The following is a 124,720-nucleotide window of genomic DNA, read 5'->3' on the forward strand; positions in this document are numbered from 1 at the left end:
CCCCAGTGTTAGAAACTTCAAGAAATCCCCTTGTACATGTAAGGTGCAAAACAGCCATATTTTTGTCACTTACTTAATGGCTAAAAAGTTCTTTTTTAGCATATTTACTAATATCTGATGAGGTAAATCCACCTCTCCTGATGTTGTGAGCACAGACACAGTCAAGTCCTTCCCCTTTGCTGAGGAGACTGTATTTATCATTTCAGGAATTAGTTTAATCAAAGAAAAATAATGGATGGAGAAGAGGAAGAGCACAAATCAGCATCAAAATCAGCCTTAATAATGGTCCATCTATTTGTGCATCTTGGCAAGAAATCTTGTCACCTGCTGCAGAGGTCCTAAAGTCCTACTGAAATACAGGTTAAAGAAACCTATTTTTTCTCACACTAATTGCAGTAATGCTAATGCATACTTGGAACAGATCCAGGGTAAGTTGAATGCTGGCTGACAGCAGATAAATATAAATTATATATAAGAAAAACACTCTGTACCTTTAACTCCCGATTCATTACAAGTCAGCCATCAATCTTTAATTTCTGTGCATGTCACCCACATGGTCAATAAGCTGTGCTGCATCCTACTGCACAAATGCTTCCCAGGGCACCAAGATACCAACAGGGCTTTAGCTATCAGGCCCTGAAACAGCACCTTCCTGATGCCCGGGCACAATAAACATATTTTCTTTCTGAAGTTGTTAGAAACGGCAGGTGCTCAGAACTTCTGGAAATCTGTTTTGTTTCCACAGTGCTGCACATGTTGGGTCTTCTCAACAGAATCGGACTCTTTTAGTGGTTCCATGTCGCTTTGTGTATCAGCAACAAAAGAAAGTAACAATGCTAATGTGCCCTAGGCTTCATTGGCAGGGAAGTCTAAAAAGGCTTCCTAGTTGGTCTTGCTTTACATAGCTCTTAGGAATAAAAGAAATCACTTGAGCACATTAAGAAAAAAAACAATACAAAACACACCACTACTTCCTGCTTAAGCACACAGCAATCTTTTCCTTTCCATTACAGTATTTAATTAATTTGGATTATCATGTTGCTTCATAGCTTTGGGAAAAAAAAAAAAAAAAACGTTCCCGAATTCACCATCACCTTTGGTTGGGAGGTTCTGCTCCTGTGCTTATTTGAGATTCCATCTAGTACACCATCATGTTTCAGTTCCTGAGAGCTATATTTATTCAGTGCCCTTCTATCTTGGCCATCATAAATAGCTCTCTGATAACAAATCGCACTCGCTGAACATCATTTGCTACCAGAAGGGATCTTCAAGAAGCACATGCACTGTGATATAGGATATCTCCTGCTTTGTTATGAATGCAATAAAGAGTTTTACAAAATCAGTTTCTTTCCATTTAGAGGATAAGTATATGTCATTTTAGTAGTTTTACCACTTCTTATTGCCTGTCTGTTTATGCTTCATACTTAGAGTCACTGCTCCCTTGCTCTTCAAATGAATACTACTACTTAAATATAGAGAACGATATGTGCTTATTGAAAGATTCAAGGATTTCAGCTGTCAATAGAGGCTTAATTATCTGCTGGTGGATGCTCAGATACCATAATGATGGCTGTTGTATAAAGCCAGCACGTAAGAGCCCACTTGCAGCTCGTTATATACCCTGATCCAGCAATTTAGGAAAAACAAAAAAAACAAACAAAAAAACACAAAATGTAAAAATGTAAAGCATAATATTAATTTACATCCTGCTTCCTTATGTCATAACCCATCATGTAAAGGTATGCTATTTCATGTCATGTCATACAGAACATGATGCAATGCAATGTCACACTTCAGAAGATATTACTAAGTGAGAACTGATTCTTGTTATCAGTTTGGAATATGAGTCTCTGATCCAAATGTATAGTGACTTTGGCTGATGGGAAGGGATCAAAGTGAAACTAATGTTGGGCAAATGCTTTTCTTCTCTGGCTTGGCCAGTAGATGTCCATTTGTCAGTTTTAGGTCCAATTGGAATTTCTTTGTCGCAAGTGCTTTCTCTTGTAAGAGAAATAGCAATTTTATGGCAAGCTAAGTACTGAAAAAAAACCCTTAGAAATACATAATAAATGTATATTAGTGAGACAGAAAATTGGAAAATGGCCACCTGCCAGCAGCCACATAAATTTTGGAGGCAATGCATTTTTCTGCCATTATGCATTATCACAGGAATTGCAAATATTTATTAAAAGTATTAAAATGGTGAGAATGTTAAATGTTTCCTTCAGTAGTGGAAATTCACATTGCCACACAGAAGATAGGATATTCTGATACAATGTTTATTAAAATGACTTCATTTTATTAGGCTGTCATACACAATAAATGTGCAGGTACAGTTAACAAAAGATCTATTGTGGATATGGGAGATTTGTGAGTAACACTTCAAAAAAATAATCTCTTCTGAACTCTATTCATATAAAAGGCATACTACAAACTTTCATTAACTTCCTTAGAACCAATTATTTTCTGATCTTATTTTCTTTCTCTGCCATCCCACTATATTTTGCTAGTCAATTTGTTTGCTTACATTTTAATGCTTAATGGGATTAAATGCAGTTTAATTTATATATGAGTGAGCTGAGTGTATAGTCTACATGTAGCAGGCAACAAAATACTGCGATTCTTTTTGGGTTCATTTACAGGTCTAAACGTGAATGACTATAATATGCTGGGACCCTCGTACCTTTTCATCCATGAATAAAACATTATTAAAAGATTGGTGGAGAGTTCCATAATATTGATTGAGAAGAAAATCACATTCCAGCTTTGCCCACATTTTCTGCTAGGATTAATCAGAGTGATTAGGTTTATAAGGTTCTTTTAACAGTAAGACATGGACACAGCAAACACCAGTGATGTCCCATGGCTCACAGGACAAATTTTCCAGTCAGCTTTGCTGGACATGAGCATTTTCCAGGAGGCTCTAAACACTGATGGGAGAGTCCTACCCCTGTGCAAACAGTTGCTTTGAGCATGTGAAGGGCTTGGGTCTGTGAAAAGCAGCTGAATAATCATCTCTCAGGACAGACTTAAAAAACAGCTGGATTAGAAGAAGATATCTTGAGATACAGTCGTAAGATTTGTGATGAGATTGGTGGTAGTGGTGGAAAACATTACTTCTGTTCTCAGTGGTTTCCTGCATCAGCAGTGAAAGGAAGTAGACTAGCCATCACCTTCTCAACTGAAAGTATCATCTAAGTTGCTTTTTAAGATCAGGTTTTGGCAGAAATTAGCAGAGAAATAAGAGATCAGTACTGTTTTTGTTTTTGTTTTTCTTATGCTAGGGTTCCTCAATTCCTTATAGTCCGTTATCTAAGAATTGTGATTGGAGTATAATTTTTAGATGGGGGGTGAATAGATCAAAGTTATGAGACCCCAGATTTATGGGGAGCCTTATGCAAGAAAAAAAATAGCATGACTCTGGAGAGTAAGATTTCAGAAATAAAAGATTTTTCTCTCCGTTCTTGTATGGTGCGATTTTATTCCTTTCTGACAAACACAGCAGGGGTGGGAAGGGGGTGAATAGCTTTCATGAAAAATAAAGCTTTGTCTCGATCCAGACACTTCATATGAGTTTGTGAGATATTAGAAGTGGGATTTGACACAAAATGTGTACAGTGGAGAGAAACCTTGGCCACCTCAAAGGCAGAGAAAAAAACTGCTGTAGACTTCCATGGGGGCAGGTGTAACGCGCCCACCTCCACTGCTGCAGCTGCTTGACCAATCCTGCAGCTCAGAAACCAGAGGTGAGACTTGCTGTGCCCAAAGCACTCGTGTAATGCAGTCAGTGCTAAAAGTGTGGTCAGCATTTCAAGCAATGCAAAACCATTTGCTTGGCCAACCTTATTTAACATGAAGCATGGTTTATCTTGATTTAGGTTGTTGTTGTTCTTTAATTAAAGAAATTATGGGAGGTCATTCTCATTAGTTTAGAAGAATCCTCACAGAAAGGGGTTGCACTGATTTAACCTCAGAGTAAACTGGCACAACTTTTGCATGTAAATAGGATTTAACACTGGACACTGTGAACAGTCCAACTCTTCACTCATGACATTCAAGGAATAACTGGAATACTGACTGGCATAAAAAGATAATGTCAATAAGCTGAGGTTGGGGTCTTTCTATGAAATTTGTCAGATGATCCATGGTGGCAGCCTGGAGAAGGGGACACCGAGAAGGGGACACCATGGACTTTCTGCTAAGGGCAGTCCAAGCAATACTCCCCGTCCCTATGTGATGACATGAGCAGGTATTGTACCCAAATCTCATTGCTCACAGCTGGCCAGGTGAGAGGCTAACTCAGGGGGACAGAAACTGGGCAGCAAGAGAGGAAAGCAATGAGTTTCCTGACCAGCCAAGGAAGTCACGCCCTGGGGCTGGAGTATGGCACAGGTGCACGGTGATACAGAGGCCACCACTGCCATGGAAAAGATTTGCCATGCAAAAAAAAAAAAAAAAAAAAGAAAAGAAAAAAAAAAGAAAAAGAAAAAAAGAAAAGGTAGCAGCATGAGAAGTGCCAACTCTGAACGATGCTGTCTTTAATTGGTACCACCGAGGGCTTTGTGCGGTCGGCATGCTTTTGGTGTTTATAATAGAATCCCCAAATTCAAATGATCTGAAGGGCATCTGACTGTTTTACATTAATCACAAGCTATACAGCAGAGGCTGAGAGCAAGTGGGCAGATACCCTGGTGTAGTAGCACTAAGGAGCTCTCATTATAATCATCTGCCAAATCAAAAGAAAAACCCTAAGGCTCCTAATAAAGGAGACCACTGGACTAAACAAATTGAACAAGTAGCTAGACATGCATGAGCTTAAAACTACTGGTGTCAATCATATCTGAGCTGCTTACTCTGCTCGGTACTCTACAGCACACGCAGACAAAACATAGACACAAAGTGCCACATACGAGCACCCAGCCTAGCGAGGAGCATGCTGACATACAGGTGCTAGCACATACCTCCAGTGCGGTTTATAAAAGCACCTTCAAGATGTCGTTGTTGTACCACTAGCAGAACAGAAACAGCACTAAGTGAAATATGCCGCATGTAGGGAGATGTCAGTCCTTGCCAGAATGTGTGAGCAGGAGGCTATCTGGACAGGCTTTTCTGTCTTGGTAGGGTTGAGTGTCTACATCCCTTGGTTCCGGTCTGGAAGATACAGAAGAAAGACCTCGCACCTCATAAATTTGAGTGCCTTTAGCTCAGGAAATACATGCAGTACCCTGAAAGCCCTGTGCACTTGTCACCTTCCTACACCTGCTGATGGAAGTTATTATATGCTCTACTGGAAGGATAAAAATTAGTAAAAAGGTGGGTCATTGCTCTCTGAAAAGATGCAGTTGGCACTAATGAAAGATATCCAGAAATGGGAGGGACAGACAATATTATATTTAGAAGCAACGTATTACATGTTGGTGTTTTTAAGACAAATGATAGCTAGACTCCATTAGCTATCACCCCTTCTCAAAAGCAATCAGGCAGAAAACCAAGATTTTGATGTACTCCCTCAGAACTCAAAAAGAGGCTGTGCACAAAAGTACTGAAGGAGGAAAAAAGCAATGAAAATGATTATGGTCAGTATTTAGTGCTGGAGTCAGGGGAGATGGAAAAAAAAAAAAGGACATTTAGATTGGGAGCAAATGAACGAGGGATGCATCTGAGGAATAAGGAGAAGGCATCAAGAAGCGAGTGTTTTTATGAAAAGACGCTTGAGTCATTAGTGCATTTGTCACTGTAAGAACTGATTGCTAAAACACTGTGAATTTTTTAAGTATTGGGAAATTTTACCTACCAGGACACCGTCATCACCGTCACACTGCTAATTGTTGTGAGGGTGCTGGTTGCTGTCAGGCTGTCACCACTTGAGGAGCAGCTGCATCTCTGTGCAGATGTTGCAGCAGCCATGGAGGAGGCAGAACCAAGGCTCCCCTTACACAGCCCTCTTGGTGCCTATTGAAACTGGAAAGTAAAGTTTTGAGAGACTATTTTTAAATGTAATTTTTACTTTTTTTAGTTCATTCTTCTTTTTCCTTTTTTTTTTTTTTCTTCTTCTTCTATTGCTTCCTTTTTTTTTTTTTTTTTTCTTTCTGCTCTACACTGTAATAAATCAACATATAAATGTACTGGATTATTTCCACCTGGAATGTAGGAAGACAAATAGTAGAGAAGATCAGTTTGGTCATTTACCATATTGGTTTAGCATGGCAATACCTTTTTTTTTGTTTGTTTTTTTGTTTTGTTTTGTTTCTCATTTCAAAGCTGTAAACAAATGCTGCAAGAACAGTTCAAATGCTCCCTACCTAAGACAAGGCCTTGTGCAATGAAAACACTGAATTTGGTTTTTGAACACCTAACTGCCCCTTCTTTACTTTTTCATACGAACAGAACAGAATTTTGGATTAGCCCGAAATTTGAAACTACATTTTTCCCAAGCAGCAAAACCAGATGTACCCTTAGCTATGTTAAATCACAGACATACACACATGGAGATGCGAAAAATGCACATGAAATATGAAAAAGCATTCCCTTCAGGCAGAAGATAAACAGCCCTTCTACAAATTAGCTCTCGGCCCCGTCAGGTGTGAATCTCTCTTGTCAATACGTACCAAATTCCCTGAGATAGAACCACATGGTCATGAATTTTATCTCTCTCCTGCTTAATTCCTAGTACCACTCTCCCTTGTGGATTTACTCAGGGATGATTTACAGTGGGAAAGGTGACATTAAACACGTCATTGAGCATGCAAAGATGCTGCACTCAAAGCAGCATATGCTTGACTTTGTTAAAAGATGAATGCTGTCAACTCTGCAGTGCCCACCAAGATCTGGCCTCCTTTTTCTTCCCAACAAACTTTGAGGAAGATGCAGACACGAGTCTTGACACTGAGAGAAATAAAAGTTAATGTATTCATGACATGATTTCACTTGCAGCCTGATTTAGCAATGTCTTGTCTAGTTTGGATCTGCTGTTGCTTTTCCTAATTTACTCATTGCACAAAGAAAATAAATAAATAAGTGTACTATAGCCTTATTTATCCTTCTTTGGACATTTCTTTACCAGGCAGATGGTCAATTAAGAGCACTAAACAATGACACTGTTTTCTCTGTAAACATTTTTTTCTAATAGCCTAACAAATGAGAATCTGTGCTGCCATACTGCTGAATACCATCTTGACTTTCTAATTACAAAGAACTGTGTCTTGATAGTAACAATTACAGCTGTAACAATGATGCTGGTACTTGAACAATATAGTTGGAGGCAAAGTGCTTATCGGAATATTCACAAATAAAGGCTTACATTTATGCCAGAGCTGGAGATGGGAGGTTAAACAGCTGGGGGTGGGGAGGTGTAGAAGAAAGGTTGAAAACATTGGTTTAGTAGCTACAGATGTGAATTTGAATCCAATTACATGAAAGGCAGGGAAAAAAAAAAAAAAAAAAAAAAAAAAAAAAGGCACATGAATAGATGCTGTTTCCTTCTGTTTGGCTAATCAATAGGTTAAAGGGTTAGTAAAATTAACATGCTAATAACATTCATTTTGCTATTTATGTACCACTCATAGTATTTCCAGTGAATTATGTCTTCTGAGTAATGTACATACTGCTATACGAGCTTTCCCCATTTTTGTCCAGAATGGTAAAATGGTCAGTATTTTTTTTTCCCAGTGTGATGGAAATTGGCTTCTCAAGTCTGTTACCATACCTTTCTTGTTTAATTTGCTTAGATTTAACCCCTACAGGGTTTTGGTTTTGTTTTTTTGTTCATCCTTTTTTTTTAAATGAAAAGTTCCCAATACACCATAGAAAAGGGATAACATTGTTCCTGAGCTCACCGCTGATCCCCACCGCTGCCGTCCCAGGGGTCCTCCAAAGACTGGCCTTCAAGCCCCTCGGCATCCCCAGTGCTGCTGGCCCCTCGCCCCTCAGTGCTGCCCCACTGCAGCAGGCAGGACGGATTCACCTCCTCCGCTCCTGCCCTCGCTCCCATTCCCACTCCGCTCCACCTGCTCCCCAAGCCATCTTTTAGCACCCACTTATTAATCAGTGCACATAATTTGTCTCTAATGCTGTCAATTTAAGATGGCAACCTGACTTTTTTTTGGAGGGGGCAGGGTCAACAACTTAATGAATCTCGTCTGCATTTTAATTCAGACCTATAATCTGCCTCTGGCAGTTTTCTTAGACAAATTTAACATTTTTCAGGATTTTCTTTCATCAAACCTAGTACAATGGGATGTTTACCTTCCTGCCTTGGACATCTTCAGTACAGGGTAAGTCCCATGCAGACGTACCTTAATCAAACTGGGACAGAGACTAAATCTACTGATCTAGCCTTCCAAGGGTTTTCCTGGGGCCATGCACAGCACAAGGAATGAGCAACTTGGGGCTGCGCCATCCCTTTTCTGCACAGCTTGGTGCACAGTTGTAGGCACCAAACACCAGACTTCGTGACTTAGCGCCCCTATGGCATAACCTTTCCTCACTAATGACCAGAGCATCTGGGGCACAACAGGAAAAAAGCTTTTATTATTATTATTATTATTTTCATTTTTTTATTTACTCCTGCGATTTTCTTTTTGCTCTTTCTACAGGGAAGCACGCCAGGAAGAAAAAAAAAAGTTAGCAGGAATGGGAGGTGCATAAAATTCAGCCCTACTGATGAATCCTTCAGCCACAGTGCGGATGAGTTTGTCTAATTGCTGTGGCAGGAGGCTGGAGCCTGATTGAGCAGCTCGGTGGACTTCCCTGGGTCAAAATAAATAAAACTCCCCAAACGAGAGCCTCTCGATCACCATGTCAGATGTAAACAGAATAGACTTTGTTATTAGGAGTGATGTGGCTTTGCCCGGGCAAGCGCCACACTGACAGTAGCTCCTTTCTGGATTTCAGTCAGCCGTTGTCACTTGCCTTGACAACGCAGCAAGTTAATGTATTCACGGCATTACTGCTCACGCATCCGCAATTCGCAGCATATTGTATTGTTTACCCCTGCTCTTTTGTAGTAGTGCATGTAGTAATTTGCTTTCTAGCAGCAGAGAATTCCTCAACTTAAAAATTTTACCCTCATTTTATTTACCCTTAATAGAAAAATAACCGTCTCACAGCCTTGCCGCCGCTGCAAATACTGTACTTGGCAGCATCAAAAATAAAAAGAAGTTGTATTATACATTTTGATCAGAAGCATCTTCAATGTATTTTTATGCACATCCTTCATCTTTCTCTACCACACATTATTTTCTCCCTTTTAACAGACAGATTATTTTTGTGTGTTCTGGACAGTTTTTAAACAGCATGAGAAGGGGTATTTCTGCAATGTACCCGAGTACTGATAGTAACAGCAGAGGGGCTTTAATCTCCTGACTTATCTTCCACTGCTGGTATTTTGTGTGCCTGCACATCACAGTGTTTCCAGGGCATCGACTTTGTCATGGACTTACAGCAGCTCCAACAGAGTGGCTTTTGAGTTTTTGGTGAGCAGGTGAATTATCTGTCATTTAATCAATTTATCGCTCACATTCATTATTGTCCCTTACTGTAAACCTCTGCCTGATTCAGACGGCTGTCCTTACCACCTATGGCCCCACTTGCCATATCATTAAAAGCCACTAAGTGTACACCAAAACTATGCTTCAAGACAGTTAATAAAATAGAAGACCAAATTTCTGTATCCAAAAATACTCAAGGTAAAACAAATTTTTTAGTGATGGATATATATGTTTCTCCAGAAACTTAAGAAAAAAAAATGTTGCTCTTAGTCCAGGCATCTCCCAGACCACGAGGTAAGGTCATTAGGAAGATACAATGTGAAATTCAGTGAAATATGCTCATCTGACTTGCAGGCCTACATTTAATAGGGTAATGTTAATGCCCTTTGCTTTAGCTCGTATAGTATAGTGCGATATAATCCAAGCAGTCACACACAGTAAGGCCTTGTTTTAAAAATAAAAAGGGTCTATTTTTGTTGCAACTTTTTTATGAGTTGAGAAATCCTTATTCTAAAATTCGGAGTACATTAAAAATATGATTGCCTTGTGCAGCAGCTGCCCATCTCATAGTCAACATGTGTATGTCTCAGCACAAAGGATTTTTATTCCAAATTAGATAGCTTTCTGAATGAGCTTAGCAATTCAGAGCAAGCGTTGTTAACCTTCACTTTGGGCACCTTCACACAGTCTCTGGTCATTTGACTCCCATCTTTCTTCCAGACTCTGTTTCTTGAAATTTGAGACCAGTTCAGCCAATGTAACGCACTAAGCCAACAGCTGGAGATCTAACCTCTGTGGCTTCAGCATCCTCTCACATGGCTTGAGCTGAGTAAGGAGGGCATCCAGTCCAAGCCCATCATTAACAGCATGCACTGCACAATCCCAGAGAGAGACTTGTCCTGTCCAAAAATGCCTAAGATTGGTGAGATAGATAGATTTCCCTTTGATAGATCTCCCTTTGGCAATGTCATAGTGATTAAAGAAGCAGCTTAGCCTTTAGATGGCTGAAGTGGCATGAGCAGAGCCTTGCCCTTAGCTTCATTTTGATGGTCAGGAGTGTTTAGCATCAGCACAGCCCCTAATGAATATTGGAGCCTGACACGTCCATAACATGATACTTAGTTTAAATGCCTCCATCTGGCTGCAAATGTCCAGTTCTAGCTAAGAGCTTGAAAGTGAGACAAACTGTAAAACAGACACTTCAAAAGAAGAAAATTGTGAAGTACTCAGGTAGCATTGCGGAGAGGGGAGTTTCAATTCAGAGCACTTTCCAAATGAAACAGACAATTAAGCCCTTATTGAAAATAGAACCCCCTCCCCCCCTTTTTTTTTTTCCGTTAAAGCAAAGGGAAAATAATACTGGGAATTTAGAAAACATGAATTTTTAAAACCTAATAAGCTACTCTAACAATCTACACAATTCCCTTCGCTTAAAATATTCATTTAGAAATACAAGATTTGTGATGAGGGCAGGCTGGGTAAACAGGTCTGAATACTGTGTGTGCAGGGTCTCAGCAGTACCCCCCGCTGCCAGAGCTGTCCTCAGCCACCCCTGGCTCAGCCCTGCTGTGCCTCTCCCGCTCATGCCTCTACACATTTGGAAATAACAGGCAGTTAATTGCAACATGCCTTTATGAGTTAGGGTCTGTGAAGTACCATTTTATATCTGTGGGGACTGTTGGGCAGAGAAAGGGAACACACTGCATGAGCAGTCTGGAGGACTGGAGATACCTGGCAATGGAAAGCCCCAGGTCCGAAGCAGTTTTCACAGCCCTTCCAAACGCCCTAGTGCTTCTCTAGAAGCACTCTTGAGAGGACTGAATTTCCTGAGACCAGCTTGCATCTGACAAAACATTTAGATTTTGATACAGATACGAATTCCTTGGATTTGTTTTTCTAGGCACCTCCAGCCACACCTTTTGCATTACTCGCCATAGGGCAACGATGTCTGATTTACCATTAGTACAAAGAGATACTTAGAAACCCTTGAGAAATAAACCCAGTCACAGATTTTAACAAAAACTCCAAAAAAGGGGTACAAAAGCAACACCAGTAGTTAGATAAATAATTTTTGTCTCCCAATACTGATTTTCTTTCCTTCCCCTTTACACTTCATTCTTGCACCAGGACCAAGTACAAGCAATCTGAACAAACACTTGTCTGGTAGCCTGCTTTGTGCTTCATGCTTTTGTCTTGCCTTTTTTTTTTTTCTTCTTCATTGCATTTTGTTGCAACCTTTTTAACCTAGCACAATTATCTTCTAATTCTGCCTCCCTTCCCTTGTATTTTGGTTCCATGTGACTAGACTTCAGACTTTTCCCTCTCACTCTCACACACAATGCTATTAACATTAAATCCTTTCTTGTAATTCTCTACTTCATTATAGGTCTTTGAGCCACTCCTGAATTCCTAAGCCAATCTTTGTAAAGTCTTAGTTCACTAGAAAGCAAACTTAAGCACACGGTTTGCTCAAAAAAAGACTCCTCCTTATCCCATCAGTACGTAGTTCAGCTCAAAAGATTGACACATGAACCTACAGGCTACCCAACAAAATGACCATACAAAAGAAAGGTGCACGCTACTTCCCGTACCACTGAATGCATTCACTGCCCTGATAAATTTAGGCCTGGCTACCTAACAAGCAGTCAATGACACCAGTAACTTGTGGTACTGCAGGCTCTGAGAAATGCTTTAAAGCATTTCTATTAAAGCACAGATGGGACTTGGAGAGGTGGGAGTCAAACAGACCTGGGAAAGCCACAGGAAGCAAGGAGACAAGGATGCAATAGAACATGGGGCTCTTGGAAAATACACCCAATTCCTTAATGCCCTTTGCTACCAATGTGCTTTTTGGCCATCCAGATGAGGAATGCTCCCATGGACATAAAAGGATGTCTGATTCAGGAGAATCCAGCTTGAAGGAACCTGGGGAAGAAACCAGCAGCAAAGTGCCCCCCTTTGTCAGAAATCCTGCTTTACATTTGCCAAGGATGAAAAGTGTTCAGACCTACCTGAAAACACCAGTTCCTCCCAGGTACCAATAAAATGATGCCTTTCACTTTTGGGGGGACAAACGAGGTGGCTTTTTAATGACTACGTATTCTGTCATGTACTCTTCATACCTGGGCAAAATTGTCATAACTCTCTGTATCCAGCAGAATGGATGAAGCTTAGCTCAGGCTGAGTAGACCTTCTAACTAGTTAGCAGGAGTAAAAAAAATAAGCATTTTTCACTAGTCTTCCACCCCATCTTTAAGACCCACCTGTTTTCAGTGCCAAGTCAATGCTGTGATTTTTAAGCCCTCAGCAGGCTGGGAAATGGTGACAGAAGTCTCAGTTGATACATACATGACTAACAGGTCCAAGGATATTCCTTTGGGACAACAAAGGTGACAGTGCCCAGGGCAAAGCTGTCAAGAGAAAGAGAGAAGGTTTGAATGAGCTTCAAGGAAAAAAAAAAAAAAAAAAAAAAGAGAGAGAGAAAAAAAGAAAAACACCTACACTGAACTCACCAGTCACCAAGTGTTGGTAGAGCACCAGGTGAGAATTTTTCTTTCCTTTTTTTTTTTTTTTTCCTAAAAAAAAAATAATTCTTGGAACAATTGGAGGTGACATTGTCACCACTAGTATTACCACCAAATAATAAGCACAAGTAAATATACAGAAGGGGAAGTTTTAAGGACAGAAGACAACGATGAAGCCATCAACTTGTATGGTAAAAGCAGTGTAAGCAGGAGAGGAAAAGAAGAGAAGAGACGTGGTACTTGCATGCATCCTACCTTCCTATTTACAATGCCCAGGTAGCAGATGATAAAAACATGAGCAGTAAGACATGTACCAAAGATGAGGATAATAGCTGTGATGAGTAATAGGATATAGAACTTCCTCAGTATGTTGAAAAATCGCAAGTTAGCTGGGGAAAATATTGAACAGACTGGCAGAGCTGACAGTTGTTAAAAGAAAAAAGAGAGAGAAAGAAATACAAATGGAAAAGTTTGGTTTTAGAGTCAAAAAAAAAATTACACAACACACCTAAGGAGATCTGTTAGCATGGCTGCTTAGCTTTAGCCCTACCAACACATCAACATCTACAAAGCATGGTCCTTGGACTTTCTTCCTCCCTTTTACAAGCCTGGGCACTTCCTTACCCATACCAGGAGCCAAAGCAACTCATTAACCCAGTGGAAATATAACCTGGAAAAGAATACAGGTCTGTATATTCTGCTGGACCAGTGAGTTGTATGAGCTTACTGTATAGTTGGAAAAGCATCATGGTATGTATACGGCACTGGAGAGAATGCAGGAGGCAGTGAACATAATTTTGCCCTGAGCTGCTCCTCTTTGCCTGGAGTTGGAGGCAGTGCTTGGACAAGGACAAGAAGGGATTTAGAGGAAGTCAGCAAAGTAAACCTCAGCAAAGGACTGTGAGATGTAGTGGTACTAATTTAGTAATAATGAGCAGAGACGAGCGAGCTACAACCCTTGATGCAGAAAAGACTACTGATTCGTGGTGAATGGAGTCAAATCCAGTTGGAGGCCGGTCACTAGTGGCGTTCCCCAGGGCTCGGTGCTGGGGCCGGTCCTCTTCAATATCTTCATTGATGATCTGGATGAGGGCATTGAGTGCACCCTCAGTAAGTTTGCAGATGACACCAAGTTAGGTGCGTGTGTCGATCTGCTCGAGGGTAGGAAGGCTCTGCAGGAGGATCTGGAGAGGCTGGACCAATGGGCTGAGGTCAACTGCATGAAGTTCAACAAGGCCAAGTGCCGGGTCCTGCACCTGGGGCGCAATAACCCCAAGCAGAGCTACAGGCTGGGAGATGAGTGGTTGGAGAGCTGCCAGGCAGAGAAGGACCTGGGAGTTTTGGTTGACAGTCGCCTGAATATGAGCCAGCAATGTGCTCAGGTGGCCAAGAAGGCCAGCAGCATCCTGGCCTGTATAAGAAACAGTGTGGCCAGCAGGGCTAGGGAGGTGATCGTCCCCCTGTACTCGGCTCTGGTGAGGCCACACCTCGAGTACTGTGTTCAGTTTTGGGCCCCTCGCTACAAGAAGGACATGGAGGTGCTCGAGCGAGTCCAGAGAAGGGCTACGAAGCTGGTGAGGGGCCTGGAGAACAAGGCTTACGAGGAGCGGCTGAGGGAGCTGGGCTTGTTCAGCCTGGAGAAAAGGAGGCTCAGGGGTGACCTTATCGCTCTCTACAGGTACCTGAAGGGAGGCTGTAGTGAGGTGGGGGTTGGTCTATTCTCCCACGTGCCTGGTGACAGGACGAGGGGGAATGGGCTAAAGTTGCGCCAGGAGAGTTTTAGGTTGGATGTTAGGAAGAACTTATTTACCGAAAGGGTTGTTAGACATTGGAACGGGCTGCCCAGGGATGTGGTGGAGTCACCATCCCTGGAGGTCTTTAAAAGACGTTTAGATGTAGAGCTTAGGGATATGGTTTAGTGGGGACTGTTAGTGTTAGGTCAGAGGTTGGACTTGATGATCTTGAGGTCTCTTCCAACCTAGAAATTCTGTGATTCTGTGATTCAGTCCCTCAGGGGACCAAGGGGCTGAATTCAGGGAGCTGCCACCAAACAGCTCATTAAAGAGGGTAGAAGTGGGAACATCTACGTGAAACACTTGTCTGCAGGACAGTCTGGAGGGCAGAGCTGAAGGGAAACCCATCAGGGAGCAAGCAGCCGAGAAAGAGAATTATTGGAAACAGGATGGACAAATGCACCCCCTGCACCAGGAGTGAAAAGCCAGTTCTGACTGAAGTTCTGTTTGATGAAGTGGGGAGAGGGGGATATTTCAAAGATGTGTTTTGCACCAAAAAGTCATGGCTACTGCCCTAAAAATGACAATTCTGAGGGTACTTAATACTGAAGCACCAGAAGAAAACGTGACTAAATGTAGAGGTGTATTTCTTACACTGTGAATGTATCGGGAATCCTTTGAGCTCCTTTGCCTCCTGTGCTGTGATGCAGTGAAAGCTGGGTGCTTTGTAAAATGAAAATGTTGCAGAAGCTCTAGGTGCAAATGCAGCATGTGCAAAAGCCCTTTTATTCAAACTGTGCTACTTAACAAAGTGGTTTGTGAAACCATTTTCAAGCCTTCAGCAATTTTCCCTGCTTGAAGTGATCATTTTAGTATCTTCTTCATGGGTCATTCATAGACTTTAAACCCTGGAGTGCACCCCATGGTGTCACCTGCAAGGGCACTGCAGACCACAACTACAGCAGAACTTGAAAGTTCATTTCATATATTGTTTCAGCCAAAGCACCCAGTTGTGGGAGGTGATTTTGCATCAGAATGAGATGCACTAGGTACATACCACAGATTACTTTTCAGAGGAGTTAATCTTCCTATCCATTATCTAGAGTAATTCAAAAAGCTCAAAAATGGAACTGTTCTTGAAGAAAGAATTCATGTTCAGGTAATTACAAATAACAGACACATCTGGTTATCTTAATTGTTTGGGAATGTCTCAATTATCTAAGAATGTTTTCATAAGGACTCAGAGACAGTAAAACTTTCTCTTGGCAGATTGCATTCACTGAGGAGAGGAAATTCAGTCGATCTAACACACTGAAGCATGCTTAGACCCAGAGAGCACTTTGAGTCCCACTGCCAGTGGGCTTTATTTGCCTCTAAAAAATGACAGACTATGAAGTGAGAAATGGGCAAGTCCCACGTACGCAGCCCTTCTCCCTGCTTGCTGCAGTTTTTCCAGCACTCCTGTGAAAATGAATTTTTTGTGTACTGATGGTTCATCCTGAAAATGACAACTGAGAGCTGATTCTGTACATATCTGCCCCAGAGAGAGGCGAGCTGAGTAAAGGCCCTTCCCCTGTCAGAGCATTTGGCAGCCAGTGAGTGGCACCCCTTCCCTCACAGAAATTGGAAGTGTCTTTTGCCTGCGGGGGATGCATTGCAGAAGAGCTCAGAAGTTTCTGCACATCTGAATTCACCTGTGCTGGGCAGCAGCTGTGCACCTAGACCTGGAGAGGGGGACCATACGAGCACTTAATGCAGACCCTCGCCCTGACGGTGCATGTAGCCTACAAAAATCTGTCATTAGCTGATTGGGAATGACCTCCCCTGGCTCCTAAGCCTCCAAACTATTTGTCTGCATAGCAGCAGCAGTGAAAGGGGGGTGGCTTTGCACTCACGCTGGGATGCCTGCACCCCCCTCCAGAGAGGGAGGGTGGGAAGGTTTCTCACATGTTGGTCCCATAATTCATCCAGCTCCTCCACCAGGGCCATGGCCACCTGGCTCTGATCTTTTCCAATAAGAGCTGAAGAACCTCTCAGCTCCCAGCTTGCTTCTGCTCATAGCCTAACTAGCACCTTTGTGTGGAAGACATGATTGGGGTGAAATCACGTAACTATAGCCAATGTACCCCTGTGGCTAATGAAACCAGCAAGAAGGGGTGTCGCTGGGGCTCTACACAAATTCCAATCAATATTATTTATCTGGCTGAGCATGTAAGCTGGCCGCATCCTCTCCACCTAATGCCCACTCCCATCCCCTCCACCCTGTGGGTATCAGCAGGAGGGAACCTGATGTATGCTGGTAATTATCTGCTGCTGAAAAGAAGTGCTATTTCTCTTATTTTTGTAATGCAGATCAATGCACATGTCACTACTGAAAAGCTATGTCATTTAAGATGGAGCATTAACTGCTAGGAATGGATTTTGAAGCTCCCCACTTGTGGGTGGAATATTTTCTGGAGGAGTTGAGCCTTTCGAATGCTGAATTTCATTTATCCTGCTGCCTCTTTAAGAGTAGTTGGTGGAGGAGAGGGTGTTTGAGAAAGTGACAGTTTGTCATCTCCTTCCCCAGCGAGCTGGAGCTGGGGACCAACTGGTAGCAGGGAAAGAAACAAACTGGCACAGGCAGATGAGCAGGGGACAGAGCAGACTTTGCTAGAGGAAAGCAACAGCCCTGCAGTGGGTTGCAAGAAAACAAACTCCAGAGGTCAGAGAGCACTTCATGGGGGACAGAGGGAAGGGTGCACCTGGGAGTGGAAATATGGTAAGGCACCGAGGGGAAGGAGAGAAGGAAGGCTGGAAAAAGGGCAGAAGTTGGATGCTTCACTAAGAAGGATACAAACCTGGAAATCAACACACATGCAACAACTTCCTCCCAATTTTTCTACCTGGGAGCTATACTAACATGGGCTATCCAAAAAAGCAAAGTCAGATCTGCAATGGGAAGCAAGAATTTTCCAAGTTTCTTTCTATTCTATTCATGGGAATGAAACAGGAACTTCTTCAGACACTTGCTGAGAAAGAGAGAGCAAACTCTCCTAGCGTCCATCAAGTCCAGGTAAAGAGAAGCACAAGACGGTCACAACTGGGGTTCACCAATGTGTACTAAGAAAAACCTCAAAATCTCAAAACTCAAAGAGGGAAACTCAGTTTACAGTTATGTAATATGAACACAGCTCTTACAACTGGCAATTTTTAGTAGCTCTCCCCCCCTTACACCTCCTGGTCTGGTCACCACCAAAATAGAAAGCTATACAGTCCCCCTAAAGGAAACATTTTGGCAAACCAATTAGGCTACTGCTGCTGTGGTACTGCCGTTCTGCACCTAAACTAGTATGTTGTTGTTTGAGGAATGTGCATCTACACACACTGCACACGTTGCTGAGACATGCAGATGGACACAGCCCACATTTAGGATGCTGACAAAAGTGGCTGAAACCAAGACACCCATCAATCCAAGCGTTAATGTGAGCCATACCTTTACATGCTTGCTAGTTGCCTTTGTTAAAACAGGCACTTGCCTTACTTCACAGCAGTGATTTTTAGAGCATATGTTCACTATATACAGTTCCCTTTGAAAGTTCTGGACACACAGATGTTACTCTTTGGAATTGCTCAAAAATTTCAATATTCTTTTGAGTACTTGATATTTACAGTTTGATATTTAAAGTGTGCAATTTGTTATCTAAATTGCATAGCACTGTTTCAGTTTCCTGACTGAATGACCCAACTTTTATGAACCTTTCCAGCTTCCACAGGAAAAGGTTTTGTTTAGACACGAAACACCTTTCCATGATTAGACAAATATCAGCTACCTCTAAAAACTGTTGCAAGAAGGGTTGAACAAAGAGAAATAGAAATTATATTTAGAACTCCACAGACATGCAAATAGTTACTCCTTTATTCACCTACACCACATACGTAGGCCCAGATAGCTTTTCTTTTTTACTGATGTTGCTTTTATTTCATACTCAGAAGAGAAGACACATGGCTAGTCTGAAAGCTGATCAGATTATTCGTTCATTTGAAAAGCTTATTTCTAAATAGTACTTGCAAATATGTGATGAGCATAAATTTGGAAACCGCTAAAAAACTAGCTATGTGTCATAACATAGTGTCATTTTTTTGATGTTGTACAGAAGTATGATGAAAAGCCAAAGTCCTACCAAAAATCCACACAGTGATGACCGACCAAAGGAGGATTTGAAAACTGGCATTATTTCTGTACATGTTCTATGGCCCTTTTCATGCTGGCAGGCAGGTACATATCACCTTTTTGCAACAATTCGGGGTTTAAAAGCTGTCTCCTTAAGCTTCTCGACCACTACTCGTCCCTCCACATTGACAACCTGAGCACCGACAAATTTTGAAGCTTCCTTGGCTTACTTTTAAATTTTCCTTTCCACATCCTATGCCAGCAGTTACCCAGAGGGAGAAAAAAAAACACCGTATCCATCCTTCAAAAAGTCTAACTTTCACTCTGCTAGTTCTAATCCATTATCTAGGCCCACTAATGTGTACTACATCATCAGAGGAGCAATGCTCTGATGATGTAGTACAGCCCATGTACATGTACATCATCAGAGTTATATTCTTCTGATCTGCCTGTGGGTTTAATAAGCATTCCAGATGGCTTGCTATGCCTGAAGCAAGAATGGATAATCACACAGCTCTACCCTCAAAACAATAATAAAATAAGGACACAGTAGCACAGGGGCTCATGCCTGCCAAAAACATTCAATAGACTGTATAATACAATAGTCCAATGTGATTGGTGAGGCACATTTATACCCTAGCTATTTACAGGTGAAAGGGACCTGGTTTTAAATAAAACAGAGGTTACAAATACGTAGTGTTGTTGTTATTATATATTGCAGTGCAGCTACAGTGCCTGAGCCAGGCAGAGCGCTGGGCTGCGGCTGGCCCACCGGCGGGCCCACAGCTGTACCCTCGTATCCCACGTATGCAAAGACACGGCTTTGGATTGGCAGGAGGAAGACAGCCTGATCTGAATAATGGCTCGGTGGCATTTCTCCGGAGCCGTAGAGTACACGCATATCTAATCGGTTATCTACTGGATTTGCAGGGTATCCATCAGCCCAGCTTCCAGTCATCCAGTACAGTAGCAATAAGTGTCACGAAGCCTTTCCTACTCAAGTGAAATTATTCCTTGGTGGTGTTGCTCGATGCGAATAACCTGAGCGATGCACGCTGAAGCGGCCAGCACTGCAACAGCCAGTTCTGCAACGGCAGGGCTGCTCTGAAAATGGAGTTTGCCACTCAGAGATCATTACCCCACTCCTTCCACATCGCCGTGCCACAACCAGGCGCGATCTGGAGTGCTACACGCTAGGTCCCAGCAATTTGGAGAATAACCATCTTCGTGCTATTTAAATAGCTGTAACTTGAAAGGTTTTTTTTTTTTTTTTCTTTTTTTTTGAGAAAGGAAAAAAAGAAAAGTGTGCATGGAGAAAAAAGAAAGAGGTTAAGAGATGGAGGCTCAACTTTCTTATTCCTTTGAAGGACTGAGAACTGAAGGGAGGAGAAAGCAGCAAAGCAGCACTTTGATTCAGTCCCCAGGAGTGCCCTCTCCCACAATTGGACATCTGGGAAAAGACATGGGTGCAGCAGCCTGCGCCCCCTCCCCAGGAGGGGGTACAAACCCTCAGAGCTGCTGGGACATGAGTTCAGGGGTGCCTTGAAGCCAAGGGAAATTTTGACATGGACTTTAGCAGGGACTGGATTTCAATCTAGGGTTGCAGAGAAAGACCAGATACCCAGTTAGGCTCAAGTGTATCTGTCTCTGTGGGAGGAGAAGGTAAATCACCCTACCTCTCAGCAGATTTCACTCAGAGAAGAGTAGCTCGTTCACGTCAGCCATTTAGTGAGCTGATGGATAATTTTTCCCTGGCCAAACAAGTGGGTTCTACTTTAGTTTTAACATTAAACGCTATTAAATGAAATGAATACAGCATGTTTCCATCATACGTGTTGCCGAAGCTGCTGTGACAGCTAAGAAGCTGCTAGGCATGATGTGTCAAGAAAATGTACCAGAAAAAAAGTACATGGAGCTACTGTCAAAAATACAAGCAGGATGGCAAACGGCGTATCAGCTTCATATGCTGTTGAAGTGATTTTTTAATTGTTTCTGTATACCCAAGCAGATCTTTAAGGGTTAATTGCACACAATGTAATGAATTCAATAATGATGAGTTAAAAAAGGTCTAATTAGCAAGTAACCACTTTATTATGAAAGGAAATGGTAATGAATTTAATAGCTCAAAATCATTAACAATATTTAGTTTGCTGGTACTTGTTCCCTATTATCCTCATTAATACGAACATTTAATATGTTTTAAAATGGATTTGTAATACTTTTTGTACCATGAGGTTACACTGACAAAAAGAGTGTAATTATTCTGTTAATTGTAATCTCTGTCTGTTTGTGCTCCAAATAGCAGCATATTTAGGTGTTAATAAAAAAAATATAAAAGTAATTAAGAGAGGGAAGTTTAAAATGTAATTAAACAAAAACTCTTAAATTACAGGATAAACCTCTCTGAGGAAAAAGTTTTGGAAGTGAGCTCCCTGAAAAACAAGTTCCTCCTACTGAGCTCTCTTCTGTTTTCTCATCCAAAAAAGGGGGGGGGGGGGGTAAAGGAAGAAAAAGTAAATAGAATCATTACTATTCCTCATCAAGAGCAAATACTGAAGCAGCCATTGCCCAGGTTGGAAACAAGCCTCAGCACTATCTTCTGGAACATCTCCTTGCAAGCAGGGTGCCTGACAAGTGAAGGCACTCTCTGACACTGCTCTGTGAGACACCACCCATGCGAGGTCCTGTGAGAGCCCAGTGAATGGGCTGCCCATAAGTCCAAGATTCGTAATTTCTTTGCACAGGGTATCATGTCAGTCGCCACCACTCAACTGACCTTCTCCAGATGTGTTCCTGACCTTCTGTTTGTAAACATCTTGCTCCCTTACACCATACATATTCTCTCTGCTGGCAACATCTCCGGTGCCACGGAAGCACCACGTTTGCTGCTGGCTCTCTCACCTAGGAAGCTCCAGACCCTTCCCCACAAAAATAACAATGAAAAGCCAAACTCCAATCAGCTGTTACACCTTTCTCATGCCCATCACACTCACAGTGGCCAGTGCTCTGGGCAGTGGTCCTGGAGGCATAAACTGACCAAGGTACTCTTTTGACAGCAGGCAGTGAAAGCAAGCGCTCAGAGCTGACATTACAGACCTGCCCCAAAGTGCCAGCAATGGCCAGTGGGGAGCAGGGAGGTTGGATGGCTCCGGGGTGCACAGGAGACTCGGGTGGTGCTGGGCAAAGGCAGATGCAAAAAGGTCCATAAAGCAACAGGCATGACTGTGAAGGGCAGGAGAGAACGCCCATGTTCACAGCTCCTACGCAATACCTACCAGTACTACAGGCTCCTGCATCTGTGTTGATTTTCCCTCTCCCTCTGGTACAAACTGTAAGAGATGGTGAAACACAAAGGCACGGCACAGCACAGCATGATGAGGCACAGCACGGCCATGCAAGGTACGGCACGGCAGGTCTTACCAATCAGGACCCTCTTCAAAATCCTTCCCATAAAAATGAAATCAGTGTTCAACCTTCCTTAATACCAGAAACTTTTGGAGCTGTTTGCTCTGTTTACAGCACCAGTTCCTCACTGAAAACAGCTGTTCCCAAGACTTAACTGCATGCTGATGGGCAGAGCACCAGGTGACATGAGGGCTGTGTCCTGGCATGCCTGCAGCCTACGCAGGTGTCCCAGGGCATGGTGGGGCTGCCTGCACACCTCGTCGCAGCACGAGCACTTTCCCTTCCCTGGCAATTGCCTTAACAGGCTAATTTAAGAAATGGTGCTGAGCAATCGCAGCAGATTTCAGCATTATTTCTCTGAAATAATCAGAGTCAGTCGATTTCTTTGTTTAATTTTGCACAGTCTGTGGCACTTGTTGGCAGTGGGATCCACGTTCCATAGACTCACAGGCATACGGCTGCCCATGGTCGCAGTGGATCAGACAACTACAGAAACATTTGGTTTTGTGCACGTCTCTGGGTCACTATTCATGCTCCCTGAGTGGTGACCCAACCAAGAACCCCCTTCCAGCCCACATGGATAGCTAGCCCACAAAGACCCTTCTCTGTTTAATTTTTTTTTTTTCTGAGTTAGGAATTCAAAACCAGTTGAAATTAAAGTGAAGCATCTCATTTGGCCACGAATGACATTTTTCAACTTTCCATTTTACAGGGAAAAGTTGTGAAGGATTCTTTTTTTTTTTAAAAAAAAAAAAAACTTATTACAATTTCTTTTTTTTTTTTTTTGAATTGCCAGTGAAGAGAAAAATATGTGATTTGCAGAGCTCTAAAAATAACGAGTTAAAATAGTTTCTGCCTCTCAAAGGAGGCCTCTTAGTCCTATAATTTCTGCAGATTTTGCCTTTCAGGATGGGTTTTTTAAAGAATGATATAATGTCATTTCTATAAGTATCGTCTCATAATCTGCTGCTACTGTTGGAAATATAAGGTTAGAAACAGCTTGAGCAGAAGAAATACCAGCTCACCCAGCTCTATTAAATATATATATATATATATATTTCAAGAAAAGGAACAGGTTGTATATCCCAAAGGTGAGCAAACGCTGCCAAACATTTTTTGAGAATATTTCTTTTGATTTCTATCTTCGTCTGCATTTGCAACCCGTTTGTGTTTGTCTGCTGCAAAGAGTTCAGCTATGACTATTACGGGGATGTTTATTCCTAGACAGAAAATTTTAGAAAGAACACTCACATTTGGGCTAGGAGAGCATGTACAGTATTTCCTTCTAGAAATAAACAATACCAATTGTGCAGTTGAAAGAAATAAAAATAAAAACAAAAAAGCTATTAAAAGTTCAAATTACCCAAGTAAAAAATAAGAATCATCTATCTACCTTCTGTCTAATCCATCCAATCTATCACACTTTTCATTTTTAATTTAATCTAATCACCTTTGCTCGGAGGAGGCCTCTCTGGCCCCCGTGCCCAGGACTTGTTGCAGGTGCTGAGATAGGGAGTGGGGCTTTGCTGCCAGAGGAGACCTCAGCACAGAGCATGGGAGGGAAGCCACCACCTCCTCCTTCATGGCCGGCAGAGCGGACACGCTCTTCAAGATTAGTCACCATTCATCAAATGGTGCCGGGGGCCCGAGACAGCAGCTGAGAGGGCAGCAAACATTTGTGGGTTGCAAAGAAAGAGGAAGGAAGCAAATGCCAGATGGAGAGGAAAAGGAGGTGAAAAAAATCTTTTGTGAATTTAGTCCTCTGGGAAAAGGAAGAAAAAGGATTGGAAGAAAATGGTATGGAAAAGCACAACAGTACCATTTGCAATGCTTCAAACATACTTGTCCACATGCACCCTGGTTTTGCATTCCCATGACCCTAGGCTGAATCTGCTCAAGTAAGCAGTGGAATTATTTTGGTATGCAAGCTACCACCACACTTAGCCTTAGCGCAGAGTCTTTGGGGCTTCAAGAAGAATCAGCATGTAACAGACCAGTCATCTAGAGCCTTTTGAGAGCACAAGCACATTGCACGATAACCAACTTATCCCTGCTTTTGTAATTCAGTCTCATAATAAATAGAATGCTTGCTCCAAATCTGTGAGAGTTTCAGGAAAGAGCCTAAAGATTTGGCTTTGGACAGCTGTGTTGCTTTCACCCGCTCCCTGTGCTGCCCCTTCCTGGTATCCTTCTCATACTCATCACAAGAAGAGCTGATAATGCAAGAAAAATTCAGGAGTTATTGAAGGAAAAACAACTCACTTTGAAAGTGGAAGCTTTGTTCTTGTTAAGAGTAAAAACAAAAAAAAAAAAAAGAAAAAAAAAAAAAAAAAAAAAAAAAAAACAATGAGAGCCAGACTGGCTCCTCCTCCTCATAGAAGAAGAATGCCTGGGAAAGCCAAAAAAAGAGAAGTTTCTCTTGGTGCTAGCAAGCCTCCATTCTCTTCTGCAAAACAAACAAGAAAGGACCTAATATTTCTTCTCTGCGTTCAGCTCTCCTGGTTTTATTGACTAAGATACAGTTATATTTTATGCTCAACGTTTGCCTTGCCAGTGCACAGTGAAATGTGTGGTTTACTTGAGGAGCACAGCTCCCCCTGACAGACAGAGCTAGTTTCCAGACACAGCCGATACAACATGTTTCCTTCATGAGAGCTGTTACTTTTTAATCTCTGCAATTACTTTCCTTATCCCACGGAAAAGAGGAATCCCATGGACACATGAATCTCCTCAGGAAACTGAAGGAAAGCTTTTATTGCAGAATGGGTGCCCCTATCAAAATCTCTCTGCTTTGGGAATGACAGTGAAGAATTTGTCGTTTACAGTAGTTTTCCTAACGGACGGCTCATTCTTTTAGGTCTATCCTTTAGACATGAGCTTACTGGAAAGTAAACGTCTCCCTGGCTTGGGATGCCTCTCAAGCACGTAGATCTTGATGGCCTTCTGCAGAAGAAGAGTTGCCCTAAAATGCTGCTCCTCAGGGATACCTAAGCATTTTCATCCTTTAAAAAGGGACTCACACAATTCCCAGCCCAGATGGTCCCAACAGTCACATGATGTGTTGTTTTAGTCTAGCAAAGCCCTGCTGTAGGTATTTTCAAGCAAACAGTTATTGTTGAAGGTAAAAATAGGAGGACCTTCCCCTCCACATTATCAATAGATAATCTTCAGCATCCATATAAGATTTAAGCAGCATGCTCATTTTATGGCTTAGAAACTTGGGTCAGTCGTTGATCTCTGGATGTGTATAGAAAAAATAGGATTTTCTGGCTCCTACTTTAGTTCCTATTCTAGTCTTAACTTGAAAGTTTTCCCACTAAAAATTCAAGTGTTCCATCATCTGAATTCATATATAAGCTTTTACTTCCTTCTTATCCTGTAAGCCATAACTACCTAAGCTACAGGTAAATGACAGAGATTATTGGTAGTTTCTGAAAGAATGCTAAAAGATTTTTTCCCCCAGTAATTTCTTTTAAACGAAAAATATTCCATCTACTCTTGCTTAAGACAAGCACATACGTACATTTATGTCTGCATACAAGAGCATGAAGTGAAAGAACAACAGAACTCTGCATTTGCCAGTGCACCACTGTAATAATTACCAGGGCAAACGGACTGGCACTTTTAGCCACATGGATAATATCAAGGCCAAGATGCCTAAATTCAGCTTGGCCTGCAACTGACTGAAGAAATTTTTGAACATAAATAGACAAAGATGCATGTTATTCCTGACTCCACCCATGACATATGCTAGACTCCATCCTTTGGGTTATCGAGGGTAATTGTGAGACACCAAAATACTGTAACATTGCAGGGTATTTATTTGCATTGTGAATATCAGCTATGATTTCTTTTATTAAAAACAAACAAACAAACAAAATTACTTCAGGAAGGAAAACAGTCATCAAATTGGCTAAAGAAAGCAAGCCAAGCCCACTGCTTATACCTAATCTTTCTTTGTGTGGTTATCATAGTTAACTTTGTCCTTTTTTCTTCTGGTGTACTTGCCTTCCTCATGAGAAAAACAATACAGTGCTCATGTGCTGTTCCGCAGAACACCCTCATGTATGAAAAGATCTGATTTGTCAGCAGTCTTCTTTCACTAACTAGGCATGTATTTTATAGACACTTAAATCCAATCAAAATCTATCCATGTCTTGACCAGCCATCAGCATTACTATTTCCATATAAATCTAGGTCAAGGCAAACATGAAATATTAAAACAACAACAACAACAAAAAAGACACAAGGCAAACCTGACAAAGAAGTTAAAGTAGGATAACAACAACTCAAGTATCTGCACTTCTCAAAGGGCGAGGGAGATCCCCCACCAGGACCAACACAAACTTCGGCAAAGTACCAAGATACAAAGTAGAAGACACTTACTAAGGTCTCAGATATTGTTTTTGGGGGTAGGGAAGAGCTGCAAACTACCAGATCTATATTCCCCTTCAGGGACTGTTTAATTTTTCTTGCTACTAAAAGGTATTCCTTCTTAAATATAACTTCATGAAGTGAGGGCATCCGCTCTGCATTGATTAGCATACGCCAATAGAGGACATAAATAAGGTCACTCTAACTTCATGCCATTGAGAGCCCCTTGCAGAGGGTGCATCCCTTTCTGGGCATCCAAGAGTCTTTTCAGCCTCGTTGTCACCTTATGTATAAGCCAGAAGGTGGGAATACCCAAAGAACACTACACACTTGCAAAGCCTGCAACATGAAATCTCTCTTCTTGTGGGTCAGCAGACAATACTTTCCAGGTGCATCCCTGGGCAAACAGCGCTACCACAGGGATATCCCATATGGTCTCATACAAGAACTGTTGCCTCAAGCAACTGCTTTGGTCCTTGCACATGAGGTAATGTGAGTAAGGGTTGTGGCTCCCTGAGATAACACAAGGATGGTGGGTCCCCAGACTCACTGGTAACGAGGTTTAAGTTCATCTCATGTATTAAAAACACCTTTTAAACCCTCCTCTTTACAAGAGAATACCATTAAAACACTGATGCATATCAAGAGGAGTGCTGGTCTAGAGGGAAATTCAATCCTTTCAGGCTCTCTGGGAGAAGACAGCTGCCTTCACATCCGTACCTCACTGCATGTAAAATGTACCCCAAAGGAAGTACAATGTGCATGCCCTTCTGCTGCTAGCTAGTGAGAACACATGGAAATGCCATAGTCCCACCACTCACCACCAAAGCATGTCCTATCAAATTTAATGGACCATTACCATCTTCCTACTGGCTCCTTCAGTTCCCAGGGGAACCCACCAGTGACCCACAGGGCCTTTCCCGAAAGGCCATGGAAAGTGTCTCTCACTCTCTTTGTAATTCCAGAGGCTTTTAAAGGAATTTCTCCAAAGCCCTAATACATTTCTCTATCATCCACTGCTTTGATCATGAGCATATTGTATAGGTCTTCTCCACAAAGCCTGGAAGGCAAGGGTTGTGCTCCTGGCACCTCCACCAGCAATGCTGATTGCATCCTCAAAGTTTTAAACTCTCTGTGTATGCTTGTTACTTGCAGGGCCTGACATGTGAATGGACCTGGCTGGTAGCAATAGCTAGCATTTTTCTTTGACAACGGTCGTATTAACAGATCAAACTATTGGTTTTAAACACCTTAAAACATGTATTCTAATAGTGAATACAGGGCACTGGTCCAAGCCTTCTGTAGTCAATGAAATGAGGCAGTTTCAAAAGATGAATTTGAAGCCATGACCTTGAATTGCTCTCTATACTCAGAGGAGAAATTGTGAATCTGTCACATAACATCTTTTAACAAGTTTTATGTCTCATATTAGTTTTGTATTGTGTTGCCATATACATCTATATAAAAGTAACACAATACTATATTTAGGAGTGTGCGTGTGTGTGGAATCCACGAAGGCATCACAAACACTCTTGAGTCATTTCCACATTCCTATATGCAAAACTGGGCATTTCAGTGCTCTCCTGGTACAATCCACAACTATGATCTGGCTTTTGTTGCTAGTCTTCTAAAAATCTCAGTCTGCATGCATAAAAGGAAGCAATTACACACTGCTGCTCATGCCTTGTACTGGAAGGAAAAGCTAGACTGGTGACAAGCAATTCTTTACCTGACATTTGGGTGGTCTCAGGCCAAAGGTATATAGAAAAAGCTACAGAGGAACACCCTGCTTGATCATACAGGCGGTGTCATTCTTGAATTAGAGATTAAAAAGAGTAGAAATTCTGTCTCTTATTGCCAACAGTCTATGTTGAACACACATTAAAAAAGAATGAAGAAAGTATTTTGGTGGGAAGACTGCAACACAAGGAGATACGTTTGCCCATGCACAGCTTTGCCTTTTAGGACAGCCCTGACAATGTTTGGCTGTTTGCTTTTCCACTAGGAAGCATGGGAAAAGTGGAGACCTCACAGGATTTGAACACCTCCTGCATTTCTCTACTTTGCTCTCTGCATCTCGGGAGTTTGGTCCACAGAAATCTTCATGGAGGTTTATTTTTTTCTACCTAAAAAAAGCTTTACCCATTGATGAAGGATTAATCTAGTGAGATGACGTCGTCATAGTTTCATAACCTACTATACCCTAAATCATCCTGGTCCTCAGCGGGGATTTCCTTGGCTTGATAAAGCTAGTACTTAGATGAATGTGTTACCTGTAATAATAAATTAGATCCTACCTACAGCTTCTGATTAAGCTTTGGCTAAGCAACAGAATAGGCTTTATAACTGTTACTTTCAAAGGCAGAGAGAGGATAACATTCAAAGAGGAAGAAGCAAGAAAAGACACTATTGTGTTCTTCATCTATGCCTCCTCTGCAAGGCGCAATGCCTACAGACAACTCTACTTGGATGACTGGAAACCATCTCTATTAGGGTACATTTTAAATATCTTTCAGGACAATATCTGCTCTAATCAAGATTAGCAACTTTCTGATTTCCTCATAAGGAGTGTTGTTTATATAGTTTCAGAGTATTGGGTCCTACCTGTGCACACTTCACAGTCCTGGCAACCCTGGCCAAGAAACACTACAAGTTTCCCCAAAATAGACATTTATGGCTTACAGCAAAGAGGGGAAAAAAAAAAAAGCGCAAGGGCACATCTCCTAATTGCCACACTACTTTCAACCATCAAAAATTTCTGTAAAAAAATGTGAAGATTGCAAACATCTCTATCTTAGTTCTTTCATTTACCTCTCATTTTAACATTAGTCAGAATTAGCACACTGCCAGTACACAAGGGTGCAGACCTTGTTGTTCTAAACCTCCTAAAGTCATACTGCTCTGGGAAAGGACAGGAACCATAAAAAGCCTTAGCTGGGAGGCAGCTTTTATACTTCTGTTCAGGCCTTCTAGTAAGTTGTCCCACCAAATGTAATGAGACCTCCTGCTTAGCTGGGGCTCTTATTTCCAAAGCTTGTGCCTGCAGCACTCTTATATTTTATAAGCCATATTAACTCACCTCTTGCACCAGGAGGTTGGGTCAGTGGCACACTGTCTAATAATGGAACGTATTTGTTAATACTAATAGACATTTGTAAAACTACCACATGCCTTTTAGCCTTCAAGTCAAAGCACAGGATGCTTGCTAGGGTTGTGAAATGAATGATGTAAAACTTGGGATGTTTTGGTTACAACATATCTCATTTATTTTTACTGTCATCACCCTCCCTGGTATATAATACCTGCTGCATGCAGAATGAAATATTGCAGATGTTTTCAAAATAATACTGGGCTGGTGGAGAAACCAAAAGGTCTCTTGTGCGTAAGGTCTGGTTATTTTCACTTCAAAACAACTAGGCAACAAAGTTTCTGTGTGCTTGTATTTTAAAAGGCCTGGATTCCTATGCGCTGACTCATACTTGTGCTGCCCACCCAAAAACTTACCTCTAAGAACTTGGAGAAAGACTCCAGCCATTTTAATACCCTCAGGATTCAAGAATGAAGAGTAAAAAGATAAAACTAGTTATAACTATTCATTAGTTTTTTGTACTTCACATAATTTGTGCAATGGCTTCAGGGGTCTAATTGAATCACTTTTCCCACCTTGTCTTAATTTTAATTATGCAGCAATCTTTTTTTACCAACCTGTGCAAAGGAGCCATATGAAAATGTGACATATGACAATATACATTTACCTAAGCTCTAGGACTATTCTGACCTACAGGCAATTAGCTACTGCCTCCAGCACTCAAACGACCAATTAAAGAGTTAACAAAATGCCCTCCAAATCACCTACATGTTCGGGTTTTTGGACTGACATGAACATTATACTTCAACTGATATAATTTTTGACTGACTGATTTACTAAGTCTGCATCGGCTAAAATTCTAGAGCCATGCCTGTAAAACTGAAGAATCAGATTTTATGAGGTGCTTTCATTGTCATTAAAGACGATCCCACCTTAGCCCTTTCCCTAACAAGACAATCTTGCAGCAGTCATTACAGAATGTGATCCCAGCTTGTCATCAGGGAAAAAATGGCTTGCTAGGTCAATGAGGACTGCACTAAGTTCATCTCAAGGATGTAAGACATCACTCTCAATGGCTACCAGCCAAGAACAAAAAAATTCAAGAGCCACAAAGGATTGATTTTTCCAAGACACGGTCCCCAAGTTTTACAGGTAGCCAATTTCAGAAATCCAGAGAGATTAAATCAGTAGTCACAAATGGTCACCTTTACATCTGTTCATGATTTGCAATGTAGTAGTGAGCATTTCACTGCAGACAACAGATCATTTACAGCCGCAAGTGCACAACAGGACTGACCCTAAGCCAGAAAATTTCAAAGAAATTTGTATTCAAATATGTTCTTGCATGGGAATAAGAGTCCTAGGACACTGCTAATTATACCAACTAATGGAGAAGTGAAGGGTGCTAATCTGTCCAGGAAATCCCAAGTTCCAGTCCTGCCACCAGCAGTAACTCAAGTTGTGGTTTAGTAATCTCCTTTCCTCCCTCCCTCAGCTGGCAATGGGGGATAACAATTCCCCCTGACATATATTATACGCGGTACCTCAAGGACTGACATTCTTGAAGTGCTCTGAAAATGAGCGAATTGTCTGAGTGACCAGCCAGAGTCATACTGGGTATTCTACCATAATTTAGGAAAGTTCTGCTTCTGCTTTCTATGAGCAACGTGGTTTCATGATGATATCTTACAGGTACAGACTGCTTTGCAAATCCGCCATTGCCTTCACACAAGAAAAGCACGACTCCGTGATGAAAAAAGCCAATCTGTAAAATTGTTATAGACCTAAGACTTATATGCAGACTCTCAGCTAAAGTGCTGCTGTTTCTCTGAAGCTGATGGACATCATCTGTCCAACGGTCTGAATGCTTGGCAGAAACTTTTCTGAGATTGAACAGGAAGAGAAGAGCATTACTGGTCTTCCTTCTCTGACTACAGACAAATACTGCCTAGATTTACACAGGTGAAGTCCATCCGGCTTTGCAGACCCAGCAAATGCTTCACTTCTGAATACAAAAGCATACCCAAAAAGCATCACTATCTTCTGGATGCCATCAGAAGCTGAAGACAGAGCTAAAGAATCCAGAGCAGAATTTCTCTTCCACCCTCTGAACTTTCATTACTAAGACAAGGCCCAAAGGGCATGTTGACCAAACAGCTTCGCTACACACACATGGGGTAAGGTGAAGTGAACGTCATCATGGAGATAAATGAATCAGACAGTCCAGTGACTTAAGGCTACTTGTCTTCTTGCTTACCATTTTGGAAACCAATGCCTGGCAGCAGCAACCTTAGTTCTCCCGTTTTCCAAGTCAGTGGCTGGAGGGACCATCATGGAGGTGACACTTTTGGCCTTCAAGGGGTTAGAGAAATCAATATTGGCAGCACAAAGGACACTTAATGGCAGATTCAAAAAAGTGGTGCTTTATTAGTGGAGGAAACAAAAAGGAGGAAAACAGGTAGTTGTAAATGGCCAGGTAGGCAAAAAATAAGCCCATAACAACAAAAATCACACACACAAAAAAAAATAAGACAGTGCTTTATTTTCTTGTCTCTATTTGCTGTGCAGTCCAGTTAAAGAGAGTGAAAAATCAACTGTTGGATGCCCAGGGCTTCTTTGCTTTGAAAAATACCGAGTCAAACTTAACAATGAAGAGCAGGGATTCCATAAGGTTGTTTATGTATGGCATACATGCAAATGCATATGATTATGTAGAAGTGTGTCTGTGTGTAGTGTAGCATTAACACCAATTCTTACAGCCTTATGAAATGATATCTTATAAAGAAAGAGAGAAAGAAAGGAAAAGCAAGCTAGATTTTTTTTTCTCCCTTTACAAATATGATGCAGTTTACAGAAGCATGGTCCTTTTTTAGGAAGAATTCTAAATGCATCATTCAAATATTGTTTGAGCTGAATACATGATATACATATCATGAATACATATAATCACAGCACAGTCTTTTGTGGAAGTTCTGAAAACAGCATTGGAAAAAGCTGACCATGAGTTTCCATCTAAGGATTTGCATTTGGTTAACATGTGTGAACCAATTCCATTCATCTCACCCTCAATGAGGAACTATCCTGCAGCTCCTAATGGTGAAGCTGAAAAGTTTGGGCTGAATGACAGGGATCGTTTACGTGGGTCTGATGGCAAGGACAGCATTTACAGCCACAAGATCAAGCTGTGTATTGGGGAGCCCCATTAAGCTGAAAAATCCCTATCGGTTATGCAGTATAATAGTTACCATATTGCAAAATGCAGTCAGAAGAGTATGAGCCTCACAGCAAGTTAAGTTTTAAGTTATCTGCTGATTTTCCTAACCTTTTTCCACCAGTTCCTCTTTGGCAGGAAAGGTTAGGGTTGCCAGGAGCACTCAGAATTCCTTCTCTCCAGCTTGTCTTGCAGGATGTAACTCAGCTTCTCTCAACTCTCCCATTGCGGAAGGCTGGGAGAAAAATAAAAGAAGGAAAGGGATAAATCAAAGGAAAAAAAAAGGGCAATTAGGTGCACGAGCTTAGCTTCAAAGAACTTTGCATCCACTCTCTGCTCAGCTGGGTGCGTGGAGCTGCTGGGAAGCATTGTGCTGCAGGGGGGTCTGCACTGAGGGTGTCGGGAGATCAGAGGGGACATCGCTGCCCTCTGCAAAACCTGTGGGAACCAGTGAAACTGGAGGATGTGGGAAGGGTGGCAGGGAGGGCCGAGTGCTCTCAGTAGCATGTTTCCTAGGAAACCTTCAACAGCAAATATCACATTAGTCCTGCCTTGTGGCCCAGCTCATGTGATGTCAAGAACAATTTCTCACAACTCAGCTCAGAAGGTTAGCAAGACTTGGTGAAATGTTCAGTGATTCTGGCCTGACTTTCCAGCTGGGAATGAAACAAGAAATTTAGGGTGTTTGCATTTGTTTCGGAGGTTTTTGACAGATTCCTAAACAAATCTATTTATTTAAAAAGAAAAAGTACATTTGCCTTATAGCCTCACAGGTTTATGGAGACTAACCCAATTGCTATGTTTGTTTTTAAGGCTCTCCTTTTAACAACAGATATATTTTCCAGAAGTGAAAATATAGAGGGAAAAGGGAGGGGAAAAAAGAAAAAAACAACAAGCAATTCCATGGAAGTCTTATGGTAGTTGGATTGCCATCTAGTTATCTAGTCATATATTAATAAAAAAAGAAAAGCTCCATCATAGACTTCTGCTGTTATAAAGCTTCATTTACAACTATCCTTTCTGATTTCTGCCAGCTGCATTCTGAAAATATCCATGGCCTAGTGGATTTAAAGAAAAAAAAACACATAAGCTCTGGCAGCACAACTCATATGAGATGCACCTTGGCCTTCATCAGCTCTTTGGCCTGGGGCTCAAATGCCTGAAGAAGGGTCTGAGCACAGGGATGCAGCATTTTACTTCTCAAGGCTGCACAGCTTTGGGTGGTTGAATATCTGGGGTGACTACATGGTACCACGGACCTTCCCACAACTTAACTGTTGCGCACAGGTTATGTTTTTCTTCCCCAGATTTTTGCAAACTGGCCACACCACAAGGCAACTGCACAGCATTGCAGAGGAAAGGTGCCAACTTTTCTGTCTTTTCTGCTGGCTTCATATCTGTGACTTGAGTGGAGTTTCTTTGACTTCTAATTGTTTAAGAGAAAAGAGACTAAAACTGAAAAATCTTCCTCAGGTGACACACTTCATCTCATACTTAGTGAAATATAAAGACTTTTTAATAGAAAGTAATATATTTAAACAAATTAAAAATAGCCCCACTAATTTCTTTTTAATCATAAGCTAACTTAGGTGTGTGACCTCTTTATTTCCTTTTGCTGTTTCTCATCTTCAGTGATTTGAGCCCTCACATCTAGTTTTTTTTCTTCCTTTTTTTTTTTTTTCCTCCTTCCCAGGGAAATGAGAGGTGAATACAAAAAGAACAAGACAGCTTGAGGTACCTGAGAAACATCAGCATAGAAATAGGTCCATCATTTCCTTTCATCCCATTTTAGATACAGGAGGCCTGATGGATCAGCTTTTCCTTCAGGAAAGCTAGGATTAAAGAGGTCAGGTCAGCAGTGTGAGAACGCCTTTAAGAACAGTGTGGGAACACATGATTTCCTTATTAGCACTTTAATGTACGGAATCTGAAGCTCATTTAAACAAGATGGGGACAGTTGACACCCCCCCATCCCAAATCTACTATGTCCTTAGAGCTGTTAGATACACCAAGTGACAAACCTCCAAAGCCACGTGTTACTGGAAATCTCACAAGACAGAACAAGTACAACATTAGGATTTGCTGACTACTGTAAAGATTTCTCTTAAGATTCAAAAGCAGGGGTTTTGCTGGGGGAAGGCATGACAGCAAAGGCTCTAGCTGAGATTACAGAAGGTGAAGATATACCAGACCATTCAGCAGAAACGTGAGTCCCCTTGACCCACAAACATCTTTGCATGCAAGGAGACATTGTCATTCAGGGACACAACACTCGGCCAGCACCGCCAGCCCCTCCGTGCAGGTGTCTGCAACCCCACACCCCCCCCAGCCCAGCCTGCAATTGCTCAGTGTTTCCTGTGAATTTCTTAAGAACCAGACTTTTTTTTTCCTCCCCCCAGAAAATCACCACCACTGATGAAGAACAACAGTCACAACTCCCTCCATTTGTTATCCTCTCTGCCCACCTAAGGCCTCCCTGGTTTGGGGGATACCTGCTGGCTTTCACAAAACAGCTCCTTTGTGCTCCCTGGGACAGGGCCCGTCCTCCTGGGCTCTGCAGGCAGCAGGTATTGCTTTTTCCTCCTGCTCGGTGCTGGGAACCTTCATTTCCACAGCCTTTTGCTGCCAGCACTGTGCTGCTGACCTGTGCCATGCTCCTTCCCCAGCTCGCCTTGACCTTTCCTCTCAGCCCCCACATGGCTGCCTGTCCCTCCTATTTCCATCACCCCTGGGAGCATACAGAAAGGGGCACAGAAGTGGTATTTATCCTACTGGCTGGTCAGTGCCGGCACCAATTCAGGCAGTTACCAGCACCTGGTGCCAGTGTCCAGACATCAGCTGTGGGGCTCTGTGAGGAGAGGCCCTGGCTGCTTCCAGAAGGTTCCAGAGGGTTCTGGCGCCCCCCTCACATGGCGCAGCCTGGCCCCTCAGCACCACTTCTGGTCAGCAATGGGTCTGCATTAATTTAAATAAATATTTTAATATATTTTTTTTTAATAATAATGGGTTTTCTAATCGCATGAAAAATATTTCTCTACTCTAGCTGTAAAATAAAGTACTCTAATCTTTCCTGGTTGACAAAAACATCCTGCTTTTTTGAATAATCTTTGAAAGACTAGTCTACCCACCCTCTCACACGTGTCCTGTACATATGTCATATTTCTGAGACATGTAAATGTTATATAGCACTGACTGAAGGGATGAAAGGGTTGAACGCACCCACATAACGCTGCAGCGTTGCTGGAGCAGTCAAAGGGAGAAGGCTCTTCTTACATCAAAGTTGTCAGGTAAGGTTGTTTTCTTCATACAGGCATCCTTTTTTAAATTTAATAATATCCCAGAGCAGTAAACAGATCTTGTAACACTTACAGCAATTGCTTCTCATACATTAAGGACCTGAACAAATGAAGATTTAAACTCTGGTTATGTATAAATAGCCATATCATGTTTACCTGTGACACTAGAATAAATATGCCCTCTTTCTTCTGAACTCTTTACAATAAAAATTAATTCCTCATCCACAAGAGCTATGGATGAAACCTCCAGCAGTATGTTTTACCACACTTCCACCTGCTAAATGCCTGTGATGGAGATGTCAAGAGCCCAATTAATAGAAACTCCCTGCACAAGCCTCTCTGCCACCAGGTAAGCAGTGGAGGTCCCTACCTGGCAAGCTGGGTGGGAAGGCGAGCACAGTTCTCCCACCCTCCACCTCCAGCCTCTCTAAAAGAGTGCATTGGTCTTGTTTGGAGCAAGCTTAAGTCTTGTTCAGCCCTAAGATGCTTGGTAGTGCTGATGTCTGGAGGGACTTTGCCACTTGTTCTCTTCAGTGTCTCTGCACCAGCACTGTAGCACCTTCCACCATTATCTATCGCTGAAAATATACACAGACCTAAATAATATCTCAGTATCTTATAGATATAAATGATTTGGAAAGAAATATCTGGTCTTATCAGGAGGAAAGATCTATAACTCACTCTTAGTCTTTCATCACTAGGAGGAAATATACTGCAACTTACGCCAATACATTATCTGTTCTTATTTTCCTCTGTATGTGTATTTATCTCTCTGGGTCACTCTTTATCAATCCAGCCACCCGTGCTCACCCAAGTGCACAGTTCATGCGTGGCCAAAGCTAGCCCTCTGGTTTGGGTGGGAGCCTCTGTTCTTCCCTGACCTGCAACCCCTATGAATAAGAGCACAGCTGGTTTTCATACTCTAAACTGCATTTCCCCTGCCTGCAGCTGAAATCCCATACTAATGTCACGTCATTTTGTCAGCCATTGTGATGGGACGCCGAGTCGTTAAAATCAGCATGGCATCAGTCTCAGCACAGTATATCTCAACAGGAGGGGCCTGAGCCAAGGCTGGAGCTGAGCTTTCCCCCAAGCCCATACATGTTCCAGCCTGGAGTTTAGGTCAGGAATATTTTGAATTCCAGGTTGTTAAAGTTACCAGCTTATTCACCCATCTCCCCTCCGGCTCCCACAGAGGAACCTCTGTGCTCTAAAATGAAGGCTGCTTCTAGCCCTTGCCTCAATGGTTTTCAGTCTATGTCGCGACTGAGATTCACAGCTACATTTCTTGCTTCCCAGCCCACGACAGCAGTTAACCCTATCCCTGTGTATTTCCTCCACAGCACACTGCAGTGCTTTCCCAAAACACTGAGATCCTTCTGGTATACGTACACACGCCTGGTGAAACCCGAACGTCTAGGATTGCAGCAAGATCAAATTTCGGCATTGATAGTCATTCATTCACTCATTCATTCATGGAAAAAGATACAAGGACTCCATCCTGCCCAAGCATGAAAGCTATTTTTTTCTGAGGAGTATTGCATGCAACAGCCAGCAACTGGCTACCCTGTTTGGGACATGGGTGCTTTGTAGAAGTTTCCCGTTACATCAGCTCACACATCAGCTTGCAAGAAAGCTTCCAAGTGGGAAAGCATATGATTTTTCATTTGGCACTGCAATACTACTACTAATAAAAAGAGTAAGCATTTTCTATTAGAGCCTGGAAAGAGTTTGCCAAAAGTCAGGGTTTTATATAAAAATAGCTGCATGTCCACATCAGTTAATTTCTCTTGGAAACTTAAAAAAAAATATATATATATACATATTTTGATGGCTTTACCCTGCACTGCCCAGGCACATTAAGCCACAGTAAACTACATTCTTATGGTTGTCATAACATTTCGCTCTGTGTTGCTTGCAACGTGAATAATCTATTAAGATATATAAGGTGCAAAACGCTGCCTTTATGTCTCCAAGTTCCCACAATCTGCTGTAACAACCCAGTGCAATTACTGCTGGAGCAGTGCAGGAGCGCTTCCCTGCCACTGCTGCAGCTGACCGGAGGGTCTGGGCCAGTGACTCCGGGCAGGCTTGGCCACAGCCATCAGGGCTGCGGGGACCTGCCTTCCTCCCACTGTTCTCCCCCTCCTCCTCCCCTATCCCAGCCTGTCATCAATCTTACTAAAATGACAGCAGACAGATGTTAGCCTTTGCAAAGATCAAATGAAATCTATGGCTTTAGGGCTGTTCACCAAGGAGCGGAGTAGTCTACACCAGACACGGGCACCAGCAGTCACCTCCTCTGCATCAACAAGCCTCGAATCAGTTTGGCAGCCATCACAGTCATCTCTCCACAGGCAACCTGAGTCCTGAAATAGATTTTGACAAACTTTAACGTTTTAGCCTCTCCACAGAGTTGTTTGCTTGTTTGTTTTTATAGCAAGATTGCTCATTCGGAACTTTTTTGGGTGAGAGTTTTGCATGTGTTGGGGGTGAGGTTGGGAGGGGCTTGTATTTGCAGCCACACGAACAAGCATCTCAGGAGTGCACAGGAGTGGGGGTTAATTTGGGTTTAGTGTACTTGTCCCCTACAAGTTCAGTACCCTGAATGCTGCTAGCAAAGGGAAAAAAAAAAAAAAAAAAATTACTCCATGGCATAAATATGCTGTATGTGCCCTTGTCTCATGCAATTTCTTTACATCGATGTGCAGGAATATTTATCCCCAGTAGAAATGTTTAACTAATCTGGTAAATGTCAAGCCATATGGTGTACATTGTAAGGATTTCATCAGGCCTTTTTAACTCTTTGTGAAAGTCTCTCCCTCTCTCGCTCTCTTTCTCCGTGCTTTTTCCTTTTTATTTTTTTTTCTTCCCATTGCTGACCCCAACAGAACCTATGAGGCAGGAGATAGTGTGCATGCTGTTATTAACGTTAGTGAGATCAGGAAGGTGATGTTCACGGTTTATAATAACAAGCAATATTAGCCAGAAGTGCAACTTGTGAGGCACCTTTATGCTGGGCAAAGAGATGCTGAATGCAATTTTATCAGCAGTGACCTGCAGAAGATCACTAATACTTTTTTTTTTTTTTTTTTTTTTTTTTTTATAACAAACCGTCCACCCCAACAATGTACAAAATTCCCAGGGGCTACTTCATCTCTTATCACTTCCTTTGAATAATCAAGTCTTCACAATAAATAAACTGCAGCTCTCCAGCACTTTCAACTAAAGGAAATGTTTTTGTACTGTAACTATCTAGTGTATCTTCCAGAAAGATAGAGCACAATTTACAATAAGCAATATCAAAAAAGAATAAACCGTTATGCTCGTGCCAATCCTTATTCATGGATTTATAACAAGACATATCTGTTTTCTTCCTATAAATCTTGACTCTATTTTTAGAGTTTGCAAATAATGACTCCAGTCTTTGGCTGCCTGCCACTTCTGGGAAAAACTAGAATAGTCACAGTGCAAGACTACAATATTTAAAAAAAAAAAAGGGGGGGGGGGGGGAGAGGAATCTTGCTGAACTCCAAATATTCCCTACCAGGAGAGACCATTCAAGATCAGTGGTAAGTGATGCAAATACACAGAACATAACAGAGAAAATGGCAGCAGGTGGGAAATTTGGCTTTACTTCTGCACCTATTCTGGAATCCTTTGAATTCCTTGAGTGAAATCCTTAGGCCGTCACTAAAACAAATAGTGAAGGCCTAAGCAAGCCCTTTGCTGCATCTCTGGCAGCGCTTGCACCAAGCAAGCTGTGACCAAGCCTGGCCATCTCTGCTGGGCACCGCTGCTGTCTTTTTGTCTCACCAGCCACTGGACCTGCTTTTAGCTTCTGTTGATGGAGACAGCCTCTGAGGGTAAAGGGTTGTAGAACACTTCTTGCTACAGAATAGCACAGGAATAAAAACTAAAAAAAAAATAAAACCAGGAAAATCTACCACCTCTGTAGGTGGCAGCTGTAGCCTCTGGACATTTTAGAGCAGTGGAAGGCTAGGGAGGGGGAGCTGCAGGTCAAGGAAAGGATAAGATCTGGGTGGCTGGGAATGGGGAGGGAGAAAGAGGAATGTAGTGAAGGAGGTAGAAAAGGAAAAGCAGGGAAATGACAGCATTCAGATAAATTTAGGGCTGAATGCAAACTTCTGGGGGAGGGGAGGCGTTTCCTGCCCCCAAACCTCTGAACTTTCTGAGATTCTCCTGTATTGCAAGTGATTTACCTGTAAAAGAGAACTGGGGAAAAGAAAAAAAAAAAAGGAAAAAAAAGAGAGAAAATTGAAATAAACAATTCTCTGCTGTTTAAACAATCTTTCCATCCTACTCCCCCAGGGTCAAATGTTCAGGCACAAGGACACAAACAAAAAAAAAGAAAGAAAGAAAGGAAAATCACTTTAAAAAGGGGATCTTTACACAAATGCATTAGCCCTAGTTTTCATCAATATAACATCAGTATATCAACTGTTAACACAAAGTGACTTCCCCAGATACCTGCAGTCCCTTAACTCCAAAATATTTATTGGTCCATTATACTTAACTTTTCATCATTATTAAGGACATTCGCAAGCAATAGTACAGCAGCTCCTAGTGTAGTTATCTGAGCTTTGTTATATGCAGGCATTTTGGGAAAAAGAGTGAGAGAATGAGAGTCGTGGCTAAGTTGTAAACACACTGAAAAAAAGGAACAAGAAGACAAACATTAATAATTAATCAGAAGCACTAGTCCAATACTTTTACTGTGAAAGCTATGAGATGAATGTATCTATTAGCCATGTATATTAAAAAAAAAAATATCTCACACTAATGTGTTTCTAATAACAGCATTATCTGGCTGTATAGACAGCTCATGTCTGAGCAGCCTCTCAATATTCAGGAAGTTGTTGACAAAGACTTCAGCAATAGCCTATGTGATTTTGTGTTATTTCCTTTAATTGAACCAATAAGACCTGCACTCCTGACCTTTACTCAGAAGGCTAATTTGAGATTAGGGTAGTCTAAAAGTAAGAAATTGCAAGTGTATTTTTAAGGCACAGAAACATTTCTATAGTAATAGAAGATTAAGATGAATTTCAGTACTCAGATCCTTTCAGCCCCCAAGCCACGCTGCTCTTAAAGAGATTCTTGAAAGGACTTTGGTGGGACAATATAGTGTCTTAGTTTTCAGAAAACGTTAATTCACTCAGCTTTGTCTTTGTGCCGAGTGTTTTAGGGCTTGTAATAAAGATGAAACCCATGAACCTGAGTCCTTGGTGTCTTTACCATCACCCACTAGGACATTCAGAAGTCCCTTAGGAAAACTTACACAAGAGCATAAAATATGCCATTTCAGATAATGATTCTTTGCGGTTCTTATATTATTCTGGTCTAGTACTGCAGGCTGCAATACTCGAGCTATGTGTAAAAGCCAGGGAATGAATGAGACTGGCTCCTCAGTGGGAGAAGGAGATCCCAAGTGATTTGGGAGAAGATAGGAGAACAAATGTTTTGATTACAGCTGTGAACATTTTATTAATATAGTAGAGAGATCCTGCTGCACAACTCTGTGCCAAAATACAGAGGAATGAGTAAGGCCCAATGAAAAATGGGATGAAATGGAGCAGAGGGGGGGCAGAATGGGTGGTGGTTTTAATATGTGTGGATTTACTCCATGTGTTCTTAGGCAGAATAATAAACAAATAGTGAGGCTGTCTGAGGGGCTGACTATGACCCAGGATCCAGTGTCTAGTCCTGCTTGTGCTCCTGCCTCTCTGTATAGCTCTGTGGCTGCAGGGGTGCCTTGGTGTGCTATACCTTCAGCCTCACCAGGCTACATGTGAGCCAGCCTTGATTTAAAAGAAAACCAAGATGAGCTGATACAGTTTTCTTCCCAGGTTTTCCTTTCTCCATGCACTCTGTAAGGCTCCAGTTTATGTTTTCTTACACAGGGGCTGGAGGTGCATAGGTGCTCTTTCCACTGGAAGCAAGAGGCAGGAAAGAGTTGCTCTGCTGAATGAGGCTGCCTACCCTGTAGAGAGGGGGCAGGATGAAAAGAAGGAGCTGGAGACCAGTTAACTTAACGATACTGCCCTTTTGCAGTGCAGTACACAGAAAACTCATATTCAAACTCAAATTATTATTTTCCCCTCAGCTGCAATGTTCAAATAGGGCTGATGGTGATGTCCTGTGCAAGGACATCCATGAAGTCAGGAGGAATACTTCAAGCAGCGTGGCTGCAGGTAAAAGATCCAACAGTCACTGCTGCAATGTGGATGGATTTAAAGGCTGGTCCCTCTGTTTACACATGTAGATATTGTAATGCTGCTGCGCAAACAGTCCTCTGTGGACTTTTGCTTGTGGATTTTATTATAACACGTTCCTGACTATGAATGGCACCTTTCCTCTGCAATTCCTGCTGTTGTGCTCTTTGTTTTATTTTCAGACTCTCTTCTGGTTTTGTTACTTTTCTTGCTGGCACAATTTAAAAAGTAGGAAATTAACTTTCTCTAAGTGATGCTCACGGTTTGTGAGCTGTAGTTGAGACGTATTCCCTGAACTTTGCAGCCACTGGAAACACGAACAGTATGTCAACTTGTTCCTGCCTTTGCAAGAGAATTCAAGGTCAAGCTGACCAGTGAACTCTCGTATTTAAACAGAGTAAGTCAACGCTCATCTACAGCACTGAAACTGCCTCTAGGAAAGATGTTAACCCTGTGCTGGGCCTCCAGACAGTGCAGGCCGTGTCATGGCTTTTAAAGCAGCTCTCTGTTGCTGTCAATAAGAGCTGGACATACTGCATATGTCTACCGGGCCTAAACAAGTGTCCCTTCTTTGGATGTGCGCCGTGCACAGGAGGCCCTCAAGGGGTTAATACATGCCATTCCCGAGTTCAGTGAAGGGACAGGGAGAGCCGAACAGCGGGAATTTCAGGATGTTAATAGCCTCTTCTCTTCCGATTGGCCCAGAACGAATGCAGGGTACAGTAAATTGTCCTTGTCAGCTTAGCTCACATGATGATATGCTTTATTTCTAGACATGCCTTGAATCTGTCCCTTGAATTTATGTTCAGAAAATAAACACTTCCAGACGGCAATAAAGCATTCAGTTGTAGCTGGCTGTTGCACAGTCTCAAGCCAACCAAAGCCATTTGCCTTAGAGTTTCTAGAGCTTGCAAAGCTTCAGCTCCGTGTTGTGCTTCCTTCGGCTCCTGCTCACACTAACAAGTGGGGGGCGCCCCCCCCCCTCCACCTAGGACTTGAAGGGATGCCCCAACTTACTTCGGAAAGCTCCAGAGAGTTTCATTTGGTTTCCATGCAGGCACCATCCTGATACATGATGTCAGGCTGCCTCGCGCATGCAGACAACACTGAATCAGAGAAAATAAAAGAAAAAAAATTCAATGGCAGCAAGTTACAAAATAAAGATATCAATGACTCAGGATATGAATTTCCTACAATAATAAAAAAAAAAGGAAAGAAATTAAACAGCTGTTACATTTTTGTCTGATGTGGCTAAGGAAACAACTGGTGGCTGGCTGATTTACTGATTAGGAAGGTTGTATGCAATAATCTCCAGGTGTTACTGATAAATGCCCAAATACAGCTGCAGTGTTTGTTTGTAACCAGGAATTTTTATGGCTATCCTCTCTCTCCACCTCAGCTCCCCTCAATAACACCAGTTTATAACTGCATAGTTACAGTATAGGGGAGTTTGGCAAAAATCAATGGTAAATGCACATAGGAGACAACAAAAGAGCAATACAAATAGAAAAGGCCTCGTTACAGCTTTAGTTTATTAGAGGTGTGTGGTTTTTCAAGCTGAAGGCAGTAGAGGAAGAAGTACCGAGTTGTATCTATGCATTTAGGGTTGGGCAGCCAGAACCCAACACCAACTATTACACATAGAAAATGCCTGAAGAGCCCTGTGCATAGGCAGTTTTCATTTTGCTCACATCTGCTGTCACTGAAGTCTCGCTTAAGAGCAGCATTGCCCTGGGCTTGGGTATAGGGCTATGGTAACCCCTTCACAGTGTTTGCTGGAGGTCCTTAGTTTCTTCCAGCCTTAGCTGTAGCCCTTGATGAAGCTGAAGCAACTCACAGCTTTGGTTCAGGAGATGTTCCTTCTGCTCCTGGGGTGTCCCTGGAGCCTGGGGCTGATACTACTGCTATGCACTCAACAGTCCTGGTCCAGCTTTCTTCAGAAGATGGATGGTGATGTTTTCCTTCAGAACAGATCAGCTTCAGGTCAAGAAGGAACCCACACAGGGCCAGAGGTAGCTTCTCTGTGGTCCAGATTAGTTTGATGGTGACAATTTTTTAATAAGAAGTCTGGAGAATGGCAGGGGTACCGTTCTATTGTTGATTATATATACTCATTAGGAGATAAGGATGCAAAAATCAGGAATACTCCAGGTATCAGATAGACTGGAGTGAATTCTCACGCACCCCTTTTTGGTGACAACAGCTGCCCTTTACAGTGCCAAAGTGGCCAACAAAGGGGTGGCTGCAGAGGTGGTGGTCTCCCACCCCACAGGCGGGGAGCTGGGGGACCCCAACAGACCTAACGTGGGGGACCAGCACAGAGCCTGGGGGCAGGGCCACTCATGGGCCCGCACCGGAAAGCTGTGTGGGTCTGCCCAGGGGAAAACGCTGACCAGGGGAATTAAATCCCTGCTAAATTCCAGTTCTTTCCTTTCCCCCCCAGCACCAGGCCAGACACCTCCCAGGCAGCGGGGATACTTTCTCATTGCTGGTTCAGCAAGGGTGTTCAAAAGCTTTTACAATTTCACAGGAAGCCAAAGGGCAATTATGCTTAACACCTCCCAGCCCCCCCCTTCCTTTTCTCTGGCTATCTTGCTTTCTTCTGTTTCTCATTCACTCTCATTCCCATCCTTCCTTTCCTCTTCTCTTCCCTTGATCCCATTCAGGGACTCCAAAAGACTAATTCAGCACAGCGCTGGCAGAGATAAGTTAAAACAATGAGCAGATTTGCAATTAGGGAGAGTCAGAAGCATGGGGAATTGCGCATGTTTTACAATCATCTCTTGCCGGGCAATAGGGACTTTATCTTCGGTAGATACAGCTCCTTCCTTAGCTGCCGTGGCCCCACCCTTGAGCATCAAGTGAAATTCCACATTCGCACTACGGTGCTGCAAGATTTCCAACATATCCCATTGAAAAAAAAAAAAAAAAAAGTTAAAAATGTATGCTGTACTTTGGCCAGGGCTGATTATCAATGGTGTACATGCCTTTAAAATCCTTTGTTAATGAGGTATCCTTATTACCATAATCAAACACACTTAGAAACTTGTCACAGATAAGAAAAATTCTTTACATTCTTTGCTCTGCACTTTCCTTTGGCATCTCTTCCCCATCCCCCTCAGTAACTGCTTAGCTTCTGAAGGTTAGGGACCAGTAGCGCTGGAAATTAAAGTCCTCTGTTTACCCACACAAGCAAAGAAACAGTCAAAGCTTCCTTACTTTGCTGCAGAAATGACCTGAACGCTGACCTGAGGAGACCACCCTCCTGAGAGAGGAGAGGTCACCGAGCCTCCACGCAGGATCTGCTCTGGGCATCCTCCGCAGACAGCGTGAGGGAGAGATTGCAAATCATCCAAACTGTGCCAAATTATGTGTGAAGGTTTTGTAAAGCAGACTACTGTCCACCAGGGATTAAATTAAGAACATCAAACCCAACACACAAAAAATTGCATTTTATACTTAAATTTGACTTTATTTAATGCATTTTATCATTATATCATTATATCATATTTTATCATTTTATCATTATATCATTAATGCATGTGCTTTATTTAATGCATTTTATCAACTTTTATGTCCCCAAACATCTCACCACTGGAAAATACTTAAATAAATTGAGCAATTTATGGAGAGGGCCATACAAATTTAGCATAAAAGACTCTTGCTTTTAATTTGTTCGTACAGAACATGGACTCAGACAGACACTCAGGCAGCCATCCCATTCATTCCAGATACCACCCTGTGTTTCTCCCCGTGTTTACAGAACACCTGTCTAAATGGCACGAAATCTTGATTTAAATGTGAGTGGTCTGACATGAACTGAGTGATTCATAATTAGAGCAAAGGTAGAAATATACTCAGCTCAGACAGGGGAGTTTGCACATCACTACATGTCAGCATCCTCTGCTGCTTATGCCAGCACTGGATCACTTCATCTGAAATTACAAGATACAATGGGATTTTTTAGAAATCTGATGCCTTGTTGCAAAAATATACATCTTACTATTTGTTGAGTGTTTTTTTATTATTTTTTTTTACTTTACATATGAACAAAACTTATGCTTTACTGTAGCCTTTAAAGTGACGAATTTCTTAATTTTAGATTTAAGAATATTTCTGGGTAGTTACTTTAAAAACGAGACCAGGGTAGGAAAAAAATAAAAAATAAAAATAAATAAATAAATAAATAAAATAAAATAAAATAAAATAAAATAAAATAAAATAAAAAAGATGAAAGTCTCTTATGGAAGGGTATGAGAACCGTTCATTTTTAAATACATGCTGTTTGCCTGGTACTCTTTGATGGTTCCATCAGGACTATGATAATATATCAACCACATTCTTAGGGCTTGGTTAACCCTTATGCAACTGGAGCTGCGCTGTAGGAAGCATAGTCGGAAAAAGGTTATTTATTGCCTTTTTTAAAACACCCCAATGAAGACAAGACCCTACAGCCTTGGACTCTGTATTGCCTGGTCTAGTTTCATACTTGAAGCTCCCTAAATTCTTTTGCTTTGGTGATGTTACCAACAACTTTTCAACTCTTTTGAACTGCTGTGGAAGGAAAAGGGAGATTTCTTCCCCTGGGTACTGGAATTAAGACTCTCTGAGATTTGTGCATTCCCAACAGCCCATTGCAAATGAAAGCTCTCTCTGAAACCATTCTTCCCCAGAGCCTGAGGGCAGTGGGCAAATACTCAATAAATCCTCAAGCTACTCGTGAGAGTAATGTATGTATTACCACTCCCTTACAGATGGGAAACTGAGGCACAGAGATTGAATTCTTGGCTTATGGCCACATTAAGAACCTGAAGTAAGACAAATTATGAGGTACTGAGGACCACTCTGGCTCCTTTACTGCGAAACCACGCTGACTTCTGTGCAGTTCCTTCCTCTGAGGAAAACAAGCAAACAAACAAACCATCCAAACCAAACAAAACAAAACCACAAGAACAAACAAAACAACATCTTGGACTGGTAGATACAAAGACTGCATAAAGTGAAAAGCTGAGGAGAAATCACACTTCTGGATATATGAAAATTGGATTACTGAACTCACCAGAATGCTAGTAATAGAAGCCTAGATGTGGAAAGTAAACCAAATACATTCAGAGAGTAGACTATTGCCCATGTATATGTAAATATATATATATAATTTGTATTAAACAATAACATTCCTATTCTCCAACTAGTAGTGTTCGGTTAAACTTATCCACCAAATGTGGGTATTCATTAGCACTCTCGTTTCAGTGGCTGAGTATCAATAAATGCGTGAAGAACAGTCACCGAAAATGTAGCTGTTACTTTAGAAAGTGAAACAACAGCTTGTACAACACGATATTATGTCATTAAAGCTCCTGATACTCGTATCATCCTCTGTATTGATCTATTGTGACTGCTTGTGACTTTGTAAGGCAGGAAAATCCCATAATTTTATATAGTGGGGGACTCGATCCTATTCTGGAGCCCTGATCCGAAGTCCACAGATGTGCACAGCCACCTCTGCGTTTGCTGCAGCCTGGTTTGGGTTAGGCTTCGCATGAACAGCCACAACACTCCTGCAAGGATATGTGGATTGGGCCTTATAATCCTACAAGTACTTGGCTGCAGAACTCCCTAGTAAAAAGTGAGCTTTCGCCAGGAGTTGCCACAATTATAGCGATGACAGTAGCGTCTTTGAAATTATAGGGATGACTGTAGTATCTCCGACAAGACAATGTGGGAACTGCAGGTTAATGGTATCTCTTAATGGTGATGGCTGTAATGTAGGTTAATGGGATCATCTTTTCTTTTCCCTGGGAGAATTGGTGAATTCCTCCATTCATTGACATTATTTTTAGTAGCAAATGAAGGATTTGATTCAGACCCGGAGATGTTTTCACCAGGAGGTTTGTTTTTAGTGAAGAACCCGTTCTACTAACTGAAACCAAGACTGGTGTGACCTCTCTGAGCAGCTGTGAGAAAGGCTCGCCGTACGCACCGATGCCGGCCTGCCACAGCATGTTTGGTGCTGCCCGTGTTTCGGAGAGCCCGTCTCCTGGGCTCACACCACCGCATGCCCCGGCTGCGCTCTCGGCAGCAAACACGCTGACGCAGCCCGTCGAGCTGAGCCAAAATCCTTTATGCCCTGAAATCCGCCATGCGGGACATCGGGGTTTTTGCAACGCGCTTTTCGCCTTACTGGTGAAGTTTGTCGCTGATCTGAAGGCAGATCTTCCCAGCTGCATCCCCGACCCCACTTATCCCCTCGCTAACCCCTCCGTCCTGCCCTTCAAGCCTTGCTGGCAAGGATGCTGGAGGGCACGGGCTGTTTGCACGAAAACCAAACTTTGCTGAGTTATCAGAACAAGGCACGCCTGGCTGTCAGCTTATCACCCGGAGGAGAGAAAAAAAAAAAAAAAGGCGGAAGAGCACACAGCACACAGCTCTCCCTTCGTTTCTTACGCACCCTGCCGAGGCCTGAGCTGGGCAGCGGAAAGGGGCAGGGGACAGACAGCTCTACAGCAGCATCGCCCCGCTCCCAGCTCCTAAACCCCCAGCGCTGCTCCGGGGCAGTTCTGCCAGGCATTGCAGCTGGCACCGAGGCAGGAACAGCCCTTCCAAGGGGATCCCCTCTGCCCTTTCCCCCTGCCCCCCTTTGCTCTTTCCTGCGGCTTCCCCGCCGTAACCCGCAGCTTGGCCGGGGTGCCGGGGCTTCGGGCCAAGGACCGTGGGCAGCGGTCCGCCCGCCAGCGGGTGGCCACGAGGAGGCTGGGGTGGCTGGTAATCGCCCGCCGGCCCCGCCGGCCCCGTCTCCCACTCACCGAGTGCTGACGTGACCCGCGTGAGCGAGCGAGCACGCCGGGTCAGGGCTCGCGGGGGCCAAGTTCAAGGGCACAGGCTGGTACAGACGTATAAACAAGGGAATGGTATGTAAGCAATAAAGACATAAAGGTTAGGATCAGGGCTAGCAGTACAATAAACAGCTGTGATAACCCGGTTTGTTTATAGATAAAGAATTTACTGTAAAATCCGCAACGTGAAGGATACATTTTTTAACACTTTAAGGGATGTATATTTTTAGATCCCCTTTCGTTTTTTGTTCCGTGTACTGAGCGAATGTCTCCTAACGTCCCTTTCTTTCCCTTCCTTTTAAATCACGCCTGGAGAACGCACACTCATCACGTTAGTTAGAAATCTCCTCCTTCAGAAATCCCTCCAAATAAGCCAGCACTGTTCCACAGGAGTTTAAAACTACTGCTGCAACAAATTTGGAGCGGCAGATAGCCTGGTCCTTAGTGCTTAACGCTTCCTATTAAAACAGCCACGTTTCAAGCAAGGAACATCCCTTTACATCCCATTTTTCCTAATTTAGTTTTAATAAAAGTAAGTAGGGTAAGTACAATTTCATTAGAGCTCTTGTAAATCTTGCGCAGTGCATGTTTTGCCAACTTTACTTTTAAAACTATATTTCAGAGTGTAGCCAAGCATTTGGCGAAATTACTACAGAGCTTCTTAACTGTCCTGCGAGGCTGCCATCAGAAGTACAATATATTGTACTGTAACTATTGATCCAAATGGCTACATTTCTAAAGCAGAAAATGATTGTGTAGTGAAAGCAGTGCAGAGGTGCAGTAAAATGCCCTCAAGTATATAAAGACATAAAGATTAAAGTCACCCTGCAGATTCCCTTTAACTCCTCCAAATCCACTGTGTAATGTGTTCTTTTAAAATAAATCACAAACTTTGTACAAATTAACATGGCAGGTGCCAGTGTTCATAAATAAGATTGCTCCTCACCATCAAGAGGCTCAGGGAATGTTTACTTTGCTTTAAATACATGCAAAAGCTGTTAATTAAATTCCCAGATGTCAAAAGACACCTGATTATCTAGAAGGCAAAGTAACACCCCAAAATTTGTCAGCCAGAATAGGATGAGAAATTGAGACTTCAGTACAGAGGATGCCCCAGAGTGCCAATACCAACCATTTTCAGTCCTGCGCTTAGTCTTCAATAAAGTTTAGATGATCTTGAAAGGAAAATACATGGGTGGACTTTGCCATAGACTCTTTCTTCTCCACAGCACCGAAATGCCTTTTCTAAGCTTCAGAATACACCTCTCAACAGCGTAGTTGTTAGTAGTACACATGTTACACAGGACTTAAAAAAAAGCACTTGACTGCAGGAAAAATGTATTTGCCCTTGCATTGCTTTCACGTTCATACTTGGGATACTTTTTGGTACCAGTCACCTTCAGCACCTTTAACCTTCCCCAGATGACTCCAAAAAAATGGGATAGTCCTTGGAGGTGTGGTGCAGGGCTCCTATTACACCCAAACAGCACAACCAAATGCTGACCACGGGCAGTGTTCTTCAAATCTTTAGCCTAATCAGTAACTAATGACAATATACCAATAAAGTATATCATTTTATGTCTGCTCTGAGTCAGATTCTTCACTGGCCTGCTTCTGCTTCCACTGTGTTCAGCAGATAATCGCTCACGGTGAGATATTTCCACCTGTCAAGCTGATGGCCAAATTCTCCAGGATTATAAGGGAACTGGTAGATCCTAAACAGATTAATCTTTGAAGAAAGAAACCTTTCAGTCTCTGGCTCCTGGCTGTTCCTGTATACAAATAAGATATTTTGTGTATGTGTGTATGTATACTTCAGGAGCTCTGTCACTAAAATAATCAGTTGATCAATACATCCTTGTAAGTCAAACTCTGGCCCTCTCTAGCTCTGGTCAGAAGACAGATGGATGAAAAGGCATTGCTAATGCAAACCCCTATCACGCCTGGGGCCTTTCCCCTGCGCAATTATCCTGCCTGGATTATTCCTTCAGGACTGTGACTGATTTACACACTACAGGAGTGTATCTCATCTGGGAAACGAGCGCAGATTTTTAATTATTCTCTGCACCATGGCACCACTCATAGGGTTTCAGATGGAGCTGCTGTGCTCGGTGCTGCACGTTGCTGGAGAGGACGGTGCCCGCCCAAATTGCTTCCCATCTACCTCACACGTTGGACAGAGAGAGGGAACACAAAGCAACAGTAAGAAAAAATATAATAAGCAGTTGTTGTAACACCTTACCTGCCTCGCCATCTCCAAGGGCTTGGAGGTGTCGCGGCCCAAAGGGAGTCCAAAGGAGGAGGCTTAGCATGGGTCTTGTGGGGAGCTGCACTGTAGAAGCCTGATGCTGCTTGCCATAACTATTGTCTGAAAACATAAATAAAAGGACAGCATCTTAGGAAGGGCTCCGACAAGGAGGACAAGACTTTTATGTCGAATAGGAAGAAGTCAGCGAGGGAGGCAGCAGGAGAGGACACGGAGGCTCCAGCAGATTCAGAGTCCTGGGAGCCCAGGGCTGGGCTGGGGAGGGGGCACCCCACTGCCTGCCAGGGTGGAAGGAAATGGGGCAATGCGAAAGCACGGTGCAGGCCACCCGCCTCTGAACACCCTTTGACACCAAAACAAAACCATCCGTTAGACATACGACAAGTGGCAGCAACGAGGCCTCAGTCTCATGATCCATCAAGGAAAAGAAAAACCTGCAAGGTTAACCACAATTCATTTCCAAAGACCCCAGTCTCTACCGATGCAGCTGATCTGCGGAGAGAACTGTTTGCAGTGGGGTAGCGAGCCTGTGTCCTTCCCACCTGGGCCACCTGCACCCCAGCATCTCCAGACTGAGTTGGGACAAGCACAGAGGATGCAGACAGGTTGGACAAGATGCCTCCAAGTCCAAGCTTTGGCGGCTGCTTTCATCCTGCACATCTATCTGAGAAACACGCTGCTGGAGGGGCCCCTGGCTGGCCACAGGGGGCATCATTAGAGCCGTGAGCTGGCCTTCAAACTGCTGGGTTTGCACTTGGAAGAAATGAAGATCTGTACTGTGAGAGGGGTGGATAAAAAAGGACAAATACCCACTTTGGTCTGCTCACACAGGTAACGTGCAGAGGGCTGACACACGTGCTGGGGGGCTTGGAGCACGTTTCCCTTTTGAAATTGGCGGTCCCACCCGTCCCTTGACAATTGTCTGCAGAATTCAGATTTACGAGGTTCCTCACCCAGCCAATAAAACCAGGAGGGAAATAAAGAGATGTCCATAAATGACATATTTTCATGCTTTGTGCAACCTGCCTCTGCAAAGCACTTTTGAGCAGCTAAGCAATTTACATCTAATAGCAAAGTGTTTTTTAATCAGTCAGATCAATTTGTGAAGAATTGGTACATTAGGTATAGCCATATAGCAGAGATCCTTATAGCAAAGGTTTATAAGTAATTGCTCCCTGACCCACTGAACACTGTATTACTATAGAAGTTTGTATTCTATTAAGAGTTAATAAGTGACCAAAATCTAGACTAATACACTGTCAGGGTTCATTATCATTACACGTTCTTGCTATTTTTCCAGTGCCTTTTGCTCTGCCCTTCTTGCTACATATGGAAAACCTATATCAAGATGGTTGTCATGGCAATGAAAAGATTTGCATGTGTCTTATCTATTTAAATACCTTCTTATGGTTTATAACTACCATAATACATCCCTCCAGCCCTGCTCATTGCTAATTTAGAGCTAGCCCAGTGTGTCTGAGGTCAGCGATACCATCAAAAGCATGTTGTCTAGACAACTCCAAAGCTACTGTCCATGGGGTAATTGTTTTATGCAAATAAAAAAGTACAATGGTGACATGCTCATCCATGACTTGCACGATCCACTTGTGCCGGGCGAGACCGATTCCGCCTTGTATGAGTGTTTGCTGCTGCATCCACCAGTCACGGCTGCGTTGGTTTGATGGTCTTTTTTGATGCCAGTTTATTTTGGTTAGGTCTGAAGCTCGTTTGGGATGATGCAGATACTCTAAGAGACACTAAAAATCTGCTCTGTGTGTGTGTGTGTGTGCACAAGCTCGTGTATGTCTACAACTTCAGAGAATTAAGTAAACCTGCCCAAACCACTGCCCTCACCTAAGTTAGTCATTTTTAGAAGGGTGAATAAAAGCTCCCTTTGCGTGCAGCATCGTGGCACGGGCACATAAGCATATTGCGTTTGGTACCAAGGGTCTTTTGAGAGCACAATAAATTTTAAAAGCAATTTGGCAAGGATTTCAGTGGCTTGGACTCAAATGATCCAAACTTTCTGTCTACCACAAATTTAAGTTCTTCCTTTCTCTGTGTCTTTATACCTCAGCTATTTCCAGCAAAATGTACTGGACTGAGAGCGCTCTTTCAGAAGTCTGAGTGGAAGACAAGGAAATAATTTGTACAAACAGAAACTGCTCTTCCTCAACAGACAGAGTAATACCTACCTTGCTCTGCTTCTCTGCTTCTTTCTTTTTTTTTTTTTCTTTTATCTTTTGCTCCGTCAGGAGTTCATGCTTTGCTGCTACATTTAAATGGTTGCAAAGGTAAACATGGCTATTACTGCATAAATCCATAATGCACACAAGGCAGCATGCAGTTTGAAAACACAAAGAGAGGCAACAACAACAAACAAGAAAAGACATCTCTGAAATCCTAAAAACCAGGCTCTTCATTCCTCTTTGATCTCCCTGGCTCAGGGCTGTGGCTTTTCAGGACGTCCATGGATTAAAACTACTTCTAAAAGTACTTCAGGGTCTAGTAAGGATTTCTTTTCTGGCAAATTGTACACTGCTGCTACCAGAGACCAATAATAATATTGGAAATGTTTAATAATTAGGTAATTGACTGATTTGTTACCGGTATTTGAATTGCTTGACCATGCTTCCAGATTAGAAATGCATTTTTCCTTGAGATAATTTATATTTGTATTCATAGTCTGAGGAAATGCCGCCTATTCCTGCAGCAGTAAATCAGGCACCATTTACCCTGCCAATACAGTTAGACAATGTTTACGTGCAGGACTACATTCATTGTTTGACTAATCCGCAAGGGGTAGATTTTCTATTGCATTTCAATAGCTCATCTACTTCAGATTGTTGTGAACTTTCTAAAGATGTGTTTTCACTTATAATAGCAGATCTTGGAGTGTAGTAATCTGGAATTGAAGTTTCAGTGACAGATTTATTCAGCTCGCATTTTGCATGAGGCATTGCTGCAAACATTTTGTGTGTGTGTGTGTGTAAATATATAATACACGTATGTATCTGACAAAACCTTCCAAAGATAATTTCTGCAATTTAGCAAACTAAGGATTTCAAGTCAAGCGTCAGTTTCCGGGTGTTTTTCATAATGGATTTCACAGCAGATGACCTGACAGCTAATCTCATGATCTGAATTGCGCTCTGCAGCACAAACCCCCACAAGCGGCCGCCAGCCCCTCAAAGGAGCGCCCTGCTTTCACATGCCACGGCCGCGCCTCGCGCCGCACATGTCCAGCGGTCCAGACTGACCTCCTCACCCTCTGTCTGGGAAACATTCCTCCTCCCGGCGGCTCATTCTTGCCGACAAACAGAGCAGGACCAGTGGGCACTTGCTGAAAGGGGACAAGAGAGGGGCCGTGAATGGAGCGTGTCTGGTACAACAATGCCAGACAATGCGTGTGAATGGGGTTGCAAACCGTGCTCCTGTTAGCGGGGCTGCCAGCAGCTTCCCTGCCCCCTCTCCCCTCGGTGTCTGTATCTTTGCTCCCCTTTCGCAAATATGTTAGACCCCAAAGCCAGCCCCGAGAGGTGGACAAAGTCGGTGGGAGCTGGGGTTCAGAAGGGGCAGGCAGCGGCTGGCGGTGCCTACCAGGGGACGCATTTCCCCGCCGTGCCCCCCCGCGCCACCTGCTCTGTGTGCCGTTCGAGATGGTGCCAGGAACAAAAGCGGAGCAGAAACGGGAGCGCAGGTGCTGCTCCTGCGGCTGGGCGAGGGCAGAAGCACCAGCGATGCTCCAGGATGGGCGGCTGGCCTCCGGTTTTGGCCTTGTTTGAAGGCGAGCGCAGCACTAATGAGGTGTGGGGCTCACACCTGGCTTTATTTCTCCTTTTTTTTTAGTTGTGTTTTTTGGAGGATTAAAAAAAAAAAAAAAAAAAAAAAAAAAAGGAACTGTTTATCCTCTTTATCTACACACTGTGCTTCTCCTGTCTAATTTGGAGGAAAGGCAATGACTTCTTTAACAGTGCAGATAAGATAAATCTTAGCAGGATGGGCTAATAAGTTTTACAGGATATGGTTAAGCTCTCCTCTCAGTTACGCTGAGCCAAACCCAGGGTAACTCTTCTGAAATCGGGGGGGGGGGGAGGCCAGGCTGTTCTGGTGAAGGTAAGATCACTAGCTGGCCCGGGGTACTAACGGATTTCGGAAAGGATTTGGACATAAATATTGCCATTTTCCCCCTATCTGGGAACATACAAAGCTTCACCAGAAATACTTAATTGAAATTAAATAGAAAACGTATTTTCAGTACGCGTTATAAATAGGAGCCCTGAGTCTCACTGTGTCGCCACGACGAGCCCCTGGTACCCTCAGGCCCTGCGGCCCGCAGCGGTGCAGAACGAAACCAAAGGCGGGGGTGCTCTGTGGGGCCTCGGGGCTTCTCGCCTTGGGACTGCACCAGGAGCCCCGTTCCTGCACCTGCAAACGCCCTTTGGGAAGGGGGCGGCTGGGTCAAGGCAGGATGAGGGGGATGGCTGGGAGTGGGGCTCTGACAAAGATGCCCCCAAATCCCTCAGCGACCGAGGATCAAAGAGGCCCCGGCTGGCTGCGCTGGCTGCAGCACTCCTCACGGGCCTGTCTGCAAAACAAAACTTCCTGCTCGTGCTTTAGAAACCTCCAGACAGCAGATCTTGGAGGTGACCGTCCAGAGTGACCTCGCCAGGCCTCTATCAGCAGCTAATTTAAGCCAGCTACAAAACCATAGGCGGTCAGAGCACGGGGGGCAGTGCGGGGGCACCAGCACCATCTGCGGGAGCAACTGCAAGGGCAAGTTCCTTCCCACGGAGGCCAGCCTGGAGAAGGGACCCACTAGGTCCTGGCCTGGGAAAGCAGCCTGTCAGCTTGCGGGGAGTGTTAGAATAATAATCAGGATTTAAAAACAAACAAACAAACAATGAAAAAAGCCCCTTGGACTGCGGGGCCCAGCGCTGGCCCCAGCTGCTTTACGTGACTCCGGCCGGCTGAGGGGCGAGTGCTGGCCCCCGGGGCCGGGTCCCCTTCCCAGGCAGCAATTCCCCCGTGCCGGGGACGAGGAGCAAGGCCCGGAGCGGCCGTGTCCGGCTGAGCCCCCTGCCAGGGCTTCCCCCGGGATGGTGGGCAGCTGGGGGTGAGATAAAGCAGACTCCAGGCTGTTTTATCTTACGCAGGGGGGCGGCCCCAGGAGCAGGAAAGCGTAAAGGTGGTTAAAAAAACGCTTTTTTTTTTTTTTTTTTTTCCTCTCCAAACATCTGGGCCTCTCCCGGAGCGTGTGCTGTGGGCAGAGCAGCCCCCCTGGCCCCGAACCTGCAATGCCCAGAGGAGAGCTAGCGCTGAAACCACTGCGAGCGGATAAAAGCACAGCGGGGGAGGAGGTCAAAACAATAAGGATTTTTTTTTTTAATATATATATTTTTTAAATGAATGCCCCTGTCTGTTTAGAACCAACATTTCCATTGTAAGGAGGGATCCTAAACACCCAGCAGGAGCTAGATTTGCAGCAAAATTCAGTGAGATTTGGGCGCATCGGCCCAGGAATACGCCACTCGGCACAGAAGTAATGCGGCTCTTCCCACGGCTCCGGTGGCAACACCGTGGGCAGCACTGACCTCCGAAGCTGCAGGCACCACGGGGACAAAGCCACCTCTCTCCTGCCCTGCTCGCCCCGGCCCCAGCCGGCAGCTCCCGCCAGCCCCAGAGGCGCGACGGGGCCAGAGGGAGGGGAAGCGCCTTCCCCTCCTCCCCAGGCTCGTAACCAGCTAAGTTTTTGTCTCGTTATGCCTTTTAACGCAAGTAAATCCAAATAACTGTGCAGTAATGAATTATAAATGGAACAAAAATGAATATACTATTAATACTACTCCCAGAAGGGGATAAAAGGGATCAGCAGCTTTATCCCATGGTGCAGCTGAGAACTGACAGGCAGGCTGGGCTGACATTCAGAGGCCACTCTGTTTTCATAAGGGGAAGAAAAATCCCTGGCAGCGGCGAGGCGATATTTTAACCGCCCCGGCGGCCCCACGCTCGAGAGCCCCGTCTGCAGCCCTGCGGCTCCTTCCCCCGAGATAACCGCTCGCAGGAGGCACAGTCCTAAAATGGATGCGGAGAGGATGCTCGCTCCGCCAGCGGCTGGGCTCTTCCCCTGCTCCGAGCCCTGTGAAATATGCTCGTATAAAAGAGGGAGTAAACAAAATTCGGCGCTTAACAATCTCCAGGCCCCTCAGCGCTCCCGAGGACCGACCCTGGCGGCTGCCGCGGGGTAGACGGGGAGGGAGCAGAGCCGAGAGCAGAGCTGCCCCGGCGCTGACCTCCCCGCAGCCAGGTGCCGCGGGGCGCCCGGGCCTCCGATAAGGCCCCGGCACTGCTGGCGCGCAGGAATGCTGGCAGATAAGTCCCTGCTTTCTGCGTTATTTCCTAACGGCGCGCTCGAGCGAGGGGAGAGATCCGTGGCGACCACATCTAATTTGTTGTTTTTTTTTCACTCCTTCCATAAGGCTGGATCCTGAATGTCGCTCGGCACCGTCAGGTCCGGGGCACGCTCCTGCAGCCTGGTGGGACTGACCCAAGGGCTGATCTGAAGTCCAGCAAAATGGAGAAAAGGAAACCCCAGCGATGGTTTGCAGAGGAGTTCCTTTGGCCATAGGTCTCACTGCCCATTTCTACAGATACCTGATCTCTTTTTTTCCAAAGGCGATTCCCTCCTGTGAGCTGTGGGGGAAGCCTGCTGGCTTTTTGCTGTGCAAACCAGGAGAAACCTTTTGGCTTTTCGCTGCCCTGCAGTGCCAGCACTGCCTGGTGTCACCTGTGGCACGGCAGGGACGTGGACATGCGCTGTGGTGCTCGCAACGCAGGGGCTCGATCCTGCTGCGTTAACGTCAGCATGAGGCTGTACCTTGACGTGGGTGGGACCGGGACGGAGACACCAGTGTCCCCAGTTCAAACTAGGTTAAAAAGTTCAGAAAGCAACATGAGGTCGTTTTCAAGAGTGACGTGACTGATTTGGGTGGAAAGGAAGGATGTGCTTCATTTCTTACGGTGTTTAACTGGAAGTGCTTGTAAGGGGGCAGATTTTCTTCTTGACGGACACATGACTGAGCTGAAATCAGCCTCTCCAAAGCGCTTTCATCATCTTCTTTGGCTTTGACTTGGCACGATCAATTTTAGTGCAAGGAAATCATTTGCAGGTTAATCTCTCTCTCTGCCACCTTCCCCTGCCCCGTGGCACAGCAGGCACGCTCCGTGCTAACGCCCTGGGAGAAACGAAGATAAACAGCCGTACGGGGTGGAAGCCGGATCATCGACAGCATTTTGTGCAAAGGAAAGAGAACCTCCAGCCACCACAGATGAAGACGATCCAACACTTCACAGAGCCCTCAGTGACACTAATGCTGTTTACTGTTGTGCTTATGTCACTGCTCGCCCTTAACAGGATTAGGTCATTTGAGAAAAAACAAATTGCCATTCCTTCATCAACAGTTGGGGAACACCAGCAGCCCCTGCCTGGCCCCGGCGACGCACAGCCCGCAGCTTATCTGACCACCGGCAGGTTGCCTTGTGGGCAGCATCGGGCCTGCTCAGCAGGGAAGCGTCCCCACGAGATGAAACGCAGATGCAGACAGCCCTCAACCAAACGAACGCAGCAATCACAGAAGCCGGCACAGCTCCTTTCGCTGCCCAGTGACCAAGAAATGCAAGGTCCACCTTCAACATCTAATGCAAAAATACAAATAACAAACCCCTATCGGGTGCCAGAAGCTTAGCTGCATCTAGCATTTCAGGGTAGGCACCCATCCACTCAAGCCTTTCCCGACAGGACGTGCTCACCCAGCCGGATGCGCTGCGTGTTCCCGTGCCTGCTGCGCCCCTCGGCAGCTGCGGTGCGGCGCGGGGGCCTGGCGAGGACCGTGCCCAGCAGGTGCGTGTCCACGCCGTGTGAGCCGAGCCCAAGTAAAACACCTGCCTGCGAAGCCCACGGGTGATCCCGCTGCCCAGCTCCGCAGCAGTCCTTGGTGAGAGCCGGGAAGCGATGCTCTGCACCGGCCCAGCTCCAGTCGCCATGGGAACCCGGCGGTGCTCAGGTCGCGATGCTCGGGCACCAGGGGCACGAGAGCACGGCCCCGACCCTGGGAAAACCGGCAAAACCCACGCGAGCGGTGCAGCGGAGATGCAGGAACACCCTGTGTCTCTTTGTCCTTTCCCTTCCACGACGCCAGGACCGGGAAAATCACCCAAAGATATCCCAAAAAGAAAAGAAAATGCGGTGTTTCTGGACAACACCGAGCGGTACCATACAACCTTGCCCCAGCTGCTTGGCCAGCTCCAGCCCATGCACAGCATGGGTTTAGAGCAGCCGACTTGCAAACGGCTCACAGGTTTGGCTAAGCTTGTAAACAGCTTAAAACCTAACTTCCTCCGAAGGATACTGATTGGTAATTGTCATTGCAGCCCGCGATTTTCGCACGAGAAGGACAGCAGTCACTTCTACCAGGTTCATGTTAGGATACAAATGTGCCTATGTACCGACGGAGTCATTTACTTCCTTACTCAGTGGATGCACACCCAGCCCTAATTGTCAGGCTGTCTGCTGAGGTCATGGAAGACTGGGTCAAAAATTACTAGAAAAAATCATGTGGGGATGATATTTCAATTACAACTTAAAGATACGCTGGGCGCTGTCAGTAGCACAATATGGCATCGCATCTCCACTGCCCCGACCATGGGTAGCAGGGGAATACTCCCGTAATTATATCAAATCCCCGGTGGCTTTTGAGGTGAGCTATCTAGAATAACCAATTTTAATAGCGTGTCACTCTTCCATCTCCTGCGCAGGAGTGGAGGGGCTGTAGAGATGCAGCAGGGGGACCTGCCCATGCTGGCGCCCAGGGGGTTTGTGGCGTGGGGAGCTGCAGTCACCAGGAGCTACGTGCACGTTTGGTGCCCACGACCACAGATACCCGGGTCCTCACCTCTCTGTTCGAGTTTGCTGCTCCAGCCTGGCTGCCTCCTGCTGCCAAGGCAAGCAGCATTTCTTCAAAAACAAAAACAGAATCTGAATATAAAGTGTCAAACTTGAATTTAAGGTGCTAAAAGTTGGCTTTACATTTTAATGGTGAAAATGATGCCTTTGCTAAAAAAAATAGAACCACGCCCCTCAGCCCTCCAAAGCCTGTAAAGCTTGGAAGAGATAAGGGAGGTTGGTTTCCTTCCCCTCTGCACCTACGTGTTTTCTTCCGACTGCAAAACCTGTGCGGGGCATCCTTGTGAAGTACAAATTCTCAGAACAGACTTCAAAGCGACTAAGCTAATATTTGCATTTTTCATACCTTTACAATTATTTTATTGTGTTATAAAACTTTACAGATATATATATATATTTTGCATTAAGAGTACAGACCAGGCAGATACCTTGCATGATTTCAAGGCTGCACCAACAAACAGGGACCCAGCTAACCGAGCCAGGGTTTGCTCCGCTGGCACCAATGGCTGCAACCAGCAGCCTACAGCCGCCTACATTCGTGGCAAACACTAGCTCGCAGGGCCTCAGAGGTAGCTTTAAAAAATAATAAAAAACATTAAATGCATCAAGTGCGCAGTGCTACTAACATCCATTTTGCACAGATTGACTAAATAGCTACTCTGTGAGTTGCCTTAAAAGCAAATGAGGCCAACCTGACCAAGTCCCAGCGCCCAAGGCAGGAACACCCACGATCCCTAGCAGTGGGCAGAGCCCAGCCGTGATAGGAACATACACAGGACTTCTGCCCACAGAAACGGAAAAACAAGCAAACAAAAAAACTCAGCCCAAAGCAAAACACTAAAATCTCAATCTTAATGTATTTTTAAAGAGTGGAAATACTGTGGTTGTCTCTGTTTCTATGATGCAAGGTGGTATTATTAACTTGATTATTCGACTAAAGAAATATAGTTTAGCTTTAAAAAAGTGTCTGGCATGCACTCTGCTTTCAGAAACTTCTACTGCCTACAAAAATGCTTTAATTACATAGATCTTTTTGCATGATCAGTAACAAGAAAATTAAGGGGAGTCTGATCCTGATTTCCTGTGGCTCCTTCTCCCCAGTCCAGGACTGTAAAAGGTGTATTTGCGTTGTAGCGTAATTTATATTCACTTCAAAGACACTTCATGGGTCATGGGAAGATGTGGGCTCTGCAGAAGATGGAGCAGGCGAAGTCTGGTGATGAGCATTTCACCTGGCATAAAGGAGCTGTGTTATTAATGGGAATCGGATGCCCCTAAGAACTGATTAACTTCAGCGTTTTCTGTACAAAATTAAATTTCCCAGGTTTCTGCTTTACCTAAGCAGAACTAGCAGAAACGAAGATTTTGAAATGATCTTATGCCTTGTTCCCCTTATCTCAACCTGATCTTACGGAAATCAATCACGGAAAGCTCCCACTGCCAGCGATACGCGGGACTCTTGGTTGTGTTGTACAATCGTGCCGTTAAATCTCAGTAAAGGCGGGGGTTCGGTATGAAAGCAGAAGCAAGGCACAGGTGTCACGTTTTTCTGCAGGGCTGGGGGGTCAGGAAGGAGAAATTCCCCAAAGCAAAATAGTCAGAGAGAAAAAAAAAAAAAAATTAAAGAGGAAGCAGGCTGTGGCCACAGGAAAGCATATTTCTTTAAAACCACCTCAGGAAGTTATGTTGCTTTAATTTTTTCAGCTGCCGCCCTCTGAAGAAGCATGCGCTTCACTTTGTCATGTAAAGGAAAGAGTAAATTGAGCACCATAAATCGGCGGTGTGCTTACGGTGAAGGTGCTGTTTATCTGCCTGATATTTAGACTGACCTTTGCCGGGTTGTGGAGTTTGTCTGTCTGCAAATCCTCAAATCTCAAGCAGAGAGCACTCTGCCGAGAACCAACCGACCCGCGGGGAGATGAAATATTATCTCCTCCGCTGCATGCAACTTTTTCCCCGGGAGGCTGCGGGCTGCAGCATGCTCCCCGGCCCCTCGCCAGCTCGGACGCTCGCCCACCACCAGCCCTGGCTTTCCCCTGGCATCGCCCAGGAGCCGAGCAAAGCCCCGCCGGGGGAAAGCCCAGCAGCAACACGTGCCACTCGCACCGCGGCTGGGCTGGGAGCTACGAGCCCTCTTTCTCAGCATTGCTGCCTTCTCTCCTTAAAACACCACACTTTGCTGTGTTGTTTTGTTTTTTAAAATCGCCCTCTGGAACGTGGTCGTGCGACAGAGATGGCACGGGCACTACCTTTTGTTTTCCCGGGGAAAACTATCGCTGGTTTCTGCCAAGTGTCTCCACTGCCAGTGCTTAAGATTGAGCGCTGGAGCCTGTGCTCTTCCCTTGCTTCGCGTTCCAAAGCTTTTTGCAAACATTTAAATAAACAGCCCTAGGAAGTAAGTATTAATAAATACATTTTACAGAGCTCGATTTAGTCCAGCCAGTAGGAGTTATGCACACATGAATTAGCAGCAGACTCCGAAAAGCAATCCGTGTGCCTGCAGCCCAAGTGCTGCCAGACAAAAGCTGGCTACAGCCACTTCCCCAGCACCCCCCAAGACAGGCTCTCACTTCGCAGGCCAGCCCTTTGCAAACTTCCTGGGGCAGAGGACGAGCTCCTTCAGGGCGGCGAGGTTCACCCAGGTAGGCTGAAATTGGCCATCCCCTGATTTTCATGCATCCAAGGTGGCATATCCCACGCAACGCCGCTGGTCCTTCTCTCCAGCTGCGGGAGGAAACCCCTAACGAGTTAATGCTAAATGAAGCAACAGGCAAGATTTGTGAATGAACAGGCCAGAGGACTGTCAGGCCAATCTTCACACAATGATGGCTTATTCACAAAAACTAGGCTTTGAACAACCTAATTAGGACTAAGAATACATCATCTGGACAGTACTGAGCAAAGTGAAATATGTCGCAATCGGCAATGCTCTTTCTATTGTTTCCAGAGATCGGCCGAGCAGCCAGCAAAACCTCCTTCCTCGAGCAGGAGGAGGGCAAAGCCGGCTCTGCATGCCTCAGCTTCCATATCCTGGGGAGACATTGGTCAAAGGCCCAGGCTGAGGTGCCCCCTGGTCCTTCCCTGTGTTATAGATGAGTCCTTGCAGGATAACCCCACCCGCCAAGACCTGCGCTGGTCTCACAGGTCACTCCACTGCCCAGAGCTGAAGCCCAGGACTCGAATCCAGCCTGGGCCCCCTGCTGAAGCCAGCACTGCAGCACTCGGAGAGCTGAGCACCTTTCCTGCCCCGCGGTGGTGTTCCCTGCTGCCTCCCCATCACCAGCCGAAAGCAACACAGCGAGACCCAAGCACGAGCTGGAAGAGTTAATCCTGCAGCTTTTAAGCACAGATGGAGCCCGGGAGGCTTTCCTTCTTTAAAAGTACAATTGTTGTTCAGTTTCCCTCAGGTGCAGATTCATTAGCTCTTGACTGGCTCTCCTTGCTTGCTGACTACTTGTGGAAAAAGCCATTTACCCTGGTGAATGTCAAGGTTAGTTCAAACCGTCCTTGTCATCAGTCTCTCTGGCAGAAGGTCAGGGAGAAGCTTTCCTCAAATGGGCAGCGTCAAACAAAGCGGAGGCTGACTTAACTCACCTAAGGAAAGGAGACCTTCCCTGAGAGGCGATAAACATCCCCTCAGGCAAGCGGGACAGGAGATTAACCCCTCTCTGTCCTCCCATTGCCTGTCGGGCTGCCTTCAGCCAGCAGCCTCTGCGCCCGTGGGTCCGATCCGTCCTCACCTCCCTTTGCTAGGCAGGGGAGATGAGGATGACGAGGGCACACCCCGCCTTGCAGGGAAGACTCAGCCATGAAAGATGTTATCCCGGCCGCCATTAGCTTATGTCCCTTTTTGTTTTCTTGAAACTCTTAATTTAATTCTTACACCTCCAGCACCACAAGCTCCGTCACTAGCTCATATGGGAAGCATTATGGCACATCAGTAAACAATAACCACCCATTTTATACCTGCGAGCTTTGGTTCCTACAGCACATGCTGTGATGTCTTCAAGGTGGTGGGGAGCCACTCTATGTACGCAAAGAGGGGCACATGTGGTACTTAATGAAAAAGAAAAAAAAATCCTGCAAAGCCTCTGTACCCTTTTGTGTGCTCTGAGCAAGTGGGCTCAAGGGATAATTGATGTTAGAAGGAAATAGTTTTGGAGGTAACACTTTTGATAAGAATACCATGGGTAAATTACAGGGAAAGTTCTCCTGCACCTGGAACGGGCTTTGTCCACAGGGCTTTCGCCTAACAAAATGAATGGGAAAGCAAGAGGAGAGACTTTTGGTGCTCTTTTCACGTTCTCCGTTCACATGGGAAGAATTAGAGAAGTTTTCCAGCAGGAGGGAATGAGGGCAAATTATGAACTGCCTCATCACAGAAAAATACCAAGGTTTTGACCACTCACGCTTGCAGCACTACCAGCTCGCTTCTAAGGGTTCACTCTCATCTCTGCAGCCCTGAGGCCAGGTGCGAGGGCCAGCTCCACAGTCCCGGCAGGACAGCCACCACCCGAGGGCCCTGGGACCAGGGGAGAGGAGGAATGGACCTGCCCTTGGTGCAAAAGCACAATGTGGGGCATACCCATGGGAAGTTCTGCCAAAACTACGAGCAAGAATAACGATTATGGAAATAAAGTCTCCACGGCTTGCTGTCCCATAGCATTTCTCAGCTAAGACACCAGCAATCTCCTGTAAAGGCTCATGAGAAATCTTAACACAGAAGGAAAACATCTCGCAATTAAGCAGCTTTAACTCAAAATCTTTCTGGTGATCATATTAATTTTGCAGCTCTCTCATTCACCTACAAGACTCTGGAGAAGCTCGATGTGAGAGTTGTGGTGCAGAGGAGGTCTCCTGTAAAGAAATACTTACCTGCCGTCAATGAGACATTAGCCAGTGCCTTGAAGTTTAGAGGCTCTGAGATTCTTCAAAGAAGGTCTATTTTGAACCAGTATTTCAGCTGAGGTCAACCGTGACACCCAGACCTCGCTTCAGATTTCTCTGCCCTCGCTACAACAAGCATAGTTTATGGTATTTCTAATTTGTGGAAGTTTCTGAGAGATGAGCAGATCAGAAATGTAAATGACTTCAGCCCTCGGGTCAAGCAGGCAATCTGTGCCAGCGCGTGAAGGAAGCGAGTGTGACAGTTCACAAAACGTTGCTTCCAGGAATAAGAGCTCTCCGTTTCCTAATAAGCTAGTGGTGGGCTTAAAGAGGATGCTACGAATCCCTCTCTCTCCACATTTCCTCTGGGTTGCAGCTGGAGAGCAGCCCCTGCAACCGTACAGTCTGAGGCTATTAGGAGAGAGATCTGTCCACCTGAGGGCCCATCCTTGGACCTACTTTTGGTTATCGCATGTTTCAACATCTGTCTGGGTCGCTCTGGACGGGATTCAACCGAGCTCATGCATTTCACCCGTGTGTGAATGAGATCCTGCAAAAACCCTTCCCAGTTTTATTGTCTGCGAGTCTCCTTCCACAATAATTCTCGACTTGTAACACACTTCTGTAAAATGAACCCAGAGATGTACAAGACCTGTCCTGTCTACTTCCATTAGAGATGGGGAGCATGCGGGCGGGTTTGAAAGTAGGTCGAGGCCTTTTCATGTTCGTTCAGCTTCCAGGTCTCGTTTTTATATGCGCGCACATACACATTATAGGTGGGGCTGATAGCGCTGCCTATTATTAAGGTTGTACGACACTTCCCATTATAAAAGACTTTCATTTGCTTATAACTTTGCCAAACTCAAACCAGACTTTTTCTGTAATTGTGGCTTCCAGCTGCTCCAAGAGAGGCCTCGGAGAGAACAGGAGTCAGCTCTCCCTGGGTATCTCCCAGTCTGAGCAACGCATGAGAGGAAACAACAACTCGGAAGGGGACACGTGGGGAAGACAGGGTGGAAAAAAACTCGTGGGATAACACATCAAGCAAAACTGGAATATGGGATGGGAAGGAGGGGTCATAGTTGGCCTGGCTGGGTGGAGGGGACTCCACAAGGAGGAGCTAGCACTAAGTGGTGAGTGGAAGAGTAAGAATAAAAACACCGGAGCGGATTTAAAAAGAAAAAGAGCTGCTGTGCTTGGCCGAGCAAAGAGACTGGGAGGCAGCTGGTGGCAGCAAAATGGGGGAGCTGGATGAGAACACCATGGTCAGACCGGAGTGGGCTGGGTGAGCAAGCAGGAACAGGATCCAACCGAAGTGCAGAAAGTCACTAAATAGCACCAGTTGTTCTCTGTCAATGGGAAAATGGCAGGGATTTCCCAAAATAAAGGAAGAACTTTGAATGAACTTCCCAACCTATCCCTGCAAAATGAAAAGCAGTACAAAGCTGAACTCAACAAACAAAGGAGTCTCCTTTGCTTGGGCACGGGTACTGTCTGGGGTTATCAACGCATACGGTGACAGAGGTGGGAGAAGTCTCACAAGGTCTTCTAGTCCCCCATCCCAAAACAGCATTGGCATCTGCCAAGTATGGATTTTTTTCTTTTCATACAACTACCATTAAGATTAAAATATATATACATATGTACAGCTACCATTATTCAAAACAAACTGAGAAAATACATCGACACCTACATATTAGAGGTACTTTTTTTACCCACAGTCATATGGTTTCCCTACACTACATGAAAAAATAGTCTACGTTGACAAAGACTAACGTAATTAATAACTCGAAAATCTGTACATGCAAGCTAAAGCTTCCATACTGTGTCACTCTGTTTTCAGATATACCTCTTAGTAACTATTTGGACAGCCCAAGCAAGATCTTCAGGCAAAATAGCCCCAAAGCAGGATCTTAAGGCAAAACTGAAGTGGGTGAAAATGGAAGGTTAAAACTGGTCTTTTGTCTTCTCACTTGGAGCTGGGAGATGTGAGAGCATCTCACGGTAGGGGCACACCACCATAGAGATAATTTGTGTCAAACGCAAGCTCTGCATTGACAGATAGCTAAGTACAATAACAATTATAATAATAAAAGCCAGGCACTAGTACATGCTGTGTGTACGGATGTTTCTTGCCCTTGAAAATAGCAAGAGAACGGTAGAGACCCATGTAACTATCACTTAGTAAGCTAAAAAATGCGTAAGCCAAAAACACGTGTGTGCTTCCAGATGAATTAGAAAGAGGAGTTCTCTGATGCAAATTCTTAAATACAGGTTTGAAATGGTTAGTACACTGTAACACATCAGAAGATGCCACTGTGGTTTTGCAAAAGGAACAAAATGGAAGGTATCATTTAGAAGGCTTCACATATTATAGAGATGTGGATATTGCTTCCATGTTTTTCTTAACCAAGTGGCATTTAGTGTTCCAGTTTTAAGGTGGCTGCTTGTGCTGTTGGTGACTGATTGCTAACAATTGCTTTGGACCACACTCTTGTCCCAGAGCTTTAAGCAGACCCCAGGAATACTGAGTCACCACATTCCTCTGACACATTGGGTAATGGAAATGGTGAAAGGGTGAAACCTAAAACCAACGCCGCTGCCAAGAAACAAATAAAAAATAGGGTTTGGAAGGGATATATAGAAATTATTCTTGAGGGTATAAAACAACCTCTAACTACTAGTGGCTCGGATGAGGTCTTCTTGTGGACAAGATGTTCTACATCTGCGTATTCATTTCCTGCATCTTTCTTTGGTGCATCTAATGCAGACTAAATTTGCTCCCCGTCTGATGCAGTATGGCAAACTGCACATAATAATGAACTGAAAGGCCACGCTGTGCCTTCAGCGGTACGCCATGCCCCAGAGGGCGGCAGACCAAAGTTGCACTTTTTGTCCTGGTGGTAGGCGTGTGCTAGGAATCCAGACATCTTCGGCTGAAGATCAGTGTGGCTGGAGGTGAGCATGGCCATAGCACATTGATATTCCATCAATTTTCTTGCGTAGAAAAGACTTAAGATTGCATACAAATGAAGAAATAATAAAAAGTTAAGTTTAAGTCAAGTTCTGAAAATTTAAGAAACGCCAAACTGAAAGTTGACTGGTCAACTTTAATTTAGGCTCCTTCCTTGTACAATGGCATTTTGATTCTGTCTTTAATTACATGATCACTTAATGTTTGTTTCACAAGATCATTTCCTCATTCAGTGCAAAGCAGTTGCCCAGGCAACCTTCATCTTTGCATTTTCAAATTTTGAGTGCTCAATTCAACAGTGTTTTGTTGTTTTGTTTTGTCGTGTTTTATTCCTTCTTCTTTTTTTTTCTTTTTTTTTTAATTATTTGTAAGGAATAACTGCGGCCCACTCTGGGTGGTTTCCTTGGGGATGTACATTGCTTCTCTGAGAGGAACGAAGTTCTCTGCGAAAGCGCCCGTTTTTCCACGACCATGGAAATAACTGTTCTGGCAGCCAATTGCTCCTCCACTTCCCCAGCCAAAACAAGGCTGCAGACGACAAGTGCTGCTGAGACATCTCTCTCCTGAGGTCCATCGCAGCAGAAAGCACCACAAATGCTCAAAATGTTCCCAAACCTACCTCCAAATACTTGAGACCGACCTCCAACCAAAATCACGTGGCCGCTGTTTAAGCTACCTGGTGATCCCCAGCCTCCCAGCGTCCACACCCGGTGCCGGCATGACAAGGGATGCAGCAGCGCAGAGTGAGATATGCTCGTGGCTATCTCAGCGCTACGTTACTTACTGTTCCACCCTGGCCCCCAATTAACTCCCTGCTCCAGCCTCAAATCAATTAGGTTTATGCCCCTGCCCAGTTCTCTGTGTGCTCCAGTCTCACATCAATTCTGCCTGCAGTGATTTAGCAGTGATTTAGCCCCTGTCTCTAACATACCACTTACCCCCCATGACACTGCAATCGTGCTACATTTATTTCCTCTTCTTTCCATGCTTCTCCCCGCCCCTCCTCAATATGGGAAATTTGTCAAAGCACACCCTTTTGCCCGGAGTTGTTTTGCTTTCACAAATTAACACTTCCCAATAACAAAATAGTTTGCTGAACAAGAAGGGAAAAAAAAGTCCCCACACAGCATCTGGTGAGAGCTCTGTGGCCTCAGCCCTCCCTCAGCTGATGGCTCCCCTCTTCAACAACCTTTCACTGCAGCTCTTCTGCCCCCCGGCACTCCTGGCTTTCCTCTGGGAGCTTCAATACGATGACGGGAGGAGCCCCTGTCTTTTTTATGATGCTCATTTTTTTTTCAGTTTGGGGAATGGGGGAAGCTTGGCAATCTAAGCTGTTCGCATCCAATTGCACCAAAGCTCTCCTAGACAGACCTGCTAGCGAGGTCGGTGTCACCACTGGGACAGGGTCCCAAGGGCTGGAACTCTGCCTGTGCTGTGCCCGGGGCTCAGCACCAGCCAATGCTTCTCCAAAATGCTGCGTTTTGCCAGGAAAAGCCTGTCGGTGTTTTCAGGTAATCAAGGCATTGGTTTGCACTGGGTCAATCATATGTGAAACCCTGCAAGGTCACAAGGAATTCTCACCTCTGCTCTTTGTTCTATCACTATTTGGGTTCCTTTGGGATTCTTGGGCAAAAAGTTGGGCAGTGGGATAAGGAGTGACCCAGCTCCGCCTTTGCTGGCCTTCGTTCTTCTGAATTTGCCATTCTGGGGCTAAGCAAGCAGGCCTTTCCTGGCCTGAAAAAATACGGCCATAAATGGTTCATTTTTAGCATGCTGGTGCTCTGGGAAGGTGGGGGCAGTAGTGCTGGGGTGTGGGATGCATCGTGGTTTAAAACGGGAAATTTTCCTGCTCCTGACACACAAGAAAAAAGGGGTTTGGGGAAATACCTTACTTAATTTAAGACATTTTTCATCAGTAATTAATGTTTCCAACCTCCTGACCAGGTAAGGAAGGCAAAAAGATGTTGTTATTCCCCATTTCACAGCCAAAGAGCCCAAGACAGCCAAAGGCTGCAGCGCATCCCCAGATCCCCGCTGTGCAGGAAGCTTTGGTCCTGCTCCAACCAAGGGATTCTCCCACTGATTTTAACAGGACCCAGCTCGAACCCACAGCGAACTGCAGCCCCACTGCCCTCTGTGGGGCACCAGAAACTGTCCCGGGCTGGGGACAAGCTGGCAGCTCGTGGTGCTGACAGGCAGAGGGACAGGCATCAGTCAGCAAGGAGCTTCAGCTCACGGTTGCACAGATTTGGCGTAAGCTCAGGATCCTCTGGTCCTACCACCCCGCTGCTTCCGGAAGCTTAACGTATTATATTTCTAATGCTAAAACACTTGTGGATCCCTGCCTTATAAAACATGCAAAAATGCCATCTGCAGTTAGGATGACTAACTCCAAGCACGCAGTCCTACCACAGATCCCTTCGCAGCTTTCTTCGTTTCATTGCTAAACACTTTTCAAGAAAGAAAGAAAATCCATTTTTAGTGCTAATGCCACCTGCAGGTTTGAAGAAAAACAGTTGCAAGATCCTTGCAAACTGAACAAACATGCCTTTTTTTTTTTTTTTTTCTCCTTCCCTATCTAACCACAAGGAATGTTACTGCACACCTGCACCTTTTTGTGAAGGGAAATGATTTGGGGCATTGACAAGGAGACCTTTTCTCGCTGCATGGCTTATGTTATCTGCTTGTGGAAACTTCCTCGTTCCTAGCAGCTGGTGGTTCATGGGAAGGCAAAAATAAAGCATCCAGCAGCAGTTTTTACTGATGTTGCTTCTGTGTCCGTAACTGCTCCTGGCTCCTGCGCCTCAGCAAGAGGTAGGAATCTGGGCCTCCAGCCTCGAGATGTCTGAATCAGGTGGATGTGAAATTGGGGCATAGCCACCGTGTTCTCACTGCCCAGACACTGACCGGAGATGCCTGGAGCTGTGCTTCAACGCTGCACACAAACACCAACGATGGAAACACAGAACCCATCCCTGACCAGTGAGGCTGGGATTTCGTGCTCCAAGCACGAAATCGGGAGCCCCAACTCCTCATTTTGGCACTAAGTGCCCTCACCAGGGCGCTTTGGAGCTCCGTTTCCACTTGTTCAAAGTGCAGTTACTGACCCCAGCTGGAGTCCTACCAGTAGGAGCCAACCTGCTCTGAAGACATAAAACAAACCCACCCACCCAACACCCCTAGCCAGTTGCACACCCATTACCCAGAGCTGTTGCTGGCCTCGCTGCCGCCAGCAGCCATCGCCCGCGGGGAACGATCCTCTTGCCCATTTCTCCTCCACAGGCACACGTTCTCTTGCTTCTCTCCCAGGCACAAGCAGCACAGCTTTAGAAGCAGCCTTGCTGCTCGAAGCCCTGCTGCGAGGAGCCCCACCGCTACCACCAACGCATCGCTCTCTTTCGCACTGGGTTTCCAACGAGGCCGCAGCCCCTGCCCTTGGTTGCGGGGTCGTTCTTCCCCCCCCATGGATTGTATCTTGGAAGCAGTGAGCAGAGACTGATCAGTCAGGCGTATTTGATTTTTTTCCCCCCAAAAACGGGCATTTTGGACCTACATTTTGTAACCACTGGGCCTCAGTACGTGAGGGCTGCACACCCCCTGACATGATGTAACGCTGGATGCGATGACATGGTGTTGTAAGAACAGGCAGCAGTAATGTGGAAAAGCCCTTTCTGGCTCTAATAGGCAGCCGGTGACACAGGTGAAACACCTACTGCACCACTTAATAAAATTATTTTAATTTAGAAGGAGAATGAAGAAATGGAGACAATTACCTTAGTGGATCTGACAGGCAACCCTAAACGGATCCTCAACATCCTCGGCTTGGGCCATTTTTATCCCTATGAATAATGATAAAATGACTCAGAAGAGATGCCCGAGGAAACACTGCGCACTCCCAGCCTGGATAACGTTAATAAGGAAGGCTCCCAGCTGCACAGAAGGGAAACCTGGGCAAACGAGAGGGTTTTTGCTTGTGCCCCTTTCCCTTGAAGCTCCTGCCTGCCCTCCCGCACCGCGCCGCACACCGTCACCGTCACCGCACCAAGTCCCCGGCTGGGCGCAGGTTTGCTCCAGAAAGAGTTGGCAGCACCTACATGGGCAGAAAGAGCTGGGCTTAAAAATCAAAGTTTCGAGGGGAAGAAATGCTCGTGCCACCAAGTGCAAGGCGCTCCCAGCCAGGGGCAAGGCGAAGTCCCCCCCTGCGCTGAGCGGTGCCCAGTGGCACGGTGTGCCGGGGGGCTGCTGCCCCACTCACCGGGGCAGGCTGGCACAGCACGGGGCTGGGTGGACACACCGTCTGTTCCACTATGGCAACTCCTATTTTCCTGTGAAAATACGGATTTCATGGTGCAAGATCAGTTCTGTCAGATTAAATCAAAATGCAATAATCACTGAGCAATTGCCATCTGATATCTAAATACCCCCCCCCAGCCTTATCCTGGTGCTAATTTTAAAACAGACACCTCTGAGGAGATTTTTTTTTTTCTTCCAGGGAGAGGAATAAAAATCCTCTGAAGTGATAAAAATTAATCTCAATTCCTGTTAGTTTCAGTGACAGCGATTGTAGCAGTCGCACAGGCTGTCCGGCGGTATTCCGGGGATGAATTCCGCATCTCAAAACAAGCCGGAGGAGCCCGAGGGACGCTGGTTTGCACGAGGATTATTTCCCCCTCCCCAAAGCCCGTGTCCCAGTGCAACTTGTGGGGCAGCCAGCTGCGGGAGCGGCTGCTCCTTTAAGACCAGATGTAACTTGCAGATCAAAAGGGCACAGCGTTCACCCATGTCATTGTCCCTGAAAGATCAAAACCTCCTTATAGACTTGGTGCAATATCTGTTCTTTTAAGGTAGTTTACATTTTTCTCCTCCTCTTCTTTTTTTTTTTATTATTATTTTTTATATTTTTCTTACAGCCCCCACTTCTCCTTTCCTCCATCTATTCTTATCACTTTCGAATTACAGAGATCTATTTTCAGATGAGCGTGCCGAACAAAACCTTCATCTGTTTTTTTTCCCTCTCTCTCTCTCTCTCTTTTTTTTTTATTTCCCAACATGGCGGTACGTGCTTATGCCCGCTATCTGCATAAGTCTTTTGTGTATTGCTAATGGAGTGCTGGAATTGTGGCAGCTCTGCGCGGGGAATACATGTGAGCAACAATATGCTGACAGACCCCTCGGTGGAATCTAATCTGTTCCAGCTCATGCACTCCTCAGAAACTATTTAACTTTCATTAAACTGTGTTTGATATCAGCTAAATAGAATGCATACGGCACCAATATAGCTCATATGGTCTCATTCATTCGATCACAGCAGTGCTTTTTTCTTATATTTTCCCCCCACTTGTGTCAGTACCCGGTATAGCTGGGTAAATAGGAGACCTTTGAAGATATAGTTAGTACTCAGATTTCTTTATTCTTTTGTGCTGGTTTCTTAGTGTTGAAACAGTGATTCATGTATGTCTCAGACAGCCTCCATTAATTTCATGTAATGTAGCTTTTATCTCGTAGCTGGGACAACTATCTCCAGCGCTGTCTCCCTACAGCATCTCGCACACAGCCCACCGCCTGCCCACCCCCCAGCGCCCCTTTTTCTCCAGCGACCAGCTCGTTTCTGGAGAATTTACTTTTGTTTTGTTACCTTTGGGGGGTGGGGGGGGGAGGAATGGAAAAAAAATAAATAAAGAGGCTAAGATTGCTGAGAAGTAAGGTAAAGATCTTTCTGTCCGCGTGGATGTCTTTATGTTTCACGTAGGGAGAAGAAAAGGCAGGGGGAGCAGGAAAGGGAGGGCTTTGTGGGGAGTGGGCTAAAATATCTTTGGTGGCAGCGGCTGGATAACAGTTTTTTTAACCTATTCACAGCGCACTAATTTGATTATGAATGCAGCACAGTAGGAGCATGCAGTTTCTGGTGAGCGGGAGGAGGGGGTGACGGGCGCTGGATTTACAAGCCTGGGCTGTTCAAAAGTTTGAACGGTCAAAGGCGCCTTAAAAAAAATTATCAAGACCAAACACCCCCCCCCAACCGTCATTTAACCAAAAAAATAAAAAAAATCCCCAAAGCCAAACCTGCGAGCCCTTCAAATCAAGCCAAGCTGCAAGTGGGTGTATCAGCACCACAAATAAACGGTGCGATTGCATTTGTAAATAAAAGGAGAGTAAAAGGTGGTTCCTTCCTTCCTTCTCGTTTTTTTCCTTCCTCTTGAGCGATCTGAAGGCATTAAAGGCTCCTTCACCTTAAGAGGAGGATGGCAGAGGGAAAGCAACATCAATTTGATTGGGAAAAGTGAAAGCGATTACCTTATGCTTTCTTTAAAGATTTTTTTCCAATTATGTTTTATTAAGTCCAAAGGAATAATCACATTTTTTTTTTATATTGCTTAAGAGAAACAACATGGGGTCCTTTGGTAGAGGGAACCCAATTATTTGGGATATTATTTTGTGAAACCTTTTCATTTTATTAGTATACCAGAGGGTTTTCACATTCGCAAGGCTAAATCCTGACTATTATTACTTTTTTGGAAGAAACATCTCACTGGGGCAATTAATTTTATACATTAACACCAGTCGCTGCCGCATCACGCGCTTTAAAGAAAAAAAGAGAAGGCAAGCAAGCCTCGCGCTCGGTTTGTCCTTCGGTTCATCAGGGGGTCGCCGACGCCGGCCCAGGTAACACAAAAGGGGCTTTATCGAGGGAAGATGTTGTGCAGCACCTCTGGGATGTCCTGGCTGGTGCCAGGCTCATGGCAGCGTGCCCTACCTGCCCCTGGAAGTCACGTCCTGCAGGGGAAGCTTCGCTCCAGCACCTGGCCGGGCTGAGCAGAGAAGGGCTGGCGGCCACCAGCCGAAAGGCTGATCCAAAACTTATTGAGATAAGCTTATTGACAGCTTTACTATAGGTTATCCATCTCATTAATAGCGCTAACAGAGGCTAATTGAAAACGTATCGTCTATTACTGTGTTAGCCTTCATTTTGGGGCATTTTTGTCAAAGTATCCTAGGAAGGAGTGATTAACCCTCTGCTGTCATTTCCCCCGCTCTGCACAGGCGTGGTGGCAGGAAGGAGGTCAGCCCGATTTCACCCAGGGCCACCAAGCCCCAGTTCTGAGGCAATGAGGTCAATGGCTGTGGTTGCCGGTACCAGGAGCCCAAGGATAAAACCTGCCTCGGTGCTGCAGGAGGAGTGTGCCCACGGCCGAGGTCAGTGTTTGTGCTGCACCAAGCATAGGCTCCCCCCTCCCAGCTCCTCGTGGCTCTGCTACAGGTGGGCAGCAGCAGCCACAGCCTCTCCTGATGCTTTTCTCTTTCAAAAACATGAAAAAAATGTTGTTGTAGGACGATAAACTGCAAAACCCTAGCTAGAGCCCCAGCTCACTGAGAGGAAAGGTGGCACCGTGGCGTGCTCCTGCTTGCCCTGTCCCGGGGCCACCTCAGAAGGATATTCATCGATTTTCCTCCAAATTGGAGCCAGCACAGCTCCAATCCATGCTAAGGCCACCCTGCAGGGACTTTGGGCACCCGGCTGTCCCCCAACACGAAGTGACAACTTCATCCTGAACTTTCACATCACAGAAATTAAGGATGTTTGCAAAGTCCCCACGCTTATCATGCTTCTCCGCCAACGGGGCGATGCTGAGCACCCACCAAACCCGTGGGTTCGGGGTTCAGCCCTTCACGACTTTGAACACTATGCCTCAAGCCCCATAGCAGCCTGCAGCGTGCACAGTTCCCTTTTTATAGTTACGCCACAACCTCTGCTTTCACTCCCATGCACCGCTGCTGCCGGCAGGCGGTGCGGAGATGCCCCCGTACCTAAGGCTGCACCGAGGGGCAGACACCCCAGGGCGGCCACGCTGCCTCCAGCCGGGCACAGCTCCCAGAGACGGCTCGGACTGGCAGCCTCCGCTCAGCGCTCCGCTCGCTGCAGAGCAAACCGTGGCATATTGGTCGGTCTCGCTGCCAAGCGCTGTGGCCGTGCCCTCTCCGCAGCATCCAGCTCCAAACACGCTTGACGGGCACTCTCCGGGGGGACTGCCTGCGCCGGCTGTACACGGCTAACATATGTAGGTACACCTGAAAGCTACAGCCTGCCACTTCGCGTGGACCTCACTGGGGTACCTTTGCTCTTTTGCCACCAAGGGTTAATTTTCTAATGGCTGCTTTGCTGCTGAAGCTGGCCAAGTTTTTCATCGCCCGCAGAGCACCACAAGCTGTGATTTGGAGCCAGAAAACACCATTAATTTTCTAAATAGGAAGGATCACATATGTAAACTGTCTGGGTCTATAACCAGTTGGGCAGGTAGAAGGCAAAGAGAAGGAAAGAGGATTTTTTTTTTCCAGGCACCTAAACAAAACAAACCTGAGGCCGCTCGCAGCTCCAAAGTTTCTCGGGAAACCCCGGCCCCCCCTTATCTTCCCCCGCACCCCCACCAGGCACGCTCTTGGCCTCACCCGTGGCAGTACGCATTTTTCCTGGAAAAGGTCAGCTTGATGATTTATTGAGCAGTTATTGAAGCTTTCACACGAGGCGATATGGAAAAGCTACTGGAAAAAAATCAAGGGAAGACCAAATACAGGTAACAGACCGCAGTTTGCGCCATCCACCCCAGGGTCCCCCCGGGGCATCGGGTGCCACCGAGCTGCCAAGGTTTGGCAGCAGGACACGAGCCCGAGCAGGAGCACAGCGCTGTGGTGGCCGGGAGGCAGGGACGGGGACCCTGCGGTTCTGCCCGCGTGCAGCCACCCGCCACCGCCTGCCTGCCTCGGTTTCTCTCCACCAGCTGGCGTGCAGACATCCACCACAGAGGGGTGCTCTGGGCCTTAATTAATTAATTAACACCTCATGCGAGGTGCTTGGAAGGCATTTGGTGGAGGGGGACTACCACAGTGCATGATATTAAACAGTGGTAAACCAAAAATTATATACATATATATATATTTTTATGACCGTTTTTCCAGCAAGCCAAGAACCTGGAGCAGAATTATTATTTTTATCAAGTTCCTCAATAACACAAAGTCACAAAAGGCGGTGATGGTTTGCTTCCAGATGCCACGCAAATACGAGAGCAACCTCAGGCTGGTTTGTGGCCGTCACAGCAAGGCCGCCTTTGAGGGCCGGATCCTGCACCTAGTCGCACGGCCGCAGACACCCCGGGCAGGCGCAGCCACCACCGCAGGACTGGGTCCTTGTTTAGCCCAGTGCTCGCACCCTGACCCTGCCAACAACCACTGTCCCTCCCGAGGAGGGGCACAGCCCGTTCAGGGCTGCTCGGGGCCCAGCAGCACCCGCTTGGTCCCTGGGATCCTCCCCGGCCTGCGGCGGGGAGCGCGCCTGGGCTGCCTGCCCGGGCTGCACTGTGACCTGGCTTCAAAGTGCCAGAAGAGGTTCCCCGGCTCCCTTTGTGCCGCGCAGTCTCTTAATTGCACTTTTAAACACAGTGTAATTTTTGTAATTAACATTATGGTTTCAGAGGGCAGAGAAGCCTGCACTATGCTAATTACAAACTGGAGTAGTCGGCACAGAAATTCAAGGCTCCGGTTACCGGGGCCGAATGCAGTTTTTATGAAGGATTTCAAAGATCCTCCGTGGGCTCTGTGTTCTGAGTTATCATTAGCATTTGATAACATAAAGAATTTTTATAACATGTGACAGATTTCGATGTGAAGATTTTACCTGATAACTGGAAAATTTACATAAAGACCTTCATTAACTCTCCGCTCACATTACTGCCTGCATAAGAACTACGGCGTGCTGTCTCCCTGCAAGATGGGGCCGGGGAGCCAAAGAATTTGTGCTTTATAATAAAATTTATAGTACGTTACGAAGGGAGGTTATAATAATCCTCAGTGATGTTGGGAATCAGAGCAATTCAAAGAGTGAAGGAGAGTGCGAGGGGTGATGGGAGAGGATATTTCAGGACTGCCACGCGCCAGAGGGGTGCGGGCTGCAGCACAGGCTGCGAGGGCGGGCATGGAACTTCCCAGGGCAGGCGCTCAGCAGCACAAACCACCCCCAGCACACCGAGCCACGGGCTGTGACCCCTCTGGCTCATTTGCCCTGTGGTCTCTGGGATAAATGAGAATTTAACATCAGTCCTGCTGCCTCCCCGCTTGCTGCTGGATACATGCTGCTGGATGCGGAGCATCACCTCTGTGGGACGCATCGTCCTTCACGAGGGATATGTTTCCTTTGCAATTACAGAGGTAACATGTACCATGGAACAACATCATCACAGATTTCCAAGTCCCCAGAAACAATTAGTACAAGCTTATTGGCATCTCTCTTACAGCTGACACCTCCTATCTCCACAGACAGTGTGGTATTTCCCAGAGGTTAGACCACTCCAAGCCATCACCCACTGAAGTCTGCCCAGCTGCACCTCCTGGATCCTTTATCTTCCAGCTAATTCATACTTATTCTCTTCTTCAGTAAATAACTGAAATTGCTCACCAGCACAGTGCCACGTGGATCACAAACTTGCATAAGCAGAAAGCCAAAAGAAGCTGATGCACACGGAGCAAGCAAGGACATGGCCGGACCTTAACAAACTCACCATGTTAGCCTCCTGTCATATGGCTTCTTTGCAGCTTTTTGATGCTTTCAGCACCCATTTCTGAACATCTTCCCAGGCCAAAAACCTCCCCAGAACCCTCAACTTTAGTTAAGGCAAAACACCTAACTCGTACTGCAGGAAAACCCAAGCAATCTCCAGCTGATGCATAAGCCCCATTCCTCAAGCCCCCAGTTGCACTGTCAAAGCACACGATCTATCTCACGAGCCTCGCACAGTCCTGTTGCATGGGGAACAACCCCGCTGGGTTGTCAGAGTTCCCTTTGCAAAGGGATCTCCCTTTTTTCCAGTTTTGCAAACTCGGTGCTCGGAGAAACCAAAAAGCAACCTTAGATCAATGATCAAACTTTCGTAGTAGATGGCTTTTATTTTTACAAAATATTTGCTTCCAGCAGAGTGTATCTTAATTTACAAATGCAGAAATCTGTCATTAAGCTTTGACCCAGCTTCATGGCATTGTCAAATGCAATAACGTATCTTTTAATAGTTTTATATCAAGTAAGGATATAACATATCATTAGTTTAAATGTATTTGCAAGCAATTACCCCCACCAGGATATTTGTGAATGCTCATGCAAAATTGATGAAATTCTGACATGCTTAAACATTGTTCATTTAGCTCTATTCCTTATGTATAGAAAAAATAGAATAAATAATTCTGCTGCCACTTGCAAACTACCGTTCGGCATTTTCATTCTGCTCATGGTTTCTGTCCTGCCTTTAAACTATAGCCTTTGGTGATCATTTGGAAAAACAGTTTCATATATGTTTAATTTTAAATAGATGTACTAGATTATTCATTCCTCTTATTATTGTTCAATGCAGTAATTTAAACATGGACTAGATTTACTGCATGTCAGCTGCCTTTCTTTTACAAAATGGGATAAATTATTAAATGAGTAGAGGTTGTTTGACAACGGGTTTTCCAGTACTTCACAAAAGAAAGACCTTTGACATTCAGCTGTCTTTTGAAAAGAATAAAGAGTAAATCAATTAAGTCTCTATGCTGCGGTTCAAAAACACGCTGTTATGGCACATTCTTGCTTACCTCCAAGTTGACTTGGGAAGACTCAACCCAGTGCAGCAGTACCGCTAGGTAAATTATTGATTTAATCGTCAGGTTGTCTCGCAAGCAGCACTCCGGCCCAGCTACCTTAAACAGCCATTTCTACAGCTCCTCTGCTCCTTCCCCGAGCTGGAGAAAACCATCGATATCAACCTCTGCTAACATTTGGCACCACCTCAGAAGACCTTTTTAAAAGGTACTGATTTCTGGCTGCATCCAGCAAAGGCGAAGGCTTTCTAAGGAGAGATGTCTTCATTGCCTCTGCTGAGGACGCTTTGGGTTGATGAGCTTTTATGTGAGGTTTTCAGGAAAGCTGAGGGAACGTCAGGCGCAAGGCGCTGAAAGCTGCGATCCAGCTCGGGTACCAGGATATTCCCTGGCAGGGAAAGCCCTGAGTTGATGGAAAACTACACCAGCGGACCCAGTAACAGATCTGTTCCTTCTCGTTCCTGTGGCCACTACTAATTGCTGCATTTACTGCAAAGGTTGCAAAGCGTTTGGGGTGCTTTGGAAGGAAGAGAAATGTATTGGCTTAAGATATGTCAGCAAAATGACATAATTTAACCTAAACCTTTAAGCCAAACAAAACAAACAAAATCTAATTACAAATTAGAGAATTAAAAAAAAAAAAAAGTCAATTTAGTCAAAGCAAAATCTAACCAAAAGCTCATTTTCTTTACCTGATTTAGAAGCACTGCACCAGAGGCACCAATTCCATCGACAGCCACCTAACTCCGCAGTACAATGAAATGATGTGGGTGTACACGATGGAGTCTGGAGTTTGCAACCCAGCCTTGGCATCGTGCAAATTTACAGATCAGCGCTCTTTTGGTCTCTCTCTTTTTTTTTTTCTTTTTTGGCTCTGCAGAAATCAAGGATGAGTGTTTTGCTCAGTCACAATTAAGATTTGTTTAATTTCAGTGACTGTTCTCGATCGCATCTTGTATCTTTTTGATCGTGTTTTTCTATTCCCAAGCAACACAAAACATTGTATATGCTAGGGGCCAACCCAGGACATAAAGGGAAATCACAGAGGTTACACACAGTGTAACTCTGGAGTCTCCTAAGTCCCTTCCTTGCTGGTGAAGGATGCTCCCCGCTACCTTTAGGTTGGAGTTTTGTTCACTCAAGCTTTTAGCATCCCAAGTGGCGGGATTTGCATCAGCTCTCCTGGGAGGCTGCTCCTGCCTGGAAGCTTTCCATGCTATTCACCTCCAGGTTTCTATTTCTCGGCTTTCCCTCCAGGAGAAGAGCTTTTTGAGCAGCATGACAGCTCGCACGAGGTCTCTGGGCCTGAGGACTCCCCCAAGGCCACCTCTGCTCAGGGGTGTCGGGGCTGTGGCTGCCACCGAGCAAGAGGGAGATGCATAAATTTTTAAGCCAGAGATTATTTAAAATTATATGTGTATATAAAGTTACCTCTCTTCCCATAAATAATTTCCAGGCTGCAATATTTTGCCTTGTGGCAGAAAAACAAAGGCAGCAAATGTGAGTTTTGCAACTATGTTTTCTTGGGAGGGGATGGGGCAGCTTGTACACAGCCCACTTGGGAAGCAGCTCGCCAGGATTTTGCAAACTCTCACAATCCTACTTTAAAGTATTGCTCGCAGAGAAAAGGTTAAATGAGGTTTAAGTGCCACATAATAAACCTTCACTGTTCATAAAGTCGCGTGATAAATGCGTGTGTGGTTGCTCTGGATAAAACCGCCGAGGTCGGAAGGCGAAGTTGGGAGGCGACGGCCCCGGGGACCCAGCGTGATGGAGACACTGGAGCCTGCCGGTGCGATACGGGGTAACTCCGTGCCCACCACAGGCACGCTGCTTGCTCAAAATAAGAAACTTCAGATTGCAATTCGCTCGCGACTTTGAACCCCAGTCGAATGGCTCCTGTACGCACCTCTGGCACGCTTGGTCCTGATGGGGAAGCGAAGCGGCGGCAGTTTCAGCACCCATTGGGGAACGGGGCTCGCCAAGACCCCGAAAGCGAGCGACGACCGTGGAGGTCAGCACCCGCTCCCGCCACGCGGGCAGGGAGGCACCTCGGCGCAGGGAAGGGCCCGCGGCAGCAAAGGGAGTTCGGCACCGCTGACTGCGCTTCAGACGAGCAGAATGGAGCTTCAATTATTATTGTTATTTTAAAGCGAAACTCTGATTGCTAGGGGCATCCCAATTTTATCGAGCTCATTTTATTTTCCCTACGTTTATTTGAATAATATGTCCTCTGCTTGCAATAAAAAATGCCATATACCCCATCATCACAAGTAGCAGTTTATATAAACATAGCATTGTCCTGATGAGTTCAGAGATGAACCCATTCGTTTATAGAATTTCTCCAGAATTTGTAATATTTATGATTTAGAAAACAAACCAAAAGGGAAACGTCCTGTATGGTGAGGAGCTGTTGTGCTTGCAGATTTGATTCACAAGGTATGGAAGTGGTCGCAGGATAACAATCATGTGGTGTTTGTTTTTTTAAAAAAAGTAATAATAGCAATAAAAAAGCACAAACTTTCAGTATAGTCTCCTCCCTTCGGACACTCGGAGACAGGGCACTTTCAGCTCTGATGGGGGCTAAAATTCAATGCCAGGGTGGTCGAAACCCCCCTGTGCCAGCATTTTAAGAGCATTAGGCTGCTTCTGTGTGTTGCGTGTGATGTTGGTGCAACCACAGGGGGTCCTGGAAAGAGCAGGACCCAGAGGTTCTGTGGGGTGGACAAGGACGGGAACCCCAGTGACATGTAGGACAAGAGGAGACAACCAGGTCAAGGACCTTCGCTCATCCATTGCAGGGATATGGGAGAGACTTTGTAGAGGATTAAAAATGCACTGAAGTCTGAAGAATGGAGTAAATGGGAGAAGGATTTCGTTCCTTCGTTATGCCAAGCCCAGATGCTCCATCTGGTGAGAAGGAAAAGGGATTTCCCCCATGGGACATCTAACAATAAGGACTTTACATCAGCAGCACATCAAGAGACGATATTACTCTAAGTGCCTTAAAATAATAAATAAAAGAGAGTCCTTTTAAAGAGGTTTCTTCACGGGTTGTATCCTTCAAAGCCAATACAGAGATAGAATTGCACATTGCCGCGGTGCCCGTTAAGCATCAAACGTCATGGTGGGAAAGATCAGGCGACTCCAAAAGGGGATTTCTTTCCCCTGCCCCATGCTGTAGGATGCCCGTGGCAGGCAAGCCATAAACCGAGTGGTTTATACGAGGGCTGGCAAACGTTCAGTTGCAAGCAGAGGCATTGCACAGGCGAGGCGCTTGTTAGTGTAAGGGCCCATCCATAAATTGTGTTTTTACAATAATTTCCTTCAAATTGGATTGTCGTCATGATCAGAGAGCCATTTACTGGAAGCAATTGCTAATTACACACATGTCCCCTGTAGGGAGGATGTACAGCAAAATGAGCATTTTGGAGGGAATTTCTTGTGTTTCGTACCTCCTACAATTTCACCCGTGGAAGTTTTCCAGCAGGCCAGACTCTGAAGTTCTTCCTCATTTGACTTCAGCAAGAGCTTTGGCTCAGCACAGCCCTGCGAGACTCTGCTGTATATGTTTTGGTCAATTACAAAACAAAACATGAATACAAACACTCTTTGAATCACTCCAAAAATCCCGTAGGACACCTCATTCGTCCTGCTGACAACTAAAGGATTTCGGTTTCAGCCCGTTCCCACCTCAGTTTTCGCTGGCCAGCCTGGCGTGGCTTCCCCCCATCTCTTGGGAGACCACTCCACAGATCACTAGACGTGTTTTTTTCCATGGCATCACTCTAAGTTTTCCTTTGCTCAGTTTCATCCCATTACTCCTTCCACTTAAAATATCCCAAATAAATCCTCTTACACATACCCCAGCAGCTTTTCTTGTCTATCCACATTCCTCACCAGAAACATCTTTAACCCTGCTCCTAAGCAAGTTAACAAGCCAGATCTGCTAAGGATGGATTTCACTGCTTTGGCAAGCAGCTGCCTGAAGAGGTATGTTTACTCCTAATTTCAGGTCCTGTACTTTTATGGCTGCTTCAAGACCCCTGCACGTTGCCTTAGCAATGTTTTGCTACCGCAGGGGCAGGGCTGTGCTCAGGGGCAGCCCCAGGCAGCCGCAGGTGCCCAAGCCGTGCCACCCCTCTTCTTTGGCTTACCAAGGAGCACCCACGGCCAACTTTGGCTATGGCACACAACCCCAAGTGTTCTGGTCTTCCTCTCCCCACCAACTTTTCCCCTGCATGTGCCCACCATGCACTGAGCACCAGCGTGTCTACATTGGAGGAGCTGAACAGTACGTGGTCAGCGATGATGTTTCAAAGAGCGTTTTCCCACAGCACTGGCAATTCTGGAGTTGGGATATTTTGCTATTTCTTGTGAAAATGCTAGCTAGAAAAATATCCTCTTGCTTCTTTTACTAAATTTACAGGCAATCCACAGAAGAAAACATTTAGAAAATACATAGCTAAGGACAGCAACTATTTCCTCCTTCTCATATGACAAAATACAACAAATCACCCCGATAATTACAGCATCACGCGTCAGGACCCGCAGGAGCTGCCTGCAAGAATGATACATCCTTGGCCATGCAGTTACCTTGTGATATCCAGAGAAACCCACTTGGGTGAAAGCAGCTCCACTCCTGGAGCAACCCCACTGCAGGCACTGGGGTTCCTCCAGCGATTAACCTGAGCGGTATCTGTAGCGCAGACCACTCATGTTGTATTTCGTAGCTGCAATAAAGAACTACAGAAACTATCCGCGTTACTCCCCTTCGGCTGCGTGGGATTCTTTCAATAGGGGTATCGTGGGGGAGAGCAATGACTGCTATTATCTTCTTTAGAGACCTTGGGGTTTGGACAAGAGCTGGTGAAAGCAGCTGGGGTAAAGCTTTCTCCAGCAGGAACTCCCATTTTGTCAGAGCGGGCCTTGGTGCAGGGAACAAGCACATTTCGACAGCATTTCATTCAGAGCCAAACTGAACCACAGTGTTTTGGTGAGAATAGACTCCAAAGTTAAACTTCATTGGAACAGAGCGAGTCAATTATTCATTGCAAAAGAAAAAGTTGTTCTGAACTGTTACTTTACATTATATTCCTAATTATAAAAGAAAAGAAACGCATAATTGGAATGAAACCTTTTGATTTATTGAACTAGAACATTTTGACTAATTCAAAATAGCATGTCCTAGAAACGTGTTTTTCACAGGCAATTTCAACTTTGTGCTTTTGTTCCAATTCAGAACAAAATTACAATTTGAAATCACAATTTTCCCAGTTCAATAGAAAAGATGATGTCTGAGAAAAGCACGCAGCTCACACAACCCTGATGGCCATATTACAGGTAACTCCATGTCCAGAAACTCTGAAGCAGCTTTAGGGACTTCTGAATGGAGAAGACGGGGTGCTGAGCAGCGCGGGAACAAACAGAATAATTGTAAAGATGCAGAAGTCAGATAGGAAATACAGTGCTGTTCCTCAAATGAGATATCATCAGTTGTGTGTGTGTAAGGATGTGTAACAACCCTCAGGGCAACTGACTCAAAGCTCATAATTCAGTGGTCAAAACAAACCATGGGCATCCCTAAATGACCCCATCGTTAGATTTAGGCATGATTCTGCTGTATGGAGGTTGGTTTGCAGCATTCTGGCTTCATGCCCTTCATTATATGCTGTAGAGCTTATAGTTTTTGTTTAACCCACACTTTATCACAGCTCAAGGGTTATAAGAGGCTGCAAGATTTGACTGCAGCTTTTGGCCGTGTGTGATAGGGAGCTGTGCTACACCCTGGTGGCACGATGGTGCCTCCAAAAAAATCTGTTCCTCTCGGGAAAGGTGTCACTACCTCTGCCACTGCTCCCTGACGTCCCATGCCTGACGTCCTGCTCCCTTTGGAGAGCAGGTCAGGGAAGGAAGGAAGCATTTGAGGGAGGAGATCTGAAGGGCAAAAGTTTCCTCAACAGCATTCATTCAGGAAACCTCCTTCTCCCCAAAACGTTTAAATATACACATTTGCTTTAATGTGTATTTAAATTTTGAAGTATAAACGCTCAAAGATCCATGAAGTGAAAGAGCAGAGGTTCTCATCCCTCAGCCGAGCTGCCTAGCTCAAGCACTTCACACCACGCAGGGAGCAGCAACAATAGGAAACAAAGACCTCAATTTTAAAAGGAAAACACAATTAGGGATGGCCACGTGTTTGCACTGAGGTTGCCGTCAAGCTGCCACAAGGAGCACAACACTCTCGACTCCCAGTTACTCTTTGGGCACGTTTTTCAGCAGCTCTTTGGGTAGGACAGGGCACACTGGTGCCCGCGTGTGCCAGATGTCCAACCTCTGGGCCTCTACTGCCACGCGTGGTGCAGCGGTCTCATTTAGAGGGAAGCCCTTTGAAACGAGATGTGCTTCCAGGTGAAATGAGGAGAAATTCATCTCAGCCTTGGAAGGGAGCCTTGTGCCACCACAGCCTCCTTCTCGTTGGGTTATCACCGCCCCAGGTCTCAAAGCAACGCTCTGTTGACACACTTGGATCTTCCCACCAGTGGAAACACCAACCGTGCTGCAGGGCTCTGCTGATGGACCACGGAGCGGGACACCGACCTCCCCAGACCAAACAGCGGAAAGAACATTTCTAAAGCCCGTCTCCATAACCACGCTGAGCCACGCAGGCAACGAGCAAAGGCATGAGCCCGTGGGCGAATCTGAGCTCCAGGAGATGCCACCACGGCTAACGCTGCCCTCGCAGGCGGAGCAGCAGAGGCAGCTCCCCGTGCTCCAGGACCCCGCTCTCAGCTGGCAGAGCCTGGGGTGAGCAGGTGACACGTTTCCATCCCTGCCATTCTTGCAGTGGAGAGGAAGAGCGATGACCAGGCCATAGAGTAGTTAACTACACAACTGCTACCTAATGATCCTAATTTGCATGATTTTAATAATAATGAGTAAAACCAAACTGTTAAGTTGCACTTTCTACCTCAGCAAAACCAAGCTATAATTGTGTAGAGAATAATTTTATGGGTGAAGTGTGCCCTATATTATAAGGGATTAGAATAAAGTGCTCTAATATTCAATGTCTTAGCAGGTGCAGGCACTTACCTGGGCAATTAAAATCTTTTTAATATACAAATCACAGCCAATGAGACTATTGGCATGACAAACCGGATCTTTCAGGACATATTGTGTTTGTCTAAAATAGATTTTTGTTTGCTAGCAATAATTTGTCTAACTTTTGTTTAAAAGAGAAAATGACTGCACGCAGATTAATTTGCAGAAGATTCTTAAAATGCTTGTATTATATCACTTCCGTGAAAGCATTTACTTGTCCCTATCTTTGTGTAACACGTGCATTAATGCCCTTTGATTAATATCTCTTTTTAAAAATATACCACATATAACAATTGATATATTTCAATATTATATCTGCTAGGGACTACTGGGCTGGGCTGAATAGAATTTGGCCTTGAATTAACAAGCAGATCATGGAAAGCATATGAAATTTTCCTTAATTGATTGATTCATTAAGTTCATTAAATGCCTTCCTTTGTGCTCAGAGTATTCTGTAAATGTGGGCAGGTAAAGTAGGTGCAATGTCTCCTGTGAAATGCAGAAGAAGATATGTTCCGGGTATTCCCGAGCAATTCTGAAGGGAAAAAAAAAATCCTAAAATCCTGCTATATTAATAGTTTCAGATCTTTGCTTCCATTTGACATGACATGATTTTGCATCCCAAGTCCTTCTGAAATTTTAAAAAGAGGGAAGGCAGAGACGTGTGGCTCGTCACCCAGGGCTGCCTCCTCTCCCAAGCCACCCATAAACCAACTTCCCAGATTTTTAGGACCCCGAAATGGACTTTGGATGAAGACAGTAAATTGGAGTCTGAGGGCAAAACGACTGCCCCTTTCTCCTGCCTGCCTGGTGGAAAACAATCCCGGTGGTTTCCCATCAGTGAACCCCAGCCTGGCTGCTTCCTCACTCAATTCACACCTCTGCCTCTGCAAAGAGGCGCAAATTGCACCTCCTGGAGCTGCCTCCCCGAGGGGCTTCGTCTCAGCGCAGGGCAAGCAGTGTTTGCACAACTCCCCCTCCTCTGCACAACCCCTGGGCTGCAGCTTTCGTCCAGGGGTGGTCCCAGCGGGGCTGCGGGCTCGGTCCCAGTGGGATTGCTGCTGCTTCCGTGTCTGCAGCCACGGGACATGCTCTGCACCAGGAGGCATTCATCCCCTCCTCCTCCTCAGAGGCTGGTGGCCGGGCTTCCCTTTCGAGGCTATGGAGAGAGACAGGCACCTGCAAAACACGAGCTGTAGGACCCATGCTGGACACTGACTGGGCAGCACGGTTATCTCGGGGGTGATGGAGACACCCAGGGACCCGAGCCCTGCCGGAGCCCCTTCCCATGGTGAGCAGGGTCCTCGTGGCAGCACCTCCAGAGGATGCGCTGGAGAAAGCAGGGGCTGCCCTCTGTGCTGGGGGGATCCTTTGGCCGCCCCAGATCCCCAGGGTGCTTTGCCAGTCAGTCCAGATCTCTCCTGTAGGCTTACACCAGTAACCACAGCATACTTGGCTCTCATGTCATTATACCATAACCATGGGAAAATCCTGAAGTTACCAGTGCCTTATAAAATAATAACCAGGGGAAGAAAAGAAAAAAAAAAAGCTCTGAGCCTCTCTGCTTCTGCTGCGGAAACGATTTAAAGCCAAGCTTTGGTTCATACCCAAGCTACTCCTTAAAGAAGCTCAAAGCCCTTCAGCATTTGGGCGTACCGACACGGCCAGGACCAACACTCTGCTTCACCCTGCCCAGGTTTGCTGGGAAATACACATCTGCAGCTGCTTCACATGCTTCTGTGTTCTCCTTTCCTCAGCCAAAAGTCTTCCACTATCAAGCCACAAATTAATTGAATTATTTGGGTATTTAGGCTCGAGTCAGCAGACAGTCCGGCATGTGCTGAATACTGCCTGGGCAACGTGACTGCGGGGGGACTATTTAAAGCCAGGCGTGTGCCTGAGCGCTGCGCTGAATGAAGCCTCGGTGACCACGTCTACAGGAGCTGGCTTCAAACAAACTGGTTTTAGGCAAGCACAGAAGTGCCTTTGAATAGAGAAGCAGAGGACGGGCAGGTATTTACCGGGTTTCACAAACACGTTATGAAAGGAATAGATTGTTTTTAATAAAAAACACTCAACATATGGCTGAGATATCTGGAATAATTATGAGAATGGAACAATTAACAAGAAATATTTTTGTAACTCATCATATGGCGACTTCGACGAGTTTGATGAAACGTGTCTCACCTTTAGCATTGCCTTTTAAAAGGCTGGCCACTGCTGTATCAGGGGCTTTTTTCCATAGCACTTATACAAAGGTGCCGGGTTCTGCAGGGGCAGGCATCGGGCCAGCCTTGCCTTGGCCCTCTGGTCTGCCTGTGCTAACGAAAAGCGACTCGCGGCAAGAACCTGCCACCAAAAATAATAGCACGAGGCACACGGTGCCGTAAACAGTTAAATGGAACAAAACAGAAGAGTGAAAGCAAACTGTAAGAATACCATGTATCCAAGTGTAATGTGGGCGTTCATATGCAATACTTTAAAAATGTTGAATGCAGCTGAATTACCCAGCCCCATTCCCCTGACGCTCGCACCCCCAGCAGGAAGGCATGATGCCCCTCGGGCCAGCTGCACCCAAGCAGCTCTGGGATGGGGAAGGAGCCCTCGCTTGCCCTGGGGAAGCCCAGGAGCCGCTCCAGAGGGACACCACAGTGCAACACCCTTCCGAAAGCACCGCCCGCCTGCCCAGTCGCACCCAAGATGCTGGCCCCTGCTTTTCTTGCCCGAATATCTGTCTCTCGGCTGTGCCCGGGCCAGGGGCTCCGGCAGCACCTCACTGTGGCTCCCGCCTCCACCACCCACTCGCTGCCTGACCCCGCTGGCGCTCATGATGCATTGTCCCGTCACCCTCACCGTTTACAGCAAAAAAGCTATTTAGCCGGTGCCTGCAACCCTTCAGCCCGCAACGCCTTGACAGCAGAGGTTATAGGAAAAAAAAAAAAAGAGAGAGAGAGAGAGGGAGAGAAAGAAAGAACAATGTGCAATCGGCACTGCATTAGAGATGGAAAAAGTACTTAAAGCCTGCAACATTCATCAAGGCTGAATACATAAATGCCACATTTTGAATAAGCCAAGCAAAAGACAATGACAAAGGAAAGGCGCGTTGCTTCAGGAATCTCTATCATTTTCATTTGCTGCTGTCAGGAACCTGTTTTTTGCCTCTCACTCTATCAGCCATTATAGCATTAATGAAGTAACCTCACATAGTTATTGACTGGCTTGTCAGAGTCCCTGCCTGATCCCTTAATAGAAACCATTGGTCTTCAGTTAAAAATGGGGTGAGCTGGGAGGTGCTGTGGGCATGTGCTGAATTTCAAGTGCACTCCTGAGGTTATCAAAAGCCATGAAATGCAAATTATTATATTTTTTAAACACACAGATTTCATGCAACTGAGCATATAAAATTGACTAATACTGTACTTTATGCATTCCTAATAATGTTTCCAAATATGCTCTGCATATGATCTTTCCCCAGAAAGTTGTGGGTGGTATTTGAATAAGCAGAAATGGGCCTACTTTTATTTTGTGAATAAAGTAGTTTCCTGGATGTTGCAAGTCTCTGTTCCTTCTAATATAAAGTAATGTTTATGCACTGTCTGTTCAAACAACACGAGTAATCCTTTGTCTGATTTTCTGTCGCAGATCAAAATCATTTTTCCTTCACCTCCCCCCCCCCGCTTTCATAAAGCATCCTAAGTCCCAGAACTGGTATATTCTCATTTACTAGAAACTGAGGGTTGGCAGAGGCTCTAGAAATAACTTCTTTTCCCAGAAGGTAATAAATCCAGGGAGTAATCCGAAACACCGAGTTGTTAATTCCAGCACCACCCCGCCGCTGCTCTCAGGAGCTGGGTACGTTACCGCACCAGCCCTGGTACGCGGCGATGCACGAGCGGGGCAGGACGCAGGTGCATCCTCTCGCAGCCGCCTGGTGAGGGCAAGGCACACGAGGAGTCTGCAGGCTTGGCATTCGGCACGGCAAGCTCTGGGTGACCTTTGGGGAGCTCCACCAAGGAGGAGCCGGGGCCCATGGTCTGATGGGCTCCATTTTGGTTGCTAGCATCACATCCCGAAGGCGCGCTCCGCGCACGTCTGAGATCAGCTGTCGTGGCCTGAGCATCACCAAGAGCCTTGGCACATGATGCTCTCCAACCCTGCATCGCCGCCCCATGCGAAACCTGCTTCCCTAACTCAGCCAGCTTACTGAAGTCAAGCTTTACCTTCAGGTGAGTCTTTAAAGCTTCTCATCAACACAGGTAGCCCTCACCATCGTGCTACTCCCCTGTCTCTCTATAAAGGAGAGTCTCAAAGGTTAAACATTACGGCTGATTTTGAAAACAGCAACGAGAAACTCCTGTCTCACTCCGTGCAGACAGCAACGGGAAGAATAGTTGCTCAGCCAGACCTTATTTGAGATTGCTCAGACCCCCTGGGTCTGCAAAACTGGGTTGGCATTCTCAGAAGAACAGGCTCCCATAATAATTGTGGTCTCTTCTCTCTTCTGATTGGGCTAAAATTCTCTAAGAACAACTCTCATGGCACTTTCACATCCCTGGTCTGAAATTAAGCACATTTTTCCTAATGAATACTCTGTTTGTTGATTTGGTGACACTTTTTATGAGCCTGAAATATCATGAAATTCCCCCTTTTTTTTCCTGCTTACCCCAGTTACTTATTTGCACTCCCTCAAAGATGTACCTTACATAACAACAGTCGGTGGGTAGCACGTTAGGGATGTCTTTGACTTCATCTATTTCAGCAGGACTTTGCTAAAGCATTTGAGGTTAGTCCGAGCTGTGCCGGGAGTCCAGCCACCAGCTCTGCAGGTCTTTGTTAGAATCCCAGCCCATCTGAGCAGAAACACATGGAAATGAATCGCACTGGGGAACAAAAAGCAACAGAGCTGCCCTCCCACCCGTGGCCAGTTTCCTCCATCTTCAGCTCGCGCACACAGGTCAGGTGAGGGACCTGCAAAGGGACTATTAAAAAAAATAATCGCAAAAGTGAATAGCAAATATTTCAAAGTCAAAGAGCACTGGGAAGGAAGAACTGCTTTTGGCCGAAGCAGAACTACACTGTGTGCAGCGTGATCTGGACCTCTAGGAGGACAGGAGCAGCCGTTCCCCTCTGCTGCAGGAGCGGCTGTGCTGAGCCCAGTCGCACAACCACCAGGGCCAGCACTGACATGACCATCTTCTAGTTAAAGTACTTATCCTGGGTTCCTCCCCCAAGCTTAGCATCCCGAGTGTTCCTGATCAGAAACCAAATCCTGATTGTCATCGTCATGTAGTGCAGACTCATTCTGGCTGAAAACAAACAAGTTTGCTCCTTGCATATGGGGGGAAAAAAGCCAACAACGCAGCACCCCTTTCTACTTGATTCAAGGTCCCTGACAAGACAATTGTGACCGCAACGCCTGCACTTCCTACCAAAGGTCAGGAAAACTTGAAGCTTTTCTTTTGGTCCGGTGCAAAGTCCAAGCTGCCAACAAACAGCCTCTGGGGTTGCTCTCAGATCCGCGCTCGAGTGAGCTGCACGTTAGCAATCTGGAGACGGGCAGAGCTGGGGGCCAGGGGCCGACACTTTTTTTAGAGCCTCACTTCCCAGAGGTTTGTCTATCCTCACTCATAAACCTCCCACAGTTGGCTCACCTCTGGGTTTTGTCTGCCTTCTATTTCTTTCCGGGTTAAGCTGGCGCTGTGCTTGCAGCACAAACTCCAGAGAACACCGGCCCACGGCTCGGCTCTGCAGCGGTGCAACGAGTGGCTCGGGTAGCGCACTGCCGCCAGGAGCTCATCAGCTCCGAACTTCTAATTGTGCTTAATGACTGCTGAAAGGAACCGAACGATCACGAGTGAACTTCAGCTTCCCTGGTAATTAATATTGTTATTAGAGAATTGTTAATAATTATTGGACTCCAATCTAGGGAGCACCAAAGATTTTGAGCATCTCCAAGAAGACACGCAGCCCGCCTGGCTCTCGTGTTGTACTTCACAGCTTTGTCCTTATTTTGAGCACGCCTCTGACTAATGTCTGCCCCGGTAAGAGCCCAGAAAATCCTCCTAATTGACTGCAAGAAACTCTGCTCATTTCAGACGCCCGTAGTCTTGGCCTTGAGACAATCTTTGTTTTGGGGACACGCTCCGTGGCCCTAGGAGAAACACGCATGGCTTTTGTGCGTTGCAGCTGCTGCCGCAGGCGATGCCGAGGCGAGCGCTGCTTGGCGTCACTACGGAGTTTCACACGAGCAGCCCAGAACTGAAATCGTTCTTAAAGGTTGCTAAATATCAAATTTGCAATTGCATTGGCTGTATGCAAACAGGCCTGCTATTTTGTACGTTTTGTTGAGTGCAATAGATTTGGCATGCAAAAGCAGTGTCTTCGGGGATTTTTTTTAAATAAGTAGTCTGGACGTATTGTGAGAGGCAGAGTAATTAGCATTCACTCAGCCCAGCAGGACAGCAATTTAAACTTTTACAAGGAGTCAAAGTTCAGGATGCTGCCCTGCCATCAACTTTCTCCATACAGAAGGGATACAGACTGGAATATCCAAATGTTTCAGGCTACTCTGGGTTATTTGAAACTCCAATAGACACATTACTACGGGGAAATTGCTTAATCTGCTCCAGGATTTATTGCTATTGTACGTTCGGTACGGAGGTCTTGGAGGGTCAAGAAAGGGCTGCACTCAGTGCAAGTATTTCATACCATATTAAAAAGTTTCTGACCATACCTTTAATCCTCAAAATCACTACATCCCATTTTTATGCAGACACACATATAAAAGCGCCCCACAAGCGCGGAGCTGCGTTTACACCCTACTCACAATAACCCCACGGCGCGGGGAGCGGGGGAGGCAGAGCAGTTTGCTGCTCGCTGCGGTCCAGGAAACGGCAAGTTTGTCGTCGTATACAGCAAATAAATAGAAAAGTCAGAAGGGGAAAAAGAAAGCCCTACTGCGTTGGATTGATTTAAGACTAAGTGCATGCCGCCAGAGAAATGGATTTTTTTCACCCGTTAGGCAGTCATTTTTACACACGTACAATGCGAGTACTGATTAGAGCTCATGGAGAAAAGAGCGCTGGGGGCCGGGTTGGTTTGTTTGGCTTGGGCTTTTTGCTCATCCCGCCTGTTGCTCCCCATGGCCAGTGCAGGGAGGAAAACCCAGCACCCTGAGGCTCGTGGGGGGGACAGGGGGCTGCAGCCAGTCATGGGAGAGAAAGACTTTGCCCCACGTCATGTAATTCTTTGGGAGCTTCCAGTGAGAAGCCAGTAATGATTTTTTTTCCCCCTTGTTCTCCCACCCCAGGCTTTCGCTTATAAGAGAAGGCAAAACTAACTAGAAAGAGGAGATAAGAAGGAAATGTCTAACAGCACATGAGTTTTGGAGATGACTCACACCCAGTGAAAGCAAAACAACCTGAGGAGGAAGGAAATCTGGGTACCACAGAACTAAGTATAAATTTTTTTAAAAAAGGGAGGGGGGGATGTGAAAAACCATCTCCTCTGATTGCCCTGCAAAGTACTGTCATTATTCTGCTGGCTTTACTTGGTAGAAAGTGTTGAAAAATAATCACTCTGAGTTTAGGTGGCACCTTTCTGCTACAGAGAAATACATTCAAAAGCAAAATGCAGAGGCACGAGGAAGCAGCATGGCAGAACTACAGCCCCCTGGCAGGAACAAGCACCAATTCTGCGCGTTCCCCACCTTCATGGGAGCTTCCAATTAGAAAGAAAACACAAACTCATTGTTTGCAAATACAAGCAGGATCTCTGAGGTTCTCGCTGGGTGTTATTTGCCAAGCAAAACAACCGCTGAACACAAGCAGCTCGGCTCCTTCCCCCTGCAGAGGGCCAGCGAAGGGCACTGCCTCGCGGCAGGGCTGCGGCGAGCAGAAGCGGGGAGCAAGGGCCCTCTGCCTCCTCACTTCGCCACACGAACAAAGGCAATTTCTTGCCTTCCCACTTTACATAAACAGACAAGGCATTAAGTAACTTCTCTGAGTCAGTAATTCTGGCTGCCCCGTGCCTTCAGGAGGAGATGGGGATGGCTGCACGGCTGCTCTGCTTCACTGACATACCTGGCAATGCCTCCCAAAGTGAGACCAACGTGCTCCCCCTGCGATGCAAATGTGTACTAGTTTAGTCATTAGGAGGCCCGGAGAGTTTCTTTTTTTTTTTTTTTCTCCTTCATTTTAAGCCTACCGAACTTCTTGAGGGTGAGTCTTGAGGACTGTTAGAAGAAAGCGGCTTCCCCAGACACTGAATTAAGCAGAGAAAAAATAAAAACACGACTGATCGCACGGGATTTCCAGACTTCTAAGAGGTGTGAAGACTTTGGGTGCCCGTCTGACCGCCAAGCGGTAGCACTTGGTGGAACCACACGCTGTGTCGAGGCCAGCAGCCCTGCCAGCACCCAGGCTGCAGGGACCCAGCACCCCGCCGCCCCCACTGAGACCCCAGTCGCGGCGCGGCGCCGGTAAAACCCCATACGGCGCCGTCTCCTTTGCCTTCCTCAAGGCCTATCTCCACCACACTTTGAGACAAACTCTTCCTCTGAATTTTCTCCTCCTGCCACAAGTGCTTTTTCTAATTGAAAAAAGAGGCAACTTGTTTTAGTGTCACAGGCTTTAATTAAGCATAGTTTGTCTAGAATAGCTGCAGGGTTTATTTATTATTTATTGAAGAAAGGTTAGTTATTTACTGGGGGGGCGGGGAGCGGACAGCTGTAGTTACAACTTCCCAGCATAAATCACCCAGCCCATCACTCACCCGGCTTTGGGACACTGGTGGATTACCAGCAGGGTCAGGAAAAATATTTCTTTTACTGATAAAGCGTTGCATAATGAGGATATTTTTGGTAGTTTCGAGTCTCCCTGTAAGCAGCGGTTGTTTCTGGTCCCCATCCAAGGACGAGACATTGGCTGTGTCCTGGGGGGTGGGAAAGCCCCTAAGGCCTTGTTTGCACCTTACGTGCAGGAGTGCCGTGACTTCACGGCGATGGGCACCACCAAGGGCACTGCTGACAGCAGGGCCATGCTGAAGGCCCTGCACACACCTCCCTCCTTCCCTCCAGCAGCAGGCCAGGCCTGCCCCTACCCCTACACATCGGGATCAGCCCAGTGCTAAGGGGCCGCATGCGGGGCCGCATCCTCCATGAACAGGTACCCACAGAAATCCTGCATCCAGAAGGAGGTTCCTACAGAGCACAGGACTCATCCGTTTCTAAGAGCGCCTCCTGCAACCGCACGCCAAGACAGCGCCGATCGCTGCCGATGCCAGGTCATGCTGTGCTCAGCTCCTCACCTGGGTTTTCCAGGAAGGAGAAAACAGCTTTGGAGAGAGCCTTCCTCCTCACCCAGGGGTGTTACATTCGGTTATCTTCTAGCCTCTTCTGTGTGCCGAGAGGACAACACTGCGGAAACACCCCCAGCCACCCACCCTGCCCCCTCCCGTGCTCTGGGGGTTGCAGAGGGACACGGGGCGCCCCACAGATCCCCACCCAACCCCACAAACAGGAGCGGGCAGACACAGTGCTTGTCGCAGACCTGCTCCCGCTGCGAGAAGCTCCCCGCAAGCAGGGGACTGTTAAACACCAGTTCGAGGGCAGGGGCCTATAAAGCCAGTGCGGGGGCCATAAAGGCAGTCCAAGTCATATTTTTTGCCTTTTTTTTTTTTACTTAAAAAAAGCTTTAACTTTCCCCTCACCACTTCTGGGCTGAATTGGTTTGATCCAGAGAGGTAGTTATGCATAAGAGTAACCACTTTATATTGAATTAGGGGATTTCTCATGCAACACATCTCACCAATTACAAGGCAGGGATGCAATTCTATGATTTATAATACATTATACTGTTAAGTAATATAACATTATAGATACAATTTGTACCTATCTCTCCATGGATTAGAGAGGTGGCACATGAAGAGTGGATCATTAAACAGCAGCGCAAGGCCAGGGGCCAAGCACTTCTGTTTAACAAGCTGCTCCAAGTACCACCTCTCTAATCCACGGAGAGAGAGAATAAATTGTTCCTGTATCTTGTTATAAATCATGTTCTTTTGGGTTTTCTTTTTTTTTTTTTAATTAAAATAATAATAATAATAATTTCTGTTTAGGGCCATCTCTTCCTGGGGCTGAGCTAGTTTAAGCTGAAGGCGCTTCTGTTCCGGAAACAGCCTGAAGCCAGATTGTGTAATTTACAATCTGGCTGGATTTGGGGGTGGCACGGGGAGGGAGATGGCTGCACCATCCCTCTGGGTGAAGGAGACCGCTCTCCTGGCCAGGCCAGGCCGTTTGGAGGCTGAAGCAGCCAGCTCCTCCCAGCCACAGTGGCACAGCTGGAGCTCAGGCAGCAGGAGAGGACAACCGGCTCTGAGCTGCCCCAAGCAAAGGGGCTGGGAGGTGGGAGCTTTGGACACATCCTTGCTTCATCAGGAAGGAAAGAGGCATTGCATGGTGTCCTGGGAGCAGCCAGCAACCCATCAGCACCCGGTCTGCACAGCACACATCCAACACACGCCCTACCAGCAGACAGCTGGGTGACACCAACGTCTTCACGGGGGTGACTCCACGCATGCACCATAGGCACTCCCAAGGCAATATAATCCTACTGCCATTCCCTTGCAAACACTAAAAAGCAGCCGAAGCCAGGTAAGGTGAGGTCTTTAGGAGGACAGGGTTGACGCAGTGGTATTTCAGCACAGGTTGTGCAAACCTGCTCCGCTCAATGGCGACCCACAGCAGATGAAGGTGAGCTCTTTGACCTCTCTCTCCTGTTTATATTATCTCTCCAGGGTCAATAAATGTGGATACAAATATCAGGCTCTGCAGACAATATGCCGCTTTGTAACTTTGGTGCCGATATTAGGGTGCCATGCCTCAGCTTCCTGGTCTATTAAACTCAATTATAATCCCCTTAAGTACGACAACACCTTTAATAACACTACAGCCGCATGGCTCCTGAGGAGGGTAGCACAATGAAGGAGGCTGAAGATATAAGGACCCTGTTAGGCTGCCTTATAGACCCTACCTCATCGTGGGACAAGTCATTGATTTCTATTGACAATTTCATTGTAATGTCAGAACGTAGCCTGAATTCATCTTTCATCCACTTCAAAAGTAAACAATGGCCCTTGAAATAGAAAAAGGATGGAGCTAAAAAAAAAAAAAAAAAGAACCCAGTTTTTCCTCAAAAATTAATGGAGAACCAAGACCATTTGGTAACTACGTAGAGCACAGCAAACTATTGACAGAGCACATGTTATTTGACAAATTTTATCACTGCTTCAATTTTCAAATTATTCACAAACCTACTGCCATTCATTCAATTCCTTTCAATTTATGAATCTATATTAAATTAGCATTCCACAGAAGCTATTTTCAGCCTAAGAAGATCCTCTGAGTGATATTTACAGCATTTGCTGATGAGACAGCATCATCTCCACCCTGACAAGGTGCCCTGGTTGAGCAAGCAGATCTTAAGCAAGTAGAGGTTGGGGGAGACTTTGATCAGGCCTTCGACGCATTATGTTTGAAAGAGAAAGAAAAAAAGGAAAGGTTGTCAGGACTTGGCATTGACACCGCATTACATTAGGCATTTCTATTAATAAAGAACAGCAATCAAGTCTAAAATTATTGTGGATCTGTTCACAGGCAGCGAATGTATGTGAACACGGTCTAAAATGCAAACAACGTGGCCAAGTCATTCAGGCTTTTTTTGTTTGATTACCTCTGGGCCTCAGCTCTGATCTGGGGTTTTGTGTGTTTTTCCACAGCAAAATGTGTGCAGTCATGTAGGATAGGACAGAACTATCAGCATGGTCCCCACCGCATTTCTAGAGGCAGTACAGAAATACTTCTCGTCTGCAAAATGCAAATTGAAATCTACTAATTTCTAGTTTTCAGACACCTGTTGCTCTTCACCACCACTGTTTTCATAGGCACGAATCTGTCCAGGGTGCAGGTGAGAAGTTTCTCTGGACTTCAGAGCCTTTTGAAGTCCTCCACAAATATCAGGCACGCTGGCAGATGGGAATACTGAAGTACAGATTTCTGTGCCATGATGAAAGAGAAAGAGACCCTGGAGCCTTAAAGACAATAAAATAAAATAATGAAAACACACCTCTTTCATTTCAGTTTCACAGGAATTCAAATGATTTACCAAAATTCCCTAAGCAATTTTCCTGCAGCAGAGCTCCCTAATGAAGCTGGGGAGCCAGCTTCTCTCCACACTACCACAGGCAGCTAGGTGGGGCTGAGCGAAACCCTGCTTGGCTGGCACAGGGCTGTGGCAAGCATAAGAGGTAAGCTCACCTTTTATTTCACCTGAAAGTCTTTCAAGGTGGAAACACTCTTCTGCTGGCCATCCCTTAGCAATCAGCCAGCTCCTTTTTGTTAGTGATGGACCATCACCAGGTTTGATTCTGAGGCATTTCTTTGGGGCACGTTAAGGTAGGCTCAGCAGTGGTTACTCGGGTTATTGTTTGAACTGGTTATCTTGAAGCAGTCTCAAACTGAATAGCCAGTAAGGAAAACATAAATATTATCAGTCAACCCATAATTTTCTGGCATAATTAGGACCAAGATACTTCATTATATCATATTGGACAACCTGGAATCATGAGACTGAAATGCTTCATCAGCCTTGTGGGGAAAAGAAGAAAAAAAAAAAAAGAACACCCACTACAAAAACAAGGAAACAAAACAGCAAACAAACAAAAAAACAAATGAGGTGCTAGCTGATAGGGAATTGTAGTCCTCATAAAAATATCGTCTTACACGTTGTCCATCTTGCCTGTTCAAGTGACATCGTCTCTCCAGATACACCTCATCTAGCTAGTCACAAGCAAAAGACAGAGAGCCATCCTTGGATATTGTCACATCCATCTCGCACAGAGGGAAGAAACCTGACAGTGCTGGGGACGACTTGGCATGAAGAAGCAACAAAGAGCAGCTTCCGAGGGGAGAGATGCTTCTCTATCAAGACTCCCCCTCTCATTCTTCTTCATCCTCCAGGCCCAGCTGGACTCATCGTCCCAACTGCTCTCCCCATTAGGATGGGGGACGTGGGAAGCGTGCGGCTGGCAATACACCCGACAGGCTCGAAGGGATCCGAGAACACCCTCAGGTTCACACGCACCCGGAGTTTGCCAAATCATTTCAGCTCATCTCTAATTGTCAGCGATCTCTATTAGCTCTGTAGTGTGGCTTTGACATAAGGATGAACAGAAGGGTTGTTACTGGCTAGTGATAGGAGAGGAGCTTCTGGTCCAAGGAAGAAAAGCATCTTCCATGGCAGAAGGAGAATTTTTTTTTTCCTCCCCACATAGGCTACGCTATATGGAAGGCTAAATGACAAAAGACAAAGAGATCACTGCACAATGGGTGTCCATCAGCTTAAACTTCTCCTAATGTCACAAGGAAAAAAAAAAAAAGAGGAGACAGACTTCATTGTACTGCTTCACAGTTTTAAGCAATAGCAGATCCATTTTATGATCATCCCCAAGGCAGCAGGGGGTAAGGAAAACAGTGCTGTGCACGGCTAGCACAGGGCTGCACAGCTCCGTCTGAACCCTCAGCTCCAGGAAATTGTCTGATGGTGGCAGCGTGGCTCCCACGTGGTCGGTCCCTCTGACACCAAGCACTACGGTGCAACATTCCCCACGCCAATTTGAGCTAAATTTACGTAAAAGTTGAAGCAAGAAGAGAAAGAAGAGTCTCAATTAAGGGCTAAAACTGTTTGGAGACCAGATTCTCTTGGATTACACCAAAATTCTGATCTTTCCACGTTATTTCCGCGAAAAACAGCCCAAGTTAATAGGACCTAAAAATACCCCAAACGCATTTTTGGTTTTGCAAACAGTGCTTCATTCATGCATGTCTGCCTGGCGATGCATCATTACAATTGTAATGAGATAGCTGCCAGCCCTGGAAGGGTATATTGCTTAGCGTACCTGGAATGCTAAAGAGGGACCGACGCTGTTATACAAGATGAAAATGAGTTTCACTACATAGAAATAGGAGTGAGATTAAGGCAGGCCCGGAGCTAGAAGTTACATGAGCTTCTCAAATGGTCCAGGGCCATGGCCACCCCCATTTTAGACATTTCTCCCCAACACAAGAAGCATCCCTTAGATCAATGCTGACCCCCAGAACGACCCCAGCTACACATCCAGGGACGGCGTCAGGCGTTCAGGTGGCAACAGCACCCACTTGCACAGATGGGTGGCTTTGCTGCTCGAGACGAGATGTACCGCAAATAGGAAAATAAACCAACCCTAAATTAAAGTGCTTCCAACGTAACGCAATTACACTACATAATGTTTACTTATCTTATATACACTCAAAGAGAAGATAGATGTCTAGTAAAAACCACAATCCACTATTAAACAGCTATAAAATACTTTGCTGTCTTCCCATTTCAAAAGCTCCCATAGTATAAATAGTGGTCAAAAGTTCAGTGAACTGTCTTGTAGACTGGTGCTCCATTCAAACCGTGCTATTTCCAGAGAGTCTCCTGACACCGTATCTAATTTCCAAAATGAATATGCTTTAATTTTCCTTCTTCATGCATTGTGCTTTTTCCTCATTTAAAACAGCAACAGCCTCTGGCAGTAAAGGACATCACATTTCTGTGTGAGATGAAGCTTTTTCCCCCCTATATGCGGGAGAATGGCATGGGTCAAGGGAGAAAAAATGTATGCAAAAAACATCACACCCCACTGACCCCAGTATATTTTACATTACAATTTTGCCATTTCCAATATAGGTTCATTTTGCAGTGGACCATATCAGCCATATTTCAGGATTTACAAAAAATAAAATAAAAATTCAGTACCTGGAGCATTGTCTGCATACAGTATGTCCTAATGCAATGTACGGATTGTCTTATTAATGTGTAGTGTAGCTTGCAGAGAACACAGGCGCATGCAGGGAATACTTATGCATGCTGAGGAGGCAGCACAGGTGTATGTACACTGGGTTTGTACATACATTCAATTATATCTGCAGATAATACTCAGGTGCATTTTTACTTCTCAAAAAGCAGACGGCCGTACACTGCGGGTGAAACCCCTGAAATTGGGGTGGGGGGCTCGGTGAGGAAGGGTTTTACCCCATAAGCCCTCCTCCCCCAAGCCGTTAAAGTCCCCACGATGGGGCACCTGACACAGGTTCAGACATTTAGGCAGAGGCTGCCGTGCTTTCAATGGACAACAGAAACAGCTTCATCTGCTACACACATGAAAGGGTCTCGCCACACCTCCCAGCACAGGCAGGGATAATTCAGAGCCTGATTCAAAGAGCATGGGAGGTCCAGGTGACTTCTCAGGGCTTGGCCACTGTCCTTTGCCCACTAAGTGTCATAACAGAGGTCAGCTGTGACTGCCAGCTCACCACTGAGTTTATCTGGCACACCTGAAGCTCATGTTGATGCCCTGGGGTGGGTTTGAAACTGTGGCAGGGGAGGACGAGATCACCCTTTGTTCTCCCTACCATCCTCCAAGACCAGGGACCCCAGGAAAAAGATGCAGTGGAAACCTGGTGCAGGCCCCATTTTAAGCAGGGATAAAGCCACCAATCTCAGTCAGAGCCTAGGTGCTGCCAAAGTGTCTGCTGCACATTTCTCTTCAAAACGTTGGTACTTTCACTGAGTGACGCAGGTAAAATTAGAGAGGTGTCTGCAGGAGTAGAGATGTTTACCTAAGAAAAAGCTACCCACATAGTCAACAGGAGCATTGCCTAAGACCATAACAATTTTGACTTCATGTCCAACAAAGACCATAATGCTCACAGAACTGACAGGTCTGACCATTACAAACCATTACAAACAAAATCATCATCCACTATTTTGACAGAAAATCAAAGAAGTTTGACTTTCTTAAAAAGTACCAATTCCCATAAAATCCTGCTGCTATCTACAGGTGGTCAGCTGGGTAAAGGCTCACAAGACAGGCACATCTCTTACGTACGGATATCTGAGAGTTAACCATGCTGACAAAGCAGAATCACATAAAGGGAGCTAAAAATAGGCAGGCAGAAGCAAAATAATAATCATAACAATAGTTTATCACCATACAGAGACAAAAATCACCGTCTTTCATATTACACAACCATTTCAACTCGCAACTATCATGGAAAGGAGCAACTTGATGTCCTACAGGTATCCAATTTCTTCTGCTTATCGTCTCAAAAACCTCAAAGCACTATCACACTACAAAGCTTTAAGACTTTAGGGACAACAGACTTACCTGAAGTTCAGAGTAGCCCAAGATGAGGAGACCCACCTGGAGTTTAGATGGAAACGTTCAGAGGGACAGCAAAGCAGCTGAAGACAGTGGTGTCTGGAAGCAGCTCACAGTAAAGCTGCATTCGCCGGGAGCAAACTCCAACTCAAACCATAGTGGAAACAGTTCCACAGATGTTTGAGAGGCACTACTTGACTCCTTTTAACTCAAAGGGCTGAATATTTCCCTTAAAAACACAGAATTTCAGTTTCTTTATCCCTTAGCACTATTGCTTGCAGATGCTCTACATCCATACCCTGCCAGCTCAACTCTCCAAACCCTGTCTCAGCACGCCCCAAATCCTGGTGTAGAAGTCCTTCTGGGTGAGATAGAGCTCCTTGGGTTATTTCAAAGCTCTGGACAAGGAATTAGAGTGAGGACTAGTCAGGGCACTATGGGAAAAAGGCCTCCTTTAACAAGAAGTAACTTTAAAGGGAACCTACCCTTTAACAGCTGGGGATGGGATACAGGAGTACTCTGCTGAAAATGAACCTAAATGCAATTGCAAGAGCAGCATTTTTTTGTTATTTTAAGTAGAAAGGGTAAAAAATGCAATATTTTCTTCAGCTGTTAGCTCTCTTAAATGTCATAGAGAGACATCCTGTTGCCTGGGAAGTTGTAGACTTGTGGCTCAACAGGTTTGCTTGCTTATTGTCAGCATTTACCTGAATTGATTTTTAATAAAAGCCTCAAAGAAAGGAAATTTCCTGCCTAGAGATGAGGCACTGGGAACCTGGGCAGGAGCCCCTGAGAATTGCTGAGTACTCAGTGCAAGTCAGTTCCAGCGCAGTACACTCTCTTCCTTCATGATTGCAAATCCCCTCTGTGATGCTCTGCAAGAGACCCGATTTTCTGTAAGCAGTTATTGGACGGGAACCTGGTGGTGGTGTTTACCTCCACGGTCTCAAGAATTTCAGCATCTCTGTGGCAAATGTTGCTGTGCTTCAAGTGGCCAATTCGAGCCAACTAGATGTGATCGAGGGCAGAACTTGGTCCTTTCTATATTCATCTAGGGCTTTGAACTTATCAAAATGAACCTTGATTTCATAAAATAATAATAATAAATAACAATAATAATAATAATAATGTTCCCTTTGGCTTCAGAGCACCAGTTCCATTGAAGTACTGCCTATTGAAAGTTCAACTGCTAATGGCAAGCTATTTTGAAAAGGGAAAAGTCTGGAGGCAAATTATGAGGGAAAGAATAGATATTAATCATTTTTAAAGTCATTCTGTCTCAGGCATTATTTTCCTTTTCTTTCATTATTCATGATGAGTTTTTTGCTTCAAGGCCAAGTGAATTCATAGGGCCTGACCCATCCAAACACAACCACGACTGTCTGAACAATGCACCCTGGCTGAGTCTACAGATAACAAAGAGTCCAAATGGAAAGGAAAAAAAGATAATTCTAAACAGTGAATCTAAACACACATAGAAGTGTAATTCTTCTTCTGATCAATTCATTTCCTAGTGCTTGGTCGACTGTGTTCCCATCCCAGCCACCCTGGGGGATTTGCAGTATGGGAGTCCCCAGAAGCCTCTCTCTTTGTTTTGCTGTTTCTCTGCTTCTACCTTTAGTGCCTCTAAAGCCAGCTTGGCTATGTCAAGCCTCTAGGGCCTTGAGAAATCACAAAATTTCCTCTTCTCTTTCCTTTTTTAGTTTAATTCCAGAGTTAATGGAAACTCAGTCGCTTCGTTCATAACTTGGGTAACCTGTACTGCCTTTTGCTGCAGGGCAGAAGTGGACACCAGGAAGAAGTGAGCTTAGAGATATTTGCAGCTTTCTGCAGAGAAATTAAAGGGCTTAGAAGAAAACTCTCTCCCAGGAGAGTTTTTTTTTTTTTTTTTTTTTTTTTTTTTTTTTTTTTTTTTCCCAAAAGCTCTCTTGAGAGAGATTTTTTCCAATTTGGGTGTGGAGAGCCCCAGGATTGCTGCAGGTAGAATCAAGCATTAGGACGTGGGTGAACACTGTGTCTGTAGCAACTTGTTCTGGCCAGAGTATGAGAGAGACTGGGAAGAAGTTTTTGGAGTGGAAGCAATGACAATTTGTGGACCTATTTTCTCCTTCTCCTCTGGTAATTCTCAGCACCCCCAGATAGCCCCATCTTTGTATGTTGCCAAAGGAAAAATGGAACTGAGAGTTCCCTCTGCTTCAGGGAAAACAAAACAAAATAAAAACATTACTTGGGTATATTTATGTATGTAACCGTGTTTCCCAGAAGACAGGAGTTTGCAATGGAATATCCTTGGTAACCTTGAAGATAACTGCTGTACTTTGGGCACTCTGAATAAACTCAACAACGTGTATCCTCACTCAGGCTCTGCAGATGCAAGCATCTGCAGAACATGCTGTTAATAATTAATATAATTGTATAAACCCCTAGGTATATAAATACACAGACAGATCCTCACATTTTGCCTGTTTCTCTGTAACAAATATCCAAACTGAAACAAATTTAACAAGATACATTATACAAATCTGCAGACAGAAGTTGTATCAAAATTTTAACTATCTTCAGCAAGAAAGCGCTTCTATTTCCAGTAACGCTGGCAGCATATACTGTAGCTAGGCAGCCACACTTATTTTCAATTATCATTTTTGCCTTTTTAAACAGCATAATGAAATGCCTGGTAAATTATACATTTTTGTAAAACACAAACTTGTCTCTTTATTTGCAGCTCAAGTCTTGCAGTATCATTTTGTCTGTATTAGTTCTAGCTCTTTATGAGAGGCCAATTACTTTTCTTAGCTGTAATATGCAGAGTGTGATAGCTTACTCACCAGTCCTCACGGAGATGCAGCCTGATGCAGTGTGGCCACATCTAAGGCTCAGACCTTTGGAGGAAAGGGCAAAGGACTCCAGCACCCTGTTGGCCATAAGAGCACCCATGCTCATTTGGTTCCACGTTCAACACCTAAGATTTCCAACCCACCCTTTTCTAAACAAAATGGATTTTAGGGAAAACAACAACAACCAAAAATGTGCATAGCTGCTCCCCCCCCGTCTCCCTTTAGAAAGACGATCCCCTGGCAGATGGAACTCAATATGCTGTCTCCCAGATCCTAAGCAACTCTGAAAATAAAAAGTTCCCTTCACTTACACGAATGGGCCATGTAGATGCATATCTACAGTTCTCAATTCCCTGTCTCTTTAACTGGCACTCTGAACTAGTGAACACTTCCTTAATCTTGCCCCATTATCATCCTAATAGTACCTCCCGATATTCATAAATGTCTAGCGAGACTTTCAGCTATTTTGTATGAAGATGAAATATCCAGCTAAATTGAGAAGATTACCACATCACCACATAAATCAGTGACAGGCTGCGTGTTATTACAGTTGATTTTTGTTGACAGTTGGCTGTAGGCAGTTGTGTTTCAAATGCCTTTTTTCACTGGGAAATTAAACAAAATTCCATGCAAAATGCAGCCCTCCAGTTCAAAAACTGTAAATCCAAAATTAGCATTTCATACTTTAAAAGGTAGCACAGCACAATTTTCCATTGAAAGGTCTGTACAGTTGTCACAAATGGTGCTTCACACATGACACTAATGCTACTGATGCCTTTTAAGAAAGCCACCTTTCTCTGATATTATTTTCTTCTCCTAATAATCTGCATACACTACAGTTCATCCCTATGGAAAAGAAAGAGAGCTCACTTACTTATCTCTCATATGGGAGCATTATGCTTTCAGCAATTCAGACAGATTGGCTGGATCGGAGGGGGGCGGGTTGCCGAATCCTCCACGATAAGAGGGAACAAATTGTGGCCAGTGAAAGGTTAATCTTCCCTCTTCCAGTTCCTCCTTCCAGCTCAGTGTAACCTGGAGAGTGAGGAAAATACAAGACTTCGGAAGTGAAAAGACACACCAGCACAAAACACCGTCCATACTGGATTGTGCTGCACTTTATATACAATGGTCACACACGACCTAATTAAAGAAAAAACATTGCTACAAGTCAGAAAAGCAGCTTGGGTGACACGAGAGAGGACTAGAAGTTGCATAGGATTTTCTGCTTCCTGCAGCTGCTACTACCATTTCTTGCCTCGGATATTGCTTGCCACTAAACTACTTTTCTGTGGGCTCTGGTGGCAGCAAATAGCCTAAGAAGCAGTAGCTGAGGTGGAGAACCTTCCCCATCTCGAGATGGATTCCTGATGTCATTGGATGCTAGATGAGAAAACGCCACCACAAAACTTTGGCTACGTATAACAAAGGGTATTACGGCAAAGAATTTTGAGGTTTGCTCCTGGCCACGAGGACAGACACATAACGGGATGTGTCAGCCAGAAGATGCTACAGGAGTCTTTGCACAAACGCTTCACTGGCAGCTAACTGGCTGCTGGCCACGGAGAGGCAAATATCCTCTGGCCATCACTCCCTGGGCTGACAAACACATTGCCAGCCATTTGCATCCAGTCTGTTCTTCCCCCAGGGTAAGAGGTGTAGGGCCAGAGGGGTGATGCTCCACCTGCAGGACCGTCCTGTCTCCCAGCCCTGCCCCCGGAGGTGAGCGAAGGCTGCAGGGTCCACCTGGTGCTGTCTGATGCTTGTCACCGAGCAGGAAACATCCACAGCAACCAGTGCCAGTACAATTAGGTATTTCAATCAATATTGAAATGACTTCATCTGACTTCATCATCAGGCATTTTAAACAGCTGCTTCTCTCTCATTTGCACATAGCTGGGTCAGGGTTTAGTTTTACAGCACGTGCCAAATCTTTCCCTGGTGTCACTCTAACGGCAGAACCAGAAAAGCCATTCATGGGAGCCTGGCCCCAACCATCCACGACGTGCCAAGGTACATCACATTTTGTACTGCTGCTTAATTAGTTGTGTAGCTGACCATCTCTTGTCGTTGCTGACATTTTGTATGAAAATAGTCCCACTTCATACTTGGAAGTAATAGGAGATGGGAGAGACAGAAAATTGCAAGGTTGGAAAAAAATTACTAAGCTGTTATTTTTTATTTCCTCAGATTTAAACGACAACAGACGATACCCATGCAAAAAGCTCTTGACACTCTACTAATGATTAGATTTGCATCTGATTACAGACAAAGACTAAATGAATTGAGACAAATCATCACAACGAGATACTGGTTGCTTACCAGTTGCCCTGCTGGGAAACAGGAGCTGGCCAAGAAGGGTGGAAAACGGCAGCACAAGAGCAAATGGTGAACACAATGGAGCTATCCCGAGTTATCTGTTGAGGAGAGGGTGGAAACATGCCCAAGCTTTGCCCTTGAGTGAACTGCAGCCTTGAACGACTTCAGGTAGCATTTATCCAAGAGTGGAAATATTTATATGTAAGATCTGTACTGAATATTACACTATCCATAAAAAGGATTATGCCACTAGTATGTTCTCTTGCAGCTCTATGTGCACATATTATATCTTAACATCTGATTTCCAATGAATATTTCTTGTACTTCTCCAAAACACATCAGAGGTGGCCTCCTACTTCTGCTTGGCAAGACCTCCTAGTTCTGCAGCAGGACCCACGATGGCAGCAGGCACAGCTAGTAAGGTCAATTTAAGTCTGTGACAACAGGCTCTCTTTTCTCACTTCTCTTTCTGGGATCCTTATGCAGTGGTCAAAAGCCCAGCGGGAAGAGTGTGGCTCACTGGGAGGCAGGAGGTTCCCTGGGAAGGCAAGGCAGCGGGACAGAGACCGAACTGGCAGCGTGAAGAAGAGCAGTCCTCAGGGAAAACACAATTTCCCGATCAAAAAAAAAAAAAAAAAAAGTCCTACACAAATACAAAGCAGTGAAAACAAAAACACATTTTACATATAAAGCTGCCTGCTCTGATAAAGATGGAAAACCAAAGTGAAAGATCACTGGGGAAAAAGGGCTGAGCTGAATGAGACGTTATGGCCAAGAATAACACGAAATGCTGCCTGAAGATGTCTGATGAGGACTGCAGTTCCAGGCAGAAGGTGTTGGCAGGAGGACAGACAGTTTGTGTACACAGACAGGTATTTTGCAGTGTATTAAAAACCCAAGAAGTGAGGCATCCACATGTGCATTCAGAGACATGAAAGGCTGCTCAGCCCGTGGCACAGGGGAGGCCACCTGTGGGATGATGTTCCTGCAAGCAGGATGCAGACAAGTTGACAGGGAGGAGGGACAGTTTGGGCACATGTGCACCCTCACTCCAACCGGAGAAAAGCTTGGAGGGTGCCAGGGGCTGGCCGCGTAGACATGAGGGCTTTGCTTGAGGAGGAACCCAGCAGCAAAGCCCAGACACAGAGCAGCAAAGCTAACGTTGTGCTAAGGCAGCACCAAACAGCCCCATCAAACAAGTCAGCGAACTCACTCAAAGAACACAACAACAGTGAAAAGAATTTATACAGAGAAGATGAGGCAATTCGGGGTGGTGGGAGCACATGATGCAGAGGGGCTGAAGAAGGAACACAAAGTCCACGTGGTGGCACAGGTCATGAATGTGGCAAGTGGTGGTGGCAGAGCAGGTCACCCAAAGAGCCCGCGCAGCTTTAGATAGGGGAAGTTTTCTCTTGCCATTCCTCTTCATGTAATTCTTTAAAACTTCAGTGTCTTTAAAGCTTTTGGTTTTGGCATCCCTACTGACATTGCGTAATATGAAGAGTCACTGGATTTGTTGTTTCAGCAGATGTAAAGGTAAAGGCAGCCCTTCCGTCCATCTGGCGTCATTTTCTGCAAGGCTCAGGTGATTACATCTCAGCAGTTGTCTTTGTACCAAACCCAGCAAGATGTGATGAAATTGTAGTGCTCATTTCAGAGACATCCGACCTTGACTGAAAGGTCTCACTCGGCTTTGGATCGTAAGCCCAGGGATGTCATAAGAACAAGTCAATTATTCTGCAAATGAAGGGAAATACTTTACAAATTTCAGTTGAACTAAGTAAAGAAGATAAATAAATCTGTAAACCATCAAGCATTGGGTCTGTTTATAATTATTATCAAGCAAGAAATATAATGTTAGTTGAGCAACATAATTCTTTTTGTGTTTTGGGATTTCCTAGTTTGCATCTTTTTGCCTACAGATCTAGATCTCCAGAGCAGATAAATTTGTTTTCCTGGTGCTGCATATAAATGGATCTTGACAGGAAATTTCTCCTTTCAAAGTATCATTCGCATGGCTGTATTTGGAAGACTCAGTTCAAATGCTGCTCCTCGCTTTGTTCTTGTAAGTTGTGAGTAATACCCAGGCTTGCTCACATGGTGAGCTGCACTCATGACAGCATTCCTGAAATAACGCCGGCTGGCCATCGCTCACAAGGCTCAAGCCTTTCAGGCTCTCCTGACTCCAGGCTCATTGGTGTTAGCAGTTGCAGCTGGGTTTAGCTGCTGGCCAAATAACAAAGGTACGCCGGCTTAATGCGCTGTCTTGAGTTGAGGTGCCCAGAAACTGTTCAGGAAAAAAAAATAAAGTTATAAACAAACCTAAAGGATGTGAGAATCAGAGCTCAGATTTAGTATTTTTGAACAGTTCTCACCCTTCCTCTTGGGACTGCAGTTGATCTTTGATCATTTCCCTCATTTACAAACACTGTCATCTCACCATTCTCCTCCTACTCTGTATCATTAATACAAATCTGGAAACAATGGCTTTCTCACTGCTAAAACATTGCAACATCCAACTATTTGTTTCCTCTTCTAAAACGGATCATTCATTATAGCCCATATCCCCAAAAGAATTTTATCACTTGAAACCTGTTTGCAGTGAATCTAAAGTAGCTGGAAACCCATCTTCTCAGAAATTCCTGCGTGCGCTGGAGCCGACTTCTGGAAGCCCAATGAAGTGCCGAGTCCCTCTGCAGGCAGTATCCATTTTTCTTCCTTCTGATACAGTCTCCGGCAGTAACCCCTGCAGCTGTTCACCATCCGTTTTTGCTGCTGAAATTCACTGATGGGCTACGCGAGCTCTTGCACCCACTTCATCCCGGAGAGTTGCGATAATTGCCTCCCGGCTTCGCCGCTCCCACCACCTCCATGCTTATCACAGAGGTCAGCTTTCCTTTTCTCTCTCCTCTAACAAACTCGTTATGTGCTGGTTTCTCTTGCAATGGGCAGGATGCTGCTCCCTGCCTCTTGCCCTAGTCCGGTTTTCTTGGCGTTTGTGGAGCTCGTTTGAATGCTTCCTCTAGAAGGGACATCTCTACCCCTCAGCAACAGCGCGGAGCATTTTACTTTATTTCCCAGGGTCCCCAGCAGCAGAGTGTTGGGGTGAACAGTGGCCTGCGTCAGGGAATGCGACTGAAATACATTGACTTGCAACTCTGGGAGCTGTGTGAGCAGGGCTTTTCCCAAAAGTCCTGGGCAGCCATTAGAATTAAGGTGGTTTTTGTAAAAAATCTAGAGGTAACATACTTCTTTTTACTTTTTTTTTGCAACCTAGTAACATTAATATACATTAAAGCTGAGGCGTGGGACCTGAATTGGCTAACTACTGCTGGAAAAGGAAAACTGCTGAACATAAAACAAAATTCTGCAAAATTATCTGATAGCTGCTAACTGTGAAGGTACGCAGTATGTACCGTCAGGGAAGCTCAGACGAGGTCTTCCCTTTGAACTCTTGACAGCCAAGAATAAACCCCAACGTCAGTAGCTGCGTGGGTGAAAATTCAACATGTGTGAAAGGGCAACCAGCCCTCGCTGCTCTGCAGGCCACTGGAACACCTTGACACTTTTAAGAAAGAGATGATGATGAAGTGGGGGCTAACCTACAGAACTTACAAAGGCTTTGGGAGGGGACAAACATAGCCCGTTCTGAGTAACAGCAGATCCTGGACAACTGAGATATGGGTACTACGGGCTGGGGAGCGGCAGCAGAACCTCCCTTACTGAAATCAGCCTCGAGGTGTTGCTCACAAATTGTCGCCGAAGCACTGTGAGAGGAGTGCAGACAGGGCAACTTTTGCAGAGATACTAATGACACTCTTACTTGCAGGGGCTTTCAGCAGATATTATGTACCTGCTTCTCTATTTGAAAATGTGTCTCTTGATGTAAAACAAGAGGTCCTCACATTTTTAAACAACTCTTTCACTCACACAGATTATCTCCTTTGCTTAGGGGAACTGGCCATTGAGCAGAGGGGGTGCTGTTTGGAAATAAAGATGCTTTCTGCAAATACAGCTGTTTCCAGCCTATGTCAATGCACTGCAGTTAAGCTTCTGAGTCAATTATAAATAATTATAACTTTAATGACAACACTGACCATGCAAACATGTAAAAAAAGCCATTCTTTGCCGGTGCTTAATGCCAGTCCCATGTCTGCCACCAGCCAACCCTGAGAGAGTCACTTAGCTTTTTTTTTCCCTCCCACCCTCATCTATTTAAATCTGAACTTCTGTGAGACAGCGAATGTTTTTCTTCAATGGGCTGTGCATGGTTCCTGCCACAGTGGGACTCGTGTCTCGTCTGGGACCTTGAGGCACTGCGGTAAGAAATAAAGCAGAAATAGCTGGCAGGTGAGCAGCAGCACCTCTTGACCTCAGCTGCAGACTTCTGATTTCAGAGGTGCTCTGTTTTAATCCAAAGAGCAAAATACACTTGGGTGCCTTCCAAGTCTGAGCATCTCTTCCTAGTTCTGTCTCTTAAAATGAGTGAACAGGCAGCCCGTGCTGTCACGGTGGGGAATTCGGGCTTTGCAAATGACTTTATGTCTTCAGCCAGGAGAGCGAGTCGGGGGCCACCTTTTCATGAAAGGTCTGAGAGCCACGCCAGCTGCCTCTCACTTCTCATTTTGATGCCGCTTTTAAAAAACAAACCGTAGACCGCACAGCACTGCGCAACGTTAACATGCAGAGGCCCCCGAGCCCGGTGGGACCTCAGCTGCCACCATCTGAGTAGCAGACAGACGCCAAAAAAGTCTGAAGAGCTACCGGGGCGTGCGGCGGCCACTCCGCATCCGACACCTGCGATGCGGGGCCAGGTGGAAAGCCCCAGCCAGGCTGCGGTCCCTGCTCGACCCCGGCACGGAGGGGACACCCAGGGCAGAGCCACGGGGCTGGGCACAGCCACGGGCCCAGGGTTAGAGCACGTCCCCGCTGAGCTGCCACCTGTGCCCGGCTCAGCCCCAGCCTGGCCAGGACACTCCGTGGAGCTCCTTCCTCCCGGCCACGCTCAGCGCATCTGTGAGGCCCGATGGCAGCTCAGTTCCTGCTACGCCCTTCACATGAGCAGCACGAGGAAGCCCTGCTTCACCCCTGCACAGTTACTTTATACCTGTTTCCGTCTCTGAAACGTGTCGGTATTGCCCAACGTGGCCGGCCCTGCGGATGTGAGAAGGGTGTGTTTTCAGCTTCTCATCTACAGCATTTGCATGAGTGGCTGGTTTCCCCTCTGCCCTGCTGAGCAGAGGAGTTGCTCTCTCTCACTTCCCTATTTTGCCGTGATCTATAGAGGTTCAAAAGGGCAGGGACGAGGGTCTGACATCCTGATGCTTCGACTCACCCTTGTGAAAAGTTACTAGTGTCAGTAGAGCCACAGATGCTCACCTCCCCCCAGCACCTTTAATTTCTGTTCTGTTGCTGTACTCAATGGTAAACCAGAATGAGCCTTTGCATTCCCTTGCTATCTACTTTATGTCTCACAGTCACAAGAAAATATATACGCACACACAACCAATTTATCAGGTAACTTCTGGGAAAAAATACATATACACACTCTGAAGAAACGTGTAGGTTCAGCCTACAAGGCCTTCGACCACACGGGCCTTTAAGAAATCTAGCATTGATAGATACTATAGTAGCTGTTACTGGATTACCATGAAAACTTTGGTACTGAAGACCTTCTTCTTCCTCTTTTTGTGCCAATGACCATGGTTTGCACGCTACATTTGTTAGCCTGATAAAAGCTGTGTTATGCACAGTACCTTACATCCCCAGCTCTCCTGCACCAAGCAATCTCTCTGCGTGTATCGCACTCCGGTCTTCAGGTCCAAGCACCTATGAAGAGATTGCCAAGCCAAATGTGAATGCCGCTCTCTAGTCTCACTCACAAAAGCTTTGCTGAATTTGCCCAGTTTTACACCTATTACAGCTCACTCTTCTCTCCCCTGCAGGGCTGTGGAAGCAGCAAGAGGGGCAGAGGAGGAGACTCTTCAGACCAAGTCACCACCTTCCCTCTTTCAACTGCTGAACAAAAGTATTAAGGTCTCAAAGTTTTTTTTTTATTATTCTTTTTTGTTGTTGTTTGTGTTTTGATTGCTTTTTTCTTTGCTTGGTTGTTTTTTCAATTACTGGCTACTGCATCTCAAAAGGCCTCATCCATATCAGCGGCTTTAGTGACACCGTGATGATGCAGATTTCCAGGCAAGCTACTCAAGGTGAGCATTCTGCGTGGTTCTCTTCTACAGTGCCAAGAGTACAGACAATTGTAATCTGGCAGTTGACTTTGTTCCCTCCTTCGAGTTTCATTTTCCCCAAATGTCAGGGGAGGGAAAAAAAAAACAAAAAAAAAAAAAAAAAAAAAAAAAAGGAAATTTTTTATTGCATGGAAAAATGCCTGAGGGGAAAGAACTAAATTCAGCACTAACTTGCAAAGGCAGATTTTAAAGTTGCAAAATCAGAGCATAATTTGGCCCAATATTTTGCTTCAGTGTTTGGCTCAGTGGAAAGAAAAAAAAAAAAAAAAACAGGCATGTTTTTTCCTGTCTGTGAATTATTGCTAAAATGAAATACGAGTTTTCACAGACGTAAAACTATCATTGCTGCAAGCAAGTACGAACAATGCTAAATCCTGGTCATGCGTACAACCCAAGAAGTGGCCAAAAAGCGCTCTTCTGAGAAAGCTGGCTGCCCGCGCTCTGGAAAGTTGTGCAACACCCCATGCCAGCTAGTTTTAACAGCACCGTACGTGGAAATTGCTCTCCTTGAAACAACTTCTACCTAATTTGTAGCGGTTAATAACTAATGACACATAATTTTTAAATCCCAGCAACACTTTGCTAGTTCCTGCTTTTAATTAAACCTGGCTGGTAGCAATGGGGAAGCAGCGAGCCGAGCGGCGAGCCGCAGCCTGTGCTGCACGGGGCCGGCAGCAGCGGCGTTATCCCACGTGTGCTGGCACAGGACCTCGTCCTCTTCTCCCAGGTGCGTGTCTAAATTCGGAGCCCTGTCAGTCAGGGCTTGAACCCGTGGTACTCCTGACTAATCAAGGGCCGCTTGCCTCCTTTGGTGAGCGCTGGCCGGTGACTCCATGACCGGCATCCGGCCACAGATCTCCTCTTGGCCAAGTGAGCAGGAAAGACATGCGATGGGAAGTTAATGATGCATTAAAATGCATGCTAATTAATGAGATTTTTAGAGTTATCCTGACATAGGTAGTTTTCTCATGTGCTGTGCAGGTATAAAAGTGGCAGGAGGGCTGGCCACAGGCGGATACCGCCTCCTTGCCATCTGACACTGCCCCTGCTTCTTCCTTTGCAGCCCCTACCCATCCACAACCAAGGCCAGGAAATAAAATCTCCTGTGTGCCACAACGTGGTCCTGAATACCTTGCGTAACAGCGGTCTGGGCATCACCGAGGCATTAAAGCAGAGACTTTTACACGGCTGAAGGAGGTCTGTACCCTTACCCCCATCCAGGAAAACCCCGAGCAGCTCAGACTGAAGGTCCACGACCACCAAATCCCCCTCTCGCAGGAGGCAGCTGAGTTTGAGTGCAGAGTCTTGAGGCAATTCTCTATGTGCTCCTGAATTTGTTTTGCAATTGCCGTATGTCTCTCCCCATGTGCCATTAAGAGTTCAATTCTTTTATTCCTCCCCCCCCCCGCCCCTTCCCCGCCTTTTTAAAGCATCATGTTTATGCAAGTGGACAGGAGGCTCTCATATCTGGGTCACACGTTTGCTGGAGGTCATTGAAAGGCTACAAAATGGAGCATGCCTAATTCTGCCATTTCAGAAGTTTTCTCACATGTACTCAAGACAATTATGCCTATTAAATGAGTTCATTAAATTTCAGAAATCCTTTGAAAATTCCGGCATGCCAAAAAATGTGCTGAACTCCTTTAATTCTTCTAACACCTCCTAAAAATGTTCAAGTCCTCGGAGGTGCTGGGGACTGGAGCTGGGCTGCCTGTGATGTGGCAAAGATACGATGTGCGTCCTGTCTCCATTGCAAGCCGAATAAGCTAAGGAAACAAAGCAGAGCACCGAGGTCCATCAGGTGACCTTTATCAGCGCCGCCGTCATTGGCCCAAGCGCCACTCTGCTGAGAATAATTCAGAGAGGAGAGAAATGTCACCGATGCTCTTTGAGAGCTGTGGGGTTTGTGACAGGACGGGACATGCAAGACATTTCGAGGACCAAGAGCTGGCTCGGTGCTGAGCTGCGGACTTCAGGGATGCAGGAGGAAAGCAGAGGTGGGCTTTGGGTGTCCTTGTCAGCTCTGCTGCACTGCTCTCCAGCTGCTGCAAGGGACATCCAGGTCTCTGCCCTCCCAGAGGAGCACAGGGGACTGTAGAAGGACATTTCCTATGCCAAGCCACACACTGAGAGCAAGGGCTGAACATTAAGACAGGGCACATTCCCGTCTCGGGGTGTGTGAGGTCTCAGGAGGAGGAGGAGGAGGAGGTGAGGAAGAAAGAGCCAGCAGCAAAGCTCCAAACTGCTTCCTAGGTTTGGCTCTGCAAAGCTTTCTTGACAGGAATTACCCTGGTGTGAGGCTGACCTGGAGATCAATACTGGGTTACATTTCTCCTTCTCTGGCCCTCAGCCATGGCCATGTAGGACTGGGTTCAAGAAAGCTATGTAAAAGGAAGATGCATTGCTGTTCCCTCAAAGGAGAGAAGAGGCACCTCAGTCCTGCTTTTAGGCAGTCTAACACAGGGGCAGCCTCCCTCTGCAAGCACCTGCCTCCTTTCATAGGCAGGAGAAGCCACTGAGCATCACCAGCATTTATCCCTTCTACCTACCATCCCACTGAGGGTTGGCCTTAAAGAGAACAGAGAAGCCTGGGGAACAGGAGAAGCCCTACGTGATCCTCCTTGCTTTCTGCGGGGCTTTACTCCCCTACGTACCACATACCCCAAGGTCTGCTACTACGGTGCAGCACAGGAGGAACCCGTTCAGTGGGAAGCAGCTATTCCCACAAGGAAACATCCCAGTTCTCAAAAGGTGCTGAGCATCAGCAACTGCCTCTTAGTAAACAGGAGCCGAGGGTGCCCAGTCATTACAAGTCCCTAATCCGTAGGTGCCTCACACCCACCACATGTTGTAAGTAGCACTCTAATACGTACAAACAAAAGTTAATTTATTGTTGCAATGCTAACGCTACGCAGAGGTCATGTCGTGGGATTGGTTTGGCAGCAAAAAGTTCTGGAAACCCACAAAATAAATACTCTAAAATATTGCATCGGGTAGTACGCCTCTGCGCAGCGCTGTCACTTCTGGAGAGCTGTATATCCACCGCAGCAATTTGGAAATTAAAATGTACACAAGATGATAGCTCATTAAGAAGTGTTTCTTTTTCGTGAGTAAGGGAACATTTATCACAGCTGGCCCACACCAACAATCAGCTTTGGACAGAAGCCACCTTTACTAATGAATGGGAGGGAACAGTTTTTAATCTCTCTGAGATCTCTTATCAATTGATTTCGGATGATGTATGGGAGGTTTTATTCTCCAAGAATTACGATACTCCTCAAGTGCCAGCAGAGACCCAATATTTTTATTGTGCGGCTTTGTCTCCTGACACTATGTCATTTCGTCTTGACACTGTGGCAGTCTCCCTGCAGACTCACTGCTATTGTCTCACATTATCCTTGTCTCCCCGGACTTGCGTTGTCCTGCCTTCCCTGTTGATCACACTAACTCGGATTTAGACAAACAGGAGGGGGGGAAAAAATAAAACAAGAAAACCACCACATCATCTGATACCTTGGATTAATTTTAGCCAGAAAATATCAAACAAAATGGTTTGCCACTCTGCAGTCGGTGATACTGTGAGAATTAACTCACCTAGATTGATTATGTTTGTTCTGTGCTCGCCCACGAGTCGTGCAAAGCCCTTGAACGCTACCTGCACAGTCGGAAGGCATTATACCGGCACTGAAGAGAGAGCCTTTGATCAGGTCCTCAGGAAATACTTCCTGCGTCCTCCTGAAGTGTAACTTTAGACCAGGCTCTACCAAGGCCACTTCACTCTTTTGTGCATCCCCTTGAGTTCAGTGGTGAATGAGCTGAAATTCGCTCTGTTTCCTTTACTAGATGGCATGTGTCAAGGATCCCTACGATCACTTTTATTACTAGCTTTATCTAAAGAGCTCCTTGCAGGAGCCCAGGGTGTCAGTGGTCATGAAAAGAGCAGAGCTGGGATATAACAGTATTTTATACCCCTCCAGGCCAGACAATTAACTGAGGCCCGCTAACGTCTCAGGTCTCAGGCCTAGATCCCGAGCAATGGCAAAGATGTGCCGGTTCTCACTGAGAAAAGGGGAAAGACCAGTCTCTTCATGGGACTGATCCACATGCCAGAGGAGGGCAGATGGCAGGAGAAAAAATAAATAAAGGAAGGCATTGCGCTGCTTTAGCTATCTTTTGGGCCTCACTTTCAATGGAAACCTGCCAAAATCTGGTGGCTCTGTCCCCTCTGCCCCACTGTTTTGTCACATGTTTAAAAGGACGGCAGTGGTCTTATTTTAAGGGGTGGTTGGAAGCTCTTGGTAGCTGGTTTCCTACGTCACCCCCATAGAGCTTGCACAGGTCCTACAAGGGCTCGGTCCAGCTCCTTCAGAAGTCAAGAGAAACGTTGTGCCCCTGAGCAGATCCTTAGACCCTGAACCTGCTCTACCAGCTTTACCAGTACCGGTCCTGGTCCTAACCAAGGATTTGGTCCCAGGTGAAAGCAGTGAACAGAGGGAGAGCAGAGAACAAGAGGACAACAAAGAAATCAAACACTTTCCTTGGTCAGTTGCTACAGAACTCAGGACCTGAGCCTGGCACAGGAAGGAGGACCACGCTGACCCTCTCCAAGGGCAACCCCCATTGATACCCACACGCACGGAATAGAGCGTCTGCTCTGGTACAGGGGCTCTCATTATAACAGTCTCTGCAAGAGTAATGTCACACGAGATGTCAAAAACAAGAAGCAACATGTTAGAAGGGTGCCACTTGGAAATAAAGCCCTGCTTTTATTGGATAGCTGATCTGCTAAAAGCAGTTATTTGAAATATCTGCAGATCGCTGGGATCCGTGAATAATTGCTATCTGCACATCTCAAATTCTTTACAGTTTTGCTGTTAGACATAGCTGTGCATGTCTATAAATAGTAGAGCAATGTCGCTCACTGCATAATACAGTCTCTGTGCTTTTACAACTCATCATGAACTTCTATGTAATTTATTTTTTATTGAAGAATTCCAATTAATGGCTTCCTGGTGATTTTAAAGCCTCAAATTATCAGTCTCTGAAAACAAAGCAGAGAACATAATTATCATAAACTGAGAATTTTTCATTTTGAAGCTTATCTGTTTGTGCTAAGTATCTTGTCTGTAAGTAATTAGTGCCTTTATTTTTTTTCAGTAAAAATAATGACCATTCTATGCTTCACATCCAAATTTTGTTAACTGCTAGATGTACTGTATATATTATATTTGAAAATGCACCACCTTGGACCAGCTTTAAAGTATTTCATCAAATGATAATGGCAACAACAAAATACATCTGTTTGTCAGAATAAATTACATGACATTTAAAAAAAGCTATTATATCTTTTTCTCTTCCTTCAAAGAGTACAAGCCTTTCAAAAATACGCACTTCTTACTTATTGCTATGGTGGCATAGCACGAGGAGATCGGGCAGCTGCTTTGTGGCTGTCTCTAACACCTAGATGCTGATCAGAGCCGACCGGCCAATCGCAGATCCTTATGCAGCATCCTTTATGGGGATACCTCAAAATGCTTTGCTGAAGAAAAGACCAAACACAGTTACACGCATAAAATAACACAGCATTCATAGCTACACATAGGCTAAGTTCTTCGCTGACTTCTGACCTCATTTGTTAGACCGTTTGTTTGACCATTTGTTTCCTTTCAGTTCTGTGGGACCACACCCTTGTATCTCATGGAAATCCTGCAAAACCAGTGCAGCTGTTGAGCAGAGCCACCAGAGAAGAGCACTGTCTAGCATTCTGTGCGGTATCCTACAGCCAGCCAGGAACATAAAAGATAAAGTCTGATCCCACAGACAGTATTCCTTGCCTGGATTTCATAAAGATGGAAGCAAGAGGACCTCCGCCAAGCTGATACCCCTTGTGTAACTCTGGTCTAACACCTGGCAACTACTTCTCTTAGCAGAAAATGTGATTTCTGGGATGATGAAGAGAATTCCTACCACAGAACCAGGACCATTCTGCCTACAGTTGGGCCCATTCTGGCTGACCACCGAGCTGATCACTTCACACAATAAAGCATTAGGATTATTGATTCTTCTCCTTACAGGAACTATTTCCAGACATCGATTCATTATTCCATGCTTCAAGAAGTTCACCCAGCACAAGAGCTGGATACTCAATTTAGGGTAAATAGCTCATAGTGGGAAAAAATGAGAATTTCTGAAAGACAGTTTAGAAAGGAAAAGGACCAGCAGAGTTTTTTTGTTTTGTTTTGTTTTGTTTTAAAAAAAGGCCTCAAAATAATGCAGCCATATCTTACGTAGCCTTTTATGTTAGTAAAATTCTTCTTCAACAGATTGACTTTGTTGGAAGCCTTGATTAGGTCTTGCCTAGGTCTCTGAACACAGGAGTAACAGACCTAGCAGGGGAAGTTATGTGATTCAGTCTAGCCACAGAGTCCTGAACAGAGCTGTGAGCACCTGAAGCAGCATCAGACAGCCCTACGCAGGAGGGGTCGCAGCGGTGATGGAGATACCTGAAGGGTATAGTTTCAGGAGCTCAGGGAGGCAGCTGCAGCTTCATTTGTGGGCGTGAGGAAATCCTGTGACCACTGCGACATCTTTCCCTTGTGCTTAGCACATGCAGCTCAAACCAGGGAGCAAACTGAACCAAGACTGGAAGCAACCAAGGCAGGTAACGGGAGAAATCTGCAGTACCTTTGCAGAAGCACTCATTGTAAGGCAGGAATTTAAACCTGACATGTGATATGGTGAAATCCTGCTCCTGATTGGTGCCCGGGGAACTGGGCTGGAAGGGAAGCACGCATATTTACAATCAGTCTGGTGTCAGGAGCAGGAGACGTGTGTCACTGATGTTTCAGTCGTGCACAGACCTTTGTGTGAGCTTCCTGCACAGTCTCCCTTGGCCGCTCAGTGTCAGGCTGTGTTTGCAGGTGGGATGCATTTTCCAGGCCAATCCGTCACAAGCTGAAGCACAAGGGCCTGTCCCACCTGCTAGCTTGTAGTTGTGAGCTGCAGCCTCACCCCCATCTGCCTTGAGCAAATTCTGTGTCGTAGAGGCCCCCACAGCAAAGGGCCACGAGGACAGAGGGAGACCCTGGCACACGTCTCTGGTCCTGCATTTGCTCAGCACAACAGATCACACCTCTGAACCACAGCGAAAGGTGGGGACCAAGTCCAAAACGGGAACGAGTATGCCATGCCAGCCATTCTCAACATTACAACGAGTAACACAGCCCTGCTTTACTTCCCTGCCCTGTACAGTAACACTTTTTCTGTTGAGGAACTCATCAAGAAATCACCGTCAATAATCCAGTAGGTACGCACGTTGGATAATGTGAGGAGGAATGAATTAGGAAGGCGGTGACGATGCTGCCCTACAAGAATATGTTCTTGGTCATTTGCGGACTCACCGTGGGAGCCAACTCATTTCCAGGTTGCCCCAGACTGTTACTCGAGTAACACTCCCGGCCTCAGAAGGGCTGGTCTCTGCCAGACACCCCCCTCTCCACTGTCCGCAGGCAGGTATGGAGCAACTCGCTGCGTCCATAATGGATCTCGCTGACTGCAGCAGACACTTCATAAAGAGAATTTCAAAGGAACCTCAGAAAAAAAATACTGACACCATAATTTAATATCATAAATAAACATGCATTAAAAATCTTAAGTCAAATTAGAGTAGCATCTCCTGTGGGTTCCCCTGCTGTCTCGCCAGCCGGGTCCTTGCTCAGTGACCCCTGTGCACCATTCCCACTCCTTGCATCAGTTGGGTGGCAAATGCCCCTTTGAAACCTGAACGGGGTCTAAGGTCCCTGCCCGTCCTGATCATGGCACGTATCGGAAATGGTGAGCAGAGCCCTAGCTCATATCTCCTGCATCCTTGAACCAAGATCCCCAGCTTCACTTCTGAGTTCCCTCTCCTTTTGGCAGACATCCAGGCCAGCTGCTAAAATAAATCTTTTTTTCCCTGTGAGCTCTGAAGTTCTTCTGCTGGCAAAAGGTAGCAAAAGTGGTGTTGTTTCTTGGCTTTTATCCTAACTGTGCAATCCACCCCGAGCCACCTCGCCCCACGCCTCCTAACCGCATAGGCAGGCTGCAGGACGGAGCAGAGAAGCGCCGCCGTTTGCCGTCTGCCTTGCAGTCTCTTTGCTTCCAGGCACTAAGTAAATGTCAGCTTTTTTTACTGTGTTACATACATTGCTAATTTTAAAAAGAAATCCAATATCATTGTTTTTCATGCTAGCTGAGGTGATTCTGAAATTTAATAAAAATAGTGGAATTTTTCATTAATGGCAACCAGGGTTTAAGCTAGCACTAACTTTCTATAGCAGCAAGACAGGAGAAGAAATAAAAAGAGGTCATCCTCATCTTGTTACACTGCAACTGTCTTCAGTCACAGCCTCAATAGCAAAGATTTCAAAACATTGCTATTGCTTTACTGATTAATGTAAAAACTGGCACAAGGCATCGTATTCAAAGCACCTACAAATACTTGGCAGGAAGGGATCTGCTAAGTATCTTAAAACATAAGGCCCAGTAACGCTTTCTATAAGGCAAAAATGCAAGGGCGAGGAAATTATGTGAAATACTTTCCTGATCAGGGAGCCCTCCTATTGCTCCAGGTCTGAGGGGAGGAACAAATCACAGCTATCAGGATAGGAAATGTCAAAGCATCCTGCCGCCTAACCCTGCTTCAGTGGTGGCGCATCCCTCCTGCGAACCCACCTGCATCACAGAGCCGAGCAGAGAGGCGTACCACTCGTGGAGAAGTACTTGCTGACCTAGTGACTTTGCAACTGGCAGAGTCTAACCCTTACAGTAGGCTCCAAAATGTTCATCTGCAGCTTGACGGGCAAAGTAACTTTACTCGTATTTCTTCAGCTCTTCTGAATGTCCATACCTTTGGAAGCTGCACTGTGCAAAAGCCTGGCATCGTAGCTCAGGTGGTAAGGCGCTGCGACCTCTAACATCTGTATAGCCAAAGAGCAGGTATCGGCAGGGAGTTGGCCTTCCCCGAGTGCAGCTCTGAGGTCTGCCGCCACCACCACATTAAGGAAGAAAACCAAGGGGAAGAATGTGAAAGAAATATTTTGCTTCCAGAGTATATTTTCTTTATGGCTGCTATTGGAAAAAAAAAAAAAAAAAAAAAAAAAAAAAAAAGTTCTCCGTTAAAACTAAGCTGTGTGGTATTTGTTCTCCTGACTTTGTTTTTGCAGAAGGGCTCCCCAGGTCTCACCCATATCCGAGGCCAAAGTAAGTAAGGTCCTTCCTCTCCCCAAAATCTTCCATTACAAAATCAGCAGTTTATCATCTCTTCTCCCAAGGCCACCATTGAGTGGCCACCTCACAGCACACTTACAGTCAGCAGAAAAACGGGGCAGGCAGCCAGTGGCCATCCACACAGCATGTGGGGCGCAGAGGGGCACCAGCACGACGCTCATCCATCTCCCAGCAAGGTCACCCAGCGATCAAGTGCCCGCTTGTAGGTTAACCAAACGAATGCAAACAAGAATGACACCCCGTCCTTCCAGCCCCTTTTCTAGGTTAATATGCTCGTGAGGTTGCACTGGGTGGTCGGAGCGGCAAGCAGAGAGCAGACACCTCCACAAGGTGAACTCTCCCCAGAAGCCGACCCAGCTGCAATGTCACACACACACACATGGCACCGGTATCTTCCCCTCGTCAAGACCTTAGCTAAACAAGAAAAATAGGCCGTTGTCCCCCCTTCCCTCCCAGCCCAGCCCCTTGGCATTCAGACACCACTGAGACCGCAGCACCCGCTCCCTCCGAGCAGGAACACTGACTGAAGTTCAGCCTGGGGTTTTGCCTCTGCCAGCACCACCCCTAACATCAGTGATGACAAACTCAGAGCAGCACTTCTGCAGGAAGACTGACAAGTACGAGTGACTTTTTGCAGAACAGCTCTTTCTTTCTGCAGAT

The 124,720-nt window shown here is 45.4% G+C and overlaps 4 long non-coding RNA genes across 6 annotated transcripts in view; all 4 read right to left on the minus strand.

Moving 5' to 3' along the window:
- LOC118164011 overlaps positions 1–35,547 on the minus strand; it is a 51,548-nt gene extending 16,001 nt beyond the window's left edge. The window contains exons 1-5 of one of the 3 annotated variants that reach the window (XR_004749296.1): positions 35,469–35,547; positions 33,088–33,211; positions 12,837–12,898; positions 5,795–5,961; positions 4,945–5,009 (exon numbers count right to left, since the gene is read on the minus strand). This is a non-coding gene — a long non-coding RNA (uncharacterized LOC118164011). Of the gene's footprint in view, positions 1–4,944; positions 5,010–5,794; positions 5,962–12,836; positions 12,899–33,087; positions 33,212–35,468 lie in introns of those variants that run through there. The other 2 variants (XR_004749294.1, XR_004749295.1) reach the window with 2 other exon arrangements.
- Positions 35,548–35,802: 255 nt separating this feature from the next.
- Positions 35,803–43,613, minus strand: LOC118164010. Its single transcript, XR_004749293.1, has 3 exons — positions 43,526–43,613; positions 38,525–38,641; positions 35,803–35,931 (listed from the first exon to the last, which is right to left on the minus strand). It is a non-coding gene; the product is annotated as an uncharacterized LOC118164010 (long non-coding RNA).
- Positions 43,614–46,056: 2,443 nt separating this feature from the next.
- LOC118164012 lies at positions 46,057–53,896 on the minus strand. Its single transcript, XR_004749297.1, has 3 exons — positions 53,803–53,896; positions 51,584–51,709; positions 46,057–46,443 (listed from the first exon to the last, which is right to left on the minus strand). It is a non-coding gene; the product is annotated as an uncharacterized LOC118164012 (long non-coding RNA).
- A 971-nt stretch (positions 53,897–54,867) lies between these two features.
- Positions 54,868–107,238, minus strand: LOC118164013. Its single transcript, XR_004749298.1, has 4 exons — positions 107,101–107,238; positions 106,218–106,303; positions 103,399–103,491; positions 54,868–54,950 (listed from the first exon to the last, which is right to left on the minus strand). It is a non-coding gene; the product is annotated as an uncharacterized LOC118164013 (long non-coding RNA).
- Between the last annotated feature and the right edge of the window lie 17,482 nt (positions 107,239–124,720).

This window comes from Oxyura jamaicensis, chromosome 3, assembly GCF_011077185.1.
Source record: "Oxyura jamaicensis isolate SHBP4307 breed ruddy duck chromosome 3, BPBGC_Ojam_1.0, whole genome shotgun sequence".
Taxonomy (NCBI): Eukaryota; Metazoa; Chordata; class Aves; order Anseriformes; family Anatidae; genus Oxyura; species Oxyura jamaicensis.